Genomic DNA, 140,156 nt, shown 5'->3' on the forward strand with positions numbered 1-140,156 from the left:
GCTGGTTTTAGAAAAGGCAGAGGAACCAGAGATCAAATTGCCAACATCCGCTGGATCATGGAAAAAGCAAGAGAGTTCCAGAAAAACATCTATTTCTGCTTTATTGACTATGCCAAAGCCTTTGACTGTGTGGATCACAATCAACTGTGGAAAATTCTGAAAGAGATGGGAATACCAGACCACCTGACCTGCCTCTTAAGAAATCCGTACACAGGTCAGGAAGCAACAGTTAGAACTGGACATGGAACAACAGACTGGTTCCAAATAGGAAAAGGAGTACGTCAAGGCTGTATATTGTCACCCTGCTTATTTAACTTCTATGCAGAGTACATCATGAGAAACTCTGGGCTGAAAGAAACACAAGCTGGAATCAAGATTGCTGGGAGAAATATCAATAACCTCAGATATGCAGATGACATCACCCTTATGGCAGAAAGTGAAGAGAAGCTAAAAAGCCTCTTGATGAAAGTGAAAGAGGAGAGTGAAAAAGTTGGCTTAAAGCTCAACATTCAGAAAATGAAGATCATGGCATCCGGTCCCATCACTTCATGGCAAATAGATGGGGAATCAGTAGAAACAGTGTCAGACTTTATTTTTTTGGGCTCCAAAATCACTGCAGATGGTGATTGCACTCATGAAATTAAAAGACGCTTACTCCTTGGAAGAAAAGTTATGACCAACCTAGTTAGTATATTCAAAAGTAGAGACAGTACTTTGCCAACAAAGGTCCGTCTAATCAAGGCTATGGTTTTTCCAGTGGTCGTGTATGGATGTGAGAGTTGGACTGTGAAGAAGGCTGAGCACTGAAGAATTGATGCATTTGAACTGTGGTGTTGAAGACTCTTCAGGGTCCCTTGGACTGCAAGGAGATCCAACCAGTCCATTCCGAAGGAGATCAACCCTGGGATTTCTTTGGAAGGAATGATGCTAAAGCTGAAACTCCAGTACTTTGGACACCTCATGAGAAGACTTGACTCATTGGAAAAGACTCTGATGCTGGGAGGGATTGGGGGCAGGAGGAGAAGGGGACGACCCAGGATGAGATGGCTAGATGGCATCACGGACTCGACGGATGTGAGTCTGAGTGAACTCTGGGAGATGGTGATGGACAGGGAGGCCTGGCGTGCTGCGATTCACGGGGTCGCAAAGAGTCGGACACGACTGAGCGACTGAACTGAACTGTAGAAAATAAGAGAAATGGGTAGAAGTGCCATACATGTTGCTCTTCATCTCTCTGTGAGACGGGCCAGACTTGTGTCCTAAGGGTGCAGATTTCGGTGTGAAAATTTCAGCTGCCTCCTGTTCTCTTACTTTGCTCCCAACTGAACTGGCTGAGAATCAGGGCAGCCTTTGGGAGGGGTTGCCTCAGTCTAGGTAGAAATTTAAAGAGTTCCAATTGTGGTCGAGACTATTCAGAGGATCCAAAGGGTACATAGAGGCCTTTACAGGACTAACTTTACTTTATGACCTTATTGGAGAGATATAATGCATGTCTTGGGACTGACGCTGACTCCTGACTTGAGAGCCTGAGTTTTGGGGGAAGCTACTGTTTTTGGAGATGAATGGCTTGAACGTGAGACAGGGGAAAGAGGGTACATGAAACAGCCCTCCTCCCTACTGGGAGCCAAGCGGTTCCCATAAGCGTGCTAGACTGAGACTATAACATGGTTAAAGGAAGGTAACATCAGTCACTTTGTCAGATGTATTCTTGAAGGACTCAAGCAAGAGGGTGCTAGGATTTTAGATTATGCTAAGTTGGCTGACATAGAACGGGGAGAGAAAGAAACTCCTGGTAAATTCCTAGACAGACTATGAGAGGTTCTCTGAAAGTTTACTAATGTTGATCCTGAAATTGCAGAAGGAGGAATAATTTTAAAAGATAGATTTCTCACTCAGTTGGCTCCAGATATCTGCTGTAAGCTACTAAAACGGGCATTTGGACCAAATCAGTCTTTAGAAAGAGCTGTTGCAGCTGGCTCAGACAGTATATTATGGTAGAGAATACGAGGAGGAAAACAGGAGGAAAAAAAGAACCAGGCAAAAGACTGGAGCCCCAACAATGGCTGTTAGATACACTCTGAAACAGCCTGAGAGAAATGCCCAGAGGAACCCGGGTGAAAAGGGGCGGGCTTGTTATTACTGTGGAAAGGAGAGGCATCTTTAGCGGGATTGCCTTCAGGCATCCAAGCAGCCCCTCAGCTCCATGTCCAGTCTGTAAAGGGCCACACCTGGGAAGAGACTGCCTTCCGAGGCGTAGGCCCCAGGGGTCAGACTCTCAGGACAATCAAGACTGAAGGTGCCCAGGGGTCCCCACACAAGTCCCTGTCCTAATAACACCTGAGGAGCCCTGGGTATTAATAACTGCGGGGGACCAATCAGCTGGTTTTCTTTTGGATACTGGGGCAACTTTCTCTGTGCTCACTGAAGCCCCTGGCCCACATCCCTCCCAATCCACTACCATAACGGGACTGTCTGGATGAGACAAACGTTATTATTTCAGTTTTCCTTTAAGCTGAAACTGGGACTCTGTGCTGTTTTTCATTGTGCCAGAGTCTCCCTCACCCTTTCTGGGTCCAGACCTCTGTTTCCATGAATATGGAACCCTCTCTTTTTAGCTAAACAAAATGCAGAAGTGTGGGCTGATGAAAAAACTGAGTCAAGCACAAAATACTGTTCCTATTGTTATCAAGCTCAATGACCCTCACTTATTTCCGCATCAAAAGCAGTATCCACTAAAGCCCAAGGTCAAGGAATGGACGAAATCTTACTGTAATGACTTCTCATGATGCAAGCGGGATCTTAAACTCTAAAGTTCAGAGTGACAATGGTCCACCTTTAAAGCTGCTGTAATTCAAGGGGTGTCAAAAGTTCTAGGAATGGAATATCACCTACACTGTTCCTGGAGACCTCAATCTTCAGAAAAAGTTGAAAAGGCTAATGACATTATTAAGAGGCTAACTCAGGAAACACAAGACAGTTGGTTTAAAGTTTTACCCATAGCTTTAATGAGGGCTTAAACTGCCCCAAGAAGGGGCTGTCTCTATGACAGACTGTTTTTGCACACAGATATTGTCATATATCCTGAAGCCTTAGAATTAACTATGTGACTCAGCTTTCAGCTTTTCAACATCCTCATCAACTGAAGGCTTCCCATGGTGGATTTCTCTACTTCAGGGAAAAGATTTTCTTCAACTCTGCAAATACCTTCACCAACAACAATCATATGTGATGCTCTTCTTGATCTGATGATATCTAAGATTGCCAGGAGAAATATCAATAACCTCAGATATGCAGAGGACACCACCCTTATGGCAGAAAGTGAAGAGAAGCTAAAAAGCCTCTTGATGAAAGTGAAAGAGGAGAGTGAAAAAGTTGGCCTAAAGCTCAACATTCAGAAAACAAAGATCATGGCATCTGGTCCCATCACTTCATGGGAAATAGATGGGAAAACAGTGGAAACAGTGTCAGACTTTTTATTTTATTGGGCTCCAAAATCACTGCAGATGGTGATTGCAGCCATGAAATTAAAAGACGCTTACTCCTTGGAAGGAAAGTTATGACCAACCTAGATAGCATATTCAAAAGCAGAGACAGTACTTTGCCAGCAAAGGTCCGTCTAGTCAAGGCTATGGTTTTTCCATTGGTCATGTATGGATGTGAGAGTTGGACTGTGAAGAAAGCTGAGTGCCGAAGAATTGATGCTTTTGAACTGTGGTGTTGGAGAAGACTCTTGAGAGTCCCTTGGACTGCAAGGAGCTCCAACCAGTCCATTTTAAGGGAGATCAGTCCTGGGTGTTCACTGGAAGGACTGATTGTAAAGCTGAAACTCCAATACTTTGGCCACCTCATGTGAAGAGTTGACTCATTGGAAAAGACTTGGATGCTGGGAGGGATTGGGGGCAGGAGGAGAAGGGGACGACAGAGGATGAGATGGCTGGATGGCATCAACGACTCGATGGACATGTGTTTGAGTAAACTCCGGGAGCTGGTGATGAACAGGGAGGCCTGGCTGCGATTCATGGGGTCGCAAGGAGTCGGACATGACTGAGCAACTGAACTGAATTGAAATGAATGATCCTAAGATGGACTGGTATAACGTATTGTACCTTAACTATGGACATAATGTGACTTTTAATTTTGATTATCTTTTAATTTGGTTTAATTACTCTTTTGCCTTACATCTGTAACTGTAAAACGGGGTTTGTTTCTAACCATCTGAAAGCTTTTAGGTTATAAATGGTTGTTCAAGCTCCTACAAGTGCCACAGCCTCCTCCAACTGTTACTTGAGGCCCCTGGATCAGAGACCCTCAGTATGAGAGTTAGGAGAATATGTTGCCTCAACAATTTAGGGATGATGCCCCTCAACAGCAGGAAGTAGTTATGGAATGAAAATGGTGCCCCTTTCCCTTGGCAACATAATTCTCCTAAAAGAAAAGAGGGGAATGAGAGAGTCAATTCCTAGGCAGGTTGATAAGTCTGGGGTCCCTGAGGACAAAGGGGCCTGGGGCTCTCAAGGTAGGGGTCTGGAGTTCTCAAGGAGGAGAAAAAGACAAATGCTTTTTTCCTTAAGCCCAGAGCTGGTGACTGTGCGAAAGTATGTGTGAAGTCACCCAGTCGTGTCCAACTCTTTGCAACCCCATGGACTGTAGCCTACCAGGCTCCTCTGTCCATGGAATTTTCCAAGCAATAGTACTGGAGTGGATTGCCATTTCCTTCTCCAGGGGATCTTCCCAACCCAGGGATTGAACCCAGGTCTCCCACATTGTAGACAGATGCTTTACCATCTAAGCCACGTGATTACACAACAAAACAACACATCTTGCTCAAGGATATGTTTTCCCTTAAACTCGGTACCAGTGTATGATTCTGTACCATGATGACAACAATGTATCCTGCTTGACTTATTTCTCCTTCTTGAGAACCTTCTGACTAATCCTGTCATCTTAAAATGTGTGTTATGGGAGAGGGTCTGGTAAGATCTTTCTATTGTTAGTTCTAATCTTGTTATCTTAAAATGTATATTGTGGAAGTGGGTCTACAAACTTGAGACATTCTTTCGGTTTATTGCAATAACCAACTGAAAAAGTATATAACTCCCTTCCTAAGACTAGCAAGGGGGGCACTCTCCATCCTCCTTCTGGTGTCTATTTCAGAAGATTTCTCTGTCCCTTTTCACTGTAATAAAACTCTGCTATACAAAGTCTCTTGAGTGATCAAGCCTGGTCCCTGGTCCCGAAGCTAAATCTTCTTCAGAGATCACTAAACCGACATCATTCACCATAAGCTATCACTTCTGTTGACGTTTCACTGACTGAAACCAATCGGGTGGGAAAGTCCAAGCCTACTTTGTGCTTGATCAGGATGTTGACAAACAGCACTGATGACCCAGTTCCTCAGCTGAGGCTCAGGCTGGTACCTCCTAACCATGGGAGCAGAAGTGAGTGCTTTATTATTGCGGACTGGAGAAATGAGGCCCCAGCAGCTGTACCCAAACTGCTGCAGAGGCTCCAGGCCACCAGCAATAGAAACAGCAGCAGGACTGCTAGCTAACAGGCTTGGACTGTGCAAGGCTCAGCCCTGAGAGATACAGTGGACATGCAGAAAGGGGACAGAGAGTTTCAGTGCTTTGCAGAGTACCTATCCAGCTCCTGATCCTATATTTACAGTCTCCACCCCGAGAACCCTGGGAATGCAAGACAGGCTGCCTCCCTGACATCGGCTCCTCCCGAAGGATAGGGCTCTCTGCTATCCTTTGGTACACCCCGAGGTGCCTTCTCTCTCAAAATGGAAATTCCATGACTTTCCTGAGTGGTCTGCAGCCACTTGTCTCAGTAGAACTGTGGGGCAGGCAGGGCTTTGCATGGGACAACCTACAAATGATTCCCAGAGCCATGACCAACTTCCCAAACCCAGTTCTGCAACAGTGCCAGCCTGGGGCGTCAGGACAAGGGGTTCTCTCTGCTTTCTCTCTGGCAGGAGCACACGCAGCTGCAACCCTCCCCTTGGAAGGCCTCCTGGGGATGTGCAGGGGCAAAAACACATTGCTGCACAGACACACTCCTAGAAAAGGGTCTTTCTGCTATCTGGCCAGACTCTTGGAACAAAATGCCTGAATGGTGTGGCTATACATCATCTGTCCCCCTTGCTGGTCACGTCACCCACCTTTCCTTCCCTCTTCTGTGCCTTCAACCAGCTGTGTTGTGAGAACATAGGACAGGGTGTTCTTAGTTGGAGCCCACAACCACCAGATTATATTTTGTGTCTGAAGTAGACATTTATTTTGCCTACAGATGAATCACAGGTGACCCTGTTGACCAGGACACTGGGTTACCACTCCTTTTCCTTCTCTCTTTCTCTTTCCTTCTTCCTTTCTTTCTCTACACTTGCAACCAGCTCTTAGGTGAGTTTCAGAAGGCACTGATTTGGGGTCTGGTTGATGATTCTTGGCTGCATTATGAGTGTGTTACTCTTGAGGCCCCAAGAATAAGCATTGCTTAAAAGCTGCCCACAGAGCTGTCCAGGAAAAGGATGACCCCCAAGATCGGGTCAAGGACGTTAATTAGATAAAATTTGCAACAGTCCTCTGGCCAACGAGTGTGCTAGGACTTCTGCTGGCTAAGGCTTCTCTGGAGCATGACCAGAGCGGCCCCCACAGCTGCGTCTACATCCTGTCCATAGGACACTGGCAGAGGGAATGCCCTCTGCACCTCCTGCTTCAGCACTTCATTCCTGGACAGTGCACTCCCACTGCCAATCACCCTCTCCACACCCCACTCCCGGAGCTGCCCAAATGGAAGCATCGAGTGCAGGTTCTGAACGATGCCTCTGCACAGGGCCCGGGTCACGTGCCCGAGGGAGAGGTCAGAGGAGGAGATTCCGGTCACTGAGGCCAGCTGGTCTGGCAGGTGCCTCTCGCCCAGCACTGTTGGAGTGATGGTCAGGCAGGTGTCTCTCTGCTGGGCAGCTGCCTGGATCATGCATGAGTACACCGTGGATTCTTCAACCTCCAGGCCTGCCAGGGACAGAGAAGGTCGTGTGAGTTCAGGCACCCCTGTGAGTGCAGGCTATCGAGTTCCCAGGGGGGCAGAAATGGGTTGACTTGCTGCCCCTCTTCACTGTAGGAGGCTGCTTCCTGGATCAGAACTCACACAGTCTGGCTGGCTGTGCTCAGCCCCAGACCCCAGCCAGCTCTCTCACTGCTCACCCGAACCCAGCCTTCAGGGAGAGAACTTACATGCTGTGTGAGCCCTAACCATCCCACAGTTGTGGGATGCTTGCTCCCAAGTGGGCCAAATGCATACACTGATCAGCAAGTATCATCACAGCTGCTAGTAGACTTATTAGTGGTGTCAGAGAAATCCCAGGACCACAGTCTAGCCTGCCCCTCGGCAAAGGTTGAGAACCACCAGTCTAGACCAGAGCTTGGAGTTCTGAATCACTCAAGAATCTTAATAAAATACAGCTTCTGGCTCAGTATGCCTGGGATGGGGCCTCAGCTTCTGCACTTGTCATCAGCTCCCAGAGGAAGCCAGTGCAGCTGGCCTGAGGACCACACTTTTTGAGTAGAAGCTTCTAGATCAGTGCTTACCACCATGTGAGAGCATCAGAATCACCTGGGGAACTTTTAAAAAATATTTTATTCACTTATGTGGCTGTGCCAGGTCTTAGTTGCAGCACGTGGGATCTTCGATCTTTGTTGTGGCGTGCAAACTCTTAGTTGTGACAGCATGTGGGATCTAATTCCCTGACCAGGGATTGAACCTGGGTCCCCTGCATCGGGAGTGCAGAGTCTCAGACACTGGACCACCAAGGAAGTCCCACCTGAGGAACTTTTACAAAATCCCATGCTCAGGATCCCCCTTCCCCAAGTCAAATATTCACCATTTCTAGGGATAAAAATAGTGCTGAGAACCTCCAACCAAAAGCCACTGTAGAGTCTCGTCAGTAACACATTTAACTCCCATGTGCTGCAACTAAGACCCAATGCAGCCAAATAAGTAAGGAAGAAAGAAATAAGGCAAATCTCAAATACATGGGACCCAGAGGCTTATTGATCTACAAAGTAACACAGTGGGGCCAGGGAGAGCTGGCAGACTATCAGGATACTCCGCAGTCAAGGTTAGGAGCAGTACTCTCAAAGGAGAGTAGGCAATGGCCGCTCAGAAGATGAGAGTAAAGAAGGCTGCCAGCTCAGATCCCTGCAGAAGGAAGGAATGTGCCAGAACCTCGTTCAGTCTGAGACATGAATCTAGAAGTTTATTGCACATTCAGCACCAGGACACTGCCACACAGAAAGGACAAGCAGAGAACACACCCCTGAATGGACCAGCCTTACCTAGATCTGCCATCCACTGGACCAGCATGCGGACAAACGTGGCCAGCACGTTCCCCCCATTGAGTGATGCTGCCACAGCCAGATAAGTCCTGTTGAAGTACGGGAAGTAGGCAACTGGGGCTGCAGGGTCTGGAGTCTGCGCTGGCTGGAATCCTGAAGGCATGGAGGCTACCAGCTGAACCGAGGTGCTGATGTTGAGAACTGGGGTCCGAGGAAAGCAGAGGTTAGGCCTGTTGGGCTAACTCAGAGGCCACAAGTCACAATGGGGCTGGGGAAATGTGCCACAAATTTCTGGATACTCCTCCTTTCAGAGGCAGAGACTAATTGAAATAAATCAACTGGACTTCCCAGGTGGCACTAGTGGTTTAAAAAAAAAAAGCCTGCCTGCCAATATGGTAGACAAAGAGACAGGTTCCATCCCTGGGTCAGGAAGATCCCCTGGAGAAAGAAATAGAACCACCCACTCCAGTACCCTTGCCTGGAGAATCCCATGGACACAGGACCCTGGAGGGCTACAGTCCATGGGGTCACAAAGAGTCAGATGTGACCTAGCAACTAAACAACAACAAAGGATAGTACTGGTCAGTTTTTAAACTAAAGTTTGAATTGTAATAGTTCTAACTGATGGAGGAAAAAAGATGTGATGACAAAGAAAACCCAAGAAAGGTGAATGTATTCTCTGTTCCCCTTGATAACAAGGCAGGGCTGTCAAAGTGGGCCCACTCAGCCTGGTTGCCCTGAGGATCAAATGAAACACACAGTCTGCCAACACCTTGCTGGGGCAGGCAGGCCCAAAGTCCAAGGTCTACTCCACCCCAGCAGGGGCAAATGACAGCCCCCAGATCATATCCAGCCTGGCCATCTGTTTTTATATGGCCTAGGAGCTAACAGTGGCTTTTGTATATATATCATTTTTAATGATGTTTATTGAGGTGTATTATAATTCAAATAAATTCACCATAAAATGCGCCCTTTTCAAGTGTGCAGTTCTGTGCTTTCTAGTATATTCCTTTATGCACTGTTTATAGTACATACACAGGTAAACATCACTGTGATCTAATTTTAGGACATTTTTACCACTCTGGAAAGAAATCCCTTATGGGTTAGCAATCAACCCCCACTCCCAGCCCCTGACAACCATGAATCTTCTTTCTGTCTCTGTGAATTTGCCTATTGAACTCTGGACATTTTCTGGGAATGGAATCACACACTATGTGGCCTTTCACTTTCCTTCCCATGTTGTAGCATGTTATCTCTGTGGATATACCACATTTTAAAAATCCGCTTATCAGTTGATGAACATTTGGGTTGTTTCTATCTTTTGGCTATTCTGAATAAGGCTGCAGGGAAAAAATTGTGTACAAGTTTTTGTGTGGACGCGTATTTTCAAATCCCTTGGGTAAACACCAAGGAGAGGAATTGCTGGGTCATGGTAATTCCATGCTTAACTTTCGGAGAACTGTCAAACTGTTTTCCAAAGGGACTGCACCATTTTACAACCCCAGTGGGATATTCTTACCTTTTTAAATGGTTGAAAAGAAATGAAAAGAAGAAGACTATTTCACGAGACATGAAAATTTTATGAAATTCACATTTCAGCCTCTATAAATAAAGTTTTATTGGAACACAGCTACACCTGCTCACTTATGCATTAGCTAAGGCTGCTTTGCTGCCCCAACAGCAGGTAAGTAGTTGTGGCAGAAACTAAATGGCCCACAAAGCCTGAAATATTTACTACCTGGCCCTTTACAGGAAAACTTTGCCAACCCTTGCCTTGGAGGGCAGCCTCTACCTCACTGTGACTCCCTCACACGAAATACAGGAAAATCTGCACTTCTAATCAAATGCAAGAGAACTTTCACTGACACACACACGGTAACAAAAACCCTAATCTACTCATCTGTTTCCTTGGTCAGGGAGACACACAGAAACCAGCTAACTAGAGAGAGTCGTTTTCCTCCCCTGGCCCTAGAAAAGAAAGGCACTGGCTGTGCTCAGGGCAGAGCTCTTCCTGCTAGATGATAAGCTCCCTGGGTAGGGGCTTCACCTGTAGGGATGACGGTGGGGTTTTTGTTTGTTTGTTTTGTTTTTTATTGGACTAAGAGCCTGTGGGCTCTTAACTGCAACATGCAAAATCTAGTTCCTTGATCAGAGATCAAACCTGGGCCCCCTGTATTGAGAGCATGAAGTCTTAACCACTGGACCACCAGGGAAGTCCCGAAGGTATTTTTCATGTTTGCAGGACAACGGTCAAGAGGACATTGAGATGGCTGGCTATGTGTGCCCCTCAGACCCTCACACAGAGCTGAGGCTTATGAGGCCCCAGTAGAGACTAGAGGAGAGAACCAAAGAAAGACTTACCGGCATCGGTCTTTTGGGCCATGCAGGAATAGACGGAGGCCTGCAAATCACCCAAGGCCACGCCCACCTGTGTCCCCCTTGGGATCTCAAACCAGGCCTGCGAGGTTCTTCCTGCCACACTGCCAGGCTCCGCTACCTCTGGGAGCAGCTGGACGGGAAAGCCGGCGGCCTTCAGTCTGCAAATCAAAAGTGGACAGTCTGTCTACCCGGTACTGGATCTTCTGTCTCCTGTTGCTTCCAGGAAACTGAGCAACGGAAAGTGCCCTGGGACACGCGTTCAAGAAGAGAGGGCAGAATCCAGTGTTTGTACAGACGGCCCTTTTGTCTTTTTTTAAATCCATGAGATGTCTTGAGTGTTTTAGAGTGAACACTGGCTTTCAAGAGCTTGGGATGGGCCTTCCAAGGAAGAACATAACCAGTTTAAGCAGAGGTGATCGGAAAGGATTGGCTAAGAAGCAGATCGGCATCTGGCCTCTTGTGTTTGAGGGGAGCACAAACACTCTGCAAAGGGGGGCAGTCAGAGTTTTAGAGCCAAGTCACAGTTGGTTAACACAGGCCAAACCAAAGTCAAACCCATCAGTCTCCTGAATACCAAATGTAGTCACCACTCAGGGTTAGTGAACATGGGGCTGTCAATTTCATAAAACATGCTAGAAAGTCCTTTACCTGAACTACCAGGCGCTTTTTGTTTTATTACAGAGCTCAGAATTTGGGACTTGGAGGAAGTGAATTTATGGACCTCTGGACCTGAAAAGGCAAATGATTGTTTCAAAAGAACTTAAAAGGTATCCCTCAAGCCTACTCCTTCCATTTCTTAACCCTACTTTTAAATACATTATGATAAAAATTAATTTTAAAAAAGAAAATGCATTTAAAATATTATCAAAAACAGTCAAATACCTACAATAAATTTAATAAAAGATGTAAAACTCTATGCATACAAGCTATTATTAAAATAAATTAAAGATTAAAAATAAATTAAATAAATGAAATGCTTTTAAAGGTTTGTGTCATAAAAAAATGTACATATATATATATAATGGTGGTGGGGAGGGATAGTTAGGGGGTTTGGGATGGACATATACACACTGCTATATTTAAAATGGATAACTGGAGGACACACAATTTTCACAGTCAGGAGCCTGCCATGTACCCCCTTTGCCTGACAAAGCAATAAAGCTATTCTTTTCTACTTCAAAAAATAAATAAAATAAAATGGAAAAGCAACAAGGACCTACTGCACAGCACAGAGAACTCTGCTAAATGTTACGTAGCAACCTAAATGGGAACATAATTTGAAGAAAAAATAGGTACATGTTTTTGTATAACTGAATCACTTTGTCACACACCTGAAACTAACACAACATTGTTAATAAACTATACCCCAATATAAAATAGAAAGTTAAAAAAAATAAGATAAAATAAAATTTAAAAATGAAAGTTGTTGTTTAGCATCTATGGGCTGGGTCCAGGATTCAGAAAGAACCGGGGAGTGCACCCCAGGCCCGGGCAACGGTGGAGGAGCAGGAGAGCATGGCATGGTGGGCAGCACCCTCCCCCCAGGACTTCACTTCCAGTCCGGCCCACCCATACCCAGGGCCTGGAACAGGCTGGGGGCTGTTGGAACCTGATTCTTGGCCTCATGGAATCCTCCACTACTCCCAGATGGGAAAACCCCACTGAAGCTCCCACTTCAGAGATTCTACCTTTCAGCCTCAAGCCAGCCTGCAAGGTTATACTCACATCTCCAAGTTCCAGCTTTGGCTCCTGGTGTTGAAATAGCCCCAGCTAGCAGCATTTTGATCGGACATCAAGGGTCTTGCCAAGCCGCACAGCATGGCAACCACATAGTCATGGATGGTGCCGGCTGTATCGTAGGACTTGAGGAACTCCGGGCTGTTTGTCATACCCAAAACAATTCAGCGTGGTTTAATATTGACTGAAAAGCACAAGCCGCAGCTAACTGAGGGCAGTGTGGACGAGACATGGCATAACTGGGCAGCGACCAGAATCCCACAGGCTACAGTCCCCCACAGCCAAACTTCCCAAGGTGAGGACCTCCAAAAGCCTCCAAGCCGAGCTGGCCGGAGTCAGCCTTAGGGGAGGGTATTCATAGGAGGTCACATCATGCCTGGGAAAGCAGGACATCAACCGTTCTTAGCAGTCCTGAGCCCACTATGAACCCATCATGTGACCATTGGCAACTCCCTTACCCTCTCTGGCCCCTTCTTTTCCCCTCTGGGTTAGAATCAGATAACCAACAAGCCCCCTATGCAAAATGAAGAAGCAGTGGTAGACCAAGTCTAGGTCTTGAGACTGTACGCTGTGCAGGGCCACGCTCACTAAGGGACAGTCCCGTGTGGAGTGATACTGACCGGCTAGAGGTACAGCTCCCTAGCCACTCTCCTGCATCAAAATCATAGTGCTTGGGCTCAGTTGTGTCTGACTCTGCAACCCCATGGAGTGTAGCCCTCCAGGGTCCTCTGTCCATGGGATTTTCCAGGCAAAAATGCTGGACTGGGTTGCTATGTCCTTCTCCAGGGGGCCTTCCCTGACCCAGGGATCAAACCCCCGTCTCCTGCGCCTCCTGCACTGCAGGCGGATTCTTTACCCACTGAGCCATCAGCTAGCCACTCTCATTCCCCTGAAAATCCATCATCCAATTCAAAGAACAGTTGTCCGTACCTATTTTTCAAAAGCCAGAAGATAGTTGCACAGCCAAACCCCGTGGCCACGCTGAGATGCGACTCCGGCTGGGGCAGAGAAGCCAGGAACTCGCTGCTACACCGGCCATCCTGCCACGTGACCAGGTGGCTCACAGCTCTAGGCTCGAACACAGGGGCGGCCCCTCCCTCTGTCCATGCACAGCCTGGAAGGAAGATGAGCAAGAAAGGAGAATAGGGCAACTGATGGGCACCAGCATGTCCTTGAGACTACCCTGCTAGTGAGGTTACAGGACAGACTTTATCACCCATGACAATGCTTTATTCACACACAGGGGTCCTAGCCAGGACCCAGAAGAGCAGGGAGTGGATGGACCTAGAGATGGTTACAGTGAGTGAAGTAAGTCAGACACAGGACAAATATCATATGACAGTGCTTATATGTGAAATCTTAAAAAAAAAAAAAATGGTACCCATGAACTTATTTACAAAACAGAAATAGGGTCACAGATGGAGAAAACAAATATGGTTACAGAGGAGGAGGGGAAGGGATAAATTGGGAGGTCGGGATGGACAAATACAAACTATTATATATAAAACCAATAACTGGGGACTGCCCTGGTGGTCCAGTGGCTAAGTCTCCATGCTCCCAAAGCAGGGAGCCTGGGTTCGATCCCTGGTCAGGGAACTAGATCCCACATGCGGAATTAAAGATGCTTCATGCCACAATGAAGATCAAAGGTCCTGCATGTCACAACAAAGACCCAGGACAGCCAAACAGATAAACAAGACTTTTATTTTTAAAAAATAGATAACTAATAAGGACCTACTGTATAGCACAGGGAACTCAAAACACTGTAATCAACTATATGGGAAAAGAATCTGAAAAAGAGTGGGTATTGGTATATGCATCACTGATTGACTTTGCTGCACATCTGAAACTAACACAGTATTGTAAATCAACTCTACTCCAATAAAAATTATTTTTTAAAAAAGAAAAAGAGCAGAGAGGTGGTCACAAATGTATGCACCTGAACATTTTAAAGTTTCACCTGGAAAATAGGGGTAGGCGGGCAATGGGGTGGCCCCCCTTTAGGGTAATCTACCCTCAAAGCCACATTTCTGCCTAAAGCTGGGAGTCTAACCCCTGCACTGAAGCTGGACATCTGCAGCTTTTTTTTTTCCCCCAACCCTTTTATCTGCTTCCAACACTCTTTTGACCCTTTTCAAAAAACTTCTAGGACTATCATTTTTATTTTGTCTGTGTTATAAAACAGAGTTCTTACCATGTACCAGGGATTGTTCGAAGCACTTTCAAAATATTAATTTATTTAATCTACATATTAGCCTTACCACATATGCGTGATAAGAGCTCTAGAGCACAGGCTCAACAGTTGTGGCTCACAAACTTAGTTGCTTGGAGGCATGTGGAATCTTCCCAGATCAGGGATCAAACCAGTGTCCAGGGAAACCCCCCGGAACAGTATTTTAAAAAACCAATTTTCCACCCCCTTTGCCAACTCTTGACATTCTCAAACTGATTTCTTACAATCCAGTGAGAGGAAAAATGATTTCTCACTGTTATTTTCATCTGCATTTCCCTAATTAATAGTGACATCGAGCAGCTTTTCAAGTGCTTTTTAGCTATTTGTACTTTCTCTTCTAACATCTGCCTATTGGTTTCCTTTGCCTATTAGTCCACAGGGCCATTGGTCCTTTCTTTGTTACTCATTCTTCATAGGCCCCCAGCTTCATCCTTTGTCTACTATACACTGCTGAAAATTTTCTCCCTGCCTGCTGCTGGCCTTTTAGCGTGGTTTTATGATCCCCACTTGTCTCCTGCCATTACTGAGCCTGAAAATGGAATGTGGAAACTGGCATAACCACAGGCCTCTCAGAAGACACTAGTCACTCCCTCTCTTCTCCTCCAATGGGCTCACCTGTGCCCTCAAGGAGGCACTTAGCTCTCCGCTCAGGTTACTGGTGCCCGTCTGTGCTGACCGCCTTGAGTGAGCCCTGGCAGAGGAGGGCTGAATCCCCATTCCTATGTCTCCCATGGGGCCCAGCAAGGATTGCAGATTCTGAAATCAAACCGAATTATGGCCACTGTTAAAAGCAGAACTACTTGATCTCAAATAGGATTTCACTCACTCCGCTAAGCGGGTTATCATCATGGTCAAATGGTGGCTCTCCTCCTTCCCATAAACAGAAACCAAACCAAGTAGGTGGGCAGGCGGGCTCCATGAAATATTAAGAAGCTCTCTCCACCCATATGGATGATGGTTTGTGTGGTTGTTACAGGGTCCAGGAGATGGGCAGAAGGGAAGGCATGTGACCAGACCACAATCATTAGATCTCTGCTGTCCTCTCTGGGAAGGGTTTTAGTATTAAAAGGACATTTATTCTCATTAATGCAAAATTAAGGAGTTTAAAAAGCTTTTACAACCTAGAGTCTCCCCGAGAGGTCAGCACTAACACCATGACCAGCCTTTGGCTCTTGCTACTGATTGGAGCCAAGCAGCTCCCGCGGTCCCTGCTGGCCTGACAATGGGCAGACAATGGGAAAGGAGGGGGAGAGCCTGGGCTGGCTTCTGCACTTATCCAGGCCCATCCTGGGGACTGATCAAAGGCTGCATCACCAGACCTCCGTCAAGCTGCTCAAAAGCAGGTTGCCACTCACTTGGCCCAGGGGAATCGGAATCACTGATTCTCCAGGCAAAGGAGAGGTGAATCCCATGTTCAGATCTCCTTAACTACAATCCTTCCCCCAGTAGCCATCATCCTCTGCTTAAAACACTTGCAGTAAAATGTTGATATTTTTGAAGCTGGGTGATGGGTGCGTGTTGATTCATAATAACACTGTTCTCCCTACTTTTATGTCTATGTAGAACATATATATATATATATATATATATATATATATATATATATAATTTTATTTATTTATTTATGGCTGTGCTGGGTCTTCATCGGAGCTTCCCTGATAGCTCAGTTGGTAAAGAATCTGCCTGCAATGCAGTATACCCCGGTTCAATTTCTGGGTTGGGGAGAGTCCCTGGAGAAGGGAAAGGCTACCCACTACTTCACGGGCTTTTCTCCAGGTGCAGAGAGCGGGGGCTACTCTTCAATGCAGTGTGTGGGCCTCTCATTGCAGTGGCTTCTCTTGTCACAGAAGCACAGGCTCTAGGGCAGTGGACTCAGAAGTTGTGGCCCACGGGCTTGAGAGCACAGGCGCAGTAGTTGGGGTGCGCAGGTTTAACTGTTTGGCAGCACATGGGATCTTCCCGGACCAGGGATCAAAACCATGTCTTCTGCATTGGCAGGTGGATTCTTTACCACTGAGCTACGTGGGAAGTCCTGAACATTTTAGAATTTTTAAAAATTTTTCTTCATGCTTGCCATAACAGAAGCTCACATCTTCCTCCAGGAGCCTGATCCTTCCTTCCTTGGACATTCTGTTGGGCTGTTCCTCCCTTCGTTGAGCTAGTGTATTCTTGTGTGGCTCTGGTCCTGCCAGAGACCTTTCAAAGTTCAGGTGTCTGAAGTCAGACAGACTTGGGTTTGAAAGCTGGAGTCACCACTTGCTGTCATATGACCCTAAGCATACTATTTTATAATCTCTCTGAACCTCCACTTCTCATCTGCTCAAGAGGGACAATAATGTCACCTACATCATAAGGATGTTGGGAAAATTTGATGAGATCACACAGGTAATGCCCTTAGCTCTGCACCTGGCATGCAAAGTGCTCATTGCTGTTTTGCTGGCTTAATTCCCCTCCTGGAGGCCAAACAGAACAAGCCACCCACATCTACACTGTGGCAGACCTTCTGAAATAAATACCCAACAAATAATGCTTAGCAACGGTTCCCATGAAAAGGACGTGGAACTGAAAATTCACGAATATCTGTGATGATGTTAAACAACCAAAACTATGCTCAAATGCAGAAAAGTTTCCTCTGTGTCTCAATATCTCCTGCAGCTACACTAATCTCTTGGTGTTGGCACTGATGCTCCGAGATACTGGTACAAAGAAAGAGAAAGCTATGAAAAAAATCCACTCGATTGAATCCAACAGAGAATCAGAGAGGACTCACTCTTCACCCTCTCCCTGTTCATGTATAATGTGTGAGTGGACAGTTTAATTTATTACATCTTTGAACAGGACAGGATGCTCACAAAACGCAAGAGGACAGCCTGACCCTTCACAGGGAGTCTTTGGCAGCATGTTTCTGGTTCCTGGTGAGGCAGAAGATAGATGAACCCCAGGCTGAGCAGCTGGAGTTTGTCCCCTGTGGACAGACACTCCAAGACGAAGATAATAGCAGGAGCGAAGGGGAGCTGCACCCTGCTCAGATAAAAGGTTAATAAGAGGCCAAGACTTCCCTGACAATCCAGTGGTTCAGACTCCATGCTTCCAATGCAGGGGGCACGGGTTTGACCCATGGGAACTAAGGTCTGGGAACTAAGATCCCACAATCCCACATGCCCTGTAGCCAAAAAAGAAAGAGAGAGACCACATATTTCTCGTTCTTGAGGTCATGGAGACCTTCCCAACTACACATGCGTAAAAAGGCTCCTCAGGGGTCAAAAAGGGAGGGAGTGCCACCCCATAGTAGGTGATGTCAACATTCCCATAGGCCTCTTCCCTAGAATCCATCTCAGCTAAGAGATGAGCATGCACACAGGGGAGGACCCTGAGATAAACTAAACATGGCAAAGCAAGGTGATTGGCAGCCAGAGGAAACCAGAAGAAATGCCCCATATAAGTGATTCAAACTACCACGAGGGCACAACTCTTTCCCTGAGCCCACCCGTGCATCTATCCACACATACCCTTTTTCCTCCTAACAAACAATGCACTTGTTTCACTACGTTTTGTATCTCTGTGGAAATTCCTTTCTACAAAGCGGACAGGCCAGCACCTTGTCCCTGGCTAGGGGTCTAGGGGCTAGGATTCAGCTCTCTCGCTGCCTCACCCTGACTTCAGTCTCTGGGCAGGGAACCAAATTCCTGCTTTCAGCTCCGCCACAGGCTGAGGCCATCGAAGATCACAGGGTGACTGCTTTTGCTTTGTTTTGTTTCAATGTGGATCATTATTAAAGTCTTTATACGGCTTCCCTGATGGTTCCGTGATAAAGAATCTGCCTGCAATGCAGGAGACAAGGGTTCGATTCCTGGGTCAAGAAGATCCCCTGGAGGAGGAAATGGCTACCCACTCCAGTATACTTGCCTGGAGAATTCCATGGACAGAGGAGCCTGGCAGGCTACAGTCCATGGGGTTGCAAAAGAGCCGGACAAGACTGAGCAACTAAACAACATTGAACTTGTTACAATATTGCTTCTGTTTAACACTGGGTTTTTTTTTTGTCCTGGAGGCAGGTGGGATCTTAGTCACAGAACAGGGATAGAACCCACACCCACAGGGTGACTGTTAACAGAACATGATTGCCCCCAAGCCCAGCATACCTTGGCCTGTTTTCCAAAACACGACTCCATGCATCTGCCCTGACACGCCGATGCCACAGACCTTCCGGAGCTGCTGCCGGGGAAGGGCAGCAAGACACTCGTGGAGGGCCTGGATGATTCTCCTCACATCCTGTTCTTGCCCCTGGAAACAGAATAGGACATGCTGGGCAGACGCACACACTCTGGGAGGAGAGGAAGACAGAGGTGGCGGGGATTTCCTGCGTGGGGGCTGCCTAGCTAATTCCCCCGAGGTCACTTCCAGGACCTGCTGACTGGGCCTCAAGGCTGAGATGTGGGCCTGAGGGGTCTCCACCACCTCCTCCTGGAGTAGGAATGTGGTGGGTAAGGTTCCACTCCTCCCTTTACCAATGAGGGAGGGCTTGACCCGGGTTTGATCCCTGGGTCGGGAAGATCCCCTGGAGAAGGAAATGGCAACCTATTCCAGCATTCTTGCCTGGGAAATCCCATGGAAGCAGGAACCGGGTGGGCTACAATCCATGGGGTCGCAAAGAGTCAGACACGACTGAGCGACTTCACTTAGAGATGAGGAGCAACTGCAGCTCAAGTTCAACCAGTGGCCAGACTCTGGCCCTTGCTGTGGAACAGGCTGAGCTGAGCACAGCGCTGCCCTGCCCTACCGGCACTTACAGTCCAGCTGCGCTGTGTGCTGTGCTTAGTCACTCAGTCATGTCTGATTCTCTGCAACCTCATGGACTGTAGCCCGCCAGGCTCCTCTGTCCATGGGGATTCTCCAGGCAGGAATACTGGAGTGGACTGCATGCCTCCTCCAGGGGATCTTCCCAACCCAGGGGTCATACCCAGGTCTCCTGCATCGCAGGTGAGCCACCAACTGAGCCACCAGAGAAGCCCAAGAATACTGGAGCCTATCCCTTCTCCAGGGGGTCTTCTGGACCCAGGAATTGAACTGAGATCTCCTGCATCGCAGGTGGATTCTTTACCAGCTGAGCTACCAGGGAAGCCCTATAGTCCAGCAGGACAGGCAAACACAAGAAAGATGTACTTCAAGGGGAAATAAGGCAAGGTACATGGAACGCTGGGGCAGAGAAAGGATGGAACACAGCAGGAAAGATGTAGACAAGAGAGCTTTCCTAGGGACTTCCCTGGTGGTCCAGTGGCTAAGACTCTGAGCTCCCAATGCCAGGGGCTCAGGTTTGAGATCTAGTCAGGGAACTCTATCAAATTTGCCACAGCTAAGAGTTTGCATGCTGCAACTGAAGATCCCTCATGCCACAGCCAAGAGCTGGTGCAGACAAATAAATAAATAAAAATTTTAAAAATAAAAAAACTTGTAACTTATTTTTTAAAAGAAAGAGAAGAAAGGCTTCCTGGACTAAAGCACCTGACAACAGGTGCTAGTGGTTGCTTCCGATCACATTCAGGCAGACATTTCCTGATGTGCTGAGGGGCCAGAATTTGCTCCAGGGGCAGCGTAGGCCTCCCCTCCTTGGAGCTAGCACTTCATCTGTCAGCTGGCCTTGGGCTGTGGCAGTTCTTGGCTCCAAACAGATATGACCAAAGGATTAGAAAGAAGGAGGTGAGGACGGATAGGATGGGGGAAAGAGTGAGCAGATAGCACAGAGCATTTTCTTGAGGAGGCAGCCCCGTATCCTAACAAGGCTCTTTTTTTGGACTGAACCACTTGGCGTGGTGTGGTCAATTAACTAGTCAACCCTAAAGAAAATCAACCCTGAAAGTATTCACTGGAAGGACTGATGCTGAAGCTGAAACTCCAATACTTTGGTCACCTGATTCAAAGAACTGACTCCTTAGAAAAGACCCTGATGCTGGGAAAGATTGAAGGCAGGAGAAGAAGGCAATGACAGAGGGTGAGATGGCTGGATGGCATCACCGACTCAATGAACATGAGTTTGAGCAAGTTCTGGGAGTTGGTGATGGACAAGGAAGCCTGGTGTGCTGCAGTCCATGGAGTTGCAAAGAGCTGGACACAACTGAGCAACTGAACTGAACTGAACATGGCATGAGGGATCTTATTTCTCAGACTTGAAATCGAACCCGTGCCTCCTGCAACGGAAGTCTGGAGTCTTAACCACTGGACTGCCAGGGAAGTCTCCTAACAAGACTCTTTATGCAGAAGAGACTACAGGAGAACTGACTGAGCAGTAAAAGACAGGGCAGAAAGAAGCTGCATAGATGAGCATGATCCCCCAGGAGGGAAGAACTAAGACAGCAGGCAAAGGAAGAAGGAAGCAGGGAAGAGACATTTGTTTACACCTGCCCTGTCCAACACAGCAGTGATTAGCCACATGAGGCTAGTCCACATTGAAAACTACACACCAAATTTCAGATTTAGTAAGAAAAAAATAAAGCACAATCTCTCATTAATGACTTCATATTATTACATATTGAAATGATACATTTGGATACATTGGGTTACGTAAAATAGGCAATGAAAATTAATTTCAGGGTTTCTTTTTACTGTTTTTTTAACACGGCTGCCAGAAGACTGAAAACTACATGAGACTCACATTTCCACTGGACAGTGCTGGTTTACAGAGTTCCCACGTGGCCCTCAGATGGTGCATGAACCCAGAACAGAGAAGTTGTTCTCTATATGGGCCCAAAGTGGGTGAGCTGTGTGGATAGGGACAGCGGAGGAGGGGAACAGGCTGGATGGAGTGAAGACAAGGAGGCAGTCAGTGCACAGCGAGTTTTAGTGGTGAGTGTGACGGGGGAGTAGTTCTTGGACAGACAATGGGTACACCCACAGTGTAATAAGACAGAAGCTGCCCCCATTCCTTGATCCGGAATATCAAGTGGTCTATATCCAGATCAAATCCTAGAACTTCAGATTGAAAAAAAAAAGAGCTTAAGAACTCATTCAACCCTCCTCCTCCCCACTCCTTTAACAGAGGGGAAAATGGAAGCCCAGAAAGGAAAAATTAATAGCACAGAAAGGGTTGCAGAGGGAATTTCCTGGCAATTCAGTGGTTAGGACTCAGCACTTTTACTGCTGTGGGCCTGGGTTTGATCCCTGGTCTGGGAACTAAGATCCCACAAGCTGTGTAGCACAGCCAAAGAAAAGAGGGTAGACAGAGTTTCCCCTCAAAAATCCTGCTATTTTAAAGCTGCAAAGAGCTAAACATCTGACCTTCCACATAGTTGCCAAATTCGGCCATGGAGTACACAATGCTTCTGAAGAGTGAGAAATGTGGACAGGAGGATGGAACAGAACCATCAGGGGTTTCTATAGATCAGTAGTTCTTACTCCAGGGGTGATTTTTGTCCCCTAGGGGGCATTTAGCAATATGGAGATATTTGGGGGTGTTGCAACTGGGGAGGAGGGCTCTACCAGCTTGCAATGGGTTAGAGGCCAGGGATGCTATTAAATAACCTACAAAGTACAGGACAGCCCCTCACAACAAAGAATCATCCTGCCGTCTAGTATCAACAGTGCCAAGGTTGAGAAATCCTGCTCCAGGTGAAATTACAGTAGTGCTGTTTGTCCCAGAGCACAGCACACATGCAGAGGATGCAAGGGAGGGGGCTATTATGACCATCTCCTAAACCCCTCCTTAGGCAGGTGTGGAGCACTGGGTGTGCCTGTAAACAGAGAACAGCATGCTGAACACTGGAGGAAGTGGGGAAGGTGGCCCTTTGTCTAGAGCCAAGAAGCGGCACTATCTCAAGAGAAAAAGGGCCACTGCCTAAAACCCACTTCCTGGAATCTTGGCTCTGCTGCTCAGCCCGACGGGGTCCAAGCTGACGTTGCCTCCATGTCAAGGTCCATGAAGTGAGATAACGATACTAAAATGCCCTGATGCTCCAACCAAACTAATTTTGAAAGACTCTCTGAAAATGTGCTCCTGAAATCTTTATCCTCTGAAGTGCTTCTGAGCAAGATGGACTCTGGGGACTTCCCTGGAAGCCCTGTGGTTAGAACTCTACACTTTCACTGAGGAGGGCCTGGGTTTGAACCCTGGTTGGGGAACTAAGATCCAACATGATGCAAAGTGCAGCCAAAAAAAGAAAAAAAGACGGAGTGTGAACCCTAAAGAACTGAGCCCAGTTATGTAGCAAGAGCTTGTGAAAAACAAAGTTCTTGGGAATGGGGTTTGGCTCAGAAAATCAAGGTTTGTGGCTGGCAGTGGCCATAGAGGTTATCTATTTCAATTATAAGAACAAGCAGAGATCCAGAAAGTCATGAGGTTACAAAGAAAGTTCCAGATATTAATTTCTATTATCAATGAATTGAACATTGAGCTACCTTTTTCAGGGAATTAATGGACTCCATCTCTGAGGATTAACATACTTTCTGAACCCACCTCTTACAACTGAGCCCACTGTGGTGAAATTCTCAATTTCTATCTCGTAGCTGGCAACCTACTCCAGTACTCTTGCCTAGAGAATCCCATGGACAGAGGAGCCTGGTAGGCTGCAGTTCACCGGGTCGCAAAGAGTGGCACACGACTGAGCGGCTTCACTTTAGTCACTTAGTCACTTAGCTTTCACGAGACACTAGTTTTTGTGTAGAAATATCAATCTGAACTTCTCAATGTCAACCTGTCCTAATGTCTTTCCTCCAAGCTCTCTCAGCCTTTGGGGTCAAGGGACTTTTGCTAGCCAAATGTTTGAGTTCCTCCACCCACAATCTATAGCTGTGGGATGAGAGAGGGGCACGTTACACCTGGTTTTGCATCTGATTTCTCGAGGAAAACCCAGACACTGCCCTAGGAAACAAACTGAATCCTGAATTTGAGGACACGGGGCAGATGTGAGGAGCAGAGAGCCACAAGGATGAGAAGGTGGCCTGAGATCACTCCATATGCAGGAGAGCAATTTTCCCGCAGGTCAGGGTACAGAAGGTGAAGGGCAGAGAGCGCGGGGATCTAGCGCCGAGGGCAAGGCTTCCAAAGAAGGCTCGAGAGTGGCTAGATCGGTGCCAGCAGGTGGGAAAGCTCCTGGGAGGAGAGCTATCGAATCGAGGGACTTGCATCAGGCAGGCAGAGATCAGGCAGGCAGAGATCAGGCAGGCTGGAGCAGTCAGGGAGACTTCATTGAGGAGGGAGAGGGTGTCCGGAGGCTCCCGGAGGCGGTGCGGCTCCAGGGAGCTGCCTCACCTGGGGCCCCGCCGCCGCGCTCTGGGCCGCCGTCTCAGCCTGCGCGGCCCGAGCACAGCTCGCCAGTACCACGAATCCGGAAGGGTCGCCGGGTGCGGCCTCCACCAGGGCCGCCTTCACAGACGTGGTGCCCAGGTCGATGCCGAGAGTGACAGATCGTGCAGCCATGACAGCGTCCGCGCCAGCACCCTTCTCCCTGGACCTAGGCGCCGAGGCGGGCCCTCGCCTGCCAATCTTTCCAGCCACGCCCAACACACAGAATTCTCGTCTTCCCATTGGTTGAGGAGGGCTGAGTTCTTCGCATTCCGCGCGACGGGCCCCAGTTACAGGCGGAGCCGCAGGGAAGACGGGACCTAGAGGCCCCGCCCCGCGAGGCAGGGTGTGCAATGTCGGCCGAGGCTTCAGCTTCGCTCACCGAAGTCTCTCGGGGTTCCCAGACAGGCCCTGAAAGATTCGAGAGCCCTTGTGGCCCTAACAGTGACTTAGCCCTCCCATATACCGGAGTCCCCATCCCTGCCAAGTTGCCTGAGCCCCTCCGCTCCTCACCAACCCCCAGGTGTGTCACTGAGGCCCGGGAAAACTACAGCTCCCAGGCTGCATCGCGCCGAGGCCCGTAGTCCGCGAATCAGGCGGCTCGGGTCAGGTGACTTCTGCCCAGCCCTCACGGTATGTCAAGCCGGCCCCGGGAAGCGGGTACAGTCCGAGACGACTGCCTCGTTCCATCTGGTCGGTGCCCTGAGCCTAGAGGACCTCAGGTGAGAGCCGACGCGGCCCCGACAGCCTCCCGCGCCTTCCCCGCCTCATTTCCCAGGCGGACCCCCTGAGGTCCAGAGACTGGCACAGCAAGTCAGTTGGGCAGCCTGCCGAACATCCAGCCTCCTTCAGCCCCTGCCCCGCCAGGGTTCCTTCACCGGCCACCAGTCCCGGCCTCTCGGTACCGGACAGCCCCCGGGTTGAAGGGCTCTGGTAGTAGCGAGCGGAGGCAGGGGACACCGGGCTGCCAGGCTAGTTTGGGAGGCTCCGTTCCAGTGCAGGTTAGCGCCTCTTCCCCGCCTTCTGCTTAGCTGTCGCTTGAATCCGGTGGCAGAATTTGCAGATGGCTTTCCAGAGGGGAGACACTGAGAGGACAGACCACTTCAGAAACTCTTTTTGAGGTGCTGAGCACCGGCCTGGGCTCCAAGGGGAGTGGGGCGGACGAAACCCCGCTCCGGTCTCCGGGGCTTTCAGTCTGGGGGAAGCGAGGACTGCTGGGCCCTGCCTCTTTCAACAATGTTGAGGGAAATAACAACGTAGGCCTTGTGAGAGCTTGCTAAGCGCCCTCGACAAGGGTTGTATTTATCAATACTTTAGAACATTGTTTCTCAACCTTTTTTTCTTACCAACCTCTCCCTCTTGAAATTGTAATACTGCTTATAAAAGGGCTATGGACTTCCCAGGTGGCTAGTGGAAAAGATTCCACCTGCCAATGCAAGAGACACAGGAAACGTGGGTTCAGTCCGTGAGTGGGAAAGATCCCTTGGAGGAGGAAATGGCAACCCACTCCAGTATTTATGCCTGGGAAATCCCATGGACAGAAGGGCCAGGCGGGCTACAGACAGTCCATGGGGGTGGCAAAGAGTCAGACACAGCTGAGAATGCGCATGCATGCATGCATGAAGGGGCCACAAATCGTGCTTCATTTTTCATTTACATCCTGTGATTTAGTTTCCACTGCCCCTGTTTTCACTTTAGGAAATTGGAGCTTGAGGCGGTCAAGTAACGCCCCAAAGTGGCACAACTAATAAATGGGGAGCTCGGGTTCAAACCTGTGCAGTCACTCTCCAGGACACACGTTCCTTGCCATTCTCTGTGTTACTTCTCCAAGAGAAGACAATCTAGGGAGTTCCAGATGGTGGAACAGGTGACAGAATTAACCGGATACCTGACCAAGTGAAGCTGCCTCAGGAGACCTCTGACCCCAGGGAGCCCTGGGGAGGGGATTGGGAGTGGGAGACTTCTTAAAGCAGGTGGCATCTGGGGGAAGCCTAGAATATAGAACTTACATAGGAAGAGCAGCATGCCACACAGAGCCCATCATGATGAAATTCTCCATTTCTACTTTGTAGCATTTGGAAGACACTAGTTTTTGTGTAATTATTAACTTGATCTTTTTCGAACATTTTATTCTACCACATATCTCTCAAGGTCTCTATCTCTCCTGATGTCTTTCCTCCCACGTGGGTCAGCCTTTGGGGTCAGGGAACTTTTGTTGTCCAAGAATTTGAGGTCCTCAGTCTACATTCCACTCCTGTGGAATGAAGGAGGAGCCAGTTAGGCCTGATTCTGCACGTCTGAGTCCTCAAAGAAAACCCAGAATCTGCCCTGGGGGACAGACTAAACCCTGAGCTTGAGGACATCAGCAGGTGTGGAGAGAAGAGAGTGGCAAGAAGAGGTTGGGCAGGGAGGTCATTCCACACAGACCAGAGAGCAATTTCCTGCAGGTCAGCCTACAGAAAGCAGAGGAGAAGGGAGCATGGGAATGCAGGGCCAAGGACAAGGCACCCAGCAGAGGCCAGAGAGTGGGGAGACGGATGCTGGAAGGTGGCAAAGCTTCTGTACACTACAGCAGCATGTAGAAACCAAGTTATGGATATTTATGCTGATCTGCCCCATCCTGACCTTTGGTTCACCTCTCATGCGTGGGGATTATAGGTACACAGCAACCCATCTCCTTCACTTAACCAATAAACTGCTCCAGGACTGATCTGGGGTTTGTTCCACACCAGGTCCCCTTTGTCAATGATCCCTGCTGGTCCCAGAAAAGTGACACCTGTCAAATGAAAAAGTCCTAGTCAAGAGTCTGTTGGTGGCATTAACCTATAGACGCTTCTCCTAGGACAGGAAATAAAGTTAATTTCCTTAAGGTTTGGGGTCTTCCCTGGTGGCTCAGTGGTAAAGAATTCGCCTGCCAATGCAGGAGACAGGGGTTCTATCCCTGATCCAGGAAGATCCCACATGCTGCAGAGCAACTAAGCCTGTGCAACACAGCTATTGAGCCTGTGCTCTAGAGCCCAAGAATTAAAACTGTTGAGCCCACGTGCTGCAACTACCAAAGCCTTTGCACCCTCGAGTCTGTTCTCCACAAGAAAAGCCACCATAATGAGAAGCCCGCACACTGCAACAAGAGCGTAGCTCCCACTCACTGCAACTAGCAGAGAAAAACCAGCACAGCCAAAAATAAATAATAAAGCTATTTAAAGAAAAAAAATTTCCTTAAAGTTTATAGGTTCATGGATATCTGACTACAGTTTCAATATCTTCTGAAAAATAAAAGAACCCCCAGCCAATAAAGCTGCATCTTTCTTTCTGTTGTCTAGGTTGCACAAAACAGTTCAAGAGGAAAAAATTCAGCATTTGTCCACTTCCTCAGGGTAGGGCCTTACACAACCCACTGAGCCTCTCAGAGCCCATTTCCCCACATATCAAAGAAAGATGGATCCTCTCTGGGGTCCTCTTCTCCAAGCTGGTGATGCAAAGCCTGTGAGGTCACAGGTGTGAAGTGAAAGTCCTTTATGAACTGTCCATGCATGGTTCCAGGTGGCTTATTGCCCACTTGTTGCTAGGCAGATGTGACTTTAACCTGAACTTCTCTTCCTCTTTGTGTTTCTTCCTAGTTTATCGAAATCAAGGAACATGATAAGGAGGTGGCTGGTTATTTTTATCCTTTTTCCCCTGCAGCTCATAGAGAAATGTGGTAAGTCTAGAAATGGGTTATCTGCTGTGTAGAGGGAAATGGAGGAGGTAGCCTTACTTATTTGCAGCCAAAGGTTTAGGACCATCCAGACAGCATGTGTCCATCTGCTCTTGGCTAGGTGGCCACCCAGGTAGCGGAACAGACCGAGGTCTGGAGTCCAGGAGTTTTACAGGGAGCCAGATGGTTCACAAATAATTGACTTTCTGCCCCGGGGGCCCTTTTCCCTTTTCTGTATCACCAATGTCAAACTGTGGAGCTCCAAAAATCTGGGATAATGTCTGTAGAGAAGAGCTTGTGTTCCACCCCATGGACCTCACAGAGTGACTTACGGGTCCTGGGAGATGCTGCAGAAGCAGCTGAGGTGGCCACCTTGTTACCTGGTTCTGCCAAGCAAAGACACCTGAAGAGCCTGCCCAGCATCCCCTGATAAGATGACAGAGACCTTCCCTTAGAGAAAGACAGAAACTGGGCTCAGCAGGGCTAGGGGCCTTACAGCATCTGGGCTAGTTGTCGAAAAACACATCAGGGTTTGTGTATCCTTGTGAGGCGTGACCTCCAGGGCAGGGCCCTTTAAAGGCCTGTATCATACCATCAATTTTCCATCACCCAAACATTGCTGAAGTTCTTTCCATGAAAGCTGTGTAAAGCCTCCAAGGACACCAGGCCCATTATTTTTATCATCTGGCTGTTGTCAAAAAGCAAATACAGGGACATCCCTGGCAGCCCAGTGGTAAGAATCCACACTTCCATACAGGGGACATGGGTTCGATCCCTGGCTGGAGAACTAAGATCCTGCATGCCACTCAATGAGGCCAAAAAAATCAAAATAATTTTTTTTAAAGTACCTCTTGGAAGTTCCCAGGTGGTTAGGACTCCCTACTTTCACAACCAGGTCCCTGGGTTCAGTCCCCAGTTGGAGAACTAAGATTCCATGAGCTTCACAGTGTGGCAAAAAAAAAAATCAAATACATCTTAAAACCCCCAACCAAAGCTTCCAAATTAACCTTGCACAAACTATGCAAACCCTTGCCAAAGCTTGCCAAGAACTATGCAAAGTGGTTCCACTGCTAGTCATTTGGACTCTTGAGTCTCTGAGCAAACACTGGTCGTCTGATCAGCTCTTCCAAGTTTGTTAAACAATCAGTCATGTTACTTTGCAGTCACACCTTGTGGGGAAGGTGTGACTTGTGGGGAATTGCTTGTGGGGAAGCAGTTTCTGAGAAAGAAGAGGTTTCTTCCAAGAAAGAAAGAACACCATGGAGCCTGGTATTCTTCAGTATGGATGCCAGAGCCCCAACTCCAGACCTGCTGGGTCATATTCTCTGGGATTAAGGCCCAAAATGTGCATGCATGCATCTTGGCTTGCTTTAAATAAGTTCCATTAGTCATGCTAATTCATTGCCCTTGGAAAGAACAAGTTTAGCTGCTACTGCTTGATTATACAGAGGGCTAACAAGCCCAGAGAGGGTAGAAGTCTCTCCCAAAGTCACACAGCCTCCAAGTAACGAGACTGGGACCCCTGCTGCATTGTGTCACTGAGTCTTTTATCCTAAATGTCATAAAGGAATAGTCAGAAACCACCATAAAATCAAGGAGCTAGAATTGGGTTTCTGACTTCATTCCGCCCCGCCTGTCTTGTCTTTGCTTTGGGGAGTGGTCAGGGAGCTGACTCAATGGAAAAGGCTGATGCTGGGGAAGATTGAGGGCCGGAGAAGGAGGGGGCAACAGAGGATAAGATGGCTGGATGGCATCATTGACTCAGTGGACATGATTTTGAGCAAACTCCAGGAGGTGGTGCAGGACAGGGAAGCCTGGCGTGCTGCAGTCCATGGGGTCGCAAAGAGTGAGACAGGGCTGAGGGACTGAACAACAGAGAGGGCCTACGGTGAGCTCACTCACCTTCAGTGTGTTTTGCCCCTGCTGGCTGTGGGTAGACCCTGGAAGTGCTGCCACCTAGTGGCAAGGACCTGAGCCCTGCACCCGAAGCCGCCCTAGGTTTGCATCCTGCCTCTACCATTTCTGAGCTGTGTGGACGGGACTCTTCCCCTCTTGCAATTCTGTTTTCTTCTGTCTGCAGTAGGCGTCATTTTGCCCACCTCTCACTGGTATAGTAATTAGAGAACGGCAGTGGCTGGTGTGGATTGGGAGAGATGCCAGTGAGGATGCGTTTTTAAAAAGCAAAGGCTCGTCTTGGAGGAGCCTTCAGGGAGTCTCATTTGATTATTCCAATGTGGTATCCAAAGCCTCCTGCCCCGGGGCAGACTCTAAAATGTGCTTTTTTAGGATTCTATATGATGCCAGCTTCCTAACTGCCTCCCGTCTTGGGCTGAAAGGCGTCCTTTGAGGACAGAGCCTGCACCTGCATCCACACGTGGGGTGGCAGGGAGAAGGTGGCTCGGTAGAGTCTGAGAGGCCCCGGGCCCCAGAGCCAGGCTCCAGAGGGTGAGTCTCAGGCTGGCCAGCTCCCTTGTGGGAGATGAGTTTATTCTTCCTTTTCCCTGCCTCTTCCCCATCTGCCCCCTCCCCTCCTCGGCCACTGGCCCAGGTGTCCAGCCAGAGGAAGAGAAACTACCAGGGAGGAGTACTGAGAAGGAGCTAAGACAGTGGAGGTCAAATTAGGGAACTTTTAAGTTCCTTCTCAACCTGAGCATCTAAAATTTCATTTCTTCATCTTCTGCGTGTGAGGGGTCTGGGGAGGGGAAGACCTGGGCCTCACCTGCAGCCACAGCCTCCGGAAGGAACCAGAGCTCATCAAATGGAGCACTTGCTTTCTCCTGTGGGCCCCCTTCCCAGCCCAGTCTAGATTCACGATCACACCTTAGGCTGTGAGTCACCCTGAAGTCTCCCAGGTGAGGGAAGTGAAGTAGACACACCTGGGGTGGGGACAGGGATGGGGCAGTGCGGCCCAGAGAACAAAGGAAGAGTCCAAGAGAAGGTAACTCCTGTGGCTAACTGCCCTGGAGTGTTTGGCCTCCCAAACCTGCTTCCTCCTTCACCCCAGCGGCCTATCTGTCTACCTCCTCCTGAGTTAACATCTTAATGCCAAGGAGAAATCTCCGGTAGTGAAACTGTGTTGTTCATCAGTCTCCCCCAAGTCCCCAGCAGGGTCAGCCTCCAGAAGGGGATCAGTGAATGGGGTGAACTGGGCTTTTACAGGGAACCAAAGGCGGTTTTTTAGAAAGAAGTTAACTGGGCCACAGGTGTCTCTCCGAAACTACAGGAAGGGGCAGGACTGGTTCTGCAGGGCCATTTTAGATCCACGAACAGAGGAAACCCTTGTGCTTTCCATCTGAAGAGGTGGTTTAAGCCCACGATCTAGTCCCAGATCGTGGCTGAATTCCTTTGTGACCAATTTTTGGGCTCTGTGGTTTCTATTTCTGGGTGACTCCTACAGACCATTAGAGCTCATCTGTGGGGAAGGAATAAGCTTCAGCATCTCCTGGTCAGGCCTGTGTCTCCCTCTGTCTCTAGCAGCAGAAGGAGAAAGTGCATAAAGAGGGCATTTCCCACCCAGTCACTTACTTAGCATCTCAGAACCTCGGGAGTCTTCACCTGTGGGATAGAGGTGGTTATGAAGCATAAGTTCAAGTGTCAGGGCCCCTCCTCCCAGTGTCTCGTGGGCCTGAGCTCTCAGTCGTAACAACTCATGTTACTGATATGGGTTGTTCCAGAGTCAACAGTTGACTTCTCTGTACCTCCCATCGTGAAGCTGGAAAACGGAAGCTCCACCAGCGTCAGCATCTCCCTCCCGTAAGTTTCCCAGGCCCAGCTCTGTCCTCGGCCCAGCCCGTTTGCCCCAAGGCTGGGTCAGGGCTGACCCCTGCTCACTATATTCATATTTTAAGTGTGATACCCTTGCCTCTTCACATTAAGACAAGCCAGGGAAAGACAGGCATTGGCCCTGGGCTGCAGATTGAGGTCCCAAGGTCTCTCTCTCCCCCCACAACTGATGAAACCTTGTTTCTGGTGGAAAGGGGAAGACACATGAGCCTTTTTCTTAGCTCTTTGAGTGACCAGCAGTTGATGCTGGACTTCAGAGTGGTCCTTTGCAAGGCTCTAAATATTTGAAGAGAGTCCTGAAGATTGCTAGTGGAGGTGATGGAATTCCAGTTGAGCTGTTTCAAATCCTGAAAGATGATGCTGTGAAAGTGCTGCACTCAATATGCCAGCAAATTTGGAAAACTCAGCAGTGGCCACAGGACTGGAAAAGGTCAGTTTTCATTCCAATCCCAAAGAAAGGCAATGCCAAAGAATGTTCAAACTACTGCACAATTGCACTCATCACACACACTAGCAAAGCAATGCTCAAAATTCTCCAGGCCAGGCTTCAACAGTATGTGAACCGTGAACTTCCAGATGTTCAAGCTGGATTTAGAAAAGGCAGAGGATCCAGAGATCAAATTGCCAACATCCACTGGATCCCTGAAAAAGCAAGAGAGTTTCAGAAAAACATCTACTTCTTTATTGACTATGCCAAAGCCTTTGACTGTGTGGATCACAACAAACTCTGAAAAATTCTGAAAGAGATGGGAATACCAGACCACCTGACCTGCCTCCTGAGAAATCTGGAGGTCAGGAAGCAACAGTTAGAACTGGACATGGAACAACAGACTGGCTCCAAATTGGAAAAGGAGTACGTCAAGGCTGTATATTGTCACCCTGCTTATTTAACTTATATATGCAAAGTACATCATGCAAAATGCTGGGTTGGATGAAGCACAAGCTGGGATCAAGATGGCAGGAGAAATATCAGTAACCTCAGATATGCAAATGACACCACCCTTACAGCAGAAAGTGAAGAAGAATTAAAGAGCCTCTTGATGAAAGTGAAAGAGGAGAATGAAAAAGTTGACTTAAAGCTCAACATTCAGAAAACTAAGATCATGGCATTCAGTCTCATCACTTCATGGCAAATAGATGGGGAAACAATAGAAACAGTGACAGACTTTATTTTCTTGGGCTCCAAAATCACTGCAGATGGTGACTGCTGCCAAGAAATTAAAAGATGCTTGCTTCTTGGAAGAAAAGCTGTGACCAACCTAGACAGCATATTAAAAAGCAGAGACATTACTTTGCTAACGAAAGTCCCATCTAGTCAAAGCTATGATTTTTCCTGTGGTCATGTATGGATGTGAGAGTTGGACTATAAAGAAAGCCGAGCACCGAAGAATTGATGCTTTTGAACTGTGGTGTTGGAGAAGACACTTGAGAGTCCCTTGGACTGCAAGGAGATCCAACCAGTCCATCCTAAACGAAATCAGTCCTGAATATTCTTTGGAAGGACTGATGCTGAAGCTGAAACTCCAATACTTCGGCCACCTAATGTGAAGAACTGACTCATTAGAAAAGACACTGATGCTGGGAAAGATGGAAGGCAAAAGGAGAAGAGGACGGCAGAGGATGAGATGGTTGGATGGCATCACCTACTCGATGAGGAAGTTTGAGTAAGCTCTGGGAGTTGGTGATGGACAGAGAAGCCTGGTATGCTGCAGTCCATGGGGTCACAAAGACTCGGACACGACTGAGTGACTAAACTGATTGGCTGACTGACTGAAGGTTGGGAGAAGGAGCCGAATCACTTGGCAGCACTTTCTGAGATGACGTCCAGCTCCCTTGGGTGGATCCCACTGTGCAATGCTCCCAGTCAGCCTTATCTGAGAGTCTCTCCAGCTGCCCTCTGCTGGTTCCCACACAAGGGTGCCCACCTAGTCCAGATTGTGCCAGAGAGCCCACCCCTTTTTACCCTTCCCTGCTTTCCCCAGCTTGTGCTGCCCAGCCGTGAGGATGCCCCAAGATGAAGATCTGGAACCCTAGTGGGGTTTTTTTTTCCCCCTCTTTACTCTTCTCCCTTTTCCTCACCTCTCCTAGGATGTCTGATCTTAAACCAGAGCTTTGGGACCAAGGCGTCCTAACAGACCTGCATCCCATTCCCAGATACTGCCACTTCTGCACACTGACACCTTGTAAACACAACACATCATCCCCCTTAGCACAGAATCCTTGAGCAGCCTCCCACCCGCTTCTAGATTAACTCCAGGCCTCTAAGCCCAGACTTGAGCCCGACAGGCTGCTCCCACTCAGACATGTCTCATTATTCTGGGGATGCTGCCTGGGCCTTCTCGGAAGTCTTTCCCGGGAAAGCAAATGCCATGGTCCTGTCGGCCTCTGAACACCTTGTGTGGCATTCACAGACTATTTCCCACCAGCTGTGTTCTCACTTGGCCAAAGGGACCCCACCTCTCAAACCCCCAGGGCTAAGCACATAGCCCTATGTCACCCTAATTGCCTGAGATATGCCAGGCCCGCCACAAAATCCAGAGGGCGGGTTGAGACCTCAAGGAATCCAGCTTCTCAGCAGTAACTAGACTCTTGTCTTCCACAGGCGCCCTTTAAATGCAACCTTGGTGATCACTTTTGAAATCACATTTCGTTCAAAAAACGTTACTATCCTTCAGCTCCCTGATGAAGTAAGTAATGAATCTTAACAGAATGGGTAGAAAATGACTAGATAACAAAACACATTTTAACTAAGTCCTTGTGGAAGTAGGCCAGCTTGTTTTTATACGGGGGGCTGCCCCTGACCTGTTATTCTAGAAATCTCTGATTTGGGGCTTTGTGAGTCTCTTTGACACTGGATGTTTTATGCTGTCAAGATGGAATTAGGAAGATGATGGTAAAAAATGTGAGGCAGAAATGGTTCTGAGAATGTAGAAGAAATTCTTAAGATGATTTTTTTAAGACCTTGCTCCTCAAAGAGCATCCATGGATCAGCAGCATTATCTCTGCTCTAAAACTTTTTTTTTAATTTTATTTTAATGGAAATATAGTTGATTTACAGTGTTGTGTTAGTTTCAGGTGTATGTACAGCAAAGTGATTGTTAAATATACACACAAATATATAGTCCCTTATATACTTTTTCAGATCCTTTTCCCTTATAGGTTATTACAAAATATTGAATACAGTTCCCTGTGTTATACAGTAGGCCCTGGTTGGTTATATATTTTATATATAATACAATACTGTATATATGTTAATCCCAGACTCCTAATCTATCTCTCCCCCTTAAAACCTTTTAGAAATACCCAATCACAGACCTACTGATTAAAAATCTGCATATGAGTAAGAGTCCCCAGATGATTTGGGTCCACATTAAACTTTGCAAAGTTCCCTTCTGGGATTCCATTGGTTGAGTGTCTGGAAAAACCAGTGCCAGAGGCTGTCTGGCATAATAGTAATAGCTATTTATAGCCTTTATACATTTATATTTTAATAAACACTGCTTCCACCTAACGGAGGACTCGAGCCAATTACCAGTCAACTTGATTTTTTTTTTTTAATCAGTAGGGAGGGAAAAAAAACAGATGAGAGATAAATACAGGAATGAAGATAAACACAGAATGAAGTGGTAGCCCTGAGGCTCAGCAGGAGGTCCTGAGTGGTTGTAGAAATGGGCTGCAAATCAGCTCTGAGCCCCTGAGCAAGCCAACAGTATTGACACATGATCAGATACAGGGCAGATGCCTAGTTCCAGAAAGGACTTGGTGGCCACTTAGAAACAGATAATGTTGCCAGCAAAACCTGCTAAAAGTAAGAATTGATGAGGATAGGAAAATAAGAGCCAAGAGCTCTTATTGTGAAAATGAAGCTCACAAGACACTGGCCACGAATTCGATCCCAGGCTTTGCAGCAGCCACTTGCACCATTTCAGTTGTCCTGCCAAAGCCCCCTGGTTTCAGGGGTTAAGAGCCAAAATACAGGTTCAAGCGTCCCTGAAGAAGCCACTGCAACCCAGTGAGCCACATCTTCATGGAGCCCACGACACGGGTGGAAAGTGGGGCCCGGGCATGATCCAGGGAACAGAGAGATGGGAGTAGGGGGACAGTGTGATCCAGTGAAGGTCTCATCCCGCTCCCTGCCTCACTCAGAATTCGAGAGCGTCAGGAGGCATGATGCGGAGGTCAGATATTACAGGCAGGCCTCCAGTTTGTTACAGCAGAGCCTTCGATGAACATTGGACAGAAATGAGAGTAAAGGTGTTCTCCCTGCAGTGTCTGGTGTGTTGCATCTCTTCTGGTTTGTCTCTTGGCAGCCAGGCTGGGCGTGGGGCAAACATCTCTCTGTGGATCTGGAAAAGCCGTCCACAGCAGAAGAAGTCGAGTTAATAACAGTCATCGTAGGGTAGTAGTGATGGTAAACAGTTCACCGCTTGCCGTGTTGGTGCCGTAAGCTTTACAGATATCGTGTCGTTCAGAGCAACCCTGTAAGGTAGGCTCTTGTGTCATCCCCTTTTACAGGTGAGCAAACTGAGATCAGAGCTCAAATAACTTGTCCAAAATCAAATATCTAGTGAGAGGAAGAGAGCCCTCCCACCTTCCCTCAGAGATAAGCCAGGGGAGGGAGGGCCCTTCTGCTCATAACGTCTAACACTGGAGTAGGGAGAATTCTGGTTGGCTGATTGGCCCAACATTTCTCCCTCCTGTTAGGAAGCTCCTAGAAGGCAGGGGCTTATGTGACCTGTCCCTCCATTCCCTAGTGAATAGCTTGGAGCTGGATGCTCCCTGAAGGTCCCAATAACTATGGAGCTCTGGACCTGATTCAGTTTTCTAACAGGTTGTAGTGTCTCCCGGAACAACAAATTCCTCTTTTCGAGTGACATCTCAAAGTGTTGGACAAGTTACCACTTATCTGCATGGAAATCACTCCAACCAGACCAGGTAGGATGGCCTCCACCGGTGGGGGCCCTAAATGAGGAGGAGGGAGCCAGTGCCGGTGCGTGGGGTTTCTTCCAGACACCCAGCCCCAGCTCACCCCAGCCCCCACATTCTCTCCAGCCCAAGGATTCGCTTCTTGGTGATCCACAGCAACATCGTCAGCATCATAAACCAGGTGATCGGCTGGATCTACTTTGTGGCCTGGTCGGTCTCCTTCTACCCTCAGGTGATCACCAACTGGAGGCGGAAAAGGTAACCCACAGAGCTGTACAAGCAGGTTCACTTGGGGCCAGTAGGACAGGCATGCCAACGAAGCTGTAGGCAGCCTGCATTCCGACTTATCCCTCTGCTCTTCCGTCTTCCTACCCACTCGCCCCCACCCCTGCCTTTAATTTTTATTTTATTTTATTTATTTTGGCTGCCCTAGGTCTTTGTTGCTGCACTGGGCTTCTCTCCAGCTGCGGCGAGCGGGAGCTACTCGTGGTGCTCGGGCTTCTCAAGTTGCTGAGCACAGGCTCTAGAGCTGGGTCTTCAGCAGCTGTGGCACATGAGCTTAGTCACTCCTGGGCATGTGGAATCTTCCTGGACCAGGGATCAAACCCATGTCCCCTGTATTGGCAGGCAGATCCTCATCCACTGTACTACAAGGAAGCCCCTGCCCTTTCTTGAAAGTGGTCTGATGTGAAAGTTCTAAGAGCCCGCGTAACAGTTGCAGTGCTGGGCATTTGGTCTTTTGCCCAGTTCAGCCCCTCTCTCTGAAAGCAACCAAATGGGGCTTCTCAGTTGAGATGGAGAAGGAGCTGGGGCCGACGGGGGGGTCCACCCACAGCTGCTGTGCTCCTGGTCCCTGCGGCCCTGGAGGAGTTCGTGTCAAGTTGGAGAAGAAAGTTGGCCCACCTTGATTTTAAAGACCCAGACATCAGGCACAAGGCCAAAAAGGCTCGTGGGCCTCTGAGGGCTGCTGAGCTGGGAACCAGGGTGGGAGGCACTTCGTCTCTGCAGGAGGCCTCCAGACAGCCCCAGGAGGAGGAGGGGCTCAGATGGCGTGGGGTGGGCATGGAGGGACTGAGGACTGTGCTCTCCTTGGAGAGCTCTGTGTCCTCCAATTCCCCAGGCTCCCCGCCAACCCTGCTTTGTCTCCCCATCCCTCTCCCCCAGTGTCGTGGGTCTGAGCTTCGACTTTGTGGCCCTCAACCTGATGGGGTTCATGGCCTACAGCGTGTTTAACATCGGCCTCTTCTGGGTGCCTTCCATCAAGGTACAGCCCTGACTACCCCCGCAGCCCCACCAAGCTGGCCGGCAGGCAGGCTGCCCCTCATGCCCCTCACCCCCCAGCTTCTCCCTACCCCTACACAGGAGCAGTTTCTCCTCAAATACCCCAACGGCGTGAACCCCGTGGACAGCAACGACGTCTTCTTCAGCCTGCATGCGGTGGCCCTCACCCTGGTTGTCATAGTGCAGTGCCTCCTGTACGAGGTGAGCTGCGACCCTGGCACCTGCTGCAGCCTGCGCTGCCCGGGCCCCACCTGCCCTTTTACACAGGACACAGAAGCCCCCCGGAAGGGAAATGTGTCCGTCCACTCACATCTGCTTCCTGCATCAGAGACCAGACGACCCCATGCTGGGCCCTATGAGCCCAAACCCTTGGGCGCCCCCAGGTCTGCGGTGAGGGACACAGAGGGAGGCAGTGACGACCCAGCAGGCTGAGAGCTGAGCGGGCAGGGAGAACACAGGCAGTTTGTGGGCCCCATGACTCAGCAGGGAGGAGGGGGATGGAGGGTGCTGAATTGTGGTCCATGGGATGAATAATGTTCTATGGTGATGGGGAAGAGGGCCAGGGTGGACCACCCCTGCAGGGGGACAGACCTGTGAAGCCCAGGGAGCAGCTAGAGGAACCATGAGCAGGTGGGTGTGGCCAGGATGGCCACGTAGGGAGCAGGGGGTGGAGCCTGGAGGGCCGAGCTGGGAGCCTGGGCACAGCTGTGTCACTGGAGGACCACCATCCACTGTCTCAGCAGGGAGGGACGGCATTAGTTAGCACATGTTTCAGGGCATCAATGATGCCGCTATTCTCTTTCACTTCCCTGTGGGTGCACCACTTCCCCCCGGGAATTCTCTTCCCACCTGCAAGGTCAGCCAGGGTTGCTCAGCCCCAACCTTCACGAACCTTCTGGATTTTCTTACCCTTTGCTGAGAAGGTTATATGAGGGAGGCCTGCTTTGGGGAATGGTACACGGGTGGGGGAGAGATTCCAGAGTTGAGCAGGCTCCCTCGGGTGGCTGAAGGAGCCCGGGCTGCAGTGAGGTGCCAGGCCTCCAACGTGATAGGGGCCAGGTCCTCACATCCTTCACTGCTGGTGGATTCTGAGAGGGACCCAGTTCTGCAGCGTGGGAACAAGAAGCAAAAGGGCTCTGCTAAGTCCAAGAAGAACGGAACCAGAAGCTCTGATAGTGACAAGGTGTGGGTGGTACTGGGCTCTCCACACCCCACCCCCACCCCACCCATGTCCCTCCCTTCCCCCTCCCCTTCTGATCCCCAGCGAGGCAACCAGCATGTGTCCTGGCCGGCCATCAGCTTCCTGGTGCTCTCCTGGCTCTGCACGCTCATCGCCCTGATCATGGCTGCGGTCGGGGCGACAACATGGCTGCAGTTTCTCTTCTGCTTCTCCTACATCAAGCTGGCAGTGACGCTGGTCAAGTATTTTCCACAGGTACCTACAAGGTCTGCCCGCCTTTTCCCGTGGCTGTTAGCATGAGAGGGACATGGGTCTCTTGGGGGCAGCTTCTGACTGGGGCAAGGAGATGTGGGTTGGAAAGCTACTAGGAGAAGACCAGCGAGCCCAGCAGGAGTGGGACATCACACCAAGCCAGCCGTGACCTCTGCCTGCTCCTTCCTGGGCCCAGGAATCCCATGGGGAAGTTGCTGGCACTTCTCTGACGCACGCTTACTTCTGAGAGTCAGGGGTCATGTAGGTCACTCTCGTCTCTCTCCTTTGCCACCTTTCTAATGACTTCAGTCTTGCCCGCCACCCTACCACCGCTGCCCATGACCACCAACTGATGTCCCTGACAAGCCACAGCAGGATACTGGGGAGATGAGCTGGGAGGAGGCAGCCCACCAGCACCCAGGGTCCTCCTTGTGGGCCCTCACACCCTCCCTCGAGTGCTCAAGACAGTCCTACTCAGACTCAGGGACTGAGAGTCATACACAGCTCCTGCCACAGCCAGAATGGCCTAGGACCAGTTCAGGTATGAAAGAACTGACAACCACAGGCTCTACTCATGAATCTGGGACCTCCTTTAACTCGCTTCCCCAGCACAGGGAACCTTTTGTTCCAGGGACTCAGGAAGGAGAACGTTTTGGCCAGAGTCAGGGCCAGTCCCCTGGAGGGCATGGGAACAGAGCCATACCCTTAAGGATCAGCAGGACTCCGTCCCATGGACCAGGCAGGAGGGGCCACTCCAGGCCAGTGCATTCTGCACAAAGGCGCTGTCAGAGGAGGCCTTGCTGGTGGAGCAGTGTGAAGCTAGGAAGGTGGGATCGGGGCCCAGGGGGCTTGGGAAGGAGGCTTCAGAGTATGGGAAGGGCCTGGGGGTAAGTAGGGCCTCAGTCCTGAGTGTGGGAAGCCTTGGGCCTGGGAAACCTGGGAGGCAGGAGCCTCAGTTGGAGATGTCTAGGACCATCCAGGACTGGAGAGGTGGCAGCAAGCATGCAACATAATGGGAGAGGGCCAAGAAGGGGACCTGACAGGCGGCTGACTGGGAGAAGACCACTACAGAGGCCAGGCCGTCCCTCGGGTGGTGAAAAGAGCGGTCACACAGAGAAGCCCAGAGGGGGCTGGTGTTGGAGGAAGGGTGTGGGGCCCTGATACCTGGAAGAGGAATGATGTCCAAGTGGACTGGACCTGGGAAGCCCAAGGTGGAGGCCCTAGAGCCTCAGCAGGGCTGGGGAAGGAGTTAAGTCCACTCTATAGGTGGGAAAACTGAGGCTAGGAGAACTCAAGTCACTCTCCCAAGGTAACACAGCTCCCATGGTGAAGCTGGGATTCCAAAGTAGATCATCGGACCTCCCAGGCTGTGTTCATAAGCCCAACATGAAGTCCAGGCTGAGTTTGGGGAGAATCTCCATTTGAAGGTGAGAAGAAACAAATCAGAGTTGCCTGAAAGCCAGGATATACGGAAGGATGAAGAAGACAGAGACAGCATCCACACACACCCCTCTTCCTCCTCCCATCGCCCTGGCTGGAGTGGGGAGTTTGGGGCGGGGGGCAGGGAGGAGAGTTCTGTTCGCTTGGCTCACAGAGGAGACCCCAGGACCTGCCCAGACTGTGCCTGCTGGTCATTGTGTTTTTGGGGCTGAGGTCCAGAGGAGTGGGAGGCATGAGAGCCGCTCTTGTTTGGACATAGTCACAAGGTGCAGGAGGCCGCCGCTCAGCCCCCTCACCGCCCTCTGTCTGTCTGTCTGGCCCAGGCCTACATGAACTTTCGCTACAAAAGCACCGAGGGCTGGAGCATTGGCAACGTGCTTCTGGACTTCACTGGGGGCAGCTTCAGCCTCCTCCAGATGTTCCTGCAGTCCTACAACAATGGTGAGTCAGCCATCAGGCTGCTGCCACCTGGACGGCTGGAGGCACAGGGCGGTGGGAGCAGGGCTTCCTGGGAACCACCCCTCCCCCACTCTGGAATCCTAGCCAGTCCCAGGCCCCTGGGTGAGGCTCCCCTGGGGGGCATTTCTCAATTTACTTGGCTGTGTCCTTCCCAGGTGGCGCCATGGTAAAATATCAGCCCGCACTGTAGGAGACCTGGGTTTGATCCCTGGGTGGGGATGATCCCCTGGAGGAGGAAATGGTAACCCACTCCAGTATTCTTGTCTGAGAAATCCCGTGGACAGAGGAGCCTGGTGGGCTACAGTCCATGGGGTTGCAAGACAGACACAACTGAGCACACAGCATGGTGTGTGATCGTAGTTCCCTAACCAGGGATTGAACCTGCATTCCCTGCATTGGAAGGTGGATTCTTAATCACTGGACTGACCACCAGGGGATTTGACAGCTAGAGGATTTGTGGTGTCCTGGGCAAAGGAGGGAACCCCCACTCCACCAACTCCCTGAAGCCCCACTTGGTCCAGCTGTTTGAGAAGCAGCCAACCTGAAACCACAACCCATCCCATCCCCTCTGGCTGTTTACAGACCAGTGGACACTGATCTTCGGAGACCCGACCAAGTTTGGCCTCGGCATCTTCTCCATCATCTTCGATGTTGTCTTCTTCATCCAGCACTTTTGCTTGTACAGAAAGAAACCAGGGTATGACCAGCTGAACTAGCTCCCCGGGAACCAGTGGAAAGAGCCCAGGCCCGGGCCCTGGTGGGGAAGTTTCCATCAGGAAGGCTGGAGAAGCGGTCTGGAGAGCTGGGCTGGCTCCGTGCGGAGAAGCACTCTCTTCCTCAGGGCCAGACGCCTTAAACTTGAGCCAGCCTGCCTTCATCTTGGACTCTCCCAGGCCAGGGAGGACCTCCCTCTGGGATAGGCACCCTGACTGTGTGCAGAGATTAACAGCTGGCGGCCCCTCCTGGTCGCCCCAGAGGCCTGTGGCCCTGGGCCTTTCCGGTCAGGCGCCTGGCCCTCCTGCACGTTGATGCTACATCTGTTTTCTTTAAGGCTTCAGGCAGCACACAGGGCTTCTGGCAGCCGTCCCAGGCAGGACTGAGCCCTGAGCTTGGAGCTGAAGGCCTTGCCCCGCCGGCCAAGCAACCAGTGTTTCTGCGAGCGGCTTGAAGGACTGACCTGGCAGCTGGGAGAGTCAGGGGAGCCTTGCTGCCACTGCTGTGTTCAGAGACCAAGCAGCCAGGTGCTGTGCCCGATAGACCCGCACGTGCTGGTGTTGGTGGCAGAGGGGCCAGGACTTCGGAGTTAGGCCTTGGGGCGCCGCCTCTGAAGGCTGTGTTCCCTGAGCACTCACTGTGCGGACACTCATCCTACATCCAGGTGGCCCCAGCCAGGCTCTCGTAAAGAACCAGTATTTCCAAACCTCGAGGTGCCCAACAGATTGGTTCGGAACCGAGCTCACATCCAGCTCTCTCCGGATCGTCATCACACTAATGAGCCATTTGGGATTTTTCAGAGGGATGCTTCGGAAGTGAGTGGCTTACTTTCCTCTGCCTCTGCCTACCTCCACTTTCCCATATTCAGGCCCCACACGTGCTCCTTGCCCTGAGTTTGGAGGACAGGACACACACGTACACACCAGTCTGTGCCTTGCCGCTAAGTCACTTCAGTCGTGTCCGACTCTGTGCATTAGAGGCATGTTAGACCTGCCCAGTGGTGAGAGCAGCCCCTTCCCTCACTTTCCCAGACTCCGACCTGAGACTCACCAACTTGCGGCTGTTCCAGAGCCTCAAAGGACTTGAGACCACCTCACACACTCCTTGTGGGCCCAGCCTGACCCCAGAGCCCCTTCCTTCCCACCCTAAGCAGTCGTCCTGCCTCTGGCAGGAGGGGAGGTAGATGTGCCTTGTCCATACCTCGAGCTTGTCAATCCATGAGAGAACGAGGGGCTTCTGTCCTCAATTAAACCTGATTCATTTCCTCTCTGCACACTGAGCATTTGCCAGATGCAGGAGGCAGGTGTGTTGGCTTCCGAACCAAGTCCTTAGGGCTTAGGGAGACAGCCTCAGTCATTCCACCATAAGGAAGTGCGTGGGATTTTGAAGTTCACCAATCCCAAAATGGCTGTGTGCCAACCTGGTGTATCACCAGGGGAGCCCTGCTGGGTGGCACTGTTGGATGCTCAGGGCCAGGCTGGTCCCACAGGGACTGTCTGCATGACCAAAGGCGTGGCAGTCCGGTGTGTGGCCGTAAGCAAGGGCTGGATGGGTTCTTTAAGGGTATGTGGGAGAAGGGGCAGGGGAGGGAGTGGTAAATCTTCCCGATTCCTCCTCTAGCCAGCCGTACTAAGTATAAAAGAATTTAGGGACTTGTTTCTCTAAAGCAGAAAGTGCAGCCTGACCAAGCCCACATGCCTGATTTATTTGGGCCACCCAGTGTGTGGTTGGGTAACACACTTTAAAGATGGGAGATTGCAAAAATCTGACCTGCCTGGGCTAGGTGGGTCCATGAGTGGCGGCAATTCCCAGAGTCAGTATTGCAACCAGTCCTGGGCCAGGCAGAGGGCACAGTGCCCCCCCGCTCACTCCCATACCATCAAACTACAGCCTGCGTCCCTGGCATGGATAAACCGAGTTCTCTTATGTCTCAGGGGGTGCGGGTCTGCCCTTGGTGTCCATGAGGCCCCTTCCCGATGGGAGCTGAGGCTAGGTTACACAAGGGTAGTGGGGGTCTCCCTGGCCCAGTTCCAGTGAAGGGACTCTCAGGCATTCCCACAGAGCAGCCCTGGCCCAGTACAGCATCAGTGGGTTTGGGAATAGATGAGCTCCATCCATGGCCAAAGCCCTCTGACAGTTCACCCCCAAACATCCCGCCCCCGTGTCTCAGCAAAGACCCCTGATGAATGAATTCCAGCACTGTTTATTGGGCACAGGATGTAGGGCAGCTTCCCACTGCCCCATTTCCACAGTAACCAGTCAGGCCAGTGCCCTCACTGAGAGTAGCTCCCACGTGTGAATTAGTAAGCTTAGATTCCAAAGTTGAACTGGCACCTCCAAAGAGTGAGATAAAAAACACTTTGTATCAAAGCTGTGATTAAAAAAATAGAAAAGTTAAACCCACAGGCATAGAGAAAAATGGCAATCCTGAAAACTGCCCTGAAATGTTACCCTCGTCTAAATCCTGTAAGCCGGTGAACCCTGGGGGAGGCCAGCGCCCCTTGGGGGTGGGGGTGAAATGGGGTGACTTATGAGCCTGCCTGGCTTCCATCCAGGCAGACCTTCGTAGTGTCTCTGGCAGTGAATCAAGTCCCCTCGGGGGGATGCAGGGAAAAGCGTGGGGCACAGGCACTGCGGAGCTGAGAAACGGGGTCAGGGCCAAGCCCTGTGCTTCTCAGCTGTGTGATACTATCAGGAAGTGGGGCCCCGATCACCTGGGCACTACTGTGGCCAGGCAGCAGGGTCTGGGGGCCAAGACTGGCCACTGCAGGCTGACTGTGACTCGGCTCCAGGCCCTGTTGCCAGTCCTCAGCATCCAAGGGGGAGAAATGGTCCCAGAGCCTTGGGCCAGTAGGGGGAGAGGGGATCAGGCCGGGCCAGGAATCCGCTCTTGCCCTTCTGAGTTGGGGACCCAGCAATGAGCAGAAGCCAGGATGAGAGGCAGACAGAGCATGGAAGTGGTGTCACTGTACACAGGGCGGGCAGGCGCAGGTCAGGCACCCTGGCAGCTGCTAGGACAGCATGGACTGCTGCACCGCCTTCTGCAGCGACTGCCGCGTCACCAGCAGACGCACCACCTCCTCCGAGCGCTTGGTGAGCCGCTTCCGGGCCTGGTCGTGTGTGACCATGGTCATGTCCCAGCCGTTGACCTGGCCCAGGGAGAGAACACAGCCCACTTCAGGTCGCTGCCTTCCGGGATCTGAAAATAGGACTGCTCTGGGGGGCTTGGGTCACCCAAGCTGCTGTCCCTGGGCTGGACACGTGCGCGCGTGTGCACACACACACACACACACACACACACACACACACAGAAAATAGGACTGCTCTGGGGGGCTTGGGTCACCCAAGCTGCTGTCCCTGGGCTGGACATGTGCGTGCGCGCACATGCGCGCACGCACACACACACACACACACACACGAGGGATCCAGCACAGGCTCCTAAACTACTTTGGTGTGTCTCCCAGGTGCCCAGGGAGGTAGGCAGGGGCAGCCCCACCACCCCCAAGGACTTTACACCCTCCAGCACAAGCCCTGTTTTCCTCTTTCGGGACACTGGTTACCTGCATGATCTTGTCCCCGATCTGCAGCCCAGCAATTTCCGCAGGGCCTCCTTCGGATACCCGTGTGACGTAAATGCCCTGGGAAGAGGCAGCCCACGTCAGTCCCTGGGGGATCACTGGACTGGCCTCCTAGCCATAGAGCAAAGCCCAGCAGAGCATACTCCTAGCCATCTATCCCACACCCTGGCCACGCTAAGACAGCCAAGGGGGAAGTAGGGCAGCGCCACGGATGCTCCAACCCCTGCTGGCCACCTGGGCTCCATCTGAGCAGGCCTTCCTAGTGCTGAGAGGGCTGGGAGGCCTACTCTCCCCCACCCCACCCCTAGTTACTCCCACCAGATCACCTCTTAGACCTTCCTTTTTTTTCTTGGACCTTCTTAAGAGAGGACCATTTGAAAGAGATGAGGCCTGCTCCTTCCACGAAGGCCCAGGAAGCGAAGAGCCACTATCTCAGGCCTCTGTGCCCCATAGAGAGGTCCCCAGATCCTAGTCCAGCTCACCTTGTCTGTCTTATCTTCTGAGAAAGGGTTCTGGGAGGGATCCTGGTCAATTCCGCCTCCAATGCTGAAGCCCAGAATTAAGTTCTCACCTTGACGCAGCTTGTGAATTTCAACTCTTTGCTGGCAAAGATGAAAACAACGAGTTGGGGATGAGGAGGTATACAGAGCAAATGGGGTCTGTGACCCCTGCAGCAGCCTCAGGTGGCTGGGTAGCCATGTCCTGGGGGAAGGGCCCAGGGCCTCCTGCAGGAATCTAGCTGGTCACGAGGCTGGGAGGCTGGGGGGTTGAGACAGAACTCAGCCATACCAGTCCACCTCCACAACCCTCTGTCCCAACCTCTCCCAGCTTCCTCTGCCTCAGGCACCAGCCTTCCTCACACATGTTAAGCCAAGCTGCTGTGGCTGCTCTGGATGGGCTCCTGTGTCCCAAGGGAGGGACCACACAGGGCAGGAGTGGTCAGGCCCCGAAAAAAAATGCAGGCACCTGGCTGAGCCAGTTCAGATAGCTGAGCCAGCCCTGTCCAGGGCAAGCCAGGAGATGCTTCAGGAAAAGCAGAGACTGGACTTGCACAGAAAGGAGGAAGGGCTGTCCTGGCCAAAGGAACAGGAGCAGAAACTTGAAGGTACTGTGGATACATGTCCACGAGACCAGAGTGTACAGTGCAGGACCGGAACTGCAGATCAAGAAGCCTGGGAAGACAGGAGGGAGGGGGGCATCTCCCTAAGCCTCAGGCCCTGACTTGTGCAGTGTAGGAAGCGGAGAAGGGATCTAGAGCTCTCCCACCATACTCTGAGGTTGGGGGTTCCCATCTGTCCAAGCTTCTTTCAAAGTCCTCAGCAGGCACCTCCAGTCACCAGATGCTGGGAGCCAGACCAGACAGCCCCACCTCCAAAGTTGAGGGTCTTAACAGGAAGAAGAAAAAAACCAAAGCAAAAGGTGACTGGATCTCGACCAGAGGGGCTTCAGGAAGGAGGTACCATTAGCACCAGGCCTTGGACTGACAAGGAGTTTGGCCAATTGATCTTGATTCTGGGCCCACTGGAGCTCTAAGGAGTTGGGGAGGGCTGGGTGATGGTAGATGGTGGTCAAATTTGATGCTAGAACAACCACTCAGGCAGAAGGGGAACAGATGTCTCACCAAGGTGGGATATGGAGGCCAAGGGACATGAGCCACTAAGAAAGTGAGATCCACAGATTCCAGGGACTTTGCTGGTGGCCCAGTGATTAAAACTCCTTACTCACAATGCAGGGGGTCCCGGTCAGGAAACTAGATTCTACAGGTCACAGCTAAGAGCCCACATGTTGCAACAAAGACCAGGTGCAGCCAAATTTAAAATAAAATGAAAAAACAGACTCCAGACTACTTGTGGCAGAAAAGCATCAAGGGAAGCACCGGGTCGGCCACCTGCCCTGGCTGAACACCACCTCCCAGGTGGGGACCCCAGAGGGGAAGGAACATGTTGAGCTGGAGAGCCAGGAGCGCTCCAGGCAGGGGTCCAGAAAGCAGACCAGCCTACGAAGCCAGAGTTCAGAGGAGAAGCCAAAATGTTCACTACACGGGAGAGGGCATGGGGTAGGGAGGAGCTTCTTCCACCCCATCCTGGATCCAAGACACAAGAGGGAGAGGCCAGACCCCACCCACCATGTTCAGACATGTTCCTAGTATGAGAAGAATTGGAAGGCCAAGGTCCTAAAGCTTTGAGGAAGGCCCAGGGACCAGCCATGACATGTGAGAAAGGGGTTGTAGGAAGCGTGACACCTGTGGCCCACTGGACCTACGTCCTCGTGCCCAAACGTCCTCCAGGCCCGCCTCCACCTCCTCTGACATACACCTTTGCACACCTTTGACACTCTCCAAGGTCAGAAAAAAGTACAGGCTCTAAGCCTGGGAGAGAAGGTCCCGTCACTGATTTGCTGGGCAAGGTCAAGCAGGTTACTGCCCCTCTATGCTTTCCCACCTAAGCCCATTCCCAACCTCCGCCCCAGCTAAGGAGCAAAATTGACCCTTTCTCTTTAGGGCAGCTAGAGAGCTGGGAAAAGAGGCTGATGCACCCAGGGTGAAGCTGAGGACTGCTGTCAACAGGTCCTGGAGCTGGTGTTCTAAGCTCAGCCTCAAATGTCAGCTTTATCAGTGGCTCCCTGGTCACACCACCTGACTGCAAGAGTCCCCAGCACTGCCATCTGAAATACTGTAGCCAGTCCCAGGCCCCAGGGTTGGGACTTCCACCCAACCCGCTCCCTGCCTAGAAGGCATTTCTTCTCAGCGACCTGGTTCCTTTCTGAGGGCTTCTTTGCACAATTAAGCATGACCAGACCGCTCCCAGGGACAGGGGAGCCTGGTGGGCTGCCGTCTATGGGGTCGCACAGAGTTGGACACGACTGAAGAGACTTAGCAGCAGCAGCAGACTTCTCTCTAGGTCTCAGTTTCCCCACCTCAGCCACAGAATGGGGCCTGCAGGTCCCATCCGGCTGTGGCATTAACATCCGGCTCTAATGTCCCCGCCTGCCTTTACCTTTTCTAATAGTACTTGGCACCCGAGACTAGCCAAGGGAGAAGAGGAGAGCCTCAGCGGACCCCAAAAGGTCTCCTCAGGCCCCAGGTGCCAGCTAGGGGATCTGGACTTTGCCCCTAGGGCTGGCAATCCAGGGAAAGTTCGATCAGGATCGAGCCCGTTGTATGAACCTTCACTCTGGCCCGGGCGGCGGTGGGTCCGAGAAGGAAGGGCTGCACAGGAAGGGTGAGGGTCTGGCTGCTACGCTGGCCCCGGCCACCTCCACCCCACCAAGCCTCCCTCTGGGCGGCGGCGCCCGCTAGAGCGGAGGAAGCACTTCCTCATTCCAGAGGCGGCGACTCATAGACGTCGGGGCCGGCGCCCGGCCCTCGCGGCTGCCCAGCTGGGGACACAGATCCAGGAAAGGGGCGCTTTCCCAGACTCCCACAGCCGGAGCCTTTCTCCTCAATCTTCCCTGCCCCCGGCTGGCTGAGAGAAGTCCAAAGCGCCAGCAGTAATACGCGGGGTCTGGCCTGGATCCTGGCTCTTCAGGTTTCTGGGTCCCAGGCACTTCTGTTGCATGGCTGGGGAAGACCGCGGCCCGGCTCAGGCAGAGCGGGAATCGGAGCTCTGGCTGCAAGTTTGCAAGAGCCCCGCTCGACGCTCTGTCAACCTGTTTGAGGTGTCAGTTTACCTATCTGCAAAGTGGGGGCAAGCCAAGACGAGGAGGAGCCCGCGCGAGCGCACTCACCACCACGGCGGTGACGGGCTGGCCCGGGACGTAGGACATGTCGACCCCAAACTTGGTAACCAAGCGTAGTTTGGAGAAGCCCTCAGCGAAAAACCCCGCGGCCGCGCCCTCTCTTGGTTAACAAAGGCGGCCCAACCAGGCCCGCCCCCTTATGAATAGTTAAGAAGTCTCCGGCCAATCACCGACCGGAGCGCTGCTCAGCTTTCGGAAGTCATGGCGTGTGCGCAAAAAATCAGGGAGCGGGTGGAGCGTACGCGGGGCTACCACTGCGCATGCGTCGCAAGGCTGGCACCGGGTCCAGGCGCCTGCGCAGTCTGGGCCGTCCCAGCATCCTCCAGCGCAAGATGGCGTCGCGGGGATCTGTACCCGAGGCTTTCTGAGGGAACGTCGAGTGACCGCATCCGCGGCTGGGTTCCAGGTAACTTAGCGAGTCTAGGGGGGAAATGCAGATGTATCGCCAGCACCCCGAGCTCTCAGCCTTCTCAGCATTTTTCGAAGGTCCGAGACCGAGGGGTGCGGGTTCTCGGCGGCCCCAGGGGGAGGGGCGGCGTGAACCCAAACTCGCCATGCTCCGGGCGCCACTTGTAACTTGGTTCTTTCCGCAGCCCCCCGTTGCTCCACGAGAAATCAGACTGAGCCCGGGAGGGTGCGATGGCCGCTGTGGTGGCCAAGCGGGAAGGGCCGCCGTTCATCAGCGAGGCCGCTGTGCGGGGCAACGCCGCCGTCCTGGATTACTGCCGGACCTCGGTGTCGGCTTTGTCGGGGGCCACGGCCGGCATCCTCGGCCTCACTGGCCTCTACGGCTTCATCTTCTACCTGCTCGCCTCCATCTTGCTCTCCCTGCTTTTAATTCTGAAGGCGGGAAGGAGGTGGAACAAATATTTTAAGTCGCGAAGACCTCTCTTTACAGGGGGTCTCATCGGAGGCCTCTTCACCTACGTCCTGTTCTGGACGTTCCTCTACGGCATGGTGCACGTCTACTGAAACGGGGGCAGGGATGACTTTTTTTAAAAAACCAGATCGGGAGGACTGTTGCCAGAAATTAACACCGGGTAGATTTGCCTAGTTTTTAAATTGTTGGAATCGCTGCTTGTTCTGTAAAGTTATAAATAATTTATATCTGAAGACGAAGAGCCTGTACAGTTCTTCAGATTAAATGAAGCGTGAGACCCTTTGTGGAGTGTTTTTCCCCTCCTTTAGTGCATAGCCCCTGGCTGTCAGGGGGTGCAGAATCCCTGGTACTGACTCTGGGAGACCTGGGACTGGGGCCTTAGCTTTCTGTCTTGATTCCTTACATTTACGCATAGGGCCACCCAGAGAGAGGACCCGAAGACCTAAGCAAGGAGAGAGCTTACCGTTAACATCCTGAGAACTAGTAACAGTTAAAGTGTTCCCTACAGGGACAGAGGAGCCGGTCGAGCTACAGTCCATGGGGTCGCAGAAGAATCGACTTAGCAACAACAAATATGCCAGGCATTGTACCTTGTATCGTCTACACTTGTTACTTTTCTACACTTGTTATTTTACACTTGTAACTCAGTTACTAGGTGCTGAGTTCCTCAGTCATGTACCACTCTTTGGAACCCCATGGGCTGTAGTCCACCAGGCTCCTCTATTCATGGAATTTTCCAGGCAAGAATAGTGAAGCAGGTTGCCGCTTCCTTCTCCAGGAGATCTTCCCGATGCAGGGATCGAACCCAGGTCTCTTGCGACTCCTGCATTGGCAGGCAGATTCTTTATCACTGTGCCTGTTGCCTCCCTGTGGGGGAATCGTCACCGGTCCCCAATAGGTGGAGATACTCTTATCACTGTAGTCAACCAGGACTGCTACCTGATGCCACAAATAGATTATGATAAGAACTATGAAGAGAGTACAGAGGAGCCCCAAACCTAGTCCAGATTATTGGGGCGGGGGGGGGGGGGGGGGCGCTGGGTAGCTTTCTTGAAGAGATGACATCACAATTGAGACTCAAAATTGTGGAGAAGGGGGTTACATGCAAGAAAGTGCATGTGTGAGGGCGATTGGGAAGGAAGGTCTTTGACCTGGGTCTGCAGTTAAGAGGCTATGAGGTAGGCCACAGTGGGGAGTTCTGCTTTCAAACCAAACTTGGGTCTGCCCACCCATGGGCGCACAATACAGCTAATCTGCTGACACTGTTTATCACAGGCAAGAAGCAAGGAGACCAGGCAGCTAGTGCTCAAAAGGCCTAGAACTGCCCACCAGCTTTCAGGGAGAGGTTATTTTGCAATAGGATGGAGAGGGTTTCAGGGTGTGTTATTAACTTGAGGATATTCTTCTGATTGGTTGCTCTTGAAGTGACCAGGAGTCAACACCATCAACCAAATGGGTCTAACCCATCTGGGGTCTATGTGCTTATGGGCAGGATGCAGTTAACTTCCCCCTGGTGAGGGTTTCCGTATCTGCTTAACAGCTCAAAAAACATGGCTCAAAATATTATCTATAGCCCCTGGGAAGGGTCTGAAGGTCCTGGACTTAGTTATTATTGGCCTAACTATTGTTATTGTCTTCCTTGACTGTTTTCATTTCGTTCTGCATTTTCTCACTTCTCTGATTAAATTAATTCTTTGGAACTCAGGGAAGGCTCAGAGGCAGAAGTTTCTACAGACAGGAAGCAGGTAGAGAACAGTCTGTCCTGGGAAGGCCACATACGCTCTTGCTCAATTACAGTTTGACCTTTATACTAACATATAAGGGGGAGCCTTTGAAAGTTTTAGTTAGAAGTGATGTGATCAGATTGGAAGTTTTTGAAAAAGAATCAGTTTTTGATCAGAAGGGGATCTGAAAGCTTGAAGCCAAGTCCCCTTTCACAGATAATAGGTGGCCTGTGACCAACAGCGGAGGCCCAGGCCTCCTGAATCCCATTTGGGTTCTGTACCAGATGCTTTCACATGAAGCGAAGAAGTGGCTAAGGCGATAGCTTTGCCCGTGTCTCCCAGGGACCACCTCTGAACTCTCAGTGGGGAGGGGTCGGTCCTGACACCGAGTAAGAGGGAAGCAGAGTAAGTCCTACTGGTGAGTAAATCAGTGATCTGATTTACTTAACCTTTCCTCTGTTGCTGGGCAGGAAGATTGTTTGAGATGCTCACTTTTATAAAAAAATAAAATACAGCAGTGCATGTCTGTATCATTTTAAGGGAGTTTAATCTACTAGAGCAGAAGCTAAAAACCTGATTTTAAATGCTAAGTACCAGTTTTATCAGTGCCCTCCTGGTCCTTTAATGTTAGCACATTTAAGAAGTTTCCTTACTTTAATCTGAATTTCTCTGCAAAGACAGGAAGGAAGGTAATACATTGCTCACTGTTCCTTGTGTCTGCCTCTTTTGGTCATGTCTTTACATTTTCCTCTAAAACATGGGATGTCCGTGAAAATACAAAAGATAAAAAAAGAGCACATTTGAAGTTAACACCTTTTTATTGTCTTATAGCCAAATTAAAATGTCAGAGAATGCATGTATTGGGCAAGACCCAGAAAATGCTTGCCATCCTCCCTGCTTTAATTCTGTGAACGGGCCTAAGGGGGAAGAACTGGAAGAAAGGTGTCTTTCATAGAGAGCATTCTTGGCTCCCCTGGAGAATATGCTCTGAGGAAAGTTGTACCACTTGGGGAGGAGAAGAGCAGGTAGGAACCAAGTAGACCAGACATCCAAGCTGCCCCCCCACATGGGGTGAGGTAGGGGCTTCCCGGGGCACTCAGAGACACCTGGAGGAAGTCACATTCCCTGTTTATGACTGGTCCCCCCGGGGGCCAGCTAGCCATTGAGAGAGGAACTGATGGGGTTGAGCGGGGAGCAGAAGGGCATCCATGATGGATCAGTCCTGATGACCCTGCATCAGGAGTAAGGGCACTCTGCTCTTTCAGTGGCTGGTCCCCATCATGTCACACTAATAGAACTTAATTTAAAACTTTCCTGTTGGCCAGCATCATGGTACTCCAAAGGCATGGAGTAAGTCTGATTGTCAGGAAGACATTAGGCAGATGGCTTTTAGGCCAAGGCTTGAACATAACCATAGACATTTCCTGTGATACTGAGATGTCAGCATGGACAGATCTGAGAGGCTGGCGTGGTCATCTTCCTGTGCCGAGGGAAAGGGGCTTTCCCAAGTGTGAAAAGCGCTCAGACTTCTGCTCCTCTTCTTCCCCCTTCAAAATCAAGATTATGCGGATGGTGGGGAGAACCGTGCAAAAGCCAGGGAACTGGCTATGTGTGACTATCCAGAAGCTGTGATGGGGGTCACAGGGCCATCTGTGCATGGGGCTCCTGACATCTAGTGGGGAAGCCACCAGGAAGGTTTCGCTGGACTTGAAGAAACAAGTCCTCTGTGGCAGGAGGTTTAAAGGGGCAACCCTTAAAAGCAATGAATGCCCACGTGATGAAAGTGTCACAGAAGCTGCTCCGGGCACACTGTTCATCCAGTTCCTCGCTAAGTCCTCCTCATGTCTTTTCTACATGTGGGTCCCTGACCTGGATGCTTCCCCTCACCTGGTTAGCCTGCTACTAACCTTTCAGATTTCAGCTCACATGTCACTTCCTTGTGGAAACCTGGGCACGCCTCACTGAGGACTCTCGAAGCATCCCGTCCTCTGTTTGTGACTGGTGTGTGACCCCTAGACACTGGGTACCTGGGAGCAGAGGCCGTTTCTGTGCCGCTCGCCACTGCCATCAGCATTTGGTCCAACACGCGACACGAGAGGCACTCGATAGTATTTAGTGGCTGGCTGAATAGCTAGGAAGACACTTCCATTCCAATATAAGACAAGCAGCACAGCTGTCTGCAAATTATGTGGCTGCTGCCAAGCGATTCCAAAACCAGGCCAAAGGAGACCAGACCAGCTTCTAAGCGGCTGGGACCCCTGCCCTTTGAACTCCCTTCCAGACATACACGGAACATGCTGTGTTACTAAATCCAAGGGTTTGCCTTAGAGAGGAAGGAGACCCCACAGCAGATCACCTGCGTTTCGCAGTTTGGGCTTACTGACAGGTCGCCTGGCAGCCCAGGGGGAGGAGTTGCTTGCTCTCCAAGGGGTCCTGTTCTGGGGACCACGCCCCTCTGACCCTCTCCTCAAAGGCCCCAGCGGAAGGGGGCTTACTGCCCACTCTGGGCAGAAGAGAGCCAGGGTCCTCACAGAGAGAATGCTCCCTGGAGGCAGGGCAAGTGCTCAGACAGCACCCGGGCAGACAGGCAGCACCGCAGGCCTTGGCCGTCCGGTGGTTCCAACAACAGTGATGGAGCTCTAGGCCCTTCCCCTTGCGCAGGGGCTCCCCAGCCCAGCATATTCCATTACGTCCAACAGCAGGGACTTGGTCTGACTGCAGGTGGCAATGTTCATTTCCTGAGGGAAGACATGAGTGACCCAGTGGATTCTCAGCAAGACTGGTGAGCCACTTGGAATTGGTAGCACAGGTTGCCTCAGGGAACAGGGGTGGAAGAGAAGCTTTTCACTTCCTGTTCCTCTGTAACTCTTTAAGTTTTGAATCATTTAAGTATGACCTACTCAAAATAATTTGAATGAATTGAGCATAATGTCACTTTCCCAGGGCAGGGAAGGAGGGAATCTGCTTGGTCTCGAGGTAACTTCAGTGTCAGTGTGACCCGGAAATTGACACCACCCACCAAAGCGGGCCTTTTCAGAGCCAGGCCTTGCATATCCCCTCAAGCACTGCTTCTCACACCTTCACATGCACATGAATCACCTGGGAATCCTGTCGAAATGCAGGTTCTGATTTGGGCGGATGAGGGAGGGGCCTGAGACTGCATTTCTAACAAGCCCCTAGGTGATGCCAGTGCTGCGAGTCCACAGACCACACGTTGAGTAGCAGTGCTTTACAGCGACCGAGGGAGGGGGTCAAGGACCAGCTTACTTACAACTGTTTCCACTTGACACTGAGCACCATCCATCATCTCATCCCTTCAGATGTGGCCTTAGAGACAGGAAGGGAAGCCGAGCAGGGGAAAACAAGCCCAACAGAACAGCAAGGGCCCAACCACACAGGCAAGCACATCTCCCACCGGGGTGAGATGCTGTCCTCCAGGCTTCCCGAGGCCCTCCTCCTCCTCCCGTGGCCGGCTGCCTCCTCACAGGTCCAGTCCTTTAGTCCTTTCCTGGTTGCCTCCTTGGCCACCTTTAAATTTCACCCCTGGGGGCAAGGTCAAATGTCTGCTTGGGTGTTGACCAAGGCCTTTCTCTGAGGAGCCATCATTTGCTCTGAGGATTTCAGAGCTAATGGTACAGGTCTCAGCTAGCGCCTGGAGTCAGGCCAGAGCCTGGGGCCCAGCTGTCATGTCCGTCAGCTCCGAAGGGAATTAGATGAGTGCTCCCCTCTCTGAGGGCCAGGTCAGTGTCCCATTCAAGCATCTTTTGGACGGGGCTCAGCCCACAGCCAGCATCAGAAACTGTTTGCCACATGGATGAATGAGCAACTGAATATGCTTTAGGGCCTCTTCTGTATGAGCCACTGTGTGTACTGGGAGGCCCCCCTCCCCACACGCATAATAAGAAGCTTGTAGCAAGATCCCAGAGTGCAGGAGAGGTGCTCTCCCTGGAAGCCTGGTCCCACGTGGACGACGACGGGACTCTGCCCGCTTCGGAGGTGTGGACAGTTCTGCTCCCGGATCCGCCCTCGGCCAGCGTCTCTGGCTACGCCTCCGCGGTCTCCAGGCTCTGCAGCTGCTCCACGCTCACCTTCCCGTTCCCCTGGCGGCCGGACCTGCGTGGGCAGGAAGGGGCACACAGGACGGCTGGGGCAGGGCTGGTCTCCCTCGGGGCAGACTCGGCCCGCAGAAGCTTCTGGCAGGCAGCGCTGCAGGCGGTGAGCGCGGGCAGAGAGCACAGTCGGATGCTCGGGCTGAGGCCTCTGGAGCTGCACCAGCAATGAGCAGCAACCACCTCGGGGTGGGGGCCGTCCTGAGCCCCCCCACACCCGCAGCAACAGGTGAGGCTTGCCAGGACCACTCTTCCCTCTCGCACGTGAGGGAGTGCCCGTGAGTGCCCAGGAAGTGGCACTCAGCTCAGGGAGCATGTGGGAGGGCTGCTGGCACAGGCCTACCTGGCAGGTCCCCCAGCTTCTCCCTCTCTTTCCCCACGCCTCTCCCTACCTGGCTCACTTCTCTCTCTCCCCCTGCCCATGCTCAACTCCCCACTGGAGGCTGCCCATCACTGAGTCCGCAGAGAATGAGCGCTCAAGGCAGATGGCACCCAGCCCGGGTCAGTGAACCCCTCTGACAGTTGACAGGAGAGTCAAGGAACCCTGCTCACTGAGCCAGAGGGGCCCCTGTGTCCAACACCCCTGGATCAAAGGGTAATCAAGCCCAGAAAGGGCCAGGCGCCTGCCCAGGGGCTCATAGTGAGGCAGAAGCAAAGCAAGGCCCGGGGCTGCCTCCCTTGCCAGGCTGCCCAAGGCAGCGTTCCAGGGAAGGGTGGCCTGCAGGCCACCTGTCGACACAGCCACCGCCATCCTGAGGCTCGGGCAGCTCCAGAATCTCCACATCAGAGAGGAGCTTAGGGGAGGCAGCTCTGACAGGAGTAGAGGAAGGAAGGGCTCGGTAAGGTCAAATAACCTGATGGAGAAGGACTGGGTTCTAGGAGCACACTGCCCAGGTTCAAGTCCCAGCTCTGCCGTTTACTAGCCGTGTGACTGAGGCAAGTTACTGGACCTCTCTGTCTCACTTTCCTCGTTAGTAAAGTAGGGACTGTTAGTGTCCATCTCATTAGGTGCCGAAATGAGCTCCCAGGGCTCCGCGCAGTGCCCAGCAGAGGAAGCCCGAGTCCATGTTAGTGCATTGCTGCTGTAGCGCTGGGGCAGCATAGCGGCAGACAGGTCTGTGGTAACCGGGGGTTGGGGGGTGACGGGTCGTGGAGGAGCTAAAGCGCCAACCACCAGCACCCGTCCTCCCAGAGCCCAGCTTGGATGGGCTCCGTGAGGTCCCCGGCACCCTGCCTTGTAGCCAGATCACCCAGAGCCGGGAGCGCAGTGGCAGCTAGGCCATCTCCACAGGCCTTCCTGGCCCTTGGCTGGGCCGCCCCTCACCTGGCAGGCTGGGGGAGCTGCCCACACACACAGCCGTTCTTCTGGGCGCTGCCTTCATCCTGCACCTCTGGCTGCTCCACCAGCCCCGCTGCGTCCAGGGCCACGCTCTGCTGTGAGGATTCTGCCATTTGGGCGAGGACCTCTAGGTCCCTAGGCAGGACATGACCTGTTAACCCTGGCCTGGAGGCCCTGGGCGTGACCCCTTCCCTGGGACTGGTGTGCCACTTGCCCTGCAGGGGGCACCCCTCTTCCTCCAGCAGCTCTGCAGGGTGGCAGGTGCAGTCAGGGCTCAGGGCTCAGCCTGAGGACCAGGGCTGGGGGTCAGTCCAGGTAGAGGAGGCAGGCTGGCCCCCTGTCCCATCCCAGGGTGTGGCGAGACTGAGGGAGCACCCAGTGCCTATCGCAAGCCCACCAGCTGCAATTCCCCGTTCCCATCCCACTCCTCCAGAAAGCCTTCCCCAAGACCTAGGCCAGAGCCCCTTGTCCCGTCCTGTCTGCCCAGCTCTCAGGACTTCCATTCACACTGTAGTCCGCTCTTCTGAATACACACACACAAACCCCACTGAGCCCACTGCCCAAGAGAGCCTGGAAATAGGCCTCTGTAGTGAGGGGTAGAGGGACTCCATTTATTTTTCCTTCCTTTACCACTCCAGCTTCCCTCAACCCCAGACCCCCAGGACCACCACGTCCAAGAATCCTAAAATTACAGGTGCTGGAAGACACTATATAGACCAACACTCCTGTCACACACAGAGAAACTGAGGCCCAAGGAGGCCTGGGGAGACAGTGGCAGAGCCAGGCCTGGAAACCAGGTCTCCCCGTGGCCTTTGGTGGCCTTCTGCTGGCTGCTCCGAAGCAGAATCCAGTTCTGTAGAGCTGGTACTCAGAACATTCCACCTTCCCCAGCCCTTTCAAGACAGCTCCCAGCATTCATCCCTGCCTCTACCCCACAAACGTCAACAGAAAACCAGGGTCAGGGTTCTGAGCCATGGAGGGAAACGCCGACCTAGTGGGCTCCCCTAGGGCCACTGGGAGGAAGCATAACTGACCTCACTTCCTCGTATTTCTTGTCTCGATAAAAGTGGCTCTTTTTGATGAAGTAGATGAGTACCAGGTCACAGAAGAAAGACCCCTGTAAAAGAGTGGAGGTCCCTGACTCAGTGCGCCAGGCCACTTGACACCAATAGATGAGGGCACTGAGCTGAGAGGCTCCTTTGTCCAAGGCCACAAAGCTGGCCCACGGTGCAGCCAGTTAGCCTGTGGTCCGTCTGATCCGTCAGGCCAAGCACCTGCACACTGCCTTGACCCCTTGGAATCGCGTCTTCAGCCATTGTTTGCTCAGTGCTCACCGGTGCCAGGCACTGCCCCGGGGTACAGGAGGCCAAGCACCTGCGCACTGCCTTGACCCCTTGGAATCGCGTCTTCACCATTGTTTGCTCAGCGCTCACCGGTGCCAGGCACTGCCCTGGGGTACAGGAGGCCAAGCACCTGCGCACTGCCTTGGCCCCTTGGAATCGCGTCTTCACCATTGTTTGCTCAGCGCTCACCGGTGCCAGGCACTGCCCTGGGGTACAGGGAGAGCTAAGGCAATGGCACCTTTGGGGGCCCTCCCCCCCACCGCCTCAGGTGCAGGAGACAAGCTCATAAGTGATGAGCGACCTGTCCCACGATGGGAAGAGAAGCAGGGAGAAGACGGGACTTTACTCAGCCTGGGAGGTCCTCTGGGCCGAGTCTTGAGTCTGAATTGGATTTTATTTAAGACAGAAGGAAAAAAGCTCAGCAAAGAACCAGCTTGTCATGCCTGGGAACCCGGGCAGGACGTCACATGGATTGGAGGGTATCTGAACAAGGACACCACAGCAGGGGCCAAGGAAAGAGGACAGGGCCTGAGCTAACCCAGCAGACCCACTGACACCTGAACATGAGCTCTTGAGACCAGACGGGGTGGTGCAAATACCGGTCTCCTCCACCAGAGGGCAACTCCCCCCAGAGCACAGGCGGAGCGGGTGGGAGAGGCCTGAGGGACAGGCCCACAGGTGAGCCTGGTTCTCTGACCCTGGGCACTGGACACCTTTTCTTTTTCCCCCTCCAGATGTCAAAAGGGTTACCAATTCATTGTTCCATAGAGGGCACCCTCCCACCCCCACCCAGCCTCTACCACTTTTCCTGTTACCTTCATCACACAGTATGTCCCCAGATGCCCATGTTCTGATATATGCACATCATAAGAAAGAGGCCTGAACATGGCCCCTCTCTACATACATGCACATACAGGGCTCCCCAACAATACTGTCTGCAGTCAGAGTCACTTGGGGCCCACTTTCATCCACTGACCCATCTCAGGAGCATGGCCTCGTTGAGTCCTGTTACAGGACATGGTGTTTCTGGTCTCAGTAAAAAGTCAGTCCCAGGTCCTCCTGGCGGAGAAGGCAATGGCACCCCACTCCAGTACCCTTGCCTGGAAAATCCCATGGACGGAGGACCCTGGTAGGCTGAAGTCCATGGGGTTGCTGAGGGTTGACACGACTGAGCGACTTCACTTTCACTTTTCACTTTCATGCATTGGAGAAGGAAATTGCAACCCACTCCAGTGTTCTTGCGTGGAGAATCCCAGGGACGGGGGAGCCTGATGGACTACTATCTATGGGGTCGCACAGAGTCGGACACGACTGAAGTGACTTAGCAGCAGCAGGTCCTCCTGGAAGCCTCCAGGGGAGCTGTTGTGACCTCCCGGGCAGAGGAACCAGGGACAAAGCTGCCAGAAATCTCAATAAGGGGCTCACTGCGGTGGATGCAAGCCACTCACCGATAACTCCCTTGTCTTTAAAAAACTTCCAGAAAAAAACAAAGGGGCATGAAAAGTCAGGAATAAGCCTTTCCCTGCCCTCCAGTGCTATGTCCCCTCCTGTGGCCCCTCTGCCCAGCTGAAGTTCAGAACAGACCCGAGGAAGGACCACAGCCCAACTTTCCCTGCCTCTCATCTTTTTAGTCCCTGTGATTCACAACTCGGGGCAGTCTGGCAATGCCTGCAGACATTTTTGGCCAGCACAACTGTGGGGGAACTTGCTTTTGACACCTCATGGGGAGAGGCTGGGGATGCTGTTAAACACTCTACAACGCACACGATCGCCCCACCAAAAAAGTTATCTGGCCCAAAATATAAATGGGGTCAGGGCTGAGAAGCCCTGTATATCGCCGGATCTGCCTCATTTTAGTGGAAGTGGAGACAAGGCTGTGGAGGATTCCGGAGAACCCCCAGCTGCCGAGCCACAGGCAGAAGCCTCTAGCTCTGGGAAGAGAATCCCAGGCAGGCACTGACACACGGGGGCCACCAGAGGGGTGTGAAGTCCCAGGAAGCCCTCTTCAGCCCCGTCCCACACTGACCTCCCCAGCTCTGATTTCTTCTGGAGCGCTGGGACAGCTCTCTGCCCTGGGCAGTGCCCCCTCCCCCTGCGGTGCTCAGAGGGTCAGGGGGAGGGGAAAGGTACTCACCACTCCCATGAGTGCCACCCCTGAGCCCACGTTGATGATCGTGGGGATGATGTTGAACTTGCCGGCCTGGAGCAGGGAGACAGGGTGAGGCGCAGCGGGGTTCCCAGGGGCTCCACCAGAGCCAGCCCAGACACCCCCACATGGCCCACCCTCCCAGAAGGGGAGCCTCACCCACACACCTTGCCATTCACCATCACATCGAAACGGATCCCGTAGGCTTTAAACAGTGTGCGGAACTCCACCCCAGCTGCATCTCGGTAGTACTTGGCAAACCTGGGGGAGACACGGCTCAGCCTGCCTGGGCCTTTCCTGTTTTCAGTGCAGGTTCGGCTGCCTTGGAGATTTATAAACCCACCCACCCTGGCACCCTGGCTCTCAGCAACCCCAGGAAAGGCTGGAGACGCTCTTGCTTATGTGACATTAAAGGTTCATTCAGATCTGTGAAGTTCTTGCCAGACAGTCCCCAAAGGGTGAAGGCTTTCCCACCACTGCTGGACCAACCTGGGGCCACCAGGCACTGATGGACCTGACCCAGCCCTCCGCGCCAGGGCAAGTCCAGAGCCATGACAGGTCCTTCTTTCCCAGAGGCACCCTGGCTGCCTCCCTGCACCTCCCACTCTGACACCCACCCCCAGGAAGGGGTGTCATAGCGCTGGCACCCAGGGAAGGACAGGAAATGTGGGCAGGGTCATAAGGTGGCAGGCTTAGCGCCAGTTACCTGAAGTTGTACCCGGAAGAGATAGAGTTTCCTGAAAATCTGTTGTCCAGACGGTTAAAGTAATAGCGAGGGTAACATTCAGAAGGCGCTTTATCAAGATCACAGTCCCATTCGATCTGAATTCCTATCACACCGCCCTTGATGCAAAAGAGACATGAATCAAGGCACAGAACTTTCTGGAGGTGGACAGAAGCCACAGGCCAGCTTTTCATGGAGAGCTCGGGTAAGGGCTCAGCTCCACTGCAGCATCCTTCCAGGAGGATGGTGGAAGGCCCAGGGTTCACATTTCTGGAGTGGCTGAGAAAAATGCATCACCCACAGCCCACGTCTCCTGCTCCATGCCCCAGGGAGAAGGGAATGACCGGAGCGAGCCCCTACTTTGGCACTGGCAGCTCACAGCAGAGGACTTAGAACCAAACGCAGGTGCAAGTGTGCCCCTCAGCAAGTGCAGCATGGCTGACTGCCTCACAGCCAGTGCTGAGAGAGCAGGTCCCTGGGCAGGTTACTGCAGGGCCGGCTCCTCCTGTGGGTCCTCCTCCACCCCGCCTCCTCATTGCAGAGTCCAAGCCCACAGCCCTCGGCCCCAGGGAGGGCTCCCTGAGCGCATACCACCCACCTGCACCGCTATCTCCTGGAAGTTGCTCCCCGTCCAGCTGACCACAGAGCCCAGTCGGAAGATGGGGCAGTAGGGGTTCTCGGGGCTAAACTTACAGGACTTCAGGAAAGTTCTGTCTGTGGTGTCCAGCACATTAGTCCTGGTTGGAGGCCATGAAGAGCCAGGGGAATAAAGGTGAGACTTTCCCAAGCCAGAAACGGCCTGAACCAGGAGTCACCAGACCCCTCGCCCAGCCCAGACTGAGCCCTTGACTTAGCCCTACCCCAGTCCTGATTACTTCCTCCACCCCAACATCCTCCAGTAAGAGTCCTGCTGCCACAGCAGAGGAAAGGGTGCCCCTTCAATGCCCAGTGGTTCACTGACACATAGCATCACACACTCCATGCACACGGGCCCACGTACTTGGAGAAGTTGAATTTGGGGAAACGAATGAAGTTCTTTATGTAAACAGTGAAGTCTTTAGCTTCGCCCAGGAGTGGCTTCCTAAAAACAAAGGCAGGACAGCTTGTTCAGGGAGGCCTGCCCGCGCACGCTGAGGCTGAAGCCTGCCTGGCCCTGGGTGCCCCAAAGCCTTTGCAAAGGACAGTTAATTCAATCATGTTGGATTGGTCGTTGGGCCTTTGTGGGGTGTCCCAGCTCCTCCCCCAGAATGAGGACTCCGAGTCAACGTGTCTCCACCATCAGGCTGGGACCCACTGCCCAGGACTGGGTGACTCCTCAGGGTCCCAAGGTTATAGCCACTCACGTTGGCCTGGATCTTGTCTCCACCGGGCACCAGGCGAAGATCTCACAGGTGCCCTTCTGTGCGCTCCCCTCCCGCAGGCAGCGGCCGGTCCTCACTCCTGCAGGGGGAGGGGGACAAGGATAGTGCCAGGAACCTCCCGGCTCCGGCCCCTCCCCAACTCCCAGCCCTGGCCACTCCAGGCCTCACCATTTCCAGCCGCAACAGGCTCCCCAGGAGGGCAGTCGCTGTCCTCATAGCACAGGGCATCGGGAACACTTGCACTCTGCCAGGAGAGAGAGCACCTGGGCGGGGGTGCCCTTTCTCAGATCCAGGTCCCACCCCAAGGAGAGGACAGGGGCTCCTCCCCTGCCTGGGGCCACACACACCTTGGGAACCTGCTTCTCCCCTGAACCGTGCAGGCATGCACACTGGTATACACATTCCCCCGGGGCCCCTGGGAGGGGGTAGAAACCCCTGCTTCAAGAGAGAGGTGGACCCCAAGCACTGCCTGCACCTCTCCCATCCCCACTCCCTGCTCTCAGCACCAAAACACACCTCAGCACAGGTTTCCTGCCGCTGGTTGGGGGTCACGACCAGGTTGGTGATTACGAAGAAGACGTTCTCTCCCTGAGAAACCAGAGCGGGGTTGAGGAGCCCCTTCCTGCCATCTGGGGTCCCTCCTTCCCGGAGCTGCCTGGCAGGTGGTAGGGACTCTGCACAGGTACTGAAAACACTGGGGCCACAATATCAGTGGACCCCACCCATGTGCCCACTGGTCTCAGAGTCCCTGAGCAGGTGTCCTTAGATGGGTCTCTTTCACGCCCACAACCCCAAACCATGCTGACCTCAGCCCCCAGGGTCCAAGGTGAGCTCCAGGAGGAGAGAGAAGGAGCAGTGAGGACAGCCCAGCCCTGGCCCGGGAACTGCGACCAGGCCAGAGAACTGCTGCTGGGGGCAGTGGCCAACATAAAGGTGGGGCTCTTGGTGTCAGACCTTCCGACTCCCACGGACATGGAAGGTCTCTGGGTCCCACTTGGTCTCAATAGTCTCAGGGTTTGTTGCAGCCCCGTAAGGCACAGTCGAGGAGTATAGGGGTTTGGTGCGGGGGGGAAGGACCTGGGCAGAGTCTGCAAACCTTGCAGCCGTCACAGGCCAAGGGAGACAGTGAGTGGAGGCCCCTGAGTCCCCAAGCAACTTCCCATATGACCCGCCCAGAGCCAGACCCTGCCAGCCTGGGTCCCCCTGCGCTGGGTGGGACTCAGACCTGGGGTGGGATGACGTAGTCAGCAACATCCCAGAGCCGCTCCCCAAGCTCCGAGGTGTTGGTGAAAGTCACGCCCTTGACTTTGGTGATGATGCTGCTTTGCAGGGACGTGTCCGTGTCTTGGTAACACTTCTTCACCAGGAACACCCAACTGCAGGGAGGGGCAAGCCGGTGGGCATCAGCCTCGTGTTGCCCTCAGGAAGTCTCCCCAGACCCCAGGGCGCAGAGAGGGCAGGCTTGGCGCTCCACCCTTCCCACCCACTCCTGGACAGGAGTCACAACTCCCACTGCTGCCTGAGGGCCAGCCCTGCAAACAGTGGAGGAGACAAGCAGCCCCAGAAGGGAGAGGCTGCTGCTGTCAGGGACCAGGGCCCTGCAGCCCGCTCACCCCCACTTGTCACATGACCTCGGGCAAGCCAGTGAACTCTGGGGGCCAACACAGGGCTAATGGCACCTCCCTCCAATTAAAGGGCATGGGGTACAACCTAGAACTAATCATGAGGAGACCTCAGACAGATCCAAACTGAGGGGACTCTACAAAACTAGAGCGCAAAATCCTACACTCTGAGGCTTCTCTGGTGGTCCAGTGGTTAAGAATCTGCCTTGCAATACAGGAGACACTGGTTCAATCCCTAGTCCGGGAGGATCCCGCATGCCACAGGACAATCAGGCCCAAGCCCCACAATGGCCTAGAGCCTGAGCTCCACAACAGAAGAAGCCACCGCAATAAGAGGCCCGAGCACAACCAGGGAGTAGCCTGTGGCAGCAGTGAAGACCCAGGGCAGCCAAAAGTAAGTAAACAATATTTTTTTTAATCCCATACTCTGACACCGAAAACACAGGCAACAAATGGAAAAAAAATAGAGAAAAATAATGGACTTGGTCAAAATTAAGAACTTTTTTTGTGCATCAAAGCACACTATCAACAAAGTGAAAAGACAACCCATAGAATGGGAGAAAATATTTGTGAGTCACATATCTGATGAGGGTCTAGTACCCAGAATATACAAAGTCTTACCACTCAATGGTAAAAAAGACAAATAAACCAATTTAAATATGGGCTAAGGATGTGAATTGGGAAGATCCCCTGGAGGAGGGCATGGCAACCCACTCCAGTATTCTTGCCTGGAGAATCCCATGGACAGAGGAGCCTGGCAGGCTATGGTGCATAGGGTCTCAAAGAGTCAGACACGACTGAAGCAACTTAGCACCCAAGGATGTGAAGAGACATTTCTTCAAGAAAGACACACAAATGGCCAATATGCCCCTGAAGAGATGCTTAACATCTTTAGCCATTAGGGAAATGCAAACAGAAACCACAATGAGGCAGTCCTTCACACCCAGTAAGATGGCTGTAGTCCAAAAAATAGAGAATGACAAGTGTCGGTGAGGATGCAGAGAAACTGGGGCTTGCCAGTGGGAATGTGCAGCTGTATAGGTGCTGTGGAAAGCAGATGGACAGTTGCTCAAAAGGTCACCATGTGACCCAGCAATTCCATTCCCAAGTATGTAAGACAATGGAAAATGTATGTCCACACAAAAATGTATGTCCACACGTGAATGTTCTTGGCAGAATTATTCATAATAGGCAGAAAGTAAAAACAATCCAAATGTCCAACAGATGAATGCATAAGCAAATGTGGTATCTGCATACAATGAGATATTATTCAGCCGTTGGAATGATTCACTGACACAGGCTCCAACATGGATAAACCTTGGAAACATGGTGCTAAGTGAAAGAAGCCAGACAAAAAAGGCCACATGTTGTAATGATTTGATTTATATGAAAAGTCCAGAATGGGCAAATCTAGAGACAAAAAGCAGATTAAGCAGTTGCCAAGGGATGGGGGTAGGGGAGAACTGCAACTGATTGTAAATAGACACAATCTATTTTAGGGTGATGGAAACATCCTAGAATTCGATAATGGTGCTGGCTGAACAACACTGTGAATGTCCTAAAAACCACTGAATTGTATAACGTAAAAAGGCTAAAATGATGAATTACATGCTATATGAATTTTACCTCAATTTAAAAATGGTTTTAAAAAGATCCTGTACTCTAAAAAATGTCAGAGTCACAGATACAAAGACAGACGGAGACAGGACAACTGAATACAAGGCATGATTTCAGATTTTCTTTTCCTATAAAGGTAACTAAGGGGACAATTTACAAAAGGTCTATTGCTTAGGTGATAATATTATTTCGATGTTCATTTCTAAATTATCATGCCTGCAACCTATTCAACAGAAAAAAATTGCACATACATATACACACACAGCAAGAAACAGGTAAGGACAACACAAATGAAGTACAATGTTAACATTTGGGGGAATCGAGGCGAAAGGCACTAAGAACGTCTGCAGTACTCTTAAAACTTTTCTGTAAGTACAAATTAATCAAAATATAAATATATATATTTTTTAATAAGATGGGACATGTAAATTGCTTAGTACAGTGAGTACCAGGCACAGAGGAGAAGTTCAATGAACACATCAACTTATTACTGATGTTACTGTTAGTTAGAGATTGTGCAGGTGAACCCCTTCAGTAAAGCTGGAAACACTGAGGCCAGGAGAGGGCGGGAAGCCGCCTTCTGGAGGTCCCGCAGGAAGCCCTGCCCCTCAGGGGTGCCAGGAAGAGTTCTCTGTACAGCAGGCACCAACCAGGACCCTTCCACCCTCGTCTCTGGGAGCAGAGCTGGCATGGCCCATCTCCAAGGGCCTCTGAGAGGGTTGAGACCCGTGAGCCAAACAGCTGTTTTAGTGGGGATGCACTGGGCGCGGCCTGGACACAGACATTCAGCAACAACATCCACTCATTCACTTCACATCTGGTTCCCTAAGCAGTTCAGCAGGCAGGCCCGGCCCTCAGGGCATTCCCAGAATGGCAGGGAGTCAGCACAGACATCAAACAAACGATCCCCTGAATGAGCATATAATCACACTGTGGGATTTCTGGGGAGGAGCCTGTGAGAAGCCAGGTGTGAAAGGGACCCCTGGCTGAGGAGCAGCACCAAGAAAAAGCCTTCACGTGGAGACAGCCAGATGCCTCAGGGATGAAGCCCTCCGGTGCGAGCAAGGTGAGGTCAGGGCTGCCCTCCCAAAGGGGCAGGAAGTAGGAGGGACTCCACAGCAGTTACTGAGGGAGTAACAGAGGCACATCTCTCCACCCATCCCCTCCCGGCTTGGGCGTGAGGGCTCTGAACCCCTGGCTGACCCCCAGGAGCTGCCCTCTCAGCTGATGTGCCGGCTCCTGCGGGGTGGGAGAGGTGGGTGCCAGAGAGGATCGAGGGATCCCAGCAGGACCCCCGGCCCCGGCTGGGGCGAGCTGACCAGCAGGGAGTTCAGGGACATGCCAGGCTCATGAGTTGCCCCAGCCCCAAGCCTGGCACTGAGCTCAGTGATTATAAATAACCTACCCAGTGCCGGGGCCACTCCAGACCAGGCCCAGGGAGGCGGCAGGGACAGCTGAAGCCCAGCGCCCTGCCTCCTCACCCCCTACCCAAAGCCCTAACGCTGGGGCCCCAGCCCTGAGGAAGGAGCTGACCACGGAAAGCCTGAGAAATGAAAAGACCCAGGAACCCCTGGCGCATCTCATCACCTCCTGAGCCGGTGGGGGAGTCAAGGCCTCCCCTTCCTTAGCCCCTACCCTTACACCCACGGGTACAAGAAGGGCCCCCTCCAGAAGCAGAGTCCCAGACCCCAGTCACAGGGCACCCCAGGCGCCCACACACCAATCCCCAAGCTCCGGAGGCCACCGCTGCCCCCCCCCCCCCCGGCTGACCCTGCCCTCTCCCCAAAACCCCCAGAGAACTCACACCACCAGGTAGGTCAGGATGGAGACCTGCAGCAGCCGGTAGAGCAGGCCCACCTTCTTGTTCTTGGCGATGACGTACTTCTCGGTCTTGTAGTCGAAGAGCGACTGGTAGAGCCCCTTGCAGCCCGCCTGCCCCATGGCCCCGGCTCACCTGGCCGGCGATCGCGCGGCCGCACGTGTGGCGCATGGAGCCGCCCCCGCCCGCGCGCCGCCCGGCCCCCAGCTTGGGCCCCGCGGCCGCCGGGTGCACGGCTCAACGCGCGGGGCCCGGCTGCTGGCGAGGCTGCGGCAGCGCCGCCGGAGGCCAGGCGGGGACCTCGGACCGCGACCTTGCCGCCTCCTCCCCTGACAGTGACAGTGACAGCGCCGGCCCTCCGGGCGACCGCCGCGCGGGAGGGACGCGCCGAGAGCGGCTTCTGTGGAAGCAACCCCCGCTCTTTCCGCCTCCCAAAGAAATCCCGCGGGTTCCTCCTATGGAATAGACGGGGAAACTGAGGCCCCCGGGGCGGGGGTTGGGGTGGTGGGGTGGGGAACCTACAGCGCGGGAAGTGCGGGCGGGCAGGATAAAGAGCGAGTTGGGGGAGGGTAGACTTGTCAGACCCTCGGCTTCCGCCTCGGCTGGAACGAGGTGCCTGTTCCCACGGCAGCAGCTGCGGCCGGTTTAAAGCCCGCACTCCCCGGAGTCGGCGGCCAGGGCAGGGAGGGGTGCGGTGGGGGCGGGAGACACGCCACCGAGGCCTGGGATCTTAAAATACGCCTGGAGAGAGGGCGGGCGCCAACTGTTTGAAATGTTCCCAAGGCAATGGAGGGGACCTAATCTAAGCTGCTAAATCTGTCATCCTCACAACACGCGAGATCAAATTGGAGGTGGTGAGAGCGGAGAGGACACCTCTGAGAAGATCAGGTTTGGACCCTGGAGCAGCCAGAGAGCGCCTCGGGGTCCTGGGCGAGTTTCGAGTGCATGTGTGGGGGGGGCTGTGCACGCTGTGTTTTCTGCATCTCAGGCATTACCATCCTGCAGTCTGACCGGAAGCCGCCCTGCCCCTCTCCATGGCCTGGCCCTCACACACCAATGAGAAGTCCCTTCCCTGAACCACAGGCTCTGGGAGTCAGAAGCTGAAAGGGACCCTAAACTTCACCAGGTGTGATCTTCTCTCAAAGTAAACGCCCCAGGGCAGCAGGTCTCCAGTTTTAGTGAGCCTGGGCATCATTTGGAAGAAAAATGCAAATTCCTGGGCACTGCGCCTAATATTGTCATTCCCTTAAGACTTGGATGGAGCCTGGGAATCTGTATTTTGCCCTCAAAATGCCGTTTCGGAAGCACTCATTTTTGCATCTGTTCCTCAGTTTCAACTCAAATGCCAGTTCTTTTTAGAAAAAAAGGGGGGCCTGTTCTTACTACCGCTCACTAAAGCAGCCTCCACCCCACCTACTTTCTATCCCATTACCCCTTCTTATTCCCTTAGAGGCCCTGTCACTCATTTACTTACTGCTTGTGTCCCCCTCTAAGACCATGAGCTCCAGGAGGACAGGGACCTTGCCTTTAGGCATCTCTGCACCCCACAGCCACTGCTGTGCCTGCCATAAAATAAGTCAATGTTTGTTGAGTGAATTCAGGCCTGATTTCTTTAAACCCAGAGAGGATTCCAGCTGCTGCTCCAGTTATGACTGGGGGATTTTGGAAGTTGACATCATCCTGGCAGAAAGGCTTAGGAATTGTCACCAGGCCTTCCTCTCTCCCTCAGGGCCTATCAGCTGGTGCAGTGGTAAAGAATCCGCCTGCCTCTGCAGGAGATGCAGATGTGGGTTCGATCCCTGGGCTGGGAAGTTCCCCTGGAGAGGGAAATGGCAGCCCTCTCCAGTATTCTTGCCTGGAGAATCCCATGGACAGAGGAGCCATGGGGTCTCGAAGAGTCAGATATGACTGAGGACACACCATGTGCTCCCTCCCTCTCCTGCCAGCCTCTCCCTTAGCCCTCCCTCACAACCTGCTCATTTGCCCTCCAGTGTGGGCAGCCCCTCCTGATCTCCCCATGGCCCAGCCAAAGCCAGGCTGCCGTTTCTGACAGAACTCTCTAGAGGCTTCAGAGACGTGAGGGACGCCGTTCAGAGGGGAAAGGGCTCTTCTCAGAGGTGGGGCCAGACTCTCCCTGTGGGTGCCCTCACAGCTTCCTAAGCTAAAGCTAGACCCATTAGTGGGTCATAATAGCAATTTCCTGGGTTCCAACCAGCATTTCACACACAAAAAAGAAACCATCAGAGTGTGTTTAAGGAAGTATGGGTAGACAGTTTTGTGAAACTTCTCTTTGAAGTATGTGTGTGCATATGACATTATGACATGTGATGCATTTCTTCCCATGGATCAAGGTCAAAACGTGAAAAATACTTCCCTTGAGCTGCAAACCCAAGTATCTGCAACCTACCTCCACGTGGCTGGGGCTGGCTCACCACCCCAAGTTCAGATCTAATTCCCATTGTACCCCAAGCAGGAGAAGGGGTTTTGCTTTTTGCGTTGGCATTACTGGAAGTCCAAGTCCAGGGATGCTTCCAAAACCAAGATGAATTCAAGCACTTGAGTGAAAACTGCCTGCAGTCTTTGAGTGATGGTTTCCCAGTCTCTACCTAAACCCATCTCACCAAGCACCCTGTTCAAATGATCTTCGCCACCATTACTGTTCGAATGTTTATCAGCTTAGCAAATAGTTAAGTCAGCGGTCAGCGTGAATAGTCAAAGCCCCTTTCTCTCTCCTCCCCCAAATCATCCACATCATGCTGGACGACACTGTAACGAGTGTCGTCCACCTGGAAGAAAGGAACTGGCCGTGAAGGGACTGGCCAGGCTCATCTGGTTCGCAAGGCTGTCTGGGACGATCTAAGGTAACTGCAGTGCAGTGATGGGGAACTGTAAAATAAACTCAGAGTGTATTCTCCAAAAAATTAAAGGAAGCACAAGAGGAAACACAAACTGCATAAAACAATCTGGTCCTTGGAGGAGAGGTTCCTTATACCTAACAAACAAGGTTTCATTTCCCATCCCAGAGGACAGGAGGGCTCAAGCAAGGGCTGAGACAGGAGATCTCAGTCTGTCTCAGGACACAAAAGGAAGTCATCTCAAGGCAAGGAGAGCCCTTGCTTCAGAGCCCAGAGGATGCTGGATGACCTGGAAGGGACAAGAGTGGAAAAGGCATGATGGCATGGAAAGGGTTTCACAAAGCAATTTATCCTTTAAGTCTTCTTTTCCTCTGGAGAGTCCTGCTATGATAAACACATTCCATTAATAGACATTAGTGGTCCGTTTAAGAAACAGCAGATATATTATTCATGTTGCTTCAAAGAGTCAACAGGAAGAAGGAAGCCCATCTCTGTGGGAAGCATTTCTGAGTCCATCAGCACCCTGGTGACCTGTCGTAATTGATGGGCTATTCCTCATTACTCAGTTCTCAGAATGTGACCTGGGGAAAAACTCCACTGAGGTGGCACTTCAAAGAATAAACTGTCAAATGCTGGTCCACTTGTTATTGAAAAGGATAAAGGCTCAAACTCAAGTCAACCAAACCTAAGTGACGCCAGCTCGAACATGGTACATGGTAGAGAAAGCTGATCTCGCTCCTGCTCGCTGCAGGGGTTTCCCCATAACCTGCATGCAGCCACCCTGGTCCATCCCCTCCTCTCTCTCCTTGAGTTCCCAGGGCTGTAGTGATGAACCCACAGCAAGTAGGACATCCTCCTGTGAACCCTCAGAGTGGGTGTGGCTTCCGCAGCTCCTGCACTCAGTCCTTCCAAGGCTCTTCCTCTTTATTGCAGTCACTGTCCCCGCCTGCCTTTCTGGCCTGACGAGCCTGTTAAGCACACCAGCTTCATGGGGATTGGCTGACAGCTTCATCACATCCTGCACTTTCCAACTCCCGGGCCTTTGCTCAGGCCGGTCTCTCCTCAGCACCCCGTGGCTTCAAGATTCCGATTACAGAGGTCTGTCTCCTTCACAAAGCCTTCCTGGATCCTTCTCCTTCTCTGAATTCCCAAAGGACAGGATTCACTCTTCCGTGAGTTACAGCTGATTGCTATCTCATCGGTCCCGTAGGGCTATGAGGGAGGGAAAGGCTTTACCCCTTCTGCCCCACCTGCCTATAATGAGACAGACGATCATCCAGGAGAGAAGTGGGAGGGTGGGAGAGGGAGAGAGGGTGGAGGGAAAGTTGATTCCTGATCACCCTGCCTGTACCCATTAGCCTGCATATTTGAAGTGTCAAGAGTACAGTGACTAAGCCTTTGAGTGTATATTCTTGAAGATTTCAACAGAGATCATTCTGCTAGAGCATTATGTTAAATTTGTCTCCTGAAGCAACTTCTTAGTCATCAAGACTCTGAGTCTGTGCTATCCATTGACAAAGTGTAAACAGATGAACAAACTCTGATCCAACTAGTGTCTCACAGGGTGTGGCTCTTGCATCAGAGATCACTCAGAGAGCTTGCCGGAAAGCTGATTCCCAAGACCAGAGCATCAGCACCTTCAGCATCCCACCTGCAGCCTGGGAACTTGAAGAGCTGAGCGCCACCTGTGCCTCTTCCCCAGCAAAGCCTATAAACCTCCATTCCGCCAACCTACACCTTGCCATCTGTAATTGAGCTTTTGTGGAAAAACATTAGACCTGGAGGTTTTTCCTTAAACTAGTTTTAAGGCCTCAGGCAAGTTGTTTCCTCCTCCATGAAACAGCTAATGGAGCCTGGGGTGACTCTGAGATGAGCTGCCAAAGTACAGAGCCCGGGGTAGAACAGATGTTCTTATTAAATGGACCAGAATATACGGAGGAGGTCTGTGAAGCTGGATGGAGAAACTGTTCCACATTTATTTTTACTATTTATCTGAAATCTAACATTTCCTTCAATCACGAATGCAGACAACAAACCAAAGGAGCGTCAGTAGTACCTGTATCTTTTTTTGTTTTTTGGCAATACCTGTATCTTAATACCAAAAGAAATTATATTTTCCCATCACATTATAGGTATGCCTTAAAAAATATTTTAAGCTCATCACTACTTCAAAAGTAGCACAGTTATTAGACCTGTTGCTTTAATACATTTGTAAGTACATTTAATAAGTACATGTGAATATTACAAAAGCACAGAATATGGTCTGGAAGATACGTGTCAGGCCAGTTTGCCTCAGCTCTAAGGAGGGGCTCAAGACGGGGCAAGGTCGGGACCAGGGCAGTTTCACTTTCCACTCTGATCCCACTATGAGAATGAATATGTATTCAGTAATATTTATACTTATGTAGTTTTTGAAATGTCCTTCCACTGATCAAAATAAAGTCAACTGGAGTTGGGAACTGTCTCTTTAGGTGCATCCAGCTACCTTCTGAATTCTTGAGAGCTGAAACAACTGCTCTTCCGGGAGTGACTAAGAGTCCCTTGATTCCATTTACTGGAGCTATTCTTAAAGTAACAGTAAAATTATGGCTCTATTACAAGGTTATAATTAGGGCTAGGAGACCCCAAAATACCTAAACCCGGATCTTAACCAAATATCCCTGCTTGTATGGATATTAGAGAAAATGCATGGAATAACACACTAGTGCAGATCATTTTAGACTGCTGGGCTTGGCTGAATGGAATCAAAATCTAACTGGGCCTAAATAGTTTGACCAATTTATTGCAGATCAATCCCTGAGTTGGGAAGATCCCCAGGAGAAGGGAAAGGCTACCCACTCCAGTATTCTGGCCTGGAGAATTCCATGGACTGTATGGTCCATGGGGTCACAAAGAGTTGGACACGACTGAGCAACTTTCACTTTGACTTTTTCACATCTGCTTATTTCATCCCTCCATGATCAAATTCAAAGTTCAGATGTTATCATAAGAGAACAAGGTTATCTGAATGAGCACTCACAGGCCTGTAACGGGGAAATGAAAACACAGAAACTGGAAGGGCACTTCTCCCACGCTAGTGTCCAGCTGGCCCCTTCTGAGTCCTTTTCTGGCCGGGACAGTGGGCCTGTGGCATGACCCACTGTCCTTGGATCTCTGCAAGCTCTGGCATGTCCTGCTCCCGGGCAGAAGGTCAACAGGAAATGGGAAGGTCTGGCACTAGACATGCATCTCTTGGAAGACAAGGTTATAGCCCAAGTCAGAGCCCATGAATTTATACAATGCAACCATGTCTCCATTTCAGTCTCCTCCTCACGGACTGATCCCTTATGAAGTCTCCTGACTATGACACTAGTCTAATCCAGTCATAGCCCAGTCAGTCAATAGCTTATAGGCAGTTAATGTAAGACTTGACTGTTATAATCACAGTGCATTCTTATTTGCAATGAACAAGCATAAAAGCAGAAACTGCAAGTCACCTGTAATAATGAAAACCTGGACACACAACAGGGAAATATCTAAGCAAATTTACTTCTTTTCCTTCAAAGGCATACCTCAGAGACAGTGCAAGTTTGGTTCCAGACACCATGAAAAAGCACATATCACAATAAAATGAGTCATACAGATTTTTGGTTTCCCAGTACATATAAAAGTTATGTCAGGACTTCAGTGGTTAAGAATCCATCTTCTTATGCAAAAGACACTGGGTTCAATTCCTGGTCCAGAAAGATTCCACATGCTGAGGTAACTAAACCCATGTGCCACAACTACTGAGCCCCTGCTCTACAGCCCATGAGCTGCAACTACTGAAGCCTGCGTGCCCTAAGGCCTGTGCCCTGCAACAAGAGAAGCCAAAGCAGTAAGAAGCATGTGCACTCAACTAGAGAGCAGTCCCCGCTAGCTGCAACTAGAGAAAGCCCACAGGCAGCAACAAAGATTCAGCACAGCCAAAAAAAAATTTTTTTAAGTCAGGTACAGAGGTAAGTTCTTAGACCCCCATAAGTCCTAGTTAGAAAAATAATGATGGGAAAAAGTATAAATATCAGAAAGACTCCAAATTACCATTATGTGCAGAAGACTTTGAAGTCAGTGGAAAAGCTATGAAGAAACAGAGTCCAGGGACTTCCCCGGCGGCCCAGCGTTTAGGACTCAGCCCTTTCACTGTGAGGATTCAATCCCTGGTTGCAGAACTGCAATCCCATAAGCCTCACAGCTCAGCCAAAGACAAACAGAAATAATGAAAGCACTTGAATTAGATAAAGAACACAGAGGGATTGCAGGATTGCCTTCTACATTATATACTCCTGCTTCGCTTGTTTGCAATGGTATTTATCGCCCATGAAAGCAAAGACTGTGCCACTGCACGGTTGAGAGTGGAGAGATGCAGTCAAGTTTTAACAGCATGGGGCATGTAGATAAAATAAGGATACTAAGAGCAAAGTCAGCCCGTAATGAGGCCCTAATCTCAGTGTCCCCAACTCCCAGGCCAGGTTCCACCTCCCCCTGTGGACAAGCATGGCTCTCATTGAGACACGAAGGTCCCTGAGCAAGTCACTCAGCAGGAAGCCAGGCGAGGACCCGCACAGGAGGTTAAGCAGACACTACAGAACAAAGTCCTGGTCTCCTCTCCCTCCTTGTTCCTGTTTTGGTAACCCCTGTTTTTCTACTTTTTACTTTTGTTCTGGGGGGTGCTTTTTCGTGGCCTGATTTGAAATAACAGACTGCATCCTTCGATCATAAAAATGCCAGACTAGGAACTGCTTCCAACCACTGTCCCCGACAAAGATGTACTTCATGGAAGACTATTTTGGAAGATGTTAATAGAAATGGCATGAAAAAAGTGCTCTTAGGCAAGTAAGCCTGGGAGATGCTGTATAACCTCCTCTGGGGCAGGGCGGGGGGGGATCACAAAGTATATCATATTTTCATATTAAAGGCACTTCTGTAAAGAAAATACTTTACCTTTATTTACCACCAAATGTTTCCCAGGTTTCTTTTCTGCACAATGCACAGGCACTTTGGGGACAAGGTATGGTTAAAAACACTCCACAGACAACTTGTTAGATTCCGCACTTGGTCATCCTAAAGGAAAGGTCTTCTGTACGACCTAAAAGGAAGGTCTCTAGAAGCTTCAGCACTGGCTGATACTCTCTCTGGATGATAAGGAAGCTGCTCCTAATTATCTTCTTCCAGCAGACTCTGTGATTTTAGCTGGTCCTTTCTTATGCTCTCCAAGTTCAGCTCTCTGTATTTTCTTTTAAAAAAGCCACACTAAAACAAAAGGAGGGAAGACCAATTAGAGGCCTAAGCTATCGATCTGCTTTGAATACCACCTTCCCACAAGCATTCCCTGTGCTCAGTCCCCAGTCAGAACTGGTTTTCCACCTTCCTCTGAACCCCAACCCCACTTTCACCTTTTTAATTTAACTAATTCTGCTAAGTACTATTGTTTCAGCTGTACTGGATCTATTTATGTAAAAGATAGAAAGAGATCAAGTACAGCCCCCTTACACATCAAGAAACTCACAATTTAGTGGGAAGAGAAATAATGACAACACAGTATAACCACTGCTTCTTGGAAGGGTTTCTAGAGGGCAGTTCAAGGGAAAAGCACAAAGGTCAGTTCAGAGGACTCAGGAATCTCTGGGCTGAGTTTTAAGGGAAGAGGGAGAGCAAATTCTGAAGGAAAGGGCTTGGGAGGCGGGTGTAGCGAGCCTCACTGCAAACACAGAGACACAAAGCTATTCAGTTCAGTGTGTTGAGAAAAAAAGCAAGACTCGAGGGTAGAGAGAGTAGAGGCAGACATTAGATGCCTTGAATAGCAGTGAAAGAGTTTGAACATTAAATCAGGGGAAGGAAAGGAAAGGATTTAAATAGGAAAGGAACATCAGGTCCCTTTTAGGAAAATATCTCTGTACTCCAATTCTTCAATTAGACCTTGATCTTTTTCAGACAGGAACTGTCTTGATTCATTTGCCTCAACAGGTATGTGGCTGAAGGAAGAAGGAAAAGGGATCACAAGGCTAGAGTAGCTGCTCATGGTCAAGGGCTGGCTCTCTAAGCAGAATTCTGCCCAACACCAGAACCTTTATGAACGTGGGGGGAACTGACCTTGACTAGGATGACTATAATCACGATCAAAACCAGAAGGCCCCCGACACTGCTTTTAATGATAAGAGAGAGAGAATACGCCTCCTCATCTTTCAGGAGGATGACAGTGATCTGCAACAAAACAGAAACCACCCTGTAAGTTGTGAAACAAAATGAGGTAAAAATTCCACATTATTTTAAGAAGCAAAATATGAGAACTTGGCAACATACCATGTATTGATCAAGACTGACAGCAGTAAAGCAAAAAGCTAAACATTTCCTGACGCAGTATTTTAAATTATCTAATGAGATTCCTGGTTTCTGGTTCCACAAGTAAGGGGCTTGGAAGTCACCACTTCATGCTAACAAGGAAAATGGTGACCAGACTGGAAAATCAACAACTTTTCTTGGATCCCTAAGAGAGGGGAGGACACCAGACAAACCTGCTGCCACCGAGCAGAGGGACAGACAGACAGATGGACACAGAGGGCAGAGGCTCACCACCTCCAGGGAAGGAAATCCTGAACTGCAACTGATGGGACTGCTGTAAGCACAACAGTGATGACTCTGGGGCTACAAACTCCAGGGAACCCAGCCACTGGGGTGAGGTTTACTCCAGGAGCTTGACCAGGTTCCCACACTCAATGCTGGAGAAAAAAATCCTTCATGCTTCCGGCAGGGGGAGCAGAAAAGGAACCACTTTGAAATAAGCCAAAGAACTCTGATCTGAACAAGGACTGGGCTCAGGGGAAACTAGTTAACCCTAGCCTAACCTGCTGGATATAATGAGAGCCTAACTGTTCTAGGGAAAGGGAAGTGCCCAACTGGAGCCCACTCTAGCCATCCTGTCCCACTAAGGGGGCTGAAAAACACAGAAACGGTGAGAAAGTTCACAGGCCAGAGGCCTGAGGCTCATTAAGACTGAGACCTAATCACAGAACCACAGAGCACCTCCCCTCCCCCACACCTCACTACATTAATGAAGGTCTGTCTACAGAAGTTCCTTTTACCTGGTACAGCATTTCCAGCTATCAGAAGAAAATTACCGGGTATACCAAAAGGCAAAAAAACAAAATTTGAAGAGAGAGAGTAAGCACCAGAACCAGATACGGCAAGAATGTCGGAATTATTAGACTGGCAATTTAAAACAACCACGATGAATATGCTAAGGGCTCCAAAGGATAGAACAGACAGCACACAAGAACAAAGAGCAGACGGGCAATGTAAGCAGAGAGATGGAGACCCTAAGAAAGAACCAGAAAGAAATACGAGAGATGAACAGCTGCTGTGACAGGAACAAAGAATGCCTTCAATGCACTCATCAGTAGACTGGACATGGCTGAGGAAAGACTCTCTGAGCTAGATATAGCAACAGAATGTTTGAAAAACAAAGAGAACAAAACCTGGAGATGGGGTTGGGGGAGGAGTAAACCAGAGGACAGGAAAGTGATCTGATGACCAAAATACTTGATACAAACTATTCTGGTCTCTTATCTAGCGGTCCACCAGGAGACTGTGACCTTCTGGTTGTGTGTGTGTGAGAGAGAGAGTCTGAACCAGGCACGGGTTCAATCCCTCGTGGGGGAACTAAGAGCCCGCATGCCATGTGCTGTGTGGCCCAAAATGGAGAAAAAGAAAGAAAAGGGAAGCCATGTGAAGAAAAACTCCTTTTGCTACTGACCTCTTGGCTTCCTATTCTGTATTCTGCCATGTGAAAATGTACTGCTGGGAGAGGTGGCGACTTTGGGCCAGCCACAAGGGAAGGCATCACCAGCACATAGTCAGGAGAGCCCAAGATTTGAAGGAGCCCGGCCATTAACACTGGTCTGCCTCCACTCCCAGGTAAACACAAAAGGCCTTTAAGGCACGTTAGCAGAGGTTTTTGTTTTTGTTTTTGCAGCTGAAATGCACTTAAAACTTAGCTTCGGGTACTGAATTTTAAAAAAGGAAAATCATCATGGGGACTCTACAATAAAAGCATCAGTAAGTAAAGGGGGAACATTTATACCTAAATAAATGACTGAAGAATGTGCATATAAGACACTGTTAACAGGAACTCTCTTGGGGAGGAGGGAATCCAGGGTGTGGGAGACAGGGAGTGAAGGAATCACTATTTCTAATTTGGGATCTTTGCGTAAGACTTGGATTTTCTTGCTTTTCTGTTACTGTTGTTGTTGTTGTTTTTAAGCTGTGCAATGATATAATGGGAACACTTCTCTTTCTTCCACATCATTTTCTGTATCAGACACACCCAAAAATAAACAGAAATGTTATTTCTGACATGTCTAGAGAACTGTGCCTTTCCCCTCCTCCAGGGAGGAAAGCAGAGGAGCTAATGTTGAGCAATCCACTCTCACCCTCTTGACACTCAGGCTTCACTAAAGAGCTCACAGATGGACCATTTCTGGTGCTAGCAGCCACCTAGGGCAAGTGTCAACAAGAACAACAGCCCCGCTGGCGCACACACAGTCTTCAGCCCACAGATCACAAAGGTCAAAGGTCAGTCTGATTTGCAGTCACATGTAAAACCTCTGCAAAACAAATCCAAGGGTTCCAGGACTTGGTTTAAGACTTATAAGAGAATTCTGCGCTCATGAGTATTGTAACCATGGGCCACTGTAACTAAACACTGGTGTCACACACTAGGAAGCAAGTTAATACATATAATTAAAAAACTTCTCAACTAGGAAATACAAAAATTTTTCAGATCAAAATATACATAGATAGGTGTTGATTCCAGCCTAGTTGCAACAACTGAGACTTCCTCTGCTTAGGCCTCTTATTCAGTCGCCTCATTTCAGAGACAGAAAAACTTAGGCAGAAGCTGAGTAACTCAAGGTCATGGAGACAGCGGGTTGCAGAGTCAAGAGCAGAGGTGATAAGACTGAAACAGGAAGAGGGCAATAGCAAGTGCCTATTTGTACAAGGGCGCTAAAGCCAGGCACAGGCTTCCCAGGACAGCACCCAGAAAACAGACAGGGATTACCTTAGTTCTGTGCTTCTCTGTGTTGAGCCCCTCATACAGAGACTTGTTGAAAGATATTTCACCAAGGATCTGCAGCTCAGTCACATCTCTTAGTAACTATAAGATGGGGGAGAAAAAAAAAAGAAATATATTTTAGACATGGACCTACGTTTTTCGTGGGGGGGAGGGGAGTTAACTTTAAATTGGAGTCTAGTTGATTTAAAATAGACTTCTAAAAAAAATGGACTTACAATTCCTGGACAGCATCATTCCTTACGTTTCTGTTTTTTTGGGATCTTAGTTCCCTGACCAGGGATCGAACCTATACCCCCTGCACTGGAGGGCAAAATCTTACCAACTGGACTGCCAGGGAAACCGCCCCTCCCCTCTCCTCTTTCCCTTTAAATGTGTTCCTTCTCCAGTATTCCTCAAGTCTAAAGAATGGCCTCAGCAACCACTAAGTTTCCCAAGCCAGAAACCTAGTTAAACCTCAACTTCTTTTCCCTTACCCTTTACCTCACACCACACTCCCATCCCCAAGTCAGTTCTTAATGATTCTTTTCTTTTTTCAGTCTCTCTGAACACCTGTCCCTTTCCCTCCATTCTCACTGCTACTTCTTCAGCTCACACCCCATCATTCTCACCTGGATCGTCACAAGATGTTAAACTTGACTTTAGCTCCTACTTTTGAATGAGTGATCAGGGAAAGTCTCGCTAAGAAGGTAACGTGTGAATTAAATATAAGAAAAAAGCACACACATGAAGATATACGAGAAAAGCTGTCTTATGCAGAAGGAACAGCAAGTACAAAGGTCCAGTGGCTAGAACAATATCAGCAAGCTAGAGTCTAAGCAGCAGGGAAGACGAAAGTATTAGGAGATGGAGGAGAAAGCGGAATCCAGATCATAGGATGCCTGGGACACCACTGAAAAAGACAAATTATAGTCTAAGTGTATACAATTTTTTTTTTAAGCAGATAAGTGGTATAGTGTTTGCTTTTTAAAAACAGCTGTTCCATGAAGAATGTCAGTGAAGGGCATGGCAAAAGCACAGGCAAGAAAAGCAGAGAGGAGGCTACAGCAGTGAATCCAGCAAGAGGTGGTGACCTGAACAACAGCAGCAGTGGAGACACACAGAAGTGAATGGATTTAGAATATATCTGGGGGTGGGTAGAATGATAGAGTTTGCTGCTGGAACAGATAAGTGGATGTAAGAAAAAGGATCGGACTTCTCTGGTGGTCCAGTGGGTAAGACTCAGAGCTCCCAATGCAGGGAACATGGGTTGGATCCCTGGTGAGGGAACTAGATCCTGCGAGCCACAACTAAGACCTGGCGCAGCCAAATAAGTAAATAAATATTAAAAAAAAAAAAAATTAAGGAAAAGGAGTCGCCACAAGGAATTCCTAGAATCCCTAGTAAGTCAGTAGTGTAAGGGTATCCCAGATGGCTCAGAGGTAAAGAATCCGCCTGCCAACGCTGGAGCAGCAGGAGATGCGGGTTCCATCCCTGGTTCGTGAAGATCCCCTGGAGGAGAAAATGGCAACCCACTCCAGTATTCTTGTCAGGATAATCCAATGGACAGAGGAGCCTGGTGGGCTGCAGTCCGCCGGAACGCAGAGTCGGACACCCCTGAGCACGCAAGCAACTGCTAAGTTACCCTAGTTAGTTACCCTGAGAGAGTGAGGAAGCAACAGGCTGGAGCAGAAGGTGGATCAACAGTCCTGTTTTGGACACGTTATATTTGGAGATGCTATTAATATTCTCGTTTCCCGGGAAGATGCCCGAGAAACGCGGATTAATCATATCCTAAGTACCTGCTTTGGCTGATTCAAGGAGAGCTCTGCAGCCACGGTTACATTTTCTTTATCCGAGGTGACCTTACAGCTCACTGAATGCCATTCTTCCACAAGCTGAAAGAGGATGGGTGTTAATTAGCACGATCTATTTATGGGGTGGGAAAGCTGGGAATTTTAACACTTAGCACACAGACCACCTCAAGGTCGAGGAATAAAGGGTGTGAGCAGTTTCTGCCTACATTTGGTTCCAGCAAAGCCGCAACCGTGGCAAAAGTGAGCCGGTGAAGCGGCTAAGGGGCGCCTCAGGAACGTTCGGGCTGTGCTTTCAGGGGAAACCTCGCAAAGTACAATTCCGGCGCCTCACGGCACCCACTTCAGGCCCTCCTCTCTCCCCCATGACCCGCTCCCTCCGGTCTTTGGGATGACTGCGCTCACCTGAGCCAGATCGCTCCCACAAACTTGCTCGTGAGCCTGAGTGCACACGGTGTGGGCCTGAAAAGACAACCACCCCAGTCCGTCACCGCAACACAACGATAAAGCCAAACCGCCATAGTTACCCACCCCCTCCCACTTCTCGCGAGATCCGTCGTGATTGCGCGGCCGGGCGCTAGGACCCGGCGGGCAGGCGCGTCCGCGTCTCGAGGAAGTCTCGCGGTGCTGTTAGCATTTGAACTGCATGGCGGGTGCCGGCCATGGCGGCGTCACTCCCGCTACCCGCGAGTGGGCTCTTCCGAACGTACGGGGCGGCCGGCGGCGGGAGGCCGCGGCGGCGGCCGGGCCTGGCAGCCGTACAGTGGTTCCCGCCGCAGGACCGGAAGCGTTTCTTGAGCAGCGGTAGCAGTGACGCCAGCAGTGGCGGCCCCTCGCAGTCTGTCGTCTCCGACGATCCTGACGACCCCGACTTCCCCGGCAGCCCGGTGGGTCAGCAGCGGAAGCGCGCTGGCGCCCGACTCGCCAAGGGCCGGCCGAGTCAGATCGCGACCCCGAGACGCCTGAGGCTGCGATCGCGGTGCCCGCAGAAGTGCAGCACCCCCTGCGGCCCGCTAGGACCGCCGTCCTTTCCCAACGGCAACCCGGGCTGCCTGAGCCCGGACCTCAGTGTGTGCGGCCAGCCCAGGGACGGCGGCGAGCTGGGCACCAGTGCCTCCCTGTTCAGCTCTCTGGCCTCTCCCGGCCCCGGGTTCCCTGCGCCAGAAGACAGCATCTGTGCCGACCCTTCCACCTTTCTGGATGCAGCCTCAGAAGCTCCGAGCAACTTCCACCTCCCAGAAGCCTCCCTGGACCAGGCACCCCTCCCCTGTTCCCAGGACGCAGCGACAGGAGGAGGCAGGCTCACCAAGTTGGCCCACCAAGCCCAGGCCACCCTCAGGTCAGCACTCTTTAGCTTTTTGGACTCAGGAAATCCTGAGGATTCCGAGCTTAGGACAGATGGGAAGAATTTGCAGGAGTTCTGCCATGACAGGGAACTGGTGGGGAGGAGGCAGGAGAGCCCAGGTTTATCAGGCAGGGGTAGGAAGAGGGCCACAGACCAGGACTCTTGTCGAGAGATTGAGTCTCAAGGGTCTGTCCATATAGAATACGAGGAGGCCCGTGGGTGCAAGGCTGGAATCGCACCTGGGAAAAACAACTGGCCTGAGAGAACCAGGCTAAGCCGAAAAAGGAAGCATCAAGGGACAGCAGAAACCTCCCTCCTCCATCACTGCCAGGTTACAAAAGGCCAAAAGATGGAAGACGGTTCATGTGTCACCCAGGACCTGACTCATTTACAGAATGCCTGCTCTTGGACCAAAACCAGAGCCTCCTTCAGTTTCCACAAGAAGAAGATCGTGACAGCTGTGTCTGAAGTGTGCAGCTGCATCACCCTGGCCAGTTCTCTGTCTGAGTCCCTCCTATCAGAATATTCACACCACCCTGTTCAGAACAGAACAAGCTGTGCTCTGTCCCCCCGGCACTCCTCCTCTATGTATTTGCTCACTCCCTTAAAGATACAGCAGGTCACAGACAAAAAGACATCTGATGCAGAAAAGCTTTATGGAGAATGCAATCAGGTGGGTCCCATCCCCTTCAGCGACTACATCTCCGAAGAAAAACTGGAATGCTGTGAGAAGATTGGAGAAGGGGTGTTTGGTGAGGTGTTTCAAACAGTTGCTAACCACACACCTGTAGCCCTAAAAATCATTGCTGTCGAAGGACAGGACTTAGTCAATGGAGCTCACCAGAAAACTTTTGAGGAAATCCTGCCAGAAATCATCATCTCCAAAGAGCTGAGCCTCTTGTCTGATGAGACATGCAACCGCACACAAGGCTTCATTGGGCTGAACTCGGTACACTGCGTTCAAGGATCTTACCCTCCCTTGCTCCTCCAAGCCTGGGATCACTATCACTCAACCAAAGGGTCTGCAAACGACCGGCCTGACTTTTTCGGGGAAGACCAGCTCTTCATCGTGCTGGAATTTGAGTTTGGAGGGATCGACCTAGAGCAAATGAGAAAGAAGCTGTCCTCCATTGCCACTGCCAAGAGCATTCTGCACCAGATCACCGCCTCCCTTGCCGTGGCTGAGGCCTCACTGCACTTTGAGCACCGAGACTTGCACTGGGGGAACGTGCTCTTAAAGAAGACCAGCCTCAAAGAGCTCCAGTATACCCTCAATGGAAAGACAAGCTCCATCCCCACCCGAGGGCTGCAAGTCAACATCATCGACTACACCCTGTCCCGCTTGGAGCGGGATGGTATTGTGGTTTTCTGTGACATATCCGGGGACGAGGACCTGTTTACGGGAGAAGGCGACTACCAGTTTGAGATCTACAGGCTGATGAGGAAAGAAAACAACAACTGCTGGGGTGAATACCACCCTTATAACAACGTGCTCTGGCTACATTACCTCACAGATAAGATCCTGAATCAGATGACCTTCAAGTCCAAACATAACACCCCCGCCTTGAAGCGAATGAAGAAACAGATCCAGCATTTCTATCAGACTGTGCTGAACTTCAGCTCTGCCACGGACCTGCTCTGCCAGCACAGTCTGTTTAAGTAAGCCGGGGGTACTGACCACCCCCAAAGGAAAGGGCGTGGAACTAGAAGCCCCTGATTCTGTTTTTAATCTCTGTCCCCACAGCAGGGTGGGATTCCTGCTCTTACAAGTTTCCAATCAGCTATTCAAACAAGAATTTTGTTTCCAAGTGGAAACTGACATGTTTAAACTTAACAAATATTCTTTAAAAATAAACTATATGTGAGAACATCGTTTACAACTGAAAAGCCCTTTTTCTGTCAGCAGACTTCATTTTGTAAATTCCTTTCCACAGTTTCCTTTTTGAACCTCGACACTTTATGTACCCTGGACAGAAAAGAAGAAAATCAGGAACACCCAAGGCCTCAGCTGTCATACTGCTAAGAGCCTGTTGCTGTAGGTGTCATAAGGCTGGTTTTGGGAACCACACTACAGATGAGTCAACTAAGAGCAAAGAGGCTGTACCACAGCAGAGTCCCAGGCGTACAGACTGGGAGACAAGAGGAAAAGAAGAAGGTAGACTGTTCATAGGAAGAAGGGCCACGTGTTTATCAATCTCATTTGCCAATCACAGAAAAGCAGAATTTATCCATGATTTTCAAAGGGAAAATAAATGTCTCCGTGGCTACTAAAAAGGTTGAATTTTGTTTACTTTTTTCATCAAGGGAAGAAAAATTGAAATGTCAGTTTGGGCTGAGTAGTTAATATTCCTTATGAATATGACTTGGGTAATTTACTTCTAAAATGTGTTCCCAGGTTAACTCATCTTTTTTCTACTCCTTTTTCTAGAGTTCTAGTTTTTATACCTTTGAGAATCCATAGCCACTCTGGAAAGAGATGTGATACAGAACCACCTCTATGTACCTGAGTCTTGGTCAGGTTCGTCACTGTTAGGAACTGGAAACCTTGTAATTTAACTGGAACACAAATTTGCAACTGGAACTCAGCTCCAAAGAGGTTCTCCCCATGTATCTACAAGATAAAATACAAGCAGAAAGTCACGGCTGGTGGTGTTTTGCCGCCTGTTGGCTTTGCGATGATGAGCAGAGCACTTACGTTGAAGAGGAACTCTTTGTGGTGGGAAGACCCCTGGCTTGTGTTCATGTACATCACTGAGGGTCTGCAGTTGAGAGGACATGGGTTAGGCCTCAGGGCCCCTTTCTCATTTTAAATAAACTCAGTGCTATCAATTGAACACACTACAAGGGCCCCTGATTTCTTAAGAGAGATCAAAGTTGAATAGCAAAATGTTGAGCAGTGGTGGGGCAGTTGGGATCAGGTTAGAATATTTGAATTCAGTCCCTTCAGGCTGGTTCTGTATCTGATTATCATTCCTCAGGGGGGCCTTACTTTTTGTCTTCCTTTCTTCCTAATCCCTTAAGTCCTCTCTTCCTTCCTTAGCATCCCATCCGTTCCCTTTGGTATCAAGACCTGTTGGCACTGTTCCTTCTTTGATTGCAGCCACAGGGTTTCTAGGACCTAACAGTTAGTGCCCTAGAGATCGGTGGGAGCCTGGATTCTAAGCAGCCTCCTTTCAGGGAAAGGCAATGCCCACATCCACCCTGACCACTAGACCCACCCACAAAAGAAAATGCCTGAAGCTATCCCGCAGGTGTGGGGCCCCCTGGAAGTACTTACTTGGGAAGAACTGCAATGAAGGCATGTTTGATTTGAAGGCTGTGAGTTTTATTGACCAAAGACCTTCTTTCATTGGAACTAGGAAATAAGAGTGTCAGTTTATAGCACCCCTGCTTTGTACACATGGCTGCTTCTTACCTTGGCTTCCCAGGATCACGGGGGGTTAGATAGAAAAGACTCTTGGAGATAAACAGAGTGCAGAAGACCACTGGAAGACCAGACTTGGAGAAACACTGATTTTAAAAGGGTTTCTCCAGGACTTCTCTGCCAGTCCAGTGGTTAAGACTCCACGGTCCCAATGCAGGGGGCACGGGTTCAATTCCTGGTCAGGGAACTAGAATCCTGCATGTTGCACAGTGTGGCAAAAAAGACAGCTTCTCAGCCTTGACAATATTGACATTTAGGGCCAAGAAAGTCTATGAATGGCTGTCCTGTATATTGTAGGATGTTAACATCCCAGGTCTCTACCCACTAGATGTCAATAACACCCCCACCAAAGTCATGCCAACGAAAAACGCCTTCAGGCGCTGCCCCTGGGAGCAGAATCACCCCTGTTTGAGAACTTTACCAACTGTGTACCCTACCCCAAACATAGAGGTTTTGCAGAAGACAGAGCATCTCTGAGGTTAGATGAACCAAAATGAGCTCTCCAGTGCAAAACTCAAGTCTACCAGACTATACCATAGTTTTACTTTGTCAATAAAGGAACATTTTAAATATCTCTCATAACAAGGCAAAGCCAGATCACTGCAGGGACACAGGTGCCTTCCTGGGGCTCCCTGAGGCTTCCCTTCTGGGGCAGTGAGGAGTCATAGCTCTGACGCACACACGTGGGAGGGAGCCTTTTCGCAGGACCACAGCCCAGGCTCCCCTGACCCAGGCATGACTTACTTGGTGACCATCACAGTGATGTTGGCTGTCCTGTTTGGAAAGGCACTCTCCTCCAGCTGCCAAACTAACGAAAAGTTTGCCTAGTTAAACAAAAAAAGGTGGATTGATTCCCATTTATTCCACTCACAATTCAAACTGCTTCCTACTAGCTAAACAGACCTGGAAAACGTAATTCAATACTCCATGCTTCTGTAGCACAGGATGCTTCGAGGTCCCATTATTCCACATAATACAGTGTCAAGATGGGGTGAGCAGGGCAGACAGCATTATTCCCTTTTCACAGCCAAGGAAGCTGCTTGAGAGGTCTCCCACAGCACAGAGATCATCAGTGGCAGGTCAGGGCCTCCCCTCAGGGCTAATAACCTTCCAGACCACCCCCAGCTTCGCTCTGCTGTACAGGGGTGAGCCCACCTTGTCTCTGTGACTGTACCCTCGCCTCCACCGCCCCCTACTTCCAGAGCACACTGGGCAGCTTTACGCTCTGTTGCAGATGACAGTATAGTCAAGGAAAGTATGGAAATTGCAACTGGGAGATTCTAATGAGCCTGGGAAGTAGAAAACACCAACCCTAGGTTAGTGAGAAGAGTCAGCTAATCAAAACAGACTCACAGGACTTCCTTGGTGGTCCAGTGGCTAAGACGCTGAGCTCCCAATGCAGGGGGCCGGGATTCCATCCCTGGTCAGGGAACTAGATCCCATGTGCCGCAACTCAAAGATCCTGCATGCCACAACTAAGACCCAGAGCAGCCAAATAAATAGAAAAAAAAAAAAGAGAAAGAAAAACAGACTCACCGATGACCTCTTGAGGATGGGGTGACCAATCTTGCACTTCATGACCAGGACAGAAGCAGTCGGCTTAGGGTCACCACACTGAATGTCTGGAGAAGGAGGCTGTTAACACAAAAGACATGGTTTTGAAAAGGCAAAAAAGAAAAAAGAAAAAAAGTTCAGTTTCCTCACAACAACATGCCATACACCCTGCCAGGAGCTGGGGATGCAAATAAACCAGCCTTTGTCCTCGTCTCCACAAGTTGAGCAGAAGGGCTCGGTACTAGATGGTTGAAGAATTTGAATGCAAGGCCTCAGGAGGGGTCCTGTGAGAGCGGCACAGACACAAGCAGTGGAGAAAGATGAGGTCCAGCCAGGAGGAATCAGTCTTCCTGGGGAGGCAGGCGTTTGAACTGCACCTTGGACCAGCGGAAGGCCCCCTGCATTGCCACGCAGCCTTTTTCAGCCATGGTTCCTCATCTGGACCAATGGATATGGAAAATGAGTGGCCACTGTTTTCTTAAGGGTCTAGTTCCATTCTAGATGCTTAGGAGATTGTGGCATGTAACGGATGCTGTCCTAGCTCAAACAGCCTCAGACCACCAGGGACACACCCATAATAAGACAGAGCCAGGTCTGTTGAGAGGAAAACTGCACTGTGGTGTATCTCACCAAACAAAGGAAAAGATAGTTATTAAAGGATTCTGGGGAAAGAGTTTGGGGAACTATAAACAAAGCAGTGTTTTATAGGCTCAAAATAAAGCAGGGATGGGACTTCCCTCGTGGTCTAGTGGTTAAGACTTCGCCTTCCAATTCAGGGGGTGCAGGTTTGATCCCTGGTCAGGGAGCCAAGATCCCACATCCCTTGCAGCCAAACAACCAAAACATAAAACAGAAGCACTATTGCAACAAATTCCATAAAGACTTTAAAAATGGTCCATGTGAAAAAAAAGAAAATACTTAAAAAAAAAAAAAAAGCCAGGGCTATGTGTAAAAGGACCACTCAACATCAATTCTGGGCTGCAAAGTGGACCCAAAGACCCACTTTCTTGGAAACTATTCAGGTGAATGTGAAAAGCTGTGTGGAGAAACATTTTTATCTGAAGTTTCAAGTCTCAGATGGAAAATGAGAATGCTTCTCTTTGTCAAAACAGTTTAGATTCTCCAGGCAACAGTAAGATGGTTTCATAATTACAGATATAACTTCAAACCGCAAAGTTTCTGATTGCCTGTGATTTTAGAGAGCAAAATTTCTCAGTGTTACAATATTTTACAGCTGCTGGGTGTCCTTGGGAGAAATACTGTTTTCTGGTATCTTACAGCTGGCTTTGAGTCTGTGCTCCCAGGCTGATGAAAGGCGGAACAGACTTTTACTTTCCAGTCAAGATAATTTATTATAGATTATTTCTCTATCAGAACTCTAGGTAAGAAAGGCTGCAGGCAGAAGGAGTGATTGGGCAGCAAAATAGCACCATTGATGTTTAAGGCAGAGAATGATATGACTGGATCCATGGCTTATTGTTGGATTAGAGGGGATTTGTCTAGTTAATAATCATTTATTGAATGGACGAGGATGCGGCAGGAGGCAGAGTTAGGAGGTTTCCATAACCAAGCAGAGATGCAGGAAGGGAAAGTCATGAGCCACGTGGTTCCAAAACTGCTGTCATAGTTACCTTCTGTATCCTCTTAAACTGCAGGTTTCTGGGGAAATTCAAAGCCACGCTCGTCATGTAGGAATCTTCCCCAGAGTTAGTCAGGCTAATGTTCATGGTCAGCTCCTTTGTGAGACCCACCACCAATTCCTGCCTGCACAGGGTAGGCAAAGAGATAAATGTTACCAGTTTATTTAATCTGTGAAAACCTCAGTGCAATGCAACAGCACCTTCTTAACTTCTTAGATAATATTGCCTAAAGGATACATTTAGCCTATATCTTCTTCCCCACAACAGAAACAAGCACCTGGACTACCATACCCACCTCAGTTGCTGTGTGACATGACCATTTATTTAGTGTTTGCTGTGTGTTGGGGACTGTGTTAAATGTTTCACACTCTCTGCTAATCCTGGTGATAACTCTGTGAAATTGTATGGTTACTCTCGGTGCTGCAGTGACGGGAACAGAAGCCAGGGGAGGCTCACTAACTTGCCTGAGGTCCCACAGCCCCGAAAGAGAGTTGGGAGAATCAAATCTAAATCCTCTTTCTACCACCAACTCACTGTGACCCCAGGCAATGTACTTTGAGACACAGATTCATCCATTTCACGTACATTTACGGGGGACTTGGTGCCAGACACCCCACCCAACGCAGGAGAAACCATGCGGGGGACAGACGCTGCCCCCACCCCTGCCTTGGCCTGAGCTTTCCCATCACTAAACCACCCCAGCCCTTCCAGATTACAGGTTGTGAGCTAAGACATGAGTCTGTTCAGCATGGAGAAGAGAACATGTGGGGACGGGTGAGGGCTTCCTTCACAATGAGGCACCGTGGGGTCTCGGAGTGCACAACCACTCTCAGTAATTGAGACCTACAGGGAAACACATTGACAACACGAAGAAAGCTTTCTAACCATCTGAAAGGTCTTAAAATAGAATGTGCTGCTCTGGGGAGTAATGTGACCCGTGTCTTATCGAGTCATTTTTGTTTTTTATCACAGCCAAGAGGAGGATAGTGGGCAGTGACAGAGCCTGTGTGCGGATCCATCTGGGAGATTACACAGGCCTGAAATAAGACAGCAGCAGCGGCGATGGGCTGGCGTGCTGCGGTTCATGGGGTCGCAAAGAGTCGGACACGACTGAGCGACTGAGCTAACTAACTGGTGATGGGGAGAGTGATAAGGCCATGCTTACAAGCAGAGCACAAAAGAGACAGGAGCTGGGGACTCCCCTGCCAGTTCAGTGGTTAAGGCTCGGTGCCTCCAGTGCAGAGGGTGTTGGTTCGATCCCTCATCAGGGAACTAGATCCTACATGCCATGAGCATGGCCAAAAACTAAAAAACTTTTTTTAAAAAAAAGAGTCGAGGATGTGTCCTGAGTTTCTGTTTCAGAGTTTCCAGCCTGGATGACCCAGTGGGGCTGGCTGTGATGGAGAGAACACAGCGGGAGACCAGAGGGTGGAAACTGACCAGATGAGTTCAGTCTGGGACGTGATGAAAAGCGCTCAGAGGACAGGAAGGCAGGGACACTGAAATGTCAGCTGGGTGTCCTGTCTCAGAGCCCAACAGAGAGATCTGAGAATCACTGGAATATGTACAGGGATTCTTAACTCGAGGTCCATGGACAGTTTCAGAGTTCCCTGAATGTAAACGCTTTATGTTTGCAAGTGTGATCTTCTAAAGACAAGTGTCTGTAGTTTACCTTCGATTCTTCAGGAGATTAACGTCCACAAAAAAGGTCAAACCACTGAGGGATTTGGATGCTAAGGATTAGGCTCAATACTTTAGAAAAAAGGCGAGACTGCCAGCTGTGGACACTAGGGGGTGATGTAGGGCCAGCTGTTTCACAGTCTATTCCACAAGGACGTGGCTGGGAGGGCTTTAGGGGCTGTAATGAATTCCCAGTTAGAAACAAGTCTTCCTGTTAGGCTGGATTCCAAAGCACTCAAAAGCCTTGACTTGGCTCCTCCATGACTGAGACGGGCAGAGCTAAGCTATCTGCATCTGAAACACAAGTCCTGCAAATGTCTATGAAAAGGTTTCTCAGGACTCAGAACAGAGCTCTTCTTCAGAGATGCCAACTCAGCCAACCGGCCATCAGTGCCATGTTCCACACACAGCACTAGGTGTGCGGGGAAGGAGCATTTTAAGACCACCACACGTCCAAAACCAAACTCATGCAACCCACTCCAGTATTCATGCCTGAGGAATCCCATGGACGGAGGAGCCTGGTGGGCCACAGTCCCTGGGGTTGCAAAAGAATCAGACACGACTTAGCGAAACAACAGCAAATCATAATAACAACAGAAACGATAGACAATTACAAGGGAAATGGGAAGGAAATCCAAAAAAGAGGAGATACGTGTATATGTATAGCTGAGTCACTTTGCTGTACAGTAGAAACTAATACAACAATATATGGAAACTATACTCCAATAAAAATAAATTTTAAAAAATTACCAAGCTCATGACCTCTCCTCCCCACCTTGCCTTCCAAACCCATTCTTCCGAAAGCTTTCCCAATTCAGTTCTTGGCATCAGTATCGTCCTAGAATTCAGTGTGGTTCAACAGAACTTCTGAAGTAATGGAAATGACCTATATTATATATCTGTGCTGCTCAAAACCACTAGCCATTATGTGGGTACTGAGATGTGCCTAGGGCGACTAAGGAACTAAAATCTTCTTTAATTCATTTCAATTTAAATAACCACATGTGACCAGAGGCTATTGTGTTGGACAGCACAGTTCTGGATGCTTGGGCCGGAACCCTGAAAGACTTCTTAGACCCCTCTCTCACACTCCCCACATCCAATCTGTCATCCAATCCTGCGGGCTCTAACTTCAAAATATAAGCACCTTCATTGCTACCACTCTGGCCCAAGTCGTATCATGTCTTACCCGAGTTATCACAGTAGCTCCTTACTGTCGCCCCACCTCCAACTCTGCTCCTACAGTCTATTCTCAACACAGCAGCAAGAATGATCCTACTGGGACTTCCCTGCTGGTCCAGTGGTTAAGAATCCACCTTCCAATGCAGGTGACATGGGTTTGACCCCTTGTCAGGGAACTAAGATCCCACATGGTGTGGGGGAACTAGAGGGCCCTAGCGCAGCCACAAAGACAGCAATGTGTAGGGGAGAGCAGCCCCCCCGCCACCAACACACACAAAGAATGATCCTCTGAAAGGGCATGGTCACGGCATTCCTCTGACTTCCCGGCTCACAGTAAGAGTCCTCATGGAAATGGAGCCACATATGATTTTTCCTCCCCTCACATGGCAACATCGACTCAATGGACATGAGTCTGAGCAACCTCCAGGAGATAGTGAAGAACAAGGAAGCCTGGCATGCTTCAGTCCATGGGGTCGCAAAGAGACAGACAAGACTTAGCCACTGAATAACAACCCCCCTCCAATTCACTCTGGTGTCCTGGCCTCTTCCTCCCACCTCCAAGTGCCCAGCTCAGGGCACTGACAGGTGCTCTTCCTTCAGATACCCACAGAGTTCATTTCTCCACCTCGCTTCCATGAGCCTAAACATCACCTTCTCCATGAGCCCTTCCCAGACCACTCTATTTGAAACTGCAACCCCAACCGCATCCCTGGCACTTCCCTCCCACCTTCCCTGTCTTCTTTTTCTTCATAGTACATCTTTTCAACACAGTTGACTTACATATTATCTTCTCTCCCTAAGCAAAATTGTGAAAGTGAAAAAGGGGCTTCCCGTATCTCCCAGCACCTCGAGTTCTGGGCACAGAGGAGGTGCTCCCTAAGCATGTAAGGAATTAAGTAATTTGGTAAAGCGTTGAGCCAGGGAAGAGGTTATCTCTAAGTGAAGGGGTCCTAGGAGTGAAGGACCCTGGGTTATGGAAAGAAATCTGGGTGTAAGCCCATCCAATGATCATGGGAGTCCACACAGGCCTGCAACTACTGACTCTTCCCAAATTTATAACATAAGAATACAAATCTGTCTTGCCTCCCTCATTGGGTGGCTGGGGAAGCAATGATACAATTAGTGCAAAAGCCCTTTGTGGGCTGCAAGGGAAAGGAGGAAGCGAGTGATCCTGGTGAGGGGTTTGCCCCGTAAGCCTTCAGGAGGTGAGCTAACTGCAGAAACCATGACGACTGGATTCAACTCACTGAGAGATGGTGGTGGCCAACTGTAACTCCGCGACACAAAACAGCTTATTCTTGCAGTTCTTCTCATAGGGCAGCTGTAAGCAGAAAGAGAGGGGCAGGATCAGCCCAGGGACCCCGCCATCCCCCACGGCCTTGCTTCGTGATCTTCTCCCTAGCACATGTGTGTCCCTTCCGCTGACTCTGAGAAGTGTAGGTGAGGCTGACGGGCTGAAATTGTGTCCACATGGCTGTGAGAGGTGTGACTATGCTATACCTTGATTTGTCAGGCATGGGGGTGTGCTTGGTCCTACAACACAGGTACCATGCGTCAGGCCACTGGCCGAGGTCAAAAAGAGGGTGACCTTTGTGAAATGGCGGAAGTAGCTGTCACTTGCATATTATGTTAATTAAGTAGCAACAATCACAGCTCACTGCTCTGAACATTTAGGGGTGGGTGAAACCATATGAAGAAAAGCCTCCTTAGTCCTCTTAAGTAGAGCAGGAACAGCAGGGGACAAAGTGGGGGGGTACCTAACCAAATATTGTCAAGGTTCAGTCCCGTGAGCTCTTCTACTCCCAGGGCTAGTCTTCTCTGTAGGTTAAATATTCCCCCTTGTTGTCTTGCCTACACCAAACAAATTCAGAAATCACAGTGGGCCCAAAAGGTCTGTGTAAGAATGAAAAGTTCCAGCTCAGTTTGCAAAGTCATGTTTTCTAAAGGAGCAGGTCTATTTTTTATTATGAAGGAGACACAGCCAGCTCCCTACCTGGGGAATCACTGCATTTATCTTCCCAGCAGCCAGTGACCATCACAGTAGCTTTGTGCAAGGACTGTTTCCATGATTGGAGCTACAGTGAGAGCCCAGAGCAGGAAAGAAAATCTTCCACGGCCCAGAGAAGGGGGATGCAGATTGCAGAAGTCAGAGCTGGGGGCTCTATCTGATTGGGTCAGCAATTGAGGGCTTATGTTTGTTTGTTTGTTTTCCTTTTAATATAGCCAAGCAGCTTGTTCTCTTTCAGCAGGATTAAAACATCCTAAGCTCCCAGCTAGAGCTCATTCTCTGGAAAAATCTATGTGCTTGCTGCCGCTGCTGCTCAGCGGTGCCCGACTATGTGGCCTCATGGCCTGTAGCCTGCCAGGCTCCTCTGTCCATGGGATTCTCCAGCAAGAATACCAGAGTGGGATGCTATTTCCTTCTCCAGGGGATCTTCCCAACCCAGGGACTGAACCCCCATCTCCTGCATCTCTTGCACTGGCAAGCAGATTCTTTGGCACTGTGCCGCCTGGGAAGCCCATCTCTGTGCCTACACACCAAATAATTTCCCCTCACCCATTTCCTCAGTGGGATAATTTTTTTTTTAAATCTCTTTGCCAAAGCATCAAAGTAATTATTGATTAAGATAAGAATCCTGAATGGATGTTAAACAGGATACATCATGGGTCAGCAGGTAAAGAATCTGCCTATAATACAAAAGGCATAGGAGATGCAGGTTCCTGATCCCTGGGTCAGAAAGATCCCCTGGAGGAGGGCATGGCAAGCCACTCCAGCATTCTTATCTGAAAAAATCCACGGACAGAGGCACCTGGCAGGCTATAGTCCATGGGGTCACGAAGCGTAGGACACGACTGAGTGACTAAGCACACGCAAATGTAATCTCAAAGCATCTCCTCATAATACACTTATTAATTACAAAGGGAACTAGCCCCAGCATGACTTTCTGTGTACAGGGCAGGTGGGCTCCAGTCCAGTCCCCACACAGGCCTTCCACCACACCATTATCAGAGACCTGTGCCAAGTATCCATATGCTTCATTAAATGTGTAGCAGGCACCTTTTGTGAACAGAAAAGAACCAGCCTTGGGAGTCATTTGGAGACCTGTATTACCCACCAGTGAGGTCCTGGGCAAATTAACACCATCTCAGGAACTCTATTATCCCCATCTGTGCAGGGAGGGTCCTAAACATTGTCTGAAGACCCTCCCAACTTTAATATTCTTTGAAGATAAGGGAGCAGGGATTTTTACAGGGGTAGCACCTGGGAGAGTCTGGTCCTAGCCAAGTCACCTGGAAGATGGCGGAGGGCTCAGCATAGAAGTCCAGGATTGGTTGGGGTTGGTCCATCCGGCCCTCAGGGGACTGGAGGTGGTAGCTGACCTTGACAGTGATGTTGGAGAAGCAGTCCTCCTGACACAGCTGCACAGTCTCCAAGGAATGTGAGGTTGGAGTTGGATGTGGGGGAGAAGATGACAAAAAGAATACTTTTAACTTTGATGTGGTCACAATATTAAAGAATGAAAGGGGTTAAGCTAGGAGTCCTAAGCCTCTTCCAAGTAAGCCAGGCTGCCAAGAGCATTGGGAAAACCTCCCTTGATCTGCCACGGCCTCAGGCCTCCTAACTCCTTCTGGTTCCTGCCTCAGTCACAGAGGGGTTCTGGCCAGTAGGAGTTAAATGCCAGCTTGGACTTAGAGGACAAAGGGGAGCCAAGAAGAGGAAGAGTTGTGGTCTCAGCTCTGTTTACAAAGATCTTTCTTGAAGCGGCACAGAGGACATATTGCTGCTGCTAAGTCGCTTCAGTCGTGTCCAACTCTGTGCGATCCCGTAGACGGCTCCTCCATCCCTGGGATTCTCTAGGCAAGAATACTGGAGTGGGTTGCCATTTCCTTCTCCAATGCATGAAAGTGAAAAGTCAAAGTGAAGTCGCTCAGTTGTGTCCGACTCTTCATGACCCCATGGACTGCAGCCTTACCAGGCTCCTTCGTCCATGGCATTTTCCAGGCAAGAGTACTGGAGTGGGGTGCCATTGCCTTCTCCAGAGGACATATTAGAAAAACAAAAACTGTAGACCAGAACTTCCCTGGAGGTCCCGTGGTTAAGACTCCGTGCCTCCAATACAAGGGTCATGGGTTCAGTCCCTGGTGGGGGGACAGCCAAAACAAATGAACAAAAGAACCCTGAAGACCAGGAGATGGCCTGGGATGCCACTTGCCATTCTCTTTGTTTATTGAGACTTTTTGCCAGGTGGGAGCTTTGAACACCTGAGAACAGGTGAGCAAGCGTCTTGGCTGGAAAAGGTAGCTATGCTTATCTTTAGGAAAGCCACAGACTTACTAGAAGTCTTAATCCATTTAACAACCAAACACATGTTGGAACAGATGTGTAGTCTGAAGCACAATTTATGCATTTATTGGAATACATGACCCTTTGAGGTCCACAGTTTGGGGTGCTGGCAGACTCGGAGTCCTGACAAATACATTTTTTTCATTTTTTTCATGTTTCTAGGCACCTTTGTCAGGAGTAAACTTTTGTAAATGACAACTTTTGTCTTTCTATTTCTACTTTGCCTCACTCAGGTTTTCTAATGTCGTCTCACATAAGGGCCTTCTGCCCCACTGTTGTTATCAGGTGGGGGAGGGAGCTCTGTTATTTCCAGTGTATTACCAAGAAAAATGGCAGCAATTAGAGGATTTCCCTTTTTGTCCAGTTTCTAGGAAACTCAGAGATTTACTTAGTGTTCAATCTCTGTAGATTGCTTTAACTTGGTTTTCTGGTACCATAATCCCCATCTCCCACACCTTCATGTGATTCTTGACCTATTATGATTGTTTTAGTTGCCTCATTTGTGTGTGTGGACCCCTGTACTCCACTCCATGCACCTCAGTTCTTTTCTCAACAATACAGACCCCTCTGGGAACTTCCCTGGCAGTCCGGTGGTTAAGACTCCCAGCTTTCACTGCAAGGGGCACAGGTTCGATCCCTGGTCAGGGAACTAAGATCCCACATGCCACATGGCACGGCCAAAATAAAATAAAATAGATAACCAACAAGGACCTACTGTAGAGCACAGCACAGGGAACTCTGCTTAATATTCTGTAATAATCTAAATGGGAAAAGAACTTGAAAAAGAACAGATACGTGTGTATGTATAACGGAATCATTTTGCTACACACCTGAAACTAAACAACACTGGTAATCAACTATGTGCGCACGCTCAGTCGTGTCCGGCTCTGTGCAGCCCTGTGAACTCTAGCTCCCAGGCTTCTCTGTCCCTGGGATTCTCCAGCAAGAATACTGGAGTGGGTTGCCACTTCCTTCTCCAGATCTTTCCGAAGACCCAGGGCTGGAACCCACATCTCCTGCATCTCCTGCATTGGCAGGCGGATTCTTTAGTACCGTGCTACCGGAGAAACCCCTGTTAGTCAGCTATACTCCAGTATAAAACAAAAATTAAAAAAAAAATGAAACAAAGCAACCTTAAAAAAAAAAAAAAAAAAGACAGACCCCTCTGGACTCTTGGAAACTCCTCCACACTCACATGTCCATCTGTAGGGATGAGCAAGAAGGACTCACAGAGACGGGGCCCCCTGCCCCACTCCCTAAGGGAGCTCTGATCCATCCTCTTATCTGAATGCTGCAGCCGTTTCCTCTGCTTCACCACATCCACGTCCAACGTGAAGTTCAGAGAGGTCTCACCAAGGCCTGGGAATGAAGATCAGATCTTTCTGATTGAGCCACGGAGGTCAAACTCCAGACTGAGGGCCCTCCCATGAGCCCATCCTGAGTGGAGTCCCCCACACAGGCACTTCCCCGAGTTTCTTCATTTCAAAGTTACTTTTTTCATGTCTTCTGTCCCCTGGTTAGGGTCCCTCAGTGCCCCAGACCCAAACCTGGGGCAGAACATCCCCAGGGCTAAGTCAGTCTTCCCTATGGGAAGAGGGCTTTTAGAGAGGAGGCTGGGATTGAGGGGGGAAATATTGAGGAGGAAAAGTTCAAGGAAGGGGGAGAGAGAGACCATACAGTAAAACCTGAGGCTAGCAGAGCTGGAAGAACCTTGTGGATTACCTGGGCCAACTCCCTAACTGTAGAGAAGAAAAACAGGGGCCCCAGCTACCCTGGTGGCTCAGTGGTAGAGAATCTGCCTGCCAGTGCAGGAGACAGGGGTTCAATCCCTGGTCCAGGAAGATCCCGCGTGCTGTGGAGCAACTAAGCCTGTGTGGTACAACTACTGAGCCAAGTCTGTGTGCCCTAAAGCCTGGGCTCTGCAACAGGAGAAGCCACCACAATGAGAAGGCCACACACCACAACTAGAGAATAGCCCCCACTCGCTGCAACTAGAGAAAACCCACATGGCAACGAAGACCCAGCACAGCAAAAAGATATAAAATAAATAAATATTAAACAAAACAAAATACCAGGCACGGAGAGTGAAGGACACCTGCCCAGTGTCACATGACCACCCAGCAGATGCAGTTCAGGCTCTGTGGCCCAAACCTTCCAGCCTGTACAGCTGGAAATGACAGGGCTGCCCTTCTCTAATAACCAGACTTGATCCTGGACTCCTGCGGTAAAGCCAGGCTGCCTGGGAGCGCGCTTTCTGACCTGCAGGAAGTAGAGCGACTTCTCGGGGATGGTGACTGAGAGACGAAGCCCTGGGGACTGTTGCTGAGGGTTTGTGCTGGAGGAGACCTCTTGGGTTGGCAGGAAGTACCTGGGCTGTGAAAGTCATGCCTACCCTCTGCCTTCCAGAAGGTCTCCCAACCAGCACCAGCCAAGGGGGTGGGAAGGGAAGCCAGGCCTCCAGCAGATTATCCAATCCCCCTAGACTAGGGAGAAGGCAGAGGGAGGGAAGGGGAGAAGATGTAATCAGAGAGAAAGAGGAGAGGCACCTACACACCCACAGGCGTGGGCACAGCAGCTGGAGATGGAGAAGGGCCTGCCTTTTTCCAAGTCTTCTTTCAGAAACCCAACCCTTCAACCCGAGGACGGGATCCAATGCCCCTCTTCCCAAGAGGGTCAGAAAGACTCCTTCAGAATGTGGACTTAACAACAGGTCACCCTTTTCTGGGGCGGTTCCCATTAAACTGAACCTAAAGTCAAAGGAACACCGAAGAACTGATACTTTCAAAATGTAGTGTTGGAAGAGACTCCTGAGAGTCCCTTGGACTGCAAGGAGATCAAACCAGTCAATCCTAAAGGAAATCAACCCTGAATATTCATTGGAAAGACTGACACTGAAGCTGAAGCACCAATACTTTGGCCACCTGATGTGAAGGACTGACTCATTGGAAAAGACCCTGATGCCAGGAAAGATTGAGGGCAGGAGAAGAATGGGGCAGCAGTGGATGAGATGATTAGATAGAATCACCCACTCAATGGACATGAATCTGAGCAAACTCTAGAAGAAGGTGAAGGACAGGGAAGCCTGGTGTGCTGCAGCCCATGGGGTCAAAAAGAGTCGGATACGACTTAGCGTCTGAACAACAACAACAGGTCAAAGGAACTAAAATCTAATAGAGAGATTTCATAACACCCCACCCCTACCCAGCCCTCTTTCTCTGTCCCCTCCCCCACTGAAGCCAACAAAGAGTGACCAGAGCACTGGACAGGTCAGCTAGGCTGCCTGTTACCTGATTCAGCAGCTAGGGTTGCAGAGTTGATTTCAAAACACAAACACACATTCACACTGCTGCTGAAGCCAATGGGCAGTGCCTTGGGAGTGAAGTTCATGGACACCTTCAGATGAACCACAGGTCTTGAGCTAAGTAAGACAGCAAAGGGGCACATGAGAAGTGACCACAGGACTTCTGGATTAGTGTCTGGCTCTTTCATTCATTCAGTGAGTATTTACTGAACATCTCTCATACGCCAAGTGCTCTTCTGAGTCCTCAGAATATAACAGAGAAAAGAGACAAGCCTTGCTCTAGTAGGAAAACGGACAACTATCAAATTAACATGAAAAAACAGGAAAATCCTCTGTGCAGGAAAAGGTATGTTAAAAATAAAATAGGATAAGGTAATAGAGACTAGGGGCTACTGTGAAATAGGTGCATTGTCATTCCCATTTATAGATGAGAAAACTGGAACTTAGAGATTCTGCCCAAGCACACACTTAAGTTCAAGCTTAGATTCAAACCCAGTTCGATGGAGCCGATGCTCTTAAACAGCGCACTCCCTCCCTCCCATCAGTGCCTGGTGTCTTCTTGGGGTCATTTAGGGTAGGGCAACGGGGTGAAGCTACTCAGAAGGCAGGGCAGACCCCTACCGGAGTACAGCCGCCCGGCCCAGCGCACCCACGGTGATGTCAGCAAGGCCATCGCCATTGAAATCTAAGCCACCGGCCACCGAGGTGCCGAAGTACTGGAGTCCTGGGGCCACCGCCGAGGCTCTGATCCTCTGTGGGGGAGAAACACAGGATGTCAGGGAGAGAAGGGGTTTCCTTTCAGTTTTATTCAGTCAACAGATTGGTCCACTCCAGGGACACTGAGGCACTGGAAAGAAAAAGTAAGGTTCTCCCAGGGGAAATGGCATTTGAACAGAGGCTTGAAGGGGGTGGGGCTTGACCAAGAGGGTAAGGAGGGCGGGGGGTGGGGAAACAGCCAGGGGTCAGTGCAGTGGGAAAGGGGAGACCAGGCGCCAGGAGGCCTGATTTGGGGCTGGGGGGTGTCTACAGAATTACACTTCAGAACCCCACTGCAGACCAAGGGTGGAAGATGAGGTAGGAGTCAGGGTGTAGTGACGGGGATGGAGAGGAGGGGCTGGATTTGGAAGATGGTAAGATCTTCAGGACGCAGAGGCTGACAGGCTGAGCTGGGGGTCTATGATTAGTCCAGGTTTCTGCTGTGAGCGGTGGAGGGATGGGGCCCAGAGGAGCAGCAGGTAGCAGGGAAGAGGGTGCTTTCCGTGGGGCGTCCTGGGAGTGAGATGCTGGAGGCCATTCAGGGGAGGGGCGCAGGAGCAGCTGGACACACAGGACTGAAGCTTGGAGAGAAGCTGCAGCTGGAGGTGGGTGGCAGTGCCCATAAAAGATATGGTGTGGAATTCGGCAATGGAGTCCAGGGGGATGAGGGGTATGCAGTGGGGTGGGGCGGGGGGCCGTGTGGGGACAGGAGCCAGAGAAGGGACACAGAGAGAGAGGAAAGAGGATCTGGGGCAGGTCCAAGGTCAGGAATGCCAAAGAAGGAGACAGTCATAGGTCAGGAAAGAAGATGGATATTGCCACAACCTCTAGCCCCACTGGAAGGATGTGGAGGTGAGAACCTCCCAGTGACTTCTGTCCCCCAGGGGCCCTCTCAACCCCCTGGGAACTGCCTGACACTTAGGACTGGAGCTAGCTCAGGTCTCAGGCCCTCATATCTGGGGAAGATCAAAAGTGCCAGAGTAAAGGCAAGAGGTCACCTGTGGCTGGTTGGCAGAGAGGTCAGCCAGCTGGTTGGTAGAGCGTCCATTGTAGATGTACACACTGCCGAAGCCTGCACCATTGTCTTCCTCAAAGTCCTCCAAGGGGGCCCCAATGGCCACGTCTGTGAGCTCATCCTGACTGATATCCCCCACTGTTGCCATGGCAAAGCCAAATCGGGCATAAGTTAGCCTGGGGTGCCCACTCAGCATGCGTGCCAAGGAGAAGGAGCCATCCTGTAAGGCAGAGAGGCAGCTCAGCCCTCAAGACAAAGAGGCAGTGAGGTCCTGCCCCACTGTCACTCCGGGAGGCAGGCTCAAAGACTCATTGATTCTGACTCTCCAGCCGGGAGTCTGAGGCTCAGAAAAGGCAAGAGACCTTCTCAAGTTTACATAATGAGTGACTGATGAAGCTGGGGTCCTGCTGCCTTGCAGTCCAGGACCCAGAGCTGCACCCCTCGCTCCCACAATTGGGGTACTACACTGGCGATCAGGAGGCCTGGCTTCTTGGCTTGGCTCCATCACACACTGGCTCTGTAAACCGGGGAAAGTCTCAAACATCACTGAGCCTCAGCTTCCTCATCTGTAAAACGGGAGTAACAGCCACCTCCCACAGTTACTGTGAGAAACAAATGAGATTACAGATAAAACATACTTTGTCAATTTGCAGCTATGTGGAATCTCACCATCATCAACATGAGATGGTAGGGTGGGGAAAGTAAGAAAGAGGGGGCGGGGAGCAGCCGCCCCACCAGGCTGCCATCCACCCTGAGCTCCCCATCACCGCCCTCCCGTGCCAGGCTGGGCCGGGGCACCTCCAGCCTCTGTCACCTCAGCCCCAGGCTGAGTGGCCACAGCCTCAGCCACCTTGTGAAGACGGAGATCTCTAACCTGCTTGTTCACACGGTACATGTAGACTCTGCCCTCCTCTCCTTGAATGTGGTAAAACGGGGCCGCCACCAGCAGCAAGTCTGTGATGCCATCCATGTCAACATCCACAGGGCACAGCTCAGAGCCAAAATAGGACCCCAACTACAGGCCAGGGGAATTGCAGCTCACGGGGAGTGCCAGGGACCCCCCACCCCCACTGCCACCACCACCACCAGCCCCCTCGGCCAGGCTAGACCCCTGCTCATGTTCTTCCTGGACTATCCGATTTGGGTCAGACCAGGTCATTATGTTCTCCAGAATAACATAGGAGGCTGGGTGAACGGCTGGATCCCCCACGATGGGGAAAACCAGCTGGCACTCAGGCACACAGAGCCGGGGCCAAGGCTGAGTTCTGTTCAGACATGGTCCCCCACCCTCTGTGTGCCCTGGAGCCCACTCCTTTCCCTCTGGGGTCTCTGGATCCCCATCTATAATAATGGTGGGGGAGAGGGGGTGCATTCCTTTTCTAACAGGTACCTGCTCGCCCTCCAGCACTGGCATGAAGTTGTTGGTCTCTCTGCCCACCTTCTGGAGCTCAAACACAGCCCCCCGCTGCTTGTGCCGTGGGGCCCCCGCCACAAAGGAGAGGCCACGGGCCTTGTGCAGCACGGCCACCGAGTAACCTGCCAGGTGGGGTGGTGGAATTGTGATCAGGACCTCCCGCTGGGCCATTCTTTTTCTCCTCCACCTTCCCAGTCAGGCCTTCCAAGTAGCTTGGGCAGCGGGGCAAAACTGGAGACACTATCTCATCCTTTTAAAAAGCATCAGTGGTGGCTCCCACTTACCCATGTACTCCGCCACACAGAACTGATATACACACATTACCACACATATAGCTTCACTCAAAATGCTCTCCACACACATGCACCACCCACGCTCATCACAAACGCAATATATGAAGGCTGAGGACCGGGTGAAGGGTCACTCATCACTATTACTAATGGAGAGGCCCCGCCTCCCTAGGCAGCGGCCCAGGACCTGGCACTTCGGTACCAGCCTCAGCGTCCATCCCTCAGTCCACATGAACAACCAGGGCCCTCTCCAGCTAGGAATCCTACCACAGCCTGCGTCCCTACTCAGGCCCCGCCCCCACCCAGGTAGCCTCCGGGCCCTGCCCCCACCCAGGCAGCCTCCGGGCCCCGCCCCTCACCCAGGCAGCCTCCGGGCCCCGCCCCCACCCAGGCAGCCTCCGGGCCCCGCCCCTCACCCAGGCAGCCTCCGGGCCCCGCCCCCACCCAGGCAGCCTCCGGGCCCCGCCCCTCACCCAGGCAGCCTCCGGGCCCCGCCCCTCACCCAGGTAGCCTCCGGGCCCCGCCCCTCACCCAGGCAGCCTCCGGGCCCCGCCCTCACCCAGGTAGCCATACTGCGCAGACTTGGTGTCCACTGCTGTCTGGTTCAGGAAGCTGCCATTACAGCTGTGTGTGTCATAGAGCAGTGCGCCCCCGGACCAATCAAAGGCCCCTACGGTTCCGAGCAGCACCTGCCCCTGCAGGGGAGGAGGGTTGGAGGCCATCTGAGCGGGAGGGACTCAGGGCCAGCCAACCTGACCGAAGGCCTATCTGCCAGCACAGCAAACCTTGCAGGGGACTGGGGGAAGATCCGGTGGAGATCAGTGCCCACCGGCCCAGAGACGCTGGAGGAAGGTGAGAGGCAAACACTGGGTTCCGGCCTTGTACCCAGGACTCCACCAGGGCAGCTGTCCCTCCAGTACCAGCAGCCTCTGGCACAGAAATCCAACCTGGGGGGCCCAGATATTGAGTGTTTGAAAAGGGCGTGCGTGTGTATTCAGTCACATCAGACTCTTCCTGCAATCCTATGGACTGCAGCCCTCCAGGCTCCTCTGTCCATGGTATTTCTCAGGCAAGAATACTGAAGTGAGCTGCCACTTTCTATTCCAGGGGATCTTCCCGACTCAGGGATTGAACCCATGTCTCCTGCATTGGAGGCAGATTCTTTACCACTGAGCCACCTGGGAAGCCCACATTAAACAAGTATGGCTCAGCAAAATGGGGCTTATCTCCCCCAAGGCTGCACACATCTGGACCTGGCACCCAAGGCCCACGTGTGCTGAGCGACATGCTAACCATGCTCCCACCAGACTCATGGACCGTGTCCTCACGGCCTGTATCCCACCCCATCAGTGGGGAACAGGGCCTCCAGTGGGGAGAAGTAGGCGGCTTGGTGGGCAAACCCACCCAGGCCTGGGGGTTCCCAGTCTGTGTTAAGTGAGCCGCTTAACCCTTGAACACAGGATGGAATGACTCCCTGTTATAAACTGTGTCACCCTCTCCTTGACCGCACAGGCCCAGGTTAGGGTAAGTGCACAGGCCCAGGTTAGGGTAAGTCCTTTGTCCTAGAACGGCTCCTTTAGATGCCTCACTACAGGAGGACCCTGTAAGCCAGGTTGGGGCAGGGGAGACCCCGAGTTCCTAGGAGTCCCTGGGGCCCCTCCTCTGTGCTGAGCTTGCCTGGTGCTCAGTCAGCCACGTACCTTATCCAGGATCTGGGCGCTAAACCCAACCTGTGCCAGCTGGTAGTGGAGGGCATCTCCAACTGTGCCTGAAAGCCAAGAAGCCCAATGAGCCCACTGTGAGTTGAAGCAAAGGGAAAAACCAAGTCAGGGTGGAGATTGAGTGGCCTGCTTTAACAGCTGCTGGCGAAGTAGGCTGGGCTGTTCCCTCCCTCTTCCTGGGCCTCGGTTTCCTCATCTGTGAGCTCCTGGGAGCAGGAACCATTCCCCAGTCACCCTTCTTCCAGCACGGGAAAGAGCTTCTCATCAGAGCTTCACAGAACTTGGGAGTGCCGAGGATGGCTGAGACTATTGTTACCTTTTTATTTTGATTTTTTAAACTTTTTATTTTATATTGGGGGCTTCCCTGGTGACTCAGATGGTAAAGAATCCACCTGCAATGCAGGAGACCTGGGTTCAATCCTTGGGTCAGGAAGATTCCCCTGGAGAAGGGAATGGCTACCCACTCCAGTATTCTTGCCTGGAGAATTCCAAGGACAGAGGAGCCTGGCAGGCTACAGTCCATGGGGTCACAAAGAGTCGGACGCACCTGAGCAACTAACACTTTCATTTTATATTGGAGTGTGGCCGATTAACAACGTTGTGATAGTTTCAGGTGGACAGTGAAGGAACTCAACCATACATATACAAGTATCCATTCTCCTCCCCCAAACCCTCCTCCCATCCAGCTACCACATAACTTTCAGGAGAGTTCCATGTGCTATACAGTAAGTAGGTCCTTGTTGGTTATCCATTTTAAATATAGCTGTGTGTACCCGTCGATCCCAAACTCCCAACGGTTCCTTCCCCCCACCCTTCCCCCTGTCACTTGTTGCCTTTTTAGAGATGGAACAGCTGAGGCTCGGAGAGGTGAGGGGAGTTGCCAGAGTGCCACATGGAGGGAGGACAGGGATGGGGCTGGAGGGCGGGCCTTGGGCCTCCTGCTGAACGCTGAGGGGGCCACCACAGGGCGGCCTGGCCCCTGGAGCCTCACCTTCCATGCGGATGATGCTCTCCTGAAGTTTGCTCAGCAGCCCATCCAGAGCCATGTAGTTGGTCACCTTGAAGGCATGATCCTCATCGGGGTCCGAGGCGATCAGCTTCAGCTCATGGTACGCTTTACTTTTATTAAACGCTTCTCCCACCTGCGCAGAGGCCCCAGGTCAGTGGGCCAGCACCGTGAGTGGTCTCAAGGCCCAGGGAGAGAGCTGAGCCCCTCCGTCTGGCCTTCAGGGCCCCCTATCACCTGCTTCCTTCTTTCCCTGTACCTTGCTTCCCCATACACTCTACCTGAATGTTCCTGAACACACCAGGGCCCCCCACCCCTGCCCATGCTGTTTCCCCTGCCTGCAGTCCTTCCAGCCTTCCCCGGGCACTAGGTCAGTGGCTTCTCTTGTCCTCTGAGACTGGGCTCTGTACCAGCTCCTCCAGGAACTCTCCCTCCCAGGGGCTCCCAGGATATCCAGTGCTCTCCCCATAACTTCTGGGAGAGTAAGCTGTGACCACCAGTGGGAAATGAGCCATCTGGGGGAAGACCCTGAGTGGGGTTGGGGGTGTGGGGAGCATGGGACATAGGGGCTGAGAGAAGTTGGTGTTTGTGACTGGAGCAGGGTTTGGGTAAGCTGCTTTCTGATGCCCCTCAAGGAACCCTGACTCCTCACTGCCTCAAGCTGTACAGAGTCACGAGGTACCCCCAGCTCCTGGCTCTTACCCCAATGGCAAAGCGCTCAACACCACGCATCTTTGGGGAATTGATGACAGTCGTGAGGTTGAGGGGGTCCTGGAAGATTTCCCCATCGGTGAGCACCACCATGACCTTGGATGCCTTTGCTCTTGAGCCTTGGTTTGGTGTGAAGATGTTATCTCTAAGTCGGGGAGGGGAAAAGGGAGAGAGAACTTTGCCAGACGGTTGACTGAGCCCTGGGGAGGTTTTATTCACTGGCTTGTTTTAGGATCAAAGATTAAGGAGCCCTCCTAGGAGGACAGAGCCCCAAAGAGGGGTGGTGATGTCCCTGGGTACACAGCAGCACAGGTGCAGGAGGTAAGACCGCAGCACAGGTGTTCCTACCCCTCACCTGCTCCCAACAGACAGGTGACACCAGAGGACAGCACTGGAGTCTATTCCTTGTGTGTATGTCAAACTAATAATGATGTTAATTACAGTGGCTAAGATTTACATAGCACGTATGCACCAGCCACTGTGGTAAGAACCATAAATTTTTTTTTTTTTTTTTGGTTGCACCCTGTGGGATCTTAGTTCCCCAACTAGGGATCGAACCTATGCTCTCTGCATTGGAAGTGCACAGTCTTAACCACTGAACCAGCAAAGAAAACCTAGCACTGAACATATCTTAACCCATTTATCCTCAAAAATCCTATAAGGCAAGTACAATTATTATTATTATTTGGCCACCCCTTGCAGCTTGTAGGATCTTAGTTCCCCGAACAGGGATTGAACCTGGACTTCAACGGTGAAAGTGCAGAATCCTAATCACTGGACCACCAGGGAATACTCTATGATTCTCAATTTCAATGTGAGGCAGTTGAAGCACAAAGAAGTTAAACAGCTTGCCCAAAGTCTCATGAGTGCAAACTGGAGCTGGGATTGGAGCCAGGGAGCCTGCCCACTCACTCCTCTAGTAAGCACGGTGCCCTACTGCTGCTCACAGGAGTAGTCTCTGGAAGAATTTTTGGAGGACTGTCCTGGGGTGTCATCCATCAGCCAAGGCTGGATTGGAAGACCTCACAGTCCCCTTTTAGCCAAGGAAGAGCCTGAACCCTGACCCAGCCCTCTACATAGTCTGTCCAGCCACCTTCTCCAAGCAGGATGTCTCAGAGCCTCTGGGCAGGGTCCCAGGCTGGCAGTCAGTAGGTCTACAGATAACTCACAGGACGTGCTGCATGGCAGAGGCAGTCTTGGTGATTTTTCCCACTTGACTGATGTTCTTCACTCTGTCCAAGGAGGCTCTAATGTCTTGGCTGTCCAGAAGGTCAAGCTCGGTCTGGATGACTTCCCCATATTGCACCACGGCAAATCTGCACTGCAGGGCAGGGGCCAAGAGGGGAGGAGTTTGGCAGAGCTGCTCAAGGCCACCCCTACCGCTTAGATGGCTCCCCCTGGAAGAAGTGGAAGAATCCACTCATTCCTCCTAGTCTCTGGGCAGGAGGAGATGCTCAGGCAGAGGGCAACCTCTAAGCCAGCAGGAGTGGAGAAAGGTGTGATAGCAGTGGCTCCTGGTGAATCATGGGCTTCTCCCGAATCTACGTCCCTGTGTAGCCCCCCTCTTCCACACTGACTCCAGGATAGGCTGTGGTGACTTGCTTTGGCCCATGGACCTCAGCAAATGTGATGCAATCAGAGGACTGGGAAGTGCTTGCCATGAAAGAGTTGGGCTGGACTGCTGGAGACACATGGCCCAGAAAAGTGAAGGCAATTTAGGTCAAGCAGGTGTCTACATCTGCAGGAATTAACTCCAGGTAAGAACAGCAGAAGAACCACCCAGCTCAGCCCAAACTGAATAGCTGACCCACAGAAGGAGAGCAGATCCTTGGTGGATGTTTTGAAGCAGTTTGTTCACAGTGGTGGTAGACGACCCACAAGTTGTGTGAATCCAGCTCCAAGGGAAGCCCACCTCAAAGCACTTCTTATAAAAGTTCTCCATCATGTCGTAGATGAAGTCTTTGGCTTTCTGGAAGTCTGGGGGATCAATGCTTCCTGAGCCATCCAGGACGATGGCGATCTCGGTGCCTGGGCCAAGATGGGGAGCAGGTTAGGAGTGGGTGTGGCGTTTGGAGTGAGGGCAGCTCTCCCTGCTCTGAAGGGCACCCGCCCGGTCAAGCCCTGAAGGCTCAGTTCAGGGGGGACTCAAATGCCACTCCCAAGAGTGAAGCCTTTGTCTCAGAGGCAGAGACAGCCAGAACCTACTCAGGCTCTGATGCTGTATGAGTCTCTCCCAGCACCCCTGCTCCCCTCCCCTCTCCAGGTCCCGTCGCTGGGGGAGACAGAGCTGGTCAAGCCTGCAGAATGCAGCCACGGCTCCCCACCTTTTGGAAAAGGCACACCTCACCCCTAGAGGTCACCAGCCTAGGGGTCAGCTCTGACAGCCTCTGGGAGAGCCCAGATCTGCCTCTTCTCACCAGCTGCCTCCTCCTCTTCTTCCTCCTCTGCCACCTCCAAATCCCGTCGCCTCCTGGCTGTGTTCTCTGTGCTGCCTTTTTTGTCCCTGTGGCAGGCTCCAGCATCCACAGGGGCGTCAGGATCCAGAAATTTTTCTTTAAAAAGTCCACATGGAAGAGCTCAGAGTCAGATGGCTTCCTGGTTCACCTCCAGGCCAGCCCTCACTTAGCTTTCCCTGGTTCCCTTCAGTGGGGGGCAAAGGCTGCCCTGCCCGCTCCAGGCCCCTGTGTCCCTCCGCATCTACCGCAGGCTGGCACCTCTTCTTGCAGACCCCAGGAGAGCCCCCGGAGCTGTCCAAGGCCAGTGCAGGTCCAGTCCTTACCAAGGTTGGAGAAGTAGACCTGGGCCCGGGGACGGAGGTCAGGGGTCAGCAGGCTGCAGTTGCCTGTGAGCTCTGAGCTGAGGCTGTGGGGCTGCCGGGTTGGCACTTGAATGCAGACCTGGTAGAACAGGGGAACAAAGAACGGGAAAGCCAGAGTCACCCCTGACCCGGGCCACACCCACACCCCCATGCCGGAACCCAGAGCCTCAACCAGGCAGGGCACAGAACAGCCTGTTCACTCCTCCCCAGGGGGAGGACGAGTCAGTGCCAGCGTCTGTGTGCTGGGTCACACAGTGTACCCAGGTCATAGCCGCCATCAGCCCTGGGGTTGATCAATGATATAGTTGGGCTCAGCCCTGAGAATAACACACCAGCCAGGACTAGTATCCACAGGGGTCAACCACAGGGGTCATCACCAGCTCCCCGAGGCCCTCCATCCCCTATGCCGCACACACTCACCAAAACACCGTGGTGGTTCCGGACAGCCGTCACACCCTGGTACCTCCCCTTTGGGATGGAGACATGCTCTGAAACAGTGAAGCCCAGGTAAGGGGGGAGGGATGCTAGGAGGCAACCCAGGAGCCAAGGCTGAGGCCACAGGGCCGTCTTGGTCAAGGCCCCATGAGGACCAGCTGGCCACTCAGAGCAACCTCTAGAAGCTGGATAGAGGAGCCTTCAAGGACAAGCCTCTCCCCCAGGCTCCTTCAGTCTCATTCAACACGTGCCCCATGATGTCTGCTCTATGCTTGGCCTGTGACAGGTGGTGATAGGGATCCAGAAACACTGAGGCCTCCTGCCGGTCCTCAGGGGCCCCTGGGCTGGTGGGCAGGCAGGTAGAGAAGAAGCAGCTGGCGTGTGTGTGCAGCACGGGGAGGAGGGCAAGAGGCTGAGGGACTGGCCGAAGAGTCCGACGAACCCTCCCTCTCCAGGTCCCGTCCCTGGGGAATCTTACTGCCCCGCAACCCCAGGGGCAGTATAGCTCCTTCCTCCCTCCCCACTGTGGGCCTCAGCAGACTCTCATATTTGAGTCACAGGATCACTCAGCCACCATGCTGGACCACGTTCCCTTCCGAGGCAGAGATGGAGGCTGTTCAACACAGGGCCTCCCACATAGTCTAGGACTCCACCCAACACGGCTGAGCGGTCATCAGCGAAGACGGGCCTTCGGCTGGACTGGGTGGGATGGGGAGTGTTTGGTCAATGAGTGAATGAGGTCCATTCCTTTGTTCATTCAAACAGCATTATTGAGCACTCAATATATGGCAGGCCCCATGCACTGGGAAAGACCCTGATGCTGGGAACGATTGAAGGCAGAAGGAGAAAGGGACAAAAGAGGATGAGATGGTTGGATGGCATCACCAACTCAATGAACATGAGTTTGAATAAGCTCTGTGGGATGGTGAGGGACAGAGAAGCCTGGCATGCTGCCGTCCATGGGGCTGCAAAGAGGCGGACACGATTTAGCGACTGAACAACAACGTGCTGGATGACAGGATGGCCACAGTTAGATGGGAGGGGGAAGGGTTGGGTCCCACTGAGGTGCAATGAGTTGGGGTAGGTTGGGTTTTGGAATCAAGTGGAGTTGGGTTCACATCTTTGGTACTACCCAGATATGTGATGTTAGTCATACTGGAAGCCAGAGGCCTTCTCTGAACTGTAGCTTCCTCTTCTGTAAAAGGCTGTGGTTTTGAGAATTAAAAGTACACGAAGTACATAACAGAGTGTCAGGCGACATGGTGAACACTCCGTACATTTTGGATTTCATTCTCATTGTTAGAATTGGGTCGGGAAAATGGGTTAGGGGTTAGGGTTGGGTAGGGATGGGATCGGGCACCAGGGTGGAAGGCTTGTTGTGGCAGAGTCTATGGTGGAGGGACCAGATTAGGTGGGGCCGGGGCTGGAATGATTGGCTTGGATGAGTGGGATTCCTAGAAAGGAGGTCCTGGGAGCATTCCTTGGAGTGGGGCTGACTTACCTACTGGTTGGCAGTGGAGCTCATCCTGGATGAGAGAACACTGATGCAGGGGCTTTGCTGTTTGGCTGGTTCTGGGGCTGGTGACCAGGAGCCTGAGCAAAAGAGTCGAGCTTGTCAGTGATCCCCTGTCTCCTCCCCACTGCCCAGGCTCAGTCCTTCCATCCAGAGACCCACAGACTCCCCATTTGCAAAACGATGGAAAAGACCAGACCAAGACAGGCAGGCAGGCTCCCAGCCCAGGACAGTGGATCTGCATTTCAAGGGAGGCACAGGCTTTAACCTTGACATGGTTTCTAGCAGGCAATAGCTAAATACCTCCCCTCTCTGCCTGCTGGCCCACCTGACAGACATGGGGTGATATTGGTGGTAAATAAAGACTCTCTGCTCTTTGATGGTGGTGGTGGTGGGGCACCAGGAAGCCATCAGCAGCGCAGTTGTTTCTGTTGCAGGCAGTGCTGGCTTCCTAGCGGCTGCTGGGGGGGAGTGCGGTCTGCCCTCACCTGGCTTCAGTGACCATGCTTCCTGAGAAGAGCATTCTAGTGCCCCTCTCCCAGGGGCTGGTCAAAACTGGAGGTTCTGGGCACCTCGGCCTGGTTAAGGCAGCCTCAGGAGACGTGATTCCAGATGGCAAACTCCGCCCCCAACCCAGAGCCCAGAGAGACACAGAGACAGTGTCGGCCTAAATATTCTCAGAGTCCATGCCACCCAGGGAGATTAAGAGCTGCCCCACAACAGGGAGGTCTCTCTGTCTTAAGGGCTGTGAGTAGGGGCCACTGGGGAAGGGTAACAGGGAAGCAAGTCCAGGGTTTTACACCAAGGGCAATGTGAAGCCACAGAGGGCTTTATGAAAGGGAACCACACACTTATACAGGTCATGATGAGCTACCGGGGGCTGGGGTCCAGAAACAAGGTTGCATTTGCCACTTCCTCTTGTTACTTGACATGTTAGGAAGTTATGAAAGATATTCACTTTATCTTTCACGTTGACAGGATAACAATAAAATCTACACTGTGTGTGTGCCCTCCCCAGCTTATCCCAAGCTGACTTCCACCCCAATAGGACTCCTGCCATGGTCAGCGGTGGTCCCCACATTGCCAAGTCCAAGGGACACTTTTCTGTCCTCGTCTTCCTCAACCTCTCAGCAGCCCTGGACTTAAGGGCCCATCTCCCCCTTGAACCACTTTCTTCTGGATTTCCCCTGACCTCCCTCACTATTCCTTCTCCTAATCCTTGGCTTGTTCCTTTGCTGTCTGACTTCTAAATGTCACCTGGGCTGGGTGGGTCCCTGTATTCCTCACCACACACTGATCAGCGTAGCTATAGAAAATAGAATAATGACCCTTCCACTCCCAGAGAAGTCCATGTCCTAATCCCCAGAACCCACAAATAAGCTACTTTTTATGGCAAAAGGCACTTTGTAGATGTGATTAAGTTAAGGCTCTTGTGACAGGGCGTTTATCCTGGATTATGTGAGTAGGCCCAATGTAATCAGGCTTTCCAAATGGCTCAGCAGGTAAAGAATCTGCCTGCAGTGCAGGAGACACAGGAGATTCAGGTTCAATCTGAGAGTCAGAAAGATCCCCTAGGGAGGAAAATGGCAGTCCACTCCGGTACTTTTGCCTGAAAAATCCCATGGACAGAGGAGACTGGTGGGCTACAGTCCAAAGCATCGCAAAGAATCGTACATGACTGGGCGACTAAGCATGTACATCAGTGTAACCACAAGGGTCCTTATCAGAGGGAGGCGTTGCTGGCCTTAAAGATGGAGGAGGGGGCCACAAGCCAAGGGATGCAGGCAGTCCCTCGAAGCTAAAATAAGTGAGGGTACAGATAGATTCTCCTCTTGAGCCCCTAAAGGAACAAGGCCCTGCTAACTCCTTGATTTTAGTTCAGTAAGACCCGTGAAGGACGCTGACCTTCAAAACTTTAAGATCATAAATTCGAGTATTTTTTTTTTTCTCTTTTCGGCCACAGGGCACATGGGATCTTAGTTCCCTGACCAGGGGTCAAAGCTGTGCCCCCTGCACTGGAGAGGCAGAGCCTTAACCACTGAACTGTGGTTTCTGTACAAATGTGTACTGTTCTAAGCCACTTAAGCTTGTTGTGAATTTTTACCATGTTTATTTTGGCTGGGTCGGGTCTTAGTTGCTATATGCAGGATCTTCTGTTGCTGAACCTGGACTCACTAGCCGTGGCTTGCAGACTCAGTAGATGCTGCACACAGGTTTAGTTGCCCCACAGCATGTGGGATCTTAGTCCCCTGATCAGGGATTAAACTCTTGTCCCCTGCACTGGAAGGTGGATTCTTAACCACTGGAGCACCGGGAAAGTCCCACGTTTGTGGCGACTTTGTTACAGCAGCCCTAGGAAAGTAATAAATAACCTACTCCCCAAAGTCTAACAGGTCTCTCAAATTTAGAATGTCCAAAACAGGACTATGGTCTTGTCCTCCTGCCCCTCAACTGAACCTTTCCATCTCCCCGCCACGGATGCATGTCACCCCTGACCACCACGTTCTGGAGTCCGAGGCCTAGGAGGCACCTTGCTTCATTTTTTCACTCATACCCTCCATCAAATGCATCAGTAAACCCTACTGGTTTTTCCTCCAAATTATATCTAGAAAACGTCTCTTCTCTCTGTCTCCCCTGCCACCATCATCTCGCCTGATGTGTAGTAATAGCCTCCTAACTGTTATTTCTTTTTTTAAATTCAGTCTTATAAATTACACCACATCACTCCCCTACATCAGCAATCTCCCATGCCCTTAGAAAGAGAGTCTGTCCATACCCCTTGCTGCAGCCAACAGGGCCTTGCACCATCTAGCACCTTCCCCAACCCTGAGACTCCCCTCCGGCTCCTTCGCTCCTCAGGCTCTAGCTCCACACGGGCTGGCTGCTGTTCCTAGGCTGCCCCCAGCTCTTCGCTGGCTTGGGCCTTCTGCCTTGCTGTCCCCTACTCTCCCCAAACCTGGCCCATTCTCATTCCTTGGCCTCGCTTAACTGTCACAAATGCTTTCTCCAACCAGCCTCACATCACAACCCAGTTTCTCTGCTTTTTATCAGCCCATTCACTCCCTTCCCAGAACTTGTCCTGCTTGATGGCATCCTGTTCACTTTTTTACTGTTTATTATCTCTCTCTCCCCCTAGATGATAAGTTCCCCAAGGATCTTATCTATCTTGCTTGCTGTATTATTTAAGGCGCCTGGAATATGGTACAGAGCAGGTAAATATGTGTTGAGTGATAATTGAATGACCGTCCAGGCAGCAGGTGAGGGGGCCAGTTTAGCGTGAGGTTGAGGAAGGCTGCATGCAGCTCAGCTCTGCGAGCTTAAATCTGAGTCCCCAGATTAGGTTGCCTGCTCAGCAACCTTGCCTCTTTCCCAGACCCTGCCCAGCCCGAGCCTCAGCCCTGGGCCCAGCACCTTATTCTCTGCTCCCACACAAAGGTGGGCTCAGAACTGGGCTCTGACCCAGACCGCATTTTGGTGGTGAAGGTGCAGCCCTGAATAGCCTCAGGTCTCCTTCCTCCTTTAGGCCTTGGCACAAGCTGTTACTTCCACTTGTGGTGCCTTTCACCTCCTTTTCCTGCAGAACAGTCGTCCTAAATACCAGCTCCTCAAGAAGCCTTCCCAAAAGAAGGAGCACCTTGACCCCTTTCAAGCCTTCTAGGAAGCCCCCAGTCCTGGACACCTACGCTTATCCCTGACTTCTGTTCCTGCTTAGACTGTGAGCTCTGGTGGGACTACCATGTACAGTTGCACAGGTTGCCCACTGCAGAACCCAACGTTGCCTTTCAACCATAGTCATGCAGTGCCGTGGCCTGGAGCCCAGTCTGAGCTGCTTCTGCTGCTCACCCCTTTAACCAGCCCCTCCATAGTGCATGGTCTCTTGATCTCCAGGTTTATCCACCAAGAGACTGGCAAACTAAACTCGAACTGACTTTACCATCAGCTGATAGCCCCAGAGACCCTATTACACCTGGGCTGAGCGCAGCCCATCTCGTACCTTCACCTAGCTCTCACTCAGAGTCTATTCCCATACTTCCCAGGTGAAGTAAAAGTGAAGTCGCTCAGCAGTGTCCAACTCTGCGACCCCATGGACTGTCAGGCTCCTCCATCCATGGAATTTTCCAAGCAAGAGTACTGGAGTGGGTTGCCATTTCCTTCTCCAGGGGATCTTCCTGACCCAGGGATCAACCTGGGTCTCCAGCATTGCAGGCAGATGTTTTTCCCATCTGAGCCACCACAGGGGGAAAGCCTTATTTTTATCCCACTCCACCTGCTGAAGCAGCCAAGTCCATGCTGCTGCCAGCTCTGGCTGTTACATCTTACAGAGAAATGCCATGAGGGAAAGAGGGGACACATCCTTGCCCAGGGACCCCAGCTGGTTCCTCTGTGGCCCAGACGGCCAGAAATGCATTTCCTGCCCTGTAAGCAGCCCATGGTCTCAGGCTCCAAGGTTTGAAACCCAGAAGTGCCTCCCACCACATCCTCCTCCCCTGCACGTTCAAACCTGTGAGCCCCCTCTGCTTCAGCAGGTGTTCGGGGGGGTTTTCTTGAGCCCAAGAGGGCTCTTCCCCCAGCCCTGGGGTGGGAGGTGGGGTGGCTCAGAGCCTTCTGCTCTGGGAACTTCAAAGACCCCTCCTCCACTGTGGCCTTTTGGCTTGGCTTCTGAGAGAGGGGGGTTAAAGTCTGTTGGGCCTGAAGTGGGTGTGGTGAGGGCCCTGCTGGGGTAATGGTGGGAGGGGGGCTGGGCAGAAGACAGTCACAGATAACTCAGGCTGAAACCCAGCCTTGACCTTGATGAGCTGGGGGAGCAATCAGAATGTCATGCACTGCAAACTTTGTTAAAACTGAATGCTGATCCAGTGCAGAAGCCATGATCTAGCAGTTCCACAGCTGGGCGCCCTGGTGCCTGATAAAAAAAGGTGCCCAGTGAAAGAAAATGCAGAGCTGTGCTAGTTGTCATAGCCCAAGGAAACTGCCAGAACACCTCTCATCAGCACTGTTCCCACAAGGGAAAACTCTAGCAATGACAATGGGTACCACTGCCACAGGCAACATTGATGAAATTCCTAGACTGGGTGTTGAGGGACAGAAGCTTGACTGTATACCTTGTTTATGATACAGTCAAGAACAGGCAAAGCCAGTCTATGGAGACGGGGGAGGGGGTGGGGGGGGCGGGGGAGGGCACATGGGGACCGGGGTTAACTCCCACCCAGGATGTGCCTGGTAGGGAGCGCATGGCTGTAGGGGGCTTGTGGGGGGCAGATCCTCTTCTGCCTCTTGTATGGATGTGGCTCATGTGAGTGGCTCACTTCGTGAACATTCGCCGAGCAGCACGCTGACGCCAGGTGCAGTTTGCTGTGCAACAGTGCAGCAGTAAATTTACCAGAACAAAACACAGCAGTGCTTACCTTTAATTCACCTTCCTGCAGCCAGAACATTCCTAACAACCTCACCACCCTCCCTGCTTCAAGCCCCTCTGGCTCCCCACACACCTTTGGTGCAGGGGGACAGAGCACAGCCCACTTCCTCCATCCAATTCTCATCGTGCTCGGCCTCAGCAGCCAACGCCTTCCCAGCTCCCTGACTTGCTCAGGCTGGCTTCCAGATTTCTGCCCAAGCTGCTCTCAGCCTTGACACCCTGCTCTATGCTGACTCCCTCTCCTATGCCTTCTAATTCCTACTCAGCCCCTATGTCCCAGGGTCATTGCATATCCTCTGACTGAAGGACACACGTGGCTCCATGTCACCAAAGCGCCTGGACATCCCCACAGAGCACTTATCCTTCCTCCCAATCGACCAATGGGTCTTTTTCCTGCAAGAGCCTGGGAGCTTCCTGGGGGCAGGGACTGTGTCTCCTCTCTCTTATGCCCCAAGCTTTACCTGGCCCTGAGCAGCTGCCCCATAATTACTGCTCAATGAATGAATGAGTGAATGGGCCCTGCCCTCACCACTGAAATCTAACGGTCACCAGCCTCTTCCCTGGACAATGAGGAAACCAAGCAGGAGGTCCAAGCCTGCTTGGCTGGTGGGGGTCATGGCCCAAGTTCAGGGCTATGACGCTACCTCAGGGGCCATCACTGCCCACCCATCCTCCACCAAGCAGAGCTCCACTAAGTCCGACCCCCTGAGTGACTCTGCCCCAAAGCCGTCTGGACCCTGGGCTCATGGCTCAGGTGTGTGGGGTGGGCAGGAAACCCTGGACCACTGACCAGAAGCAAAGCAACTGAGGTGGGGATGAGGAGTTAGGGAACCAGCCAGGGGCAGCTGGGCCTTAGGGCAAACACAGGAAGAGCCCTGTGACCATCACAAACAAGACAGGGCGAGGAGGGGCTGCTGTAGATAAAGAGGTACAATAGCGACAGGCAACACAGGAACCTTGCGTGAACCCTGGCCTCGAGACAAAGCAGCTTTAAATGGCATCTCAGCGACCACAGGGGACGGTGGAGGGTGTGTCGTGACCCTTGACTGCAAAACTTCTAAAACCAGACATATCTCTACATACCACCACGACCTCCAGCTGATAGAACACACATTCGATCTGCTTGCTTATTGTCTATCTTCCTTGAGCGTAAGGACTTGTGTCTGCTTTGTTCGCCACGGTACCCTCAGGGCCTGGCACACAGGAGGTGCTCTGTATGAATGCTTGTGAAAGGACTCTGGTGGTCCAATGGGCCCAATGCAGAGGGCCTGGTTTCGATCCCCAGTCAGGGAATCAGAGTCCACATGCTCCAAGGAGAAACCCCACATGCCGCAACTAAAGACTCAGTTCAGTTCAGCTCAGTCGCTCAGTCGTGTCCGACTCTTTGCGACCCCATGAATCGCAGCACGCCAGGCCTCCCTGTCCATCACCAACTCCCGGAGTTCACTCAAACTCGAGTCCATCGAGTCAGTGATGCCATCCAGCCATCTCATCCTCTGTCGTCCCCTTCTCCTCCTGCCCCCAATCCCTCCCAGCATCAGAGTCTTTTCCAATGAGTCACCTCTTTGCATGAGGTGGCCAAAGTACTGGAGTTTCAGCTTTAGCATCATTCCCTCCAAAGAAATCCCAGGGCTGATCTCTTTCAGAATGGACGGGTTGGATCTCCTTGCAATCCAAGGGACTCTCAAGAGTCTTCTCCAACACCACAGTTCAAAAGCATCAATTCTTTGGCGCTCAGCTTTCTTCACAGTCCAACTCTCACATCCATACATAACCACAGGAAAAACCATAGCCTTGACTAGATGGACCTTTGTTGGCAAAGTAATGTCTCTGCTTTTCAATATGCTATCTAGGTTGGTCATAACTTTTCTTCCAAGGAGTAAGACTGGCATGGCCAAATACATAAATATTTTTAAAATAAATAAATGCTTGTGGAGTGAAGGGCCATGGTATAAATCATCCTACAACCTGCCTTCTCCATTTTATAATATGTTTCGAGATTGACTCAGTTCATAACCATTGCACTCAATTCATTCATTTTACCAGCTTTTGGTATCACATTAGATGATTCACACCTTATTTCTTTCACTTTCTGATGATGCTTATTTCAAAACAGCATCACAATCAATACCTCTACGAGTATCTGAGAATATCCCTGGGGTTGGTATCTAGGGGTGGGATCCCCAAGTCAAAGGCCATGTGCATCCTCAGACCTGCTTGATACGGCAAAATGATTCTCCCAGGAGATGATACCAACTCGCATTTCCACAAGTTCCTCCTTCACCACATCCTGGCCAACAGAATGTTGTCAGACACAATGTTTTGCTTATCTACTGGGTGGGTATGGATGATATGTTTAAAATACAAAGTGATGTTTATTGATCTTAAACTTGGCCATAAACTGTGTCAAACCCTTAACATGCATTAACTTAAACAGTCTTTGCAACAACCCTGTAAAGTAGAAAAATATCACCCCCACTGCAGAGATGAGAAACTGAGGCTGGGGGTTGAGTGTCTTGCTATAAATACAGAGTGAAGCTGTCACCCAACCACGGCGGCCAGACCCACAGCCAGCCTTGCTCATAACCACTATGCCGCCTGCCTCATAATTTCCATTAAAAAATATATATTTTTTGTCACTCTCCAAAATTTCTATATTGAGCATGTGTTACTTTTGTAAGAGACACAAGAGCCTTGATAAACTGTATTTTAAGAGAGGTAGTTAGTGTCCCCCTCCTCCACCCCAGGAGAGGCCAGAGTGAGGTCAGGGGCCAGCCTGCAAGGACTGACCCTGGGCTCATGGCCTCTCCCCTGCATGCCCTTCTGAAAGGGTTTCTCCCCAGCTGTGGAGTGGGGCACCACAGCCTTGTCTTGGGCCTTCTCCAGCTCTCCGAGGACCCTCGGTCCTCACTGCCCATCCCCTATCTGCCTACCAGGTCTGCTTGGTCCTGGAGTCCTGATGCAGAAGGGAGCTAAGCACATAGGGGGTGCCACCCTCGGGAGTCACCCAGGTCCGGACCACGTCCACATTGAAGGCAGCCAGGGGAGCCAGGCCTGAGGAGGAAAGAAGAACAATTAACAGGAGAGGCATCGTTATTCCATTACCTCCTGCCATGCTATTATCCCCACTTTACAGATGTGAAAAGCAGGACTCTCATAAGAATGGGACTGGAACACAGGCACATCTAACCCAGAACCCTTGATCCTCCAGCTAAACCAAGCTGTGTCTGTACTGATCCCTGCCCCAGGAGGTCTTCTTTTTTTCCCCCTTTGGCCATGACTTGTGGCATGCAAGATTTTAGTTCTCTGAGCGGGGATCAAATTAGTGCTCGTTGCAGTGGAAGGGTAAAGTCTTAACAAGGGACAGTCAGGGAAGTCCCCCGCACCCCCAGCCCCCGCTCATCAACCAAGGGTCTTTTTCCACAGGAATAGGACTGAAATGCAGGTGTGTCTGATCCAGAACCCCTGACCCGCCTACTAAACCAAGCTATGTTGGCGCCAAGGCCCCGTCATCCAGGAAGACTTCTTTGGTTCTGTCCCAGAGCACTTCCCACCTCCTCACACCTCCCACTGTTCACTTTCTGTACCTGCCTCAGAGCACACGCTCATCACTGTGTCAGGTGCCAAAGTTAAAATAGACTATGGGCCCAATGGAGAGGATCTGCTTATATTCTGCCTACATACACCTCCATCAACTGACCCAAGAGAAAAGATACGTCCTCAAAAATACCTATTTGTAACAGTCCCAGACTGGAGCAACCCAAATGACCATCTGCTGGGGAATGGATAAACTGACATTTTCAGACAATGAATACTATTCAGAAGTAAAAGGAAACAGACAATTGACATGCACAACGAGATGGGTGAGTCTTCCCTGGTTGGTCCATTGGCTAAGACTCTGAGTTCCCAATTCAGGAACCTAGGCTCAGTCCCTGGTCAGGGAACTAGACCCCACATGCTGAACTAAGAGTTCCCGCAACTAAAGATCCCACATGCTGCAACTAAGACCAGGCACAGCTGAAATGAATAAATAGAGAAAAATAAATATTAAAAAACTGTAGCAAAAAATATTGCCTGGAGTAGTGAGAGTAGGGGTGGGAATTAACTGAGAAGGGGCAGAGAGGAGCTTTTGGGGTGTTGGAAATAGCCTACATCTCTATAGGCATTTGGATTACAAAGACATGCATTTGTCAAAAATACATCAAATGATCCACTTAAAATTTGTGTGGCTCACTATGTAAATTTTACCTCAAAAAAAAGAAAAAAAAAGAACCATAAGCAAATATTGAATTCTAGTTAACATGTATGCTGAAATGTTTAGGGACAAACTGTGCTGATGCCTGCAGTTTACTTTGAAATGCATCAAAATGTGAGACGGCTAGATGGGTGGATAGCTGGATATATATATGGATGGTAATTTACATAGAGATGGATATAAATAAATGTTTTTTATATATATTAATTACAATTGTCAACATTTTGTTGTATTTGTGCTATCACACATATTTTACATATATGTGATATACAAAAATATATATATTGTAAAATCTGTACATTGTCAAGTTGTTAGGGGAAGCACACTGATTGAAACCGCCCACCCTGGCCAGGTACCATAGTAACCATTTGCATGAGTTGTTTTATGACAGGAAATCCTGGTAAGGAATACGGAACTAATAAGCCACCACCAATCGGAAGAGTTTGGAAAGGTCAAAAGGAGACACCGCAAGTCCGTCCACTTCCCAGAATCCCTCTCGCTAGCATCCATCTTGGCTGAGTGATGTGTGCGCCACCAGGAAAGACTCTGAGTTAGAATGATTGGCCAAAGACCACCTGGAAACGAATCCCATCACCATAAAACCCGAGACTGCGAGCCACGCAGCAGAGCAGTTCTCCTGGGTTCCCTTACCCTACTGCTCTCCACCCGGGTGCCCTTTCCCAATAAGGTCTCTTGCTTGGTCAGCACGTGTCTCCTCGGACAATTCTTTTCCGAGTGTTAGACGAGTGCCTGCTCCTGGGGCCCTGAAGGGGGGCCTCCCCCTTCCTACAACAAAGTCTGTCATACGTGGTTGTCCATTGCACAAGTTTTTCAACTTTTCTGTATGTTTGGAAATTCTTCACTAAAAATTTTGGGGGGGACCTTGGGAAGGCAGAATTGATATGGATAGATTGCTCCCCAAAGAGGCTGTGCCAATTTGTACTCCAACAACAGAATGGAAGGCCTGTTTCCCACAGCATTGCTTGACTGTGCAGACCTCCTCGTCTTTGTTTTAAAAGAGTATCTCATCATTTTCTTCCAAGCCTCTTATTATAAGTTGTTTTCTGTCTATTTCATGTACATTACCCATCTTAAAGAGGTCTTTATTGTTTTCTTTTTCATTCTTTTGGGCATACAACATAGCATGTGGGATCTTTAGTTCCCTGACCTGGGATTAAATCCACAACCTGCACAGTAGAAGTTTGGAGTCCTAACCACTGGACCACCAGGGAAGTTTTCTTATTTAATATACAAGAGCTTTTTTTTCCCAAAAGAAATTGCCAGCGTGTTACTTAGCTATTTGTTCGACTTCCTTATATTTTTTCCCAAACCTACGTTTATTATGTAGTCAAATTATTTTTCTTCTGTCACTTGAGCTTTGTGTCATGCTTTCCCACCAGAGATTATTTTTTTAATTAACTATTATTTTCTCCGGTATGTTATTTGTTTCATTCTTTTATGCTTACATCTTTGATTCATCTAGACTTTTTTCTTTTGGCTGCACCATGAAGCTTGTGGGGTCTTAGTTCCGTGACCAAGGTTCAAACCCATGTCCCTTGTAGTTAAAAATACAGTGTCCTAACCACTGGACTGCCATGAAAGTCCCTAGATTTTATTTTTGCATATACCCAGCTTTAATTTTTCTTCCCCCCAAATGAAATTGTCCAGCGTTCCTTCTCAACTAGCTTATATTATTCCCATAGGTTTGAAATACCATTTTATCATTCTCAGAATTCTCACATGTAATTTGGTGTCCCCAGGGACTCAGTTCTGCCCCACTGACCTCACTTTCTCCTGCTTGGACACATTCATTAGTCTCCTGACTTTCTCTTTCCAGATTTGTCCCTCCAGGTACATCCTTTCCATATCAGTAGTCAAAAAGAATTTTCAAAGGCATAGTTTGACTGTGCTGTGCCACTGCTTAAAATTACAGTATATGTTTGCATGGGAAAAAAAAGGCAAAGTAAAGCTCAGTCTATAAACTTATCTGTTCAAATACTGCTCAGTTAACAACTTTTTGTCACAATGGCTCTTGACAAGCTATGCCACTTCTTGAGTTTCGCTCAATTTTTCTGTTTTTGATTTGGCCACACCCCACAGCTTACAGGATCTTCATTTTCAACCAGTGATTGAATCCAGGACCACAGCAGCTAAAGCACCAAGTCCTAACCACTGGACTGCCAGGGCGCTCCCAGCTATGCCACTTAAAAAAAGGACATTACTTTTTTTTTAATGTTGATATGATGATTTTTTTTCACCCCTGAATACACCAAATAAACATGCTATAAGAAGTGCATTCTGATGTTACATTTTCAGGCAAAAACATATGCACCAATTTACTTACATGAGAGTTTCTAGCCCAACAATATCATAGGAAACAAATCTGCATTGCTTGCCATGTTTGAAAGTGTGAAAGTGAAAGTGAAGTCGTGTCCAACTCTTTGTGACCCCATGGACCTTAACCTACCAGGCTCCTCTGTCCATGGGATTTTCCAGGCAAGAGTACTGGAGTGGGTTGCCATTTCCTTCTCCAGGGGATCTTCCAAACCCAGCGATCTGAACCTGGGTCTCCCGCATTGCAGGCAGACGCCTTACCATCTGAGCCAGCAGGGAAGCCCCGGGTTTGGGTAAACCTCATATACTTTGTTTTGCACATGCATGCCCATCGAGGAGCCTGAAGAGATAGTGTCTTCTGTGAGTCTACAGGCTACTGAGTGCACAAGCCATTTCCCTGTGTCTTGAAGTGATTTTAAGGTTTAGTATTTATTTTGGCCTCAAAATAGTTCTCTGTGACTTTATTTTTAAAGGGAGTTTGAATGTAAGATAGCCATGGGTCCCCAAAAAGTTAAAAAAGAGTAAAGAAATGGTACAGAAAGGAAAACATACTTTTTCAGTAATGACCCCCTCTCACCCATCCTCCACCACCCACCCCTAAGTCTTCATTTCCTCCTCTAATGAGGACAGCAAGTCTTCACTACAATAAGTTGTATCTATAAATTATAATTTTATATTCAAATTATTGGGTTTTTAATATACACTTGTTTTGTTTGTAAATTTATAAAAGTTACATCATTAAAAGTTATTTAGATATTGGGGTGGCTGGAATGCACCACAGCTTTTCATTTGAAAAATTGATGGAAGGTTTTTTTTTCCCAATTAATGGCTTTTCACTTGGCATTAGAGATTTTAGGAACAAAGTGAAATCCTTAAACAACAGACAGGTATAAACTATTCTTTTAACTAAAGAAGAGAAGGAGATACAAAGTTCCGACTGTGTGGTTCTTCACTCCCTAAGGGAGATATAACCATTTAAAATATGTATGTCTCCAATAACATTACTTCAAACTATATAAAGCAAAAATTGATTGAACTAAAAGACTTAACAAGTCTTTCATAGGTATAAGAGCGGACAAAAAAAAAGGAAAAAACCAAACCCAGTAAGTATCTAGAAGATCTGAAAAACACAATTAACAAACTTGATATAACTGACTAACAGATAATATTATAGCCAACAATGGCAAAGTAAACATTTTTTTCAAGTACACATGAAATATCAAAATTGACCATAAATGTGCCAGGTCATAAAATAAACCTCAGTAAGTTTCAACGGATTTACATAATCCAGAGTATGTTCTCTGACTATAGTAGAATTAAACTAGAAATCAATAACAAAGAGAAAGCAAGAAAAATCTGAACTTCTTGGAAAATAAGCAATGTACTTCTAAAGAATGTAAGGTCAAAAATGGAGACCTTAAAATATTTTGAACTGAATGAGAATTAAGATAGGACAAATCAAAACGTGTGTGATACAGTTAACAAAGTGTTTAGAGGAAACATATGGCATTATATGCATATGTTTTTTTAAAAAAAGAAAAACTGAAAACTAATTATCTAATATTCCATCTCAAAAAGCTAAATGAAAAGCAAGTCAAACTCGGAGAGGAATATGGAAGGAATAAAGATATGAGCATATCAGTGAGACAGAAAACTAACTTACATAGAGAAAATCAAAGCTTGGTTTTTAAAAAGAGTGATAAAGCTGATAAACCTCTAGCAACACTGATTAAGGAAGAAAAAAAAAAAAGAGAAAGAACATAGAAATTACCAATATAAATGAAAAGACTACATCGGAACAGAGCCTAAGACATTTATGAAATAAGAGGATAGTATACACAACTTGGGGCTCCCCAGGTGGCTGTAATGGTAAAGAACCCAGCTGCCAATGCAGAAGACATAAAAGATGCGGGCTCTGCCCCTGGGTCAGGAAGACCCCCTGGAGGAGGGCATGGCAACGCACTCTGGTATGTTTGCCTGGAGAACCCCATGGACAGAGGAAACTGATGGGCTACAGTTCATAGCCCAAATAAAGGCAGCCAAATAAATAAATAAAATAAAATTGATTAGTTAAAAAAAATCCTAGCAAATTATTGTGGGGAGCGGGGAGATGTTAGCAAGCCATTTAAAAAATGTATGTGAAAATGCAAAGGGCAATATAATTATGACTGATTCGAGTTCTAGGGCAGAAACCAACACAACACTATAAAGCAATTTTCCTCCAATTAAGAAATAAATTAATTTTTAAACAAGGAAGACAGAGCTGACAGTTTTTAAAAAAGAAAGAAAGAAAGAAACACCATGGGAAAGAATAGTCAGGTACTCTTGAAAAAGAAGAATAAAATTTTTGGATTTATCATTTATCAATATTATTATAAATTTACAGTTATTAAAACAGAATTATATTGGCATGCTGCTGCTACTGCTGCTGCTAAGTCGCTTCAGTCGTGTCCGACTCTGTGAGACCCCATAGACGGCAGCCCACCAGGCTCCACTGTCCCTGGGATTCTCCAGGCAAGAACACTGGAGTGGGTTGCCATTTCCTTCTCCAATGCATGAAAGTAAAATGTGAAAGTGAAGTCGCTCAGTCATGTCTGACTCTTCGACTCTTCATGATCCCATGGACTGCAGCCTACCAGGCTCCTCCATCCATGGGATTTTCCAGGCAAGAGTACTGGAGTGGGGGGCCAAGGATAGACAGATAGGTCAATGGAACAAAGAGTCCAAAAACATATGGTCACTTGATTTAGGACAAGGGTGACAGTAAGGTGTCACTCTTTCACAGTAAGATGAAAGAATGATCTTTTAAATAAATTGTGCTGGGTCACTTGGATATCAACACCGAAAAAAATTAATCTTGACTTACGTTAGACACAAAAAATCAATTCCTGATGAACTGAAGATTTAAATGTGTGTTTAGATGGACCATATATCTAACTATGAAAAGTGAAAAAGAAAGCTTTTAAGAGAAAACAAAGGACCTTGGGGTAGACAGATACTTTTTAAACAGATCACAAAAAAACACTAGCTATAAAGAAAAGCATTGATAAGCTGAACTTCATTAGGCTTAAGAACTGTTTATCGGAAGACATCACTAAAAGAGTAGAGAGGCAAGCCACAGAGAGAGAGGAGATGTTTGCAATACAAGCATCCGACAAAAGATTCATGTCAGAATCTGTGAAGAGTTCCTACAAATCAATATGAAAAAGGCATGTAAGCTAACAGAAAGAAGGATGTTTCACAAAAGAGACTATCCAAATGGCCAGCAATCATATGAGAAGTCATCATTAGGCTTCACAGAAAGGCAAACTGAGATTATGTAATACTGAAACAATGCAAGATCTTATGGGTCCTTGCCCCCACCCTGACACCTCTGCCTGCCTTTTGTCTGTGGAAAACTTTAATCAAAGAATAAGTTTTATCCGAGAAGTGAGAAATGCAAAATCAAGGGGAAACTGTCAAAGGAGACTAAATAATAAGAACGTAGTCATTAAGCATAGTCAAGGACCTTTAATTCTTTCTCAAGGGCTATAGGTAATGCTCTGAGCCATGTCCTATGAGCTATCTTCTAGACACACCAGGCAGAGTAGTTAACTACACGATGACCAGGCTGTACCCAGGACAATTCCTGCCACAATTCCAAGAATTGGCCACAAAGAAATGAGAACAAACGGACCCCGGAACTGAAGATTAACTGTACCTAAAACAGTGAAGATGATACTGGTCAGACCACTGATGACCAATTTGAAGATGACTATCAGAGCTGACTGCGGTTTCAGCCTGTAGCCACCCACAACACCCCGTTCTTCTGTCTATAAAAGCTCCTGCCCCACTGGTTGCCGGGGATGGGGGGGAGGGGATTGGACTTTGGACAGACATTCACCTCCCCCCACCCTCCAGCTGCTGGCTTCTGAAATAAAGCAAACTTTCCTTTCCACCTATTTGGCCTGTTTACTGGCTTTTGAGCGGTGAGCAGCAGGACCTCACACACACTCTTTCGGTAAAAATACCACTACATAACCACCAGAATGGCTAAACCGAAAAAGATAATACCATGTGTTAACAATAATGTAGAGCCATTAGAATAGTCATATACTGCTGGCGGGGGTGTAAATTTGTGTAACCCCTTTAGAAAACCATTTGGCTATTATCAACTACAGCTGAATATATGCATAGCTCGTGACTCAGCGATTCTAGCCTTAGGCATAAATCCAATAGAAATATGTTCATAAATTCATGAAAAGACATGTACAAGAATGTTCACAGCCTCACTATTCATAATAACCCCAAACTGGAACAACCCACATATCTACCAACAAGCTGCAGTATATTCACCAATGGAATACCCTGCAACAACAAAAATAATTGACTACAAGGTGGGTAGATCTATGAACACAATGTCGGATGAAAAACAGTGGGGACGAAACAGAACATGTATGATTTCATGTAAGTGAAGTTCAAAACAGGCAAACTAATCCATGATATTAGAAGTCAAGAGGATGGTTACCCTTGGGGGTAATGACTGGAGGGTCCACAGGAGGTGTTTATGGATGTTGGTGATGTTCTGTTTCTTAAAATGGGTATCAGCATGTGGATTTGATTTAATTTGAAAATGCACTGCTCTGACTTTGTTCGTTTTTGTGTGTGACTTCAAAAAACAGCCTACCTTAAAAAATAATAATCGCAGGGGTGAGAAGGAATAAATTAGGAGTTCGGGATTACTACACTGCTATACTCCAGTATCCCTGCCTGGCAGTTACTCCCATTAACAGAAGAGCCTGGAGGGCTACAGTCCATAGGGTTGCAAAGAGTCGGACACGAATGAAGCACACGTACATAAAATAGATAAGCAACAAGGATTTATTGTATAGCACAGGGAACCATATATATATTCAGTGTATTGTGATAGCCTATAAAGAAAAAGAATGTATATATGTAATGTCTTATGGGAAAACCTGAAAGAATTTTTTGGCCAACCCAATATAATGGAATCATTTTGCTGTACACCTGAAATTAACTCAATATTGTAAATCAACTATAGTTCAATTTAAAAAACAATAATAATTGTGAGTGTCTGAAACACACTGAATATGTAAAAATTCCAGGGATTCTTAATGATACTTAAAAGACTGTTGTTGTTGTTGTTCGGTCGCCAAGTTGTGTCCAAGAAGAAACAAAAACAAAAGAAATCAAAACGCTACATTGTTCGCCATCAGCAGTAAAATGAGGGCATTGTCCCCTAACTCTGAAAATCTACTATTAAAGGGAAAGTATTAATCTTCTTGCCTTTCCTGTATGCACTACATTTCAGGGTCACCAAACAGTCTTAGTTGGTGAGAAAACGTTCTTTAAGGAAAAATCATTACCAACAAATGGGGAAGGAATAATAGAATCATAAAAACAGAATTTTGCAGAACATCCCTGGCAATCCAGTGGATTTGGATTTAAGTCTTAATTTGGAGTTAAGTTTTCAGTGCCGGGGGCACAAGTTCAATCCCTGGTTGGGGAACTAAGATTCCACATGTAATGCAGTCAAAAACAAAAAAAGCATATAACTTTGCAAGTCATAATGAAATACAACAGTGAATTCAGGCCACAATCATCAATGGACAAAACCACTTGGATGAAAGTTTGATTGAGCACTTCACAATTAGACTGACACCCCCAGCCCACTAGTTCGTCTTAGCGCCCTTAAGAGTGGGTCCCCCAGGCATGTGTGCCCCCTTGTGTGACTTCCCAGGAAGAATACTGGGGCCCAAGACTCTGGATTTCTAACAGCTCCCATGTGCTGTCCAGGCTGCCAGTCATCAGACCACACCAAGAAGCAAGTCTTTAAAATACCTCAGCAAAGGAAACTGGAAAAAGGAGCAAGGGAAATGCAGGAAAAATGGCAAAATCCTCCTGATTTTTTTTTGACTGGGGTCCTTAACTTGTGGGATCTAATGTCTGATGATCTGAGGTGGAGCTGATGTAATAATAATAGAAGTAAAGGGCACAATAAATGCAATGTGCTTAAATCATCCTGAAAACATCCCCTCATCCCAACTGTCCATGGAAAAGTTGTCTTCCACAAAACCAGCCCCTGGTGCCAAAAAGGTTGGGGATGGCTGGTACAAAGTGTGTTCGTCAAAAAATTTAAACCTGCATGTAATGAAGGCGTTAGCCCTAACTGCCAGGTTCCAGGAAATAAAGGGGGTTGAAGGACAAATCACTCTAAGAGGAAGCAAACACACAAATCTTTCATGAAGATCTGTTCTGCAGGACAAGCGTCCGAGCTCTGCAGTAAAGCAAAGATTTGAAAAAGACACACAGACGCCCAAATGAGCAAGGGGGCCCGTCTAGACTAAGAAAGGCATAGCAACCGCCCATGATATCTGGGCCTTGTTAGGTTCTTGATCTGAACTCATCAACTGTTAAAAATAGACATGTGGAGACAGTAGGGAAGATTCGAACAAGCTGAATATTAGCAAAAGGAGAAGGAGGTGGCAGAGGATGAGAGGGTTAGATGGCATCACCGACTTAATGGACATGAATTTGAACAAACTCCAGGAGATAGTGAAAGGCAGGGGAGTCTGGCATGCTGCGGTTTATGGGGTTGCAGAGTCAGACACAGCTTAGCAACTGAGCAACAACATTAGACATTAACAAAGAATTACTGTTCATTTTGTTAGGTGATGAGAACACTGTGACTGTAAGAGGAAATCTCCTATACTTTAAAAATTTGTATTGAAGCATTTGAGGGTAAAATGACTGATGGTGGGGATTTTCCTTCAAATAAAGCTTCCAAAGCAAATAAGTGCAAACAGATCACCCAAGTATCTTCTTCTAAAATGCAGGTTCTGATTCAGGACATGAGGGGGTGGGGCTGAGGTCCTAGTCTAACAGGCTGGTAAGTGATGCCAGGCTGCACCTGGTCCCCAGACCAAACTGTGAGCATCAAGGCTTTAACATACTTTGGTAAAGCAAACAGGAAAATGACAGGTGAAATCAGTGCAGCAGGTGTGACAAGATCTTGATAGCTGTGTCATCTGGGTGACGGGCATATTGGGTTTACTGATGTCATTTTCTTTTGGTCACAACACTCAGCATATGGGACCTTAGTTCCCCAACCAGGGACTGAACCCGTGCCCCATGGAGTGGAAGGGCAGAGTCTTAACCCTTGGACCACCAGGGAAGTCCCCTCATTTTCTTTACTTCTGTACACACTTGAAACTTTGTTAAAATCCAATCTTCCAAAGGCTGAAGGTGCAGGCTCCCTCTAAGGGGCACTGTCTGCTCTCACCTGTCAATTCTCATTCCTCTTCCCTGAGCCCGATGCAAAATCTGTACTTTATTGCTTTCCCTTTATACCCCTGCCTTGCCCAGAATGATGGGTGGTGACTCATAAAAATGTATCATCCGCTAAAATAAAACTTGTTTTAAAATGATGGGGCAGGTAAAAAAAAAAAAAACTAAAAAGTGAAGTGAGAACTACCCACTTCTTACAAAGAGTGAGTGGAAGGCCTTCTTTCCCCTTTTTACCATCTGTGTGACTCACAGACATGAATTGAAACCCCTGTGAGAAGTCTAGCCTTCCTTCCCGGACATCCATGATATCTCCCTGCCCAGCCCAGTATCCCCTCTGCCTGCTCTGTTCTCCAGCTGCTTGATACCCCACTTCCTGAACACACTCTGCACGTCTCCCACCACAGGGCCTTTGCACGGCGGCTCCCCCTGCCCCGTGTGCCTTCCTCATCACTCTCCCAGCTCTGCCCCATCCTTTGGGGCCCTGTTCAGGCTCTCCCTGCCCCAGGAGCCAACTAGATTCTTGACCAGAATGCCCTTCTGGTCTCTGAGCCCCCTCAGCATCCTGGGCTGTCTCTGTCTGGCTCTGACTAAATCCTGTCTGGGTCAGAGTGATCTGCCATGAAGTTTGTTTCCCCCAGACAGTAATCTGATCTGTCATCCATGATACCCTCAACCACAAAGTCCCACTTGACACAGTGCCAGGCCCAGATTAGAAACATCAGATAGGGCCAGAGATTTCTAATATCCACCCCTGCACCCCATTTTTCGCTTTGTTCAACTGAGGGGTCTTGGCTCAAAATCTCTGAGGGGTGGGAAAGGCGAGGAGATAAGCATAGAGACACTCACGACCACCTTCCTGGACCACCTGCTTCTTCCAGGCACCATACACAGGTGCTGGGGCTCAGGGAGGTCAGGGGATTGCTTTGTGGCCCATCTGCAAGTTGAAATTTGTGTCTGGGCCCCAGGGCTGCCTTATTCTAAGGTCTTCAGTAAAAGCCAGAGGCCCTGGGGACAAGGGTGTTGGTGTAAATAGAGACCAGGCTCCCTGTGTGCCAGCAGCTGAGAACTGGGGCAGAGCTCCGGGTTAGCAAGCTGGTAATTAGGTCAGTGAGAATATGTGTATGTGTGCGTGTGCGTGTGTGTAGCTGTGTCAACTGGTCTGCTGAGAACATGTGTATGTGTGTCGGCTCTGTGTGTGTGTGTGTGTGTGTGTGTGTGCGTGCGTGCGTGCTAGGGTGTCACTGGGTCCGCTGAGCTGAGAATATGTGCATGTGTGTGTGGGGGGGTGTGTGTAGGTGTCAATGGGTCTGCTGAGCTGAGAAAACAGGCACGTGTGTGTGTGCGTGCTAGGGTGTCACAGGGTCTGCTGAGCTGAGAACACGTGCATGTGTGTGTGTGTGCTAGGGTGTCACAGGGTCCGCTGAGCTGAGAACACACGCACGTGTGTGTGTGTGTAGGTGTGACAATGGGTCCGTTGAGCTCTCTCAAAAGGCCAGCCGGTGCCTGGGGTCCCCCAGACGTGAGTTGCCTTGCCGGAGCAGACTCTATGCCCAACTGCTGCCACAGTCCCTTTACCCAGACTGTGCATCCATCAGGGACCCCCCCATCGTTCCCACTTCCCCCCTAGACTCAGAGAAACGAGCATGAGCCCCGGAGGGAGACAGTGCCCGCTTTCCATGGAGTCCCTGCAGGACCTGCGGTCTCCTCACTGCCGTCTTCTCAGCTATGACGTGGCACCGTGCGCACCAGCGGGGCGACGCCGTGTGCAGGGCCCGACATACCGAAGGCTCCATAGGTGGGTGCTAGTGTCAGAGTTGTAACCACAGAGGGCCCGCCACGTCCTCTGACGTCTTGCTCTCCGGGTGAAGCCCCCTTCGAGCGCTGTCAGAGATGAGAGCCCGGCTGAACCAGAGTCTGTCACCACACCACCCACAGGGCTGCCTCCCCAAGCTGCCTCAGCCACAGGGGCCTGCTGAGTCAGACCCCACTCCATCCTGTCAGCCCCACGGCCCCCCACCAGCCCCCTCTCTCCCCCACCACACTGGGCCATTTAGATACACATTCGTACAGTACTGTTCCCAGCTTAGCAAACTGAACCTGGGGGACATGGTTTCCCCAGATTAAGCAAGAAGCCCGGCCATAGCAGCCATCCTGACGCCCAGCCGAGAGCACCCAGAAAGGTCTGCAGGCTGCCTGTCCCATGCGGCGGCTCACCCTGCGCTCACCCACCTGGGCCGTTAAAGCTGAGCCTCATTATCTCAGCCCCAGGCCTCATGCCTGCCCTCCGACTCCCTCACAGGCTACCCGATGGCCACGGCCAGCAGGTCTGGGGGAGGCTGGGCTAGGTTCCATGCAAAGTGCTTGCGGCTTCCTCCTACATCTTCCCTGTGTCTCCTCCTCCCCACGTCCTCCTGCCCCAAGTCTCGGCAACTGCCTCTTCATGAGCCTCTGCCTCCCTTTCCTCCAGGACACTGCCTTCTACACAACAGGCAAGTCTCATGGTCACCTTTGGGCTTGGGGCCTACTGGGTTTCCCCCTGCCTTCAGGGTGCAGCCGGAGCTCCCTTAGCCTAGCATTCTGGATCCCCCACACTCCCACCACCTCCCTGACCACCCGCATGGCCCCTGTCTACACTCCCCAAAAGCCAGCCTCCTGGAGGAGGTCAGAGGTGTCTGGCTCCCGAGTGGCCTGCCCTCCACACCTGGCCTGCCCATGCACACTGCATTTGTCTTACCTCTCTGCCTGGGGGACACTTTCCCCATCCCCATGTGTTGCCTAAAGGTGTCCTTAGCGGGCCCTCCAGCTGGGGACAGAGGGTCCTGGTGTGCATGTGGCCTGCTTCCCCCTGGGGCCCAGGGTGTCCTGGCTGTGGGGGCCAGACGACATCAGAGCAGACAGCCCTCTGATCCCCACTCAGATCTCACCCTATGTCTCCTTAAACATGATCCTTACACCAGGGTCTCTGTCCATACTGCTTCTCCTGCACAGAAGCTCCCTCCCACCCCTCCCACCTGTCTGCACTTGCTAAGGACGCCCCCATCCTACAGGCCACCTCGGACACTACAGTCCTCCACCCTCAGTGGCTGAGGTTTTCCATCACAGACTTGCCCTTCCATCTAGGTTGTGCCCTGGGCAGATCCTGGTCTGGCACCTGCCCAATTCCCCCAGCAGGACTCAGAAGGGTCCCCAGGCTCCAGCCTGAAGTTAATACAAGAGCTAAGCCAACCCTGGACTTCTGGTTCTTGTACCACTGAAAGGTTTTATAGACCCATAGCATAGTTCCCTTCTTCACCCGAGCTATGTAGATGCAGTCTCTAAGAGCCTGGGAGGAGAAGTGAATGGCTGCGGTCACTGAATAAGTCAGGGTGAAGACTGACCCGGGAGTAGCAGGCTGCAAGGAACAGCTACAGGGCTTCACCACAGTGGGAAGGGTAGACGGTCAGACCAGGAACAGTCTGGATTCTCTCACCCTAGCGAGGTGCAGCCAGGATGCAGGGCCTGGGCTCACAGTTTGAGGAGATCCTATGCCCTCCCTTGGCCTCCCCTTGTCACTTTCTCAGACTCTCACCTCCTCCGGGAAGCTCTTTAGGATTAGTCCACCCCTAAGTCTCAGGACCTCACTCTTAGAGCAGAACTGTCACAGCTCCGTTTCTCCCGATCACACTGGTGCTGCTCAGGCCCTGCTCTTGTCCCTGGCCCAGAGCATAGCCAAGCTGCAGGCTCATGGATCTCATTGCAACTCTGCTCCATCTTGCTGTCTGCTGTCCACCCACCTGGGGGGTGCCTTAGCCTCAGAAGGGGTTTTGTGAAGCTCATGTGACTTGGCATTGCCGAAAAAGGTGCTGGGGCGATAACTGACCCTCCCAGAGGCCACGGGAGAAAGAGAGTCAGAGTGACACCAGGGTTAGTGGACCAGGCCATGGGGTATTCTGGAGCTTCTAGAGCAGGGAGGCAGGCAGAGGCCTGGGCTTAAGCCTCGTTTCCACCAGCACTTGCCTGTAACTATGGCCAGTCACTACCCCTGTCTGGGCCTCAGTCACCTCTTCCAGGCTGGGAAGGAGTGGGCCAGGGTCTTGTCTAAACATCGTCTATGGACACGCTTGGTGACACAAGATCAAAGAAGCATGAGACCTTCTCCACACGCCACACATAACTGAAAGCAAAGGGAAGTCTAAGCTGTAAAATAAGGAAGAGGAAGGTCAACAAAGTTTTGATCTTTCCATGATAACTACTTTTTTTAATAATCAAATATTAAAATTTGGCCAGCCTCTTGGGTTGCCCGGCCCTGTGGTGGGTGCTATTAGTAATTCTGAGCACCCCCCAGGCTGGCCTCAGCTCAGCCACGGTCCGGCCTCACTCAGCAGCCTGCATCAATCCTTAGGGGAAACTGAGGCTCCTAGAAGTTTTGAAACTACATCTGCCTGATGCCCGGACTTATTCTTCCATCAGAAGCTTCTGACCAGCACAGGAGGCCGCCAGGAGTCCTGTCAGATTGCTAAGCAGGACCACCTGGCCTCAGGCTTGATCTGAGCAGCCCCACCCTGCAGCAGGGCTCACTGACCACGCTTTTTCTCCTCCCTGATTCCTGGTGGGTAGTGCAGGCTCCTGGCTTGGCTTGCCCCCTGGGGCTTCCATGGGCATTTTAAAGGCCAGAAAGGGACCCCCTAGGCAGTGCGGAGAGGAAGCGCCCCCTCCCCCACACAGGTTCTCCTAGGGCCTTAACGTCAGGAACAGGAAGCTGGCCCCCCCCTTGCATTCGTCCCCCACCACACAGCCCACCATCTCTCATCAGCGGTCACCTGCTCACAGGGTCCTTACCCCCTCCTCAGCTAAAACCTTCCTGTGTAAGAGAAGGGGGCTCTGCTGGGCAGGTGGGCTTGCACACTCTGAGGAGAAGCGCGGCATAGACCTGAGGGGCTGCCTGACATGGACGCCTGGTTGGGGAAAAGGGGACGCATGGGGAGGGGAGGTGGCAGGAGGAACAGGAGGCAAAGCCCCGGAGTCCAAAGGAGTCCAAAGTCAGAGGGAGCCTCAGGGGCCCTTCCCAGCCCCAGGGGGGGTCTGACCCACCGAGCAAGAGCCTCCCTCTTGGGGGAGGCCCCACCTCTTCTCTAACCTTGGGCCCTGAGCCCCACCAGACGCACAAACAGACAGGCCGAGCTAAGGGCACAGCAGCCCCTTGAGGGGCAAGGCTGAGGCCAACTTACTGGTCACGCAGAGCAGAGAGTGAAAGAGCCACATCCTGGCGGGAGCGCAGGCAGCGCCGAGGCCTCAAGGGCTCAGCTTCCCTCCCGGGCTCCTGGGCTCGAGCGGGCAGGAGGCGGGGACAGAGGCACACCCACAGGCCAGGACCACAGACAGACAGGCTGCGTGGCTTCCTCAGTAGAGGGCTGGGTCCCGGGAGCTCAGAGACACCTGGCAGCCCTGCGCCCTCTCTACCACTCTTGTGGAACTGGGAGCTGAGGTCTGGCCTGGGAACAGGGCTGGATGACGTCAGGAGCCGGTATTTGAGGTACAGGAGCAGTATGAATCCAGCAGTGTGTTGTTTGTCATCCTCATGGAAGAGTCCCAGCCCCCTTGCCCTGCTCCATCACCCACCACCCACCTCTGCCCTGAGCCTGGCCCAGGGTCCCTCCCACAGGAAGCACCCTCCACAGCTAGAAACCCGCCTCCACTCCTCCCTGAGACTGCGGAGGGCCAGGTGAAGGGAAAGACCCTGGCACTGACGGAATCACTGCCTCAGTTCAGCTTTGGCCGCATTCTCTTCATTTTTGTTTTTAATTTTAAAAATAGTTTTATTTATTTATGTGCTAGGTCTTCTCTGGTTGCAGCGAGCGGGGACTACTCTCTAGTCTCAGCGTACGGAGTTCTCATCGCCGGAACACAGGCTCCAGGGCATGCCAGCTTCAGTAGCTGTGGTACAGGGGCTCAGTGTTAGCAGCTCTCCAGCTCCAGAGCGCAGGCTCAGCAGCTGTGGTGCGTGGCTTTCGTTGCCCTGTGGCACTGTGGGATCTTCCTGGACCAGGGACTGAACCCATGCCCCCTGCATTGGCAGGGGGATTCTTAATCCACAGCTGCTGCTGCTGCTGCTGCTAAATCGCTTCAGTCGTGTCTGACTCTGTGCGACCCCATAGACGGCAGCCCACCTGGCTCCCCTGTCCCTGGGATTCTCCAGGCAAGAACACTGGAGTGGGTTGCCATTTCCTTCTCCAGTGCATGAAAGTGAAAGGTGAAAGTGAAGTCACTCAGTCGTGTCCAACTCTTAGCGACGCCATGGACTGTAGTCCACCAGGCTCCTCCGTCCGTGGGATTTTCCAGGCAAGAGTACTGGAGTGGGGTGCCATTGCCTTCTCCAATTCACAGCTGCATTCTCTTCATATCCTGACTACAGTACCATGGTGTAGAACCTAATAGAGATCTGGGCTACCAGGACAGAAGTGAAATTCCATGCATCTGTTAGCACATCTCTGACTCAGCCCAGAAGCCCAGAGAATTGCACTGCCGACAGCCCGCAGTCACATGTAAATGCCAACTGCACGCTCTGTCAGATGTTCCATGTGTGCCCACGTCTGTTGCAGAAGTCTCTCCCACACTTTTGCTTCCCAGACAGTTGGCCGTGCAGAGCAGCACTGTTCCACGGAGCCCAGCAATCAGTGTCTAGACTTATACAGTCCAACTGTGGTTACTGTGTCCTTTAAATGTCCCCAGTCACTGAGGAACTGAATTTTCCATTTTATTTAATTTTGTTTACAATCAAAATGTCTCTCTCACCTGGATGCGTGCATCTCCAGGGAGAGCACTTCACAGTGTTAATATAAGGGTTAAAACACAGCAGATGGGATGCCCTGGGGGTCCAATGGCTAAGACTCCATGCTCTCAATGCAGGGGGCCCGGTTTCAATCCCTGGTCAGGAAACTAGATTCCATATGCCACAGCGAAGATCCTGCATGCTGCAGCTAAGACTTGGCACAGTCAAATAAATTCATACATATTAAACAAGGAAATTAAAAAAAAGAAACCCACAGCAGAGGACGGTGTTGACTCAATGACTAGATGAAAATCAATTTTATCTTGTTTCTCATGATGAAAGCCTGCTTGGCTAAAGTTCTGTAATGACTGAGGTCACATAACAGTCTTACATTGCTTGCTTTGGTCTGACAAAATGCCTCCACCTAGCAGGACAGTTCCCGGATGTTACATGGTTGTTGAGATTACGATTCATCATTTTCCACACTATATACCACCCAACGGAGAGGTTAAACAGCTGAGAAAGCAAAGTTCCAGGTCTGATGAGTCATCCGCCAGGTCACAAAGAAGATCGTCCCAAGGTGGCTTAACCCTGTCGTGGGCTGGGGTCCTGGCTGTCTTCCCACACTCAGAGCTCAGCGCCTCTCTCCCTCCCTGTCCCCAGCTCCCGGGGTGCCTGGCAGAGCAAGGAGGGGCTTGCTGGCCCAGAAAGGGAGAGAGCAGCCCCAGGCCACAGAGCAGAGCAGAATTAGGGACAGGCTGGAACCCAGGACTGTGCCCACTGGAGGCTTCCAAGAAAAGCAGGCCTTTGGTTGGGAGTGTGAACTTTGGGACGTCTCGGGAGGCTGGGCAAAGTTGATGAGAGGATGCTGAAACAGGTGTGGAGCCATTTTCTGCATCTTTGGAGACTTCCAGACTGCTAACTTGGCCTGCATCCTTCTGAGATGCGTTTTCCAAGCTGTGGGTGTCTGCACAGCAGACCACTGGTCATGAGCATGGAGAGGCCCTTCCAGTCCTTCTGACAGTAACTGCCCACAAACCCAGACTTCAGGTCCCAAGGCAGAGCCAGGCTATATCATGCTTCCAACTCACAGAACCTAGTGCAAGGCATTCAGGAACTACCTACGTATCTTAAAGGAATGTGAAAATAGCTTCTGAAGTACATTTTACTTTAAACAAATGTTAAGGGACCAACTTGAGGGACATTCTATAACATAACTGGACTGAACTGTTCAAAAACAACCATATCATAAAAGGCAAAGAAAGACAAGGAATTGTTCCAGGCTACAGGAGCCTAAAGAGAGGGTATCAAGTGCAGTGTGTGATCCTGGATTGACTCCCAGGATCAGAAGAAAATTGCTTTAAAAAAACATTATTGGGACAGTTGACAAAACTGAAACATGAATCACAGGTTAGATATTATTGTCTTGTTAGATGTGTGTGTGTTAGTCACTCAGTCGTGTCCAGCTCTTTGTGACCCCGTGGACTGTAGCCTACCAGGCTCCTCTGTCCATGGGATTCTCCAGGCAAGAATACCAGAGTGGGTTGCCATTCCCTTCTCCAGGGGATCTTCCTGGCCCAGGGATTGAACCTGGGTCTCTGGCATTGCAAGGAGATTCTTTACTGTGTCTGAGCCACCAGGGAATAAAATTAAACAATTTCTGAATCTGATAACACTACTGTGGTCATATGAAGGAAAGTCCTTGTTCTTAGAAAATGTACACTAAAATATTTAGAGGGTGAAGTTACATATGTATGCAAGTAACTCTCAAATAGTTCACGGTTGGGGGGATAAGGGTTAAGGGGGAAAAAGAGGCGAGGAAGAAAAGAGCTTTGTTCTACCCTCAAAACTATTCTGTGATTGTTAAATTATATCACAGTAAGAAGTTTAAAGAGTTAGGGCATAGAGGACACGTGTTTAGCATGGGGTAGGCCTGATGCTCTGTCTGCAAGTGAGTGAAAAGCGTGGCCGTCCACACTCACGGGGGCGGGGCGGGGGGGCTGTTCCCACAGTCCTGTCCCACCGCCCCCAGATGCAGCAAGGGTCTCTAATCACTTGCCTCAGTCCTAGGATGCTAGGAAGAGGGCATCTGGAAGGGTGAGGATGTTACTGAGACCAGCAAAGGACAGAGTTGGCAAAGGGGCAGCGGGAAGACTGACAAGCAGCCGTAGTCACGTCTGCTGACTGAGCGTCCAGAGTGGGCACAGACTTGATGCCAGGGGCCTCCACACAAGCCCCCGCTGACCCTCACAGCCACCCTGCTCGGTTACCCTGATTGCACGGATCAGGATGCTGGCTCAGTGATAGGTTAAGTAATTTGTCCCAGATCATATGTGGTGCTAGTGGTAAAGAATCCACCTGCCAATGCAGGAGAGGCAAGAGATGCAGGTTTGATCCCTTGGTTGGGAAGATCCCCTGCAATAGGAAATGGCAACCTGCTCCAGTATTCTTGCCTGGGAGATCCCATGGACAGAGGAGCCTGAGGGGCTACAGTCCATGGGGTCACAAGGAGTCGGACACAACTGAGTGACTGAACACACAC

At 50.6% G+C, this 140,156-nt stretch overlaps 7 protein-coding genes across 7 annotated transcripts; 3 read left to right on the plus strand and 4 right to left on the minus strand.

Annotated features, from left to right (window-relative positions):
• Positions 1-6,407: 6,407 nt before the first annotated feature.
• SHPK (sedoheptulokinase) lies at positions 6,408-24,094 on the minus strand. Its single transcript, XM_052658560.1, has 8 exons — positions 23,927-24,094; positions 21,335-21,475; positions 18,828-18,969; positions 13,383-13,566; positions 12,441-12,593; positions 10,698-10,873; positions 8,337-8,537; positions 6,408-7,013 (listed from the first exon to the last, which is right to left on the minus strand). The coding sequence occupies exons 1-8, from the start codon at positions 24,092-24,094 to the stop codon at positions 6,601-6,603; spliced, it is 1,578 nt and encodes a 525-aa protein (XP_052514520.1). The 3' UTR covers positions 6,408-6,600.
• Positions 24,095-24,592: 498 nt separating this feature from the next.
• Positions 24,593-44,020, plus strand: CTNS (cystinosin, lysosomal cystine transporter). The gene is made up of 11 exons (XM_052657881.1): positions 24,593-24,681; positions 27,580-27,659; positions 31,331-31,409; positions 34,042-34,126; positions 36,271-36,374; positions 36,492-36,623; positions 37,530-37,629; positions 37,728-37,847; positions 38,911-39,081; positions 40,842-40,959; positions 41,560-44,020. Exons 2-11 carry the CDS (start codon positions 27,599-27,601, stop codon positions 41,691-41,693), a joined length of 1,104 nt encoding a protein of 367 aa, XP_052513841.1. The 5' UTR covers positions 24,593-24,681; positions 27,580-27,598; the 3' UTR covers positions 41,694-44,020.
• On the minus strand, positions 43,883-49,194 carry TAX1BP3 (Tax1 binding protein 3). Its single transcript, XM_052657882.1, has 4 exons — positions 48,996-49,194; positions 45,752-45,871; positions 45,252-45,329; positions 43,883-44,840 (listed from the first exon to the last, which is right to left on the minus strand). The coding sequence occupies exons 1-4, from the start codon at positions 49,032-49,034 to the stop codon at positions 44,703-44,705; spliced, it is 375 nt and encodes a 124-aa protein (XP_052513842.1). The 5' UTR covers positions 49,035-49,194; the 3' UTR covers positions 43,883-44,702.
• Positions 49,195-49,286: 92 nt separating this feature from the next.
• On the plus strand, positions 49,287-50,169 carry EMC6 (ER membrane protein complex subunit 6). Its single transcript, XM_052657883.1, has 2 exons — positions 49,287-49,413; positions 49,601-50,169. The coding sequence occupies exon 2, from the start codon at positions 49,647-49,649 to the stop codon at positions 49,977-49,979; it is 333 nt and encodes a 110-aa protein (XP_052513843.1). The 5' UTR covers positions 49,287-49,413; positions 49,601-49,646; the 3' UTR covers positions 49,980-50,169.
• A 2,241-nt stretch (positions 50,170-52,410) lies between these two features.
• Positions 52,411-67,865, minus strand: P2RX5 (purinergic receptor P2X 5). The gene is made up of 13 exons (XM_052657252.1): positions 67,677-67,865; positions 63,859-64,009; positions 63,150-63,221; positions 62,802-62,877; positions 62,616-62,712; positions 62,273-62,353; positions 61,871-62,009; positions 61,255-61,391; positions 60,716-60,809; positions 60,537-60,602; positions 58,094-58,176; positions 57,045-57,194; positions 52,411-55,724 (listed from the first exon to the last, which is right to left on the minus strand). The coding sequence occupies exons 1-13, from the start codon at positions 67,811-67,813 to the stop codon at positions 55,655-55,657; spliced, it is 1,353 nt and encodes a 450-aa protein (XP_052513212.1). The 5' UTR covers positions 67,814-67,865; the 3' UTR covers positions 52,411-55,654.
• Positions 67,866-73,933: 6,068 nt separating this feature from the next.
• On the minus strand, positions 73,934-111,818 carry ITGAE (integrin subunit alpha E). The gene is made up of 29 exons (XM_052657247.1): positions 111,563-111,818; positions 110,047-110,114; positions 109,588-109,705; positions 109,226-109,360; positions 108,721-108,836; positions 107,978-108,129; positions 106,800-106,953; positions 106,083-106,233; positions 105,071-105,138; positions 103,930-104,065; positions 103,057-103,202; positions 102,541-102,681; positions 101,650-101,886; positions 100,517-100,647; positions 99,882-100,012; positions 97,790-97,953; positions 95,541-95,669; positions 93,497-93,570; positions 89,379-89,511; positions 87,730-87,828; positions 86,938-87,017; positions 86,047-86,124; positions 85,465-85,528; positions 85,273-85,380; positions 81,830-81,886; positions 81,413-81,508; positions 79,620-79,715; positions 76,655-76,765; positions 73,934-75,814 (listed from the first exon to the last, which is right to left on the minus strand). The coding sequence occupies exons 1-29, from the start codon at positions 111,816-111,818 to the stop codon at positions 75,719-75,721; spliced, it is 3,525 nt and encodes a 1,174-aa protein (XP_052513207.1). The 3' UTR covers positions 73,934-75,718.
• HASPIN (histone H3 associated protein kinase) lies at positions 82,066-85,032 on the plus strand. The gene has a single exon (XM_052657248.1). It carries the CDS (start codon positions 82,087-82,089, stop codon positions 84,430-84,432), a length of 2,346 nt encoding a protein of 781 aa, XP_052513208.1. The 5' UTR covers positions 82,066-82,086; the 3' UTR covers positions 84,433-85,032.
• Positions 111,819-140,156: the final 28,338 nt, after the last annotated feature.

This window comes from Budorcas taxicolor, chromosome 19 (genome assembly GCF_023091745.1).
Source record: "Budorcas taxicolor isolate Tak-1 chromosome 19, Takin1.1, whole genome shotgun sequence".
Taxonomy (NCBI): Eukaryota; Metazoa; Chordata; class Mammalia; order Artiodactyla; family Bovidae; genus Budorcas; species Budorcas taxicolor.

Coding starts and splice junctions, on each gene's coding strand:
- SHPK (XM_052658560.1), bottom strand. CDS start 24,094: ATGGCTGCACGATCTGTCACTCTCGGCATCGACCTGGGCACCACGTCT. Junction 18,970..21,334: donor CAGCACTGTCCAGTGGAAAT/GTGAGTCTCATG, acceptor TTCTGTTTCCAG/GGGCAAGAACAGGATGTGAG. Junction 10,874..12,440: donor CAAAGCTGGAACTTGGAGAT/GTGAGTATAACC, acceptor TTTGATTTGCAG/ACTGAAGGCCGCCGGCTTTC.
- CTNS (XM_052657881.1), top strand. CDS start 27,599: ATGATAAGGAGGTGGCTGGTTATTTTTATCCTTTTTCCCCTGCAGCTC. Junction 37,848..38,910: donor TGCAGTGCCTCCTGTACGAG/GTGAGCTGCGAC, acceptor TCTGATCCCCAG/CGAGGCAACCAGCATGTGTC. Junction 39,082..40,841: donor TGGTCAAGTATTTTCCACAG/GTACCTACAAGG, acceptor TGTCTGGCCCAG/GCCTACATGAACTTTCGCTA.
- TAX1BP3 (XM_052657882.1), bottom strand. CDS start 49,034: ATGTCCTACGTCCCGGGCCAGCCCGTCACCGCCGTGGTG. Junction 45,872..48,995: donor AGCCCGTCACCGCCGTGGTG/GTGAGTGCGCTC, acceptor CATCTTTGCCAG/CAAAGAGTTGAAATTCACAA. Junction 45,330..45,751: donor CAGAAGATAAGACAGACAAG/GTGAGCTGGACT, acceptor GCCTCTTCCCAG/GGCATTTACGTCACACGGGT.
- EMC6 (XM_052657883.1), top strand. CDS start 49,647: ATGGCCGCTGTGGTGGCCAAGCGGGAAGGGCCGCCGTTCATCAGCGAG.
- P2RX5 (XM_052657252.1), bottom strand. CDS start 67,813: ATGGGGCAGGCGGGCTGCAAGGGGCTCTACCAGTCGCTCTTCGACTAC. Junction 62,878..63,149: donor GGCAGGAAACCTGTGCTGAG/GTGTGTTTTGGT, acceptor CTCTCCTGGCAG/AGTGCAAGTGTTCCCGATGC. Junction 62,354..62,615: donor GAGACAAGATCCAGGCCAAC/GTGAGTGGCTAT, acceptor CTTTGTTTTTAG/GAAGCCACTCCTGGGCGAAG.
- HASPIN (XM_052657248.1), top strand. CDS start 82,087: ATGGCGGCGTCACTCCCGCTACCCGCGAGTGGGCTCTTCCGAACGTAC.
- ITGAE (XM_052657247.1), bottom strand. CDS start 111,818: ATGCAGATCCACTGTCCTGGGCTGGGAGCCTGCCTGCCTGTCTTGGTC. Junction 108,837..109,225: donor AGAAGAGGAGGAGGCAGCTG/GTGAGAAGAGGC, acceptor ATCTTGGCCCAG/GCACCGAGATCGCCATCGTC. Junction 87,018..87,729: donor CCATCCTCAAGAGGTCATCG/GTGAGTCTGTTT, acceptor TTGTTTAACTAG/GCAAACTTTTCGTTAGTTTG.